Raw genomic sequence first — 144,179 nt, 5'->3', positions numbered from 1 at the left:
GATGCAGTCCTTTCCAGGAGCAAAGCTAGGGAAGATTACTTTGTCCACCCACACAGGTGAGGAGAAGCCAGTCCTCTCTCTCAGCAGCTCCAGCACTTCGATTTCTTGGCAATCTGGGTTTTGGGCAGAAATTTGACATCGAATCATGAGGGCTGCCACAGGATTGATGATGTACAAAGAGCTCTTGGGCATTTCAGTTTTAATCCTCCGAAGACTAGGCAGATTTATCTGTAACGGAAACCCACAGACCACCTTGGAAGTGGACAGGAGGCGATGGAAGGAAGCAAATGTCCCTGGTATCCAGCAGCCAGAGGCAGGAGGCTAGGCTCCAGTTGCAGGAATGGGGACAATGGGCGGAAAAAAGGCAGATAAGCAGCCAGGAAACAGGCAGGGGAGAGCGGGACAAAAAGCCTCAAGAAAGCAGAAAGGGAGAGCTGCAAAGGGAAAAGCAAGACCAGCATTCAGCAGCAAACAGGAGGGAAGTCCGTATCAGAGAGGAAGGCCTCAGGAAGTATCAGATGGGATGTCGGAGCAAGGCCACCGGGGTAAAGGCTCTGCAAGGCTTGGGGGAGCAGGAAAACAACATTGGCAAAGGGGAGAGGAGGGACTGGGAGCCTCCCTGTGAAGTCCCCGGGGGCAATGGAGGTTGGAGTGTGAGACAGAGGAGCCTGGTTATCCTGTACCATGGGGAGGAATGGTCACTGTGACAAATAGCCTTCCAGAAGGAAAAGCTGGAACAAGCTGGGATTATGGATGTAACACCTGGTGACCTATGTCCCGTTGCAGATAATCAATCCGGGACAAAAAAAATGATGGTGGAAATTTCCCTATCTCAGCAGTGCAGAGAGAAGCCCGTAAGAAGACACATCACCTGGGACGTAAACAGGTCTATATGGCAGACAAAGAGCTTCGGTCTTCCCAATGGACCATATAGGATCATACAATCAAAACCTCTGCAGGTCACCCATTTCAAACCCTAGATAGCTGCACACAAATCTTTATTACAGGAAGGTCAGGTTGGCTACCTCAGGCATTCAACATTTAGGAAGTCCTAAAATTAACACTATTGATGACACTTGTGTTCAGTCCCACTATTGACCTGTGAAGGTATGATGCTGGCTTTAGTTACACAGTGAAAAGTTATTTCACCTGTGGGATCCAGAATTTTTTTAACTATTCAGCAACTCCTGAGGCTGCTGAAGAGCCGCCTGTGGCACAGCATTTCAGTGGCATTCTCACTGCCACAAGTACTCACAGAAATGAGCACATTTATCTTCCATGAGAAATTATCATCCTTATTTTACAGCCAGAAACCTAAACCCAACCTGCCAGAAATGCACACCAGCTGCAGGGTCCCACCTTGAGATGGGATGTGGAGGGTTGCTCATTTCTGCTTGCGAGCACGTGGCTTCTGCTGTCCAAGCATCCACCTGGCCCCAGGAAGGGAGAATGTGGTGCGTCACTTGCTTCTCCCAGTGCATCGCATGAGAAGCGTGCACAAGAGCAGAGGCACAAGTACTTTCTACTGCCTTTATCCTGTGACACCCCTTTTCCATCCCTCCCCCCATTGCCCTTCATCATCAGTCATTAAAGCTTCCAAGCCCTGCAGTGTGTGAGACAGCAGTTGACTGGCCCCAAGCACTGTATCTGTAAGCATGCAATTACTTCTAAGCTAATAATCTCTTTCGTGTGACAAGGCTTATTTAGGCTTCGTATAGGCATTTAGTGCTGCTTTGTGACTGAAGCAGTTACCTGGCTTTCCGTGTTCCAGCAAGGATTGCAACAGCAGGCTCCGTCAGTGCTGATGTAGGGTCTCTCCCCTGGGTTTCAATGCATAATGTGGGCTTGTTCATCAGGAATTACTGAGGGAGTAACTCAGCCTCAGGATTTCCTTCACTCTTATCTGCTTTATTTCATAACCAGAGAGAAGCTGCCCATCAAAACAGTTACTGCTCCTAACATGGCTTACCTAATTCGGCATCTATACACGTTTCTCCAGCACAAGCTGAAAACTGAGGTTTATTGCACCTCTGGGAAGCCTCGTGCAAGGCAGCTTTGCAGCATGGGCTGATGTTCCCCAGCAGCTGGGAAGTGTGGTAAGAACCAGGCACTAATTAACAAAGTGCTCAGGGGAGGGGGGTTGCAATCCCCAGTGTGACATGTCAGAGGAGTGGGCAAATACAGCTCTTCCAAGAAGCCTAAAAGGAACAAAGCTTTCCCCACCCCACCCTAACATCCTCCCCCACCCCCCTTAAAAAAAAAAAAAAAAAAAGACAGAGAACATTTTGACAAAGACGGTCAAGCCCAAGTGGTTCTGCTGCTGATCTCAGTGCTAGAGGTGCCTGCTGAGTGATACTGCAGGTGATGCAGTTACAAACAGCTTTCTGGACACATTCCTTTTTGATGTTGTCCTCATTAATACTGTGGTGCAGTGACCTGTCAGGAATGCATCTTCTGCATAGGGGTCTGTTGCTTCTCCTTAGGAAAGGACAACTGAGTGGCAGGGTGTTGAGGGTTAAGATTGCGGGGTGACAATCAAACCCTGGCAGATGTATTGTTAACCTCCTCTCCCCCCCACTTCCCCTTTTTGCCCCTCCCTCTCCCCCCTTCCACTCAGGACAGGCGATCGGGAAGGAAAGAAGGACAGAGAGAAGAGAGTTGGAAAAGTTAAAGATGTTTTACTAATGCTACTAATAAGAATAGAGAAAATAATACAAAATATACAAAACCAATCTTGAAAGTCTCAGCAACTGCAGGCGTCACTAGCTGCTCTGGGCTTTGGGTTATTTCATGTGAGGGAAGGGAAACAATAGTAGCCAGTAAATCTCTCCTGCACAGCTGGATTTAAGCATCCCCAGCTGTATTACTTCCCCAGCACATAACATTCATTTCTTTACTCATTCTTGCTATCTCATTGACTTACCTGCCTAATTTATAATATACAAACCCTTTAAGGTATGGATTTTTGCATCTTACAGAATAGCAGCAACATGCAGAGGAACCAGATATTGGCACTGGCAGCACCCCAAAGTGCCTACCTCACTGCCCACCTCTGCCCAGCAGGAAACTGGATTTGCCCAGGATGTAATTCAGCATGGACATATTTCATCTCATCATTGATATTACATTCAACTAATACTTTTCTCAGGCTTGATACACTAGAATCTTATGAAAAAAAGCCCAAACTATTCCAGTTGATTCTGATTATATAGTCTGTTTGATAACTTATCCTCCCTTTAAAAAAGCTGACATTTTCCACTTGCTCCCCCTCTACCACTGCATGTCCCCCACCCCCGCAGATTGTGATTTGGCATTTTTCTTCGAACAAAAGCTTTCTGAAAGCAGGAGGCCCCCGGCTGCCTACTGCTATCGCTGCTGGCTGTCCTTGCAACCCTGCTCAACTCAGCTGTACTCTTCTCATTAGCATTAATGTGAAAGTTGTTCTCACCATATAGACACTGCTTATTATTGGCTTTAATGGAAGGAATTATACACCGAAATAATAATACCCAGGCTGAAATTAAGCTGTTATTTTCATGCCATTGCTAACATGTCCAGAGCAGATGTACTAAAACCATGAGTCAACCCCTGCCAGAAACTAGAGACATTGCTTGTGAATAAGCAACTTTGGTGTCTGTTCCTCCTGCCCTCTCGTCTGTTGAGTTGCACAAGGAAAGGCTGCCTTCTGATAAGCAACATGTCAGGCTAATTATCCACAGAGATTTTAAGATGCATATTTTCTGTCTGAACTAATATAACCCAGATGTGGGAAAGGCATGGTTTTAATCAATCCCTCCATGCATCCTGTGACACTTGGTCACATGTGCACCCATAGGTATGTGCATCACCCAGCAAAATAGCCAAGTTGTACACAATTAATAAGCTGGCTGTCACATGCTGGGGTTTTTTGCCCTCTTTTTATAGGATTTTAATGCTGTCTTCAAACAAACTAGTTCTGAAAAAAACAAAGTCTTTGCATTTGCAAGTAAAATAAGTAATTACTCTTTTTGACTACAGAACACTCTTTCCATAGCTCCAAATGTTTTTGTAACAGATTAAGCATGACCCTCAAGTACTTTTACTGCGGATAGAAAGGGAAGATTAGAAGCTATATACTGCCTCTGTACTGCTATATAAGAGCTTGAGGAACAGAGGGAAACTAGCATTCCCTCCAGCATGTGGACAGTCATTTAAAAGGGACACCCCACTAAAGCTCACACTAGCAGCTTTGGTGCAACCGGTGCTCTACAGCCATCCAAGGTCTTTTTTGTCCCGAAGCAAATGATAGAGCCAGGCCATAGAGTAAGAACGGACCCCATTATACTAACACCACACTGAACAGCAGAGGATACAAAATGAACAGCTGCTTCTCATCTCTGGTGGCACCCGAGGCCAGATGCCTCTATCGCTGCAGTGAGCAGGCAGCGGGTTTGCCTCCAGACTGTACTCCTCTGGTATGGATATTCTCAATATCAAACTCAGATCCAGTGAGATAAACAGCTCAACACACCATCGGTTCACATGGATTCCAGCCACACTAGCGCTTGCTAAATGGGAAACCCCTCCACTTAACAGCCCCAGCCAAAGATGCTCCTGACCCAAGCTCAGCCATCTGAGGGTGCTCTTGGGTGGCTGTTGCACATGGACACAACTCAACAAGCTTCCCCTTATTTTTTGAACTGCTCCTTTAGCTAAGAAAAGAGATGGGTAACCAATGCTCCTGGCTGGCGTGGTGCAGAACAGAGCAAACCCACCCACCACTAGCACCTCTGCTTGCCTTCTGAGGAAGCCATTACATCCTCCTCTCCTCACCAGGAAAATGCAAAACAGCAGTGGTTGACGACACTAAAACAAGCCCGCTCACCTTCTGGTCATCAGCTTGTTGATCTCATGAAGAATGGGCAAGAGTTTCAGCCTCACAAATAAAACATCAAGGGACTGAAGACGATCAGAAACCAGTTCTCATCAATTAATGAAGCAGATCTATTTATTTCCTTTTCTTTGACAGTATTTTTCCTTTGACCTCAGCTAGGGGAACTGAAAGATGGAAGAGTATCTGGATTGGAAAGAAGACTGTTACAAACAATTTAAGAGTGAAAAACTACGTGTTAGCAGACACTGACCTGCTCTGAGTGCAGGACTGGGATGATAGCGAGGGGGAAGCACAAGGTAAAACTCAACACAACTTGGGCAAGTCATGCCGCAGACTCTAATTCTAAATTACATGAGAGGCTAGGTGGGTCTTGAACTGTGACCTAATCAAGCAAGGTGTAAAACAACAAACTCTGCTGTCCTCAGAAAGCTCTGAGAATGGCGGCAGAAGGACAGTAGTAAACAAGATTACTCAAAAGTTTAGTTTTCTTGGCTTTTTGTGCAGATTTTCCTTTTCGCATTAATGGCCTGCTATTCAGTGATTTCTCAAAAAAAAAAAAAAAAGTCCAAAGCCCAATAATTAAATATGATTGACAACAGGCTTCCCAGGACTTGCTGCTTCAGTGAGGATGTTCACCTTGCCATACCTACTGCGACCATCACAGGCAGAGACCTGCTCACTGGTAGCGTGGCTGGAAAACACAGGAACTGAGCAACAGAGTAGATGAGAACAGAAGCACCAAAACGCAATGTCCAAAATACACCAGGGCAGTGTTTTCAAATTGAAAGAGCTTTGTTGCTGTTTTTTAAATTATTCTTATTCTTCTATTTCAGCTTCCTCCTTGAAAGTTCTTTCACAGCTTCTAAATCTGCCCATACAGTACCCTGAGCAAACACTGAACTACCTGGAGCCTTAATATTCCACTGCTACCCTTCAGAGCCAACCATCCCTCTAAATTACCCCCTTACTTTTCATTTAAAAATAAAAAAAAAGGAGGATTCTGAGTGTTGCAGGAAACAGTTCTATGTTTCAACTTGCTGGTTGTCCAACTCAGTGGAAAAACTGCCCTGAGACCTCTGGTTATTAACTGAAAACTTAAAACATCATTATTACAATTATGCTCAAATATTTCTGTGTTTACTTATTATATTTCTACAACATCTGACAACTGCACCACTGTTTTCTTAATGCAAGGCAGCCCTAATGCACTTCAGACAACACTGACAGCCGAGAACACAACAGCCATTTGCATCCTGTGTAGGTTCCCCTCTGCAGGCTACAGCAAAGACGAATATTTTTCTATTTACCTCATTTTAATTTATTTTGAGCATGAGAGAATAAGAAAACAGAAGATAATTTTGAATACGTTGGCACTATCTGCAAAGAATTCTATAAAAGCACAAAAAATAAACTTTTTCCTTTTTGCATTTGCAAAACTAATACAAAAAATGATGTTTGTTCAAAAGTCAGATAAGGTCTGTATTGACAACTACAATTCTTTTATTGGACATATTTTACTGAGCATTGAACACTTGCTTATGTAGGCACAGATTGAAGAATAACACCACAAAATCAGAAGGATAAAGTGCAGACCTGTACTGAGAAGCAGGCCTGGTAAGTCAGTCTACTCCTACAACTCAGCAGATGAAAGAAAAGAAAGAAGGAAAAGAAAGGAAAAGAAAGAAGGAAAAGAAAGGAAAAGAAAGAAGGAAAAGAAAGAAAGGAAAGGAAAGGAAGAAAGGAAGAAAGGAAGAAAGGAAGAAAGGAAGAAAGGAAGAAAGGAAGAAAGGAAGAAAGAAAGAAAGAAAGAAAGAAAGAAAGAAAGAAAGAAAGAAAGAAAGAAAGAAAGAAAGAAAGAAAGAAAGAGAAAGAAGGAAAGAAAAAGAAATGAGAAGAAAGAAAAGAAAGAAAAGAAAGAAAAGAAAGAAAAGAGAAAAGAAAGGAAGGAAAAGAAAGAAAGAAAAGGGGAAAAAACCTGCCATTATAAGAGAAGTGTATTATAAATTATATCCTGCAGTAACAGAACTATACAACCTTTCCTGTAAGTCTAGAGTGCTGGAAAACCCAGGTCCCCTGTGTACAAACACACCGTGTTTGTCATGGGAAATACTTTTAGTTAGACTTTGGCTTACACAAGTGGTTTATTTATGAGGCAGAAAACAAAGGTGTACTTATTAAAACAGTTCTCTTAACATCATTTCTTTATGTATTGCAGAATTATATTTCAGAATAAAAAAAGTTAAGCACTTAGAAACAGATCAACAACCTCCCCCCGACACAAGTTTCAGCAGACAGTGACCAAGAAAGAGCGAAAGGGGGGAGCCAGTGTGAGTCAGGCCTTCAAGCGATGGTCTTTGCCAGATCTCATTCCTGCCTGCATCAGAACTTTCTCCCTAGGAAGATTCAGGAGATAAAATGGTAAATTCTGCATGTCCTTATCTTTCCTCATCTCATAAGGGCAGTTTTCTACAGTTCTTAGAAACAGAAAAATAATATATATATATATATTTCCATTTCCAGAGCTTGCACACATCCAAAAAAAAAAAAAAGGCAGAAAACAAGAGGAAGAATAAAAACTAATATAAGCTAAAACATTATTTTGTAGTAAACAATAGAATATAACGTGCAATAGTGCAATTTCTCCTTTGCAGCTCCAACAATGAAGTCTTGGCGGATAGTCCCCTGTGTGTCACCGCATGGCGTCCCACACCTAACTACGTGCTTGCCGGGCACTGCTGGCTTTGCCGGGCTTCGGAGCCGAGTCGCCGTGGCCAGGCTCTCCCTTTGCCTTCCCGAGGTGGCGGAGCTTCTGATCCCAGCGCTGCGGATCGAAAGGCAAAGAAATTGCAAAAGGGATCAGAGAAGAAAGATGTAAGTCATGTGTGAAACGACTCTGTGTGTTTACAAACGGCGGCAGAAAAATAGAAGCCGTCGCTGCTCCCACCGTGTTACCCTGAGTTGGGGTCAAATGGTGGAATGTGAGGTTATCAGTAAAAGACACTTTAAGCAGAAAAACCATTTCCTGCCTTTCTTGCAGCCTCTGTGAACGAAGGGGCTGATACAAGGCAAAATGGCTTCAGTGGAAAAGCATCTCACCTTCTAAATAATAAAATGTAAATGCTAGGTAATGAAATGTAAATGAAGCTACCTGTGCAGTCTCTAGGGGAAGCAGGATAAGTGATTTTTCTTAATTTTCTAAAAAAACACGTTAAAAAATTTATTTTTACTTTTCCATGTAATAGCAACCACAGTACAAAAAGATGTAATAAATACAGTTGATACAAGTGATGATGCTTTTGGAAAAGGAGATTGGAATGAGAAGCGGGTGGCAACGCAGCTTGGTCCTCAGCAGTGAGAAAATGAACCAGTTCCCAAAAAATCCCCCAACAAATTACACTGCCACCCAAGAACTGGAACTAAGACAAGTCAACCCACAGCGGTAACATGATATTTGCTCTGCGGCACTGGATTTCGTAAGGTTCTGCCAAACCAAACAACTTGGAATAAGATCTCTATATCTTTTCACTCATGTAATCCCTATGGATGTGACAAAGGCACACAGAATAACTTGCATTTGTAATCAGAACAGTACTCTCCTGCCAATCACCATTAAGGTTGTTGAAGAAAGTGCTCAGTGGAAGAGGAGACTGGTTCATACAGGCACAATCATTATGTCAAATCAACAGCAGAAAAATTGTGTTAAAATAAGAATATTCTGTGTAAAATGACACTCCTGTCGAAATCACTGATACTTTGCAGTGCAACAAAACATAAAAAAGGGAATCCTTGCAGAACTCGGAAGGCATTAGAATACATTTAAATTACAAAACATGACAATGTATTTTCATATATTGCTTGCATTTGAGTTCATTGCTTCCAATTCACTACGACATGACTTCCTCATCATGCACCTCCCTCATCTAAGGCAGGAAGATAAATTCAAAATAGTCGTTAATCCACATAATTTGGTAAGAGAACGGTATTTAAAGAATATTAAATCCAAAAAGTATAATTTTGACTTAATCTGGAAAACATTTGTAAAGCCCTTTTTTTAAAATTGTATCACAATCCCAAGTAAGCAGGTGTGTGTTGCAGAATGCAGTTTGCCTATGGAGTTAAAACACTCCTACTGTTTGCTTTTTTGAGACAGAGGTTTTGATTGCTGTTACACTTGGTGCACTTCCAGGTAATTTAATATATCCCTTTAGTTTATTCAGCATGCATTTCTAAGTAATACAGAAAATAAAACACCAAGTTAATTTTTGATACCTGATAGTAATTAACTGGGGTCAGTATGCAAATTTTCTTCCCTTATTTTGAAAATATTAGGCAGATGTTTCATGGTACCTGCAACATTGGACTTTTAGTGAGATATTTTCTTACCTTTACTTTTTTACCAAGACGATCCTTCCATTTCTCAGCTATGGAGCCTTCCACCAAGAGTAACCTACCCAATGGAGACAACCAGTTACTCCATCAACAGCCATGCACAAGCTGTACAACCCAACACATCCCAGACTAAGATCTCCGTGCCTTGTCCCCGCTGAATACAACTAAGAATCCATACAGAGAGTCACACCAAGTTTTCCTTGGCTGGTGGAAGACCAGGGGAACAAACAACAACAAATATACTCCAAGGACAATGCAGAAAGAGTTACCTGGAACGCTCCTCATCTTCATAGCCCATAATGATGTACTCTTCGTTGGCGCTGAGTGGCGGGCACAGGCAGCCAGAGCTCGTGTGAAGGTTTACAGTGTCCTTTGGGATGTTCACCAGGGAAGATTTTAGGATCTCCTTCACTTCCACTACCACAGTGACATCGTGACACTTAGTCTTCACTTCCTTCACTTTAGCCCGAATGACTGGGAAAAAAGTCACAAAGAGTGTAGTTAGCAGCAGCTGATGATGCAGGTCACCCCCAAACCACTCTTGGTGACCTCTGTGATTAATCTTTTGCATGGTCCATTATCAAAATCTTAGCTGAACTCCAGCAATGTCCCTCCCTCCATCTCTTCACTTCATTACTTCTCTACCCAGAGGGCCCAGGTAGCTCAGTTTATCTCATAACAGTATGGTCACGAGCAGGAGCTATGTACCAGTCAGATTTGCATCCTGTTTAAGCTGGGCTTATTTTTTTTGCAGCCCCTCTTCTTCATCCTTTCCACTTTAAATATATTTAATTCATTAGTTGTATGCTCCCTTGAGCTGGAACTGCTCCCTCTTTGACTACTTGCAGTACAGATGCCCAAACGTAATTTGTCACTGAACCTTCCACAAAATGTGCATGTGCATTAAAACTTCTCATATCACTATTTCTGCTGGATGACAGGCCCTTACCTTTTTAGTCTGTCTCCAGTGACCCAGCAACAATCTGCTCTGCTCTTTATGCTCCAAATGCTCCTGATCTTGACCTGATGACCTGTCTAATTGTTTCTTCCCTCTTCCTTTCTTTTTGCCTTAAGTTGCATAGGAGGGAAAGCTGCCTTTCAAAGGCAACGCTTTCCATTTCTCTCACGGTGACCATTGAACTGATCCCACATGCAAATGCAAAGCCAATCCAGAGGTCATGCTCTGGAGAACGTCACATCTTTCACAGCCTGAAAGTAAGAGTCTCTTTCCATTACAGACAGCAGATTCCCAACTTCTTCTAACCAATGTGCAAAAGGTAATACAGAAGAAACAAAACTACAGGCTTATCTCCTCTCTACACACGCATTGCCCGTAAAGACCGAGACAATCCAGCCAGCATGTTTTGCAGCCACATTGAATACAGCTGCCAACAATTAATAGCTGTTACACATTTAACATGCACAATTTATCCCAAGTGATCCACTTCCTTAAAACCTCTTTAAGATTTAAAAAAAATATCTTGCTTTGGTTTGGAGTTCTTTCAAACGCATTCTGGAACCTCTTCGCTTTCAAAAGCTGGAAAAGATGGGCAGCTGCACACTCAGTGACTCTCTACCATGTGCAGTCACGGTACCACTAGAGAATACTCACTCTGTAATTATTTTCCAAACAAACCCACCAAAACAATATAAAGCCAACTAGTCACCTATAAAATAAGGATATTTGACAGAATACAATTTTTTAGCTGTTAATAGGATCTATTTTTAAAAGAAGCTTATCTGACAATAGTTGTATAAATGCATAATCTTAATAAATATTATGCAATCACTGCTATTTAAATGAAGTCTTGAAGTTCCGTGAGCCTAAGGCTATTCACATGAGTAATGGGAAAAGGCCCAATTGTTCAGCTCCTGTCATATGTAGTCACTGGTTTCATCAGCCTCATTTGCTTAAAATGAACAATATGAAGTAAAGTAGCAGCCTGGACCTGTGATATGCCTGAAGACCATGACAATCTGGACAAGAGAGGACATAATATGGGCACCATGCACTTTTATGAGTATTACTGACAGCGTAACACAGTCGGCAAGATGCTCAATGCTGGCTTCAATATGCAAGAAGGAAAGAACCTAGTATGCCTGTTAGATCCCGCAGTGGGTTTGTAGGCATGAAAGTTCATAAAAACATCCTTTCCTGTGAAAGTAGAGCATACTGGAGCTGGAAATCAAGGAGAGACCACAAGGTCATTTTTGTCACATCACTTTTCACACTGAAGTGCATGAACTCCCAATGCCTGTGCTGACACTGAAACAAAACTCCGCATCAACACAGACACCCTTGTGCTAACATATTAAATTAATCCCTTCCATCTTTCTACAAGTACTCTCGGTTTTCAATTTGGAAAAGTTTCAGGCCATTTCTTCCTTCTGTAATAAGTATGAGTGGATTAATCACCAGTAATCAGATCCACAGGCTTTTTTTAATGAACATTTTCCCTTTACTGTAGCCTTAAGAACGCTGGGAGCTGGCCAGGCAGCTGTCCTTACCGTAGTTGTAATTGTTGCGTAGATAGGTCTTCTGGGTGGCTTTTACAGGCTTGCATTTGCAGCGCTCTGTAAAAACAGAAAGGTTTGTTTAGAAAGAAAAGAGCGTATGTTCAGTGACAATCTCCCCAAAACCCAAGCTCACACCTAACAAAAACATCACTGAATTTACTTTTTTGTCACAGACAAATTAAATATTAAAAACTACAGGGCATTCCCACTCTGCTCTGCTGGAAGATGTTGTGGAACTGTCCATGCAATCTTCAAGGTTTCTAGGAGAAAACGTAACCAGCTGAAATTTAAAAAACAAACCAAAACAAAAATACTAAAACTAGCTAACTCCACAACAACAAAGATACACGGACTTGGAGTCTGAAGTGACAAGATCTTCCATTTTAAGGCAAATCAAGGTTCAATCTAGGTTTCTTCTGTGCTGACAGGTGCTGTGATTCCTTACAATGCCATTCTCTTCTGTACTGCACCCACTGAATTCCTCCTTTCTGCACCTTTAATCATACAGACCGCAACGCAGACATAGAATGAAAATACTACGACAGGGCATGACTTAACATTTGACTGGAGACTACACAGCTCAGTTTAACACACTGGGATATTCAGGCCAGCAGGAATTCATCATAAGGGATTATATTTTTGTGGCTAAATCTCAATGTACAGTGCATCTCTGAAACTGCACCATAAGATTTCTTACAGTGGCACATCCCCTTTACACCTGAAGATGTCTTAGAGCTACAGTCAACAGATTAAGCATGTCAGAGGGTGGTGGGGACCAAGTGGCCCATGGCTACTTGCTCCAAACACTTCTGGGTTGGTTTCAACAAAATCAACCATGTTTGTTCAGTGATGTCTGGCGGGAGATTTAGAGAGATTCAGTTTAAGACAGTGAAAGGCTTCACTTGACTCCGACAGGTGTTTAGTGCTATACCTTTAATCCTGCTCTGGATTCTTCCTTTTTTTTTTTTTTTGGTAAATTTAACAAAATTTTATTATGACCCAGAACCTGGAGTTGAATTAAAAATAAGGAAATTATTAGCCCTTATGGCTGTAAGGATGACCTTAAAAAGACAACAAAAACGAGCACTGTCAGGAGTAGCATTTCCAGTGGTGCAGCTTCCAGAGAGCTGGGAACAATAACAGAGGTACAAACATCTTGATTAGTGCCTGGGGACTGCTAATGCTGAAGGCCTGCATTCATTAACACCACCAATATTTCATGGCTGGTTGTTCTAATGCAAATATTTACTTATTTCAAGCTAGTGTCTAAGTGAATTTTGGTGGAGTAGTTTAAATGTTATGTACACAGGCTCATATATTTTGACATTTGACTCTGCATTTAAGTGGAAGAAAACTTAATGCAGCCTATTTCTATACACCATCATTCTAAAATAACAATAGATATAGCTAGTGATTTAGTTAAATCCAGCCTGAAGAGTCTGAAAAAGATCTTTTATTTGCTCCCTAAGATTTTGACATATTAAAACAAGAAGAGATGGCATCGTATGGTTATGGACTTCTCAAATCATTATTTGTTTCCTACTGAAAGAATTTTTGGAGTTGAAAATACAAAAGAACTCCTAAGAAAACAGAGAACATTTCAAAAGAAGAGGATATAGTTTCCTTGAATTTCAAACACATCCTCAGGCATCTATATATAGAGTCCTACAGACTTTAGCTTTTGTATGAGACTGTGTTAAAATAATAAAGGCAGAGAAGGGAAGTGATTTTTGGCTCTCCTTCTGCCTGTGGGAGTTCAGGCATACTTGAGGCCAAATTATGGCCCATTTTATAAGCTGCTTTGGAACAGGTCATAAAAGATGTGCTCCTATGACCCACACTCACGCAGGCATCTCAGCATTCACGTCCAACAAGTTTTGCCCTTTAACATTTTCCTGCTCTACAGTACTTTGCTTCGTGACATAAGTAGAAAAAAATAGTCTAAATTACAGGACAAAATACACAGCCTCACAGTCCCCTCAGTTTTAAGACAGTATTGAATTATTCTATTTTATTTATTTGAGGAATGTATTTTACTAGTCTTGTTCTAGAAATTCATTACAGACCAGCCCATGTTCTTAATGCAGGATACCCTCCAGTCACCCTAGTGCTTTTCAAATTTACATTTCAAAGGATTTTACAAAACGCTGCTTTATTTCTAACTACTCTTTAGAGACACAGAAGCTAATAGAGAGTCACTTGCCAAGGTCAGGTATAAAGTCAGTCTTGGAGCTAGAATCAGCTCCTCTCTCCCAACTCCTCTGATGGTGCCTTTTTCAAAGCACAACAGAAGTATTAGAGAACCCAAGTTTGATTGATGGATGTTTCTGGCAAAGCTGAGCTTTTCCCCAGGGAGTGGGAACACGCACACAAGGTGGCTATAAAAACGTATTGCATCTCTTGATGCTGAGAGCAAGCCCCATCTTATAAGGTAAGTCTCCTCTGAAACTGCCAGAATTACCAGAAGAGCTCTGAGACCATGACAACATCATATCCCAAGTACTGAGACAGGCAGCAGAGGCTCACACCAGTTTTGACTGAGATCTCAGCTAACTTTGCCATTATATATTCTTTTTTAATACAAGTCAATGTAGGACTTAAAACTCTTAACATCTAGACCTTTGACAATGTCTCCCTGTAAATGCCAAAACAAATGAACTATATGTGAAAAGGGTTTTCTGCACAGATCGCTATGTAGAAATGTGTCATCCTAAATACATGCGCATGCACAATCTAAAACCTGGAGGTAAAAGCAACCAGTACCAGTGCTTAAATTGGCAAAATGCTTCCCTGGTAAATTAAGGATTAAAACAAACAAACAGAACAACTAACAACTCTAGAAAAAATTCTAAGTTACTTGAAAGGCATCTGATGAAGCACACATCAGCATAGTTCACTGGCAAGAGAAGCAAAAAAGGTCCCCCCAAAAACAACCTTTGCAGACTCAGAGTGAAGGTTTTGTGAACAGATGCTGTCAGGGATAAAAGTGCCTCGAAGAGGAGTAATACATGAGCACTGTAACTGTACACAGCACCAAATACAATAGAATCAAGTCCAGGATTTTTAAAAATACATCAGGTTGCTACTTGTTAGAAAAAAAAAAAATATTGACAATGGCAAACTTACAAATTTATTTTACTGAACATATAAATAAAGTAATTATGAAATACAGCCTTTTAGGCGGTTAAACTGTATTTGTCAGCTGAAACAGGTGTAGCGCATTGAACCAGAAACTGTGTTTGTACAGCAAAAGGTAGCGATAAAAATACCCCTCTTCCCTTTCACCAGCAATTTTTCTGTGCATCTTCACCCTGTTTTTTTAATGGGTGTTTTTTACATCTCGTTTTGCATTTACTAGTCAAAAAGCCTCATGATGGTTTAAAAAGCATCAGCAACAGTATAACTGAATCTTACTCTTTTCTACTGCAGGGTCACTTACTGGTATAACATGCTACCTACCTCCCTAAAGACAGGCAGTGCTAAAGGTATGTTTAATATTTTTGATAGAAGGTGATGCTGGAGGTTCATAATCCAAGTAGCCTGTATATTCTTTGTACAGTCACTGTAGAGCACGAAATCCACACTTTCTCAATGCCACACAATTGAAAATGGCTTAAAACTAAGAAGATACTAACATTAGCCATAAAAATCTCTAGAAAGTCTTTCAGCCACGGTTCTGTGCCCAAGGGAATGTAAAGCGAAGCTTGTTAAGGGGTTTACTTTTATCAGGTTTTTCTCATTATAGCTGGTTTTCCAAAGCACATACGCTGCGATTTAAATAACATTTTGCACCTATGTAACTACTTTCACATTGGGACCTACTGATCACATTTTAAAACTGAGCATTATTAATATCTTTTTACAATCTAGTCATAAAGGCTAATGGTGAAGTTACCCAATTGGCTGTAGGTATCTAATTTTATGTTCCGCAACCATAATGGGGCTTTTATTATATAACACTGAGCATCAGTGCACGGTGTAGCTGGTGAACATCTCTGAAGAAAGAAAGACATGATGGGCAACATTAGGTTTTCCAGTGTCACCTTTTTGACTAAGGCCTAAGAAGAAAACTTCTGAAGGAAAGGTAATAAAATTGAAGAAAACCTACAGTCATTGGCGTGCTTGAGCAAAGAAGTCATATTTCTATAAACTATCTGCTACCAGTCTGGGCTTTGCTTCTTTGCATTGCCTATGACCAGTGAGTGGTAACACTCAAGGGGTTTTACTCAGTTCCAGCAAAAACAAAACAAAAATAAAAGCGACAGGGGACCTGTTGGAATAAAACCAGTCTCAGAAGGTCACAGTTTTTATCTCCTCAGGTTAACAGAAGTTTTGCCATTATCTACAAAGAGGTCGGAATTCAATTTGCAAACTTTAAAGTCAGAATGAACCATTATCCTCACTGGTTTTACCCAGAGAAAATCCATTTAATGAACATTCTCACTGTTCAAAACAAAACTTTTAATGGAAACAGCACAGCCCTCTTGATTTGTTGGCAATTTCGCCCTGACAAAAGCAGAAGAGATGAGCACTAAAAGACATGCCAAACAGCTAATTGAGTTGTCTGCTGAGAGGTCCAAAGGCTTACCAGCCCCAAATCCCACCTGCCCATGACAGAAATCTCTTTTTGCAGATACAAAAGCACAATCTACAGGATTCCAAGACGAGACAGAGTATTTATTTATCCTACCCCTCTTACTTAATTAAGTAGTAAAAGGATTTGAAAGACTATAGCTTATGATATAGTTTTATGGAAGTGTACTCACCGATGCCGGCACCTCTACAGTTGCCGTTATTAGAATCCATAGGGAAATCTGGCACAGATTTGTAAAATATGTAAAGAAATGTTAGTATTTTTAATATTGGATTATTTCAATACACCCACATTACAATGTTTTCTCTTTTTCTAATATTTAGTATATTAAAACTTAATAACCTAATTAATAAACAGATCGCAATGTTCTACAGGCCAGCCTGTTAAAAGTTGACAATATTACTTATCTGAACTTCACCTGAATCCAGCACATCAAGTTAAATGCTGAAGCAAATTAAATATCCCATGTCTGTTGGTACACAGGCTGGCAGGCTTAGGACAAGGATAGACATTTATGGCATGAACTTACAAGCATCTACAAAAAGTACACGTACTGTTTGCATTTAATTAGATGATGAAAGAGAAATTACTTTTGGTTTGTTTTTTTGGTTACTGAGGAAATCAAACCAACCAACCATAATCGCATAGTTGAAGTAAATGCCAAAACAAATGTTTCAGACCTTCCCCTCAGTTTAAAAACATACTGATTAGTTTGACAGACAGATAAGGAACAGGAGGAAAAAAGGCACTATGCCCAAAGGACTGCTTTTAGACACATTCATAAGTGGAATGTGCCCCACATAAGTAAAACACATCATTTCAAAACTATTGTTTATTAAATCACACAATTTAATGGATTTCTACATATACTTTATAATGAAAAACAAGTATGTTAATGCACATAATGTACAAATTAAAGAAAAAACAAATGCAAGAGAGACAAGACTTGAGAGAGAGGCAGTATATTTTATTAAAATGATACATAAAATGGAAAAACAAATGAGCTTTCAACTTAAAAAGCCCTTCTCTAAGTTTGCATGCCCAGAAGTCTATGCAGCTTTTTCAACTCTGGATGCTAGCATCACACAAACATCATCTTTCTTTTACCCTTACATTATCATGGAGATAAAACCACTGCTTTCACAATATAGGAAAAATGAAAACATGACCACATCACGAAAGCTCTTCACTTGCAGCTCAAGCTGTAAGGATCTGTGGTAACGAGGCCCAGGACACTGATGATACCTGGTACAGGTAAAGGGCTTAGATGTGTGGACTAAATTTTAAGGGCTGGGCCATTATTTAATCATAAGTTCTGTACATACGTATTTTAAATACTTACTTACAAGAGATCTAATACTACTTATTTAACCCTCTAATTTGTCCATCCTTATTTAAAAATAAAAATCTCCATCTTAATGCATATTCACACTACTCATAGAAAGATGAAACTTCCTTCACATAAATGGGAATATGGCTAAATGACAGTCAGGGCAAGAGTAAATCTGAAAAACAACTAATTCCCTCACTAACATGATCATTAATGTCACAAAATTGAGACTTCAGGAGCAGTTATTCCTGCTAGCATAAAGAGCAAAGGGTATAGAAAATAGCATAGAATTATTTTACATCCAGTATCCTGTTGCTAATAAAAAATCACACCCATCTTCTTTCAAAGAAAGTTTCAAACTATTGCAGGATCATGGTTTATAGAACAAAGCAGTAATTTTCATGGTACAAATCTGGTCCTTCCACAGCAGCTGTAAGGCTTCTCAATGCTGCCTTGTAACAAGTCATATTACACATGCTAATTCTTACTTAAGTGTTTTATTTTGATTATTCACCTCTGCTATTCTCAGATTTTTAAAAAGCTGCTGTTATCAGGCAGCAATCAGACATCATGACACCTACCAATCATATATGGCAAACAAAAGTGATCTTCGACAAATTTAAATTAATTTTACATTGTATCAAGTGCTTTCATGTATTCCAGGACAGGATGAAGGACAAATTAAAATGTCTTCCTCATGCAAATGCTGAGTAAAAGGATGGCCACATTTCTTCTTCACTTAGCTAGGGCTTTGCTTTAAACCTGCAGCTCCTTCTGGCATGGGAACACCACAGAGGATGCTCGGGTCTACAGCCTGACAATCCTCCCATCTGCCCCCAGTGTAGACAGAAGCGTGAAATGTCCCAGCAATCAACCATGGAGAGGTGGCTCTGCCTCTTGCTGTGCCCAAAGCTTGCCAGAGGTGTTCCACCACCCTCTTGGCATTTGAGACCCCTGCAGAGAAAGCTCTCCAGATGCACTTGCCCCTCTTGTTTGGTTGCCTTGGCCAACTTCTCAGGTTGCCTTCACGGCTGCCTGACTTTGCACATGGCCAAGGCAACTCTTCCTGGTGCATCATGTGGCCCAGCAAGCTACAAGTTGCACATGAGCCAACAGTGTCCCTGGCAGCCAAGAGGGCAACTGTGTCCTGGGTGCATCCAGCACAGCATTGCCAGCTGGGCAGGGAGGTGACTGTCCCGCTCTGCTCTGCACTGGTGCGGCCTCACCTGGAGCACTGTGTGCAGGCCTGGGTGCCACAGGATAAAAAAAGATACTAAGCTACTGGAGAGTGTCCAGAGGAGGGCTGGGAAGTTGCTGAAGGGTTTGGAGGGGAAGCCGTAAGAGGAGCGGCTGAAGTCACTTGGTATGTTCCGCTCGGAGAAGAGGAGACTGAGGGGAGACATCATCACAGTCTACAGCTTCCTCACAAGCACCAAACTCTTTTCTTTAGTGACCAATGACAGAACCCGAGGGAATGGCAGGAAGATGTGCCAGGGGAGGTTTAGGTTGGACATCAGGAAAAGGTTCCTCCCCCAGAGGGTGCTGGAGCACTGGAACAGGCTCCCCAGGGAGGTGTCACAGCCCCAAGCCTGACAGTGTTCAAGAAGAGACTGGACAACGTTGTCAGACACATGGTGTGAACTGTGGGGTTGTCATACACAAAGGCAGGAGTTGGACTCGATGATCCTTGCGAGTCCCTTCCAACTCAGGACATTTTACGGTTCTATGATACAGTTCCTACCAAAATAGATACTTCAGTTATGAATGAAGGGACAGTTCGTTCACACCTCCAAAGCACATTCCCTATGCCAACAAAATTGTTAGTGGGGACAGAAAAGATTTTAATCAGCAGAAGAGGTAAGGGAAGTACCAGGTTAAATGTTTACTATCTTCACATCCCGAGAGGGAAGAGGGAAGGAAGACGAAGGAAGCCCTGAAGTATACTCTCCCTTCTAAAACCAAGGGCTGATCCAAGAAGTCATGACTTCATGGTGTTTGAGCAAACCAAGCCCAGTTCACTGTGGAATTACAACTAAACATAAACTAGAGCCCAATAAGAGGTTTGCAGCCTTCCCTGACCCCACTCGGGCGTAAGATGCTCATGTGCATTGGCCGAGGAACTGTCCTTCAAACTCACACTGACACAAGGAGGGCTGGTAAACACCCAAGGTGCCCGATATAAACCTGGTCCTGAAAAACAAACACAGAACTAAACTGCTTTCCACCAGATGTTCTCTTTCACCCCTAGGTACACAACTTATTTTATTTTTACCAAATTACAAGACACCACAACCTCAACCTATTTCCTAATTCTGCACTTATTCATTTTCCAGGTCACTCCTCCTACCCCAAACCAGTGGTTGTGAGTACCCGACAGGGCAGCTGCCTGCAGAACACGAGTAACTCAGATGTTGTGTGCAGAGCAGTTACTCATGGAAATGGCTCCCATTTCTGTGCCTGATGCTGTGTGCAACATGTTGTGCTCTGCAATTGTGGTCAGAGCACTGTCTGTCAGTGAGCAAACGAGAAGTAAAAAGGTACCAGTTCATCACTTCTGTGGGTCATCTCCCTCCTTGCGAGGGCTTGGGCCAGGCAAGCATTGACTGTGCCTTGATGCTTATCTTGCCCAATGCACTCGTGCTGATTTAGGGATGAGCAGTTTCTGCTGATGGAGAGGAGCATGGGCTTGCAAAAGGGACCGGAGACCTTGATCACACATCTCAAGTAAGGCTTCACATCTCCCTGATCCTTCTCCCAGTCAAGCTCATGAACCGCCCGGTCCTTTCTCATCTCCCAGGGAAGTCATGAGAAAAAAGGCCTGGGCCAGCGCGGCCACCAGCCGCTCACGAGATCTCAGACGGGTGTGAGCAGCCACAAAATCCCATCCCCTGATTCCTGCAGCCTAATGGCAGATACCTCTCCTCATCAGGAGATACATGCTGCTTACACCTTCACTTGCAATGCAGACAGGAAAAAAAAAAAAAAGCCATTTAAAAAAATTAACAGCTAACTTCCTATTGTTCCACTTTTCTTAAGAAGAAACCTCTCTGCCAAGTTTTGTCTATGCAAAACAATCTTTCTGAAAGAAATATCTGTCAGTGATGATTAGCAGGATTGCCAAAGAGAAAATATTATCCAGAGCTCCAAGCAAAAGGCTTGCTATTAAATTTTGTTTCAGAGCAGGGAAAAAATCCAAATGGATTTTTCCAATAAGCCCTTCTAATTAATTGTTTTTCACAGGGATGCTGTTTAAAGGGGGGAGGAGGGGAATTAAAAAATAAACAAAAACCAACCAAACAACAAAACACTAAGGTGGAAAGCTGAATAAAAGCCGCTTGCATAGTAAGTATGCAAAATAACAATGCCTAGGACACAGATTCGGATGAGAGGTTTGGGAAAAGAAAACAACTTGGTAAAACTTAGTTTTGAGCAAACATCTTACTTGTATCACACTTGAAATTAAAAAAAAAAAAAAAAGGCAAAGGGCCAAAAGTAACACAATCCCGATTGTAGCTGCAGTCAAAGAACATGGCCCAGCTATGACTGCAGCCATTCCAGGCACGCTGCTCCACAGGACAAAACCACAGCGAGCAGTCACTGCTTGGGCACTTTCTTCAGATGGAGACATCTGTGAGCCCCCTTGATTAACACAGCCTTCCAAAATGCGTGAATTCAGCTTGTAATCTACTCCAGCTCTTAATACAGAGAGGATCTTTGCTAACCTGATTGCAAAACCACGCACACTGAAGCTAAGTAATGTGAAAATTGATCCTAGTTACAATTTAATACAGACCACTCCAACTCCGGGAGGCCTGCAAGACAGCAACACGGCTGTTTCATGTGACAAATTATTCCACATAATGAATTATTTCACATAACGAGTCCTGCCAGGTTTTGATGGCATTTGATGGCCTAGGTCTTGACTTGATGCTTAGACTGTAAAAGCCATTCTACGGGACTCAGCCTACAAGGACAAACTGTAGCGACACTACAACACCATCAATGGTACCATCATTAATAATATTTTAAATTATCTTATTTACTTTTCCTTTCTTCTTTAAGGCTTGAAGCTTGTAATTATTCCGTTCTTTAACTAAGAAATGAAGCTGCTTCTGAGTTTTGAGCAGACATTTAAAACAAATCTGATCTTCAAAATGACAAGCTGGATGCAACTGCTTGTCCTTGGTACAGTCTGAAACGCTCCTAACACCACTGTGCATTTTGGTTATTGAAAGTAGAGCTATGTTCAATCTGCAGTTTAGAAACTACTGCTTTGGAAATGAAGTTAATAACATATGAAAAAGAAGCACAGGAAATGGCTCTTTCACTTTTCTTTGAAGCATACAGTGCCAAATTCACACACTGGATTACTTTTAATTCATCTAGGCAGACAGGCCGGTACAGAGGACTTGGCCTACATGAAGAAATCAGTGGTTCATATAAGATTTAAGAAAATACATCTGGATGACTTGAATAATCTTTAATTTTCTTTGATGTTTAAGAGGTGGTATTTTTTTAGAGCTGGTATTTTTTTTAAGGGATTCAGAGCACTCCTCAGCCATCTTATGACAATCACTCAAACCAGTTCAAACATTAATTACATGTGGGTAATACCTTGTGATGATGCTTCCCTTTTCTCCAGCATCTCATTAACAATGCAACATGACTTCCAGCTATTTTTTCTATCTAAATACGATACGATGAGACAGAAATCCAACTGATGGATCTGTCCTCTGCTATGCATGGTACCCATCATACTGCTCTCCTTTAATGGCCAGTTCCCTCTTCGAAACAGGAATAAATTTGTCACTTGAGATGTAAAAACTCTACTAGACAGTAGCAGCCAAGCACATGTGCTCAAGTGCTTTCTGAGTCAGCATCCCAACACCAGCAGCGACTGTGGTCAGGCTGGTCATTTATTCCATGTAAAAATAAAGATATGTCCCGCTATTGAAATTTTAAATTCAAACCAGTTTTTGTCTATCTGCACTTCTTGCTGCTTCACAGAATAAAGTTTTGTCAGGTTCCTGAGTGAAGGAAGCAGATAACCTGACAGACATGAGGACAGCATATGCACTCAGCACACGGAGACCACGATATATGGAGCACGTGAATGGGACCTCCCACATACGCAAGGTAACTTGTACTGATGTCTGCAAGTAGAACTACTTTCATCCCCAAAAAGCACAGGACAAGGATGTGGGATAAAGACATCACACATTAGCATGCACTAATCTCACCTCTGGGATATTGTCAAAAGGCTTTTTCCTCTTCCATCCTCGACTGTGATTTGTTTGATCTTCCACAAAAAACCAAAATGTTCAGTGTTGCACTTGCCTCCAGAACACCCACACCATGACTAGAGCATCTCTCTGCTGCCTGGGTGTAAAGGCACCCAGGTATTTGCCAAAGATAATGAAAACTCAAGGAAGATACGTTTCCCACAGGACACTTGTTTCAAGGTGGTCTCTAATGTGAGGGATCTGAGACCCCCAAAGCTGCAGTGTGGCACAGCAGCTCACACTCATGTTTTGGAGACCAGCAAAAGACCAGAGGGTCTGCAGAACACTTCCTCTGACTAAGCCCTAAACAAGGCACTTCTACTGCTCTTACCAGCCTTCTCCGTCACAGACACAGCAGCAGCTATTTCATCCCTTCAGCCTGTCAGCAGCCCTGAAGAACATCAGGAGAAAGACACAAACTCTCCTCATTGCTGCAAAGGAGAAGCCTCTAGATCTTACCATTTGGGCTGCACCAGGGAAGAGGCCTGGAAGATATTTCTGGAGGACCTGTAACATATGCCCCAATAACCAAAAGTGAACTTCTTACTGGGATTTGCCACAGATTTTACCAAGTAGAGTTTCTCCAGATTTTGCAACAGTAACTGGGCATGAAGAATACAAGATTGGAAAGGAATTTCTCATCTTTTACGGCAACATTAGCCAAAAGTAAAAGTCAACTGAACTTCAAGTGATCTTCAACTTGACATCACTGAAATGAGCATCAAGACCAATTACTTTAACGGTGACAGGGAATTTTCACAAGTGTCTGTACAAGCTCTTCCTGGCCACAGAACAGCAGATGGTAACTGACCTGGCATGATATTAACCTGCTGCAGCCACTTGCAGGTGATACAACCCAGATGAAGTGTGTCCTGAGGGTCTGAAGAGCCCTTGTACCCAGCTGAATTGTGCACTCAGAAAGATGGAAAAGGAACAGAAATCGGCCTTTCTACACCCTGTCTCTGCTCTGAGAAGGACAAACATCTGACCATGTCATCCTTCAGGCTGCTGCCTTATGGATGGTACTAGACAACGGCATTAATCCTCACCACTAAAAATGAAGAGACCTCAAGAGGAAAGGAAACCGTAGAATCCTGTTACTTTGCAGGCAGCAAAAAAATGAAAGAAAAATCAAAATCTCACTTCTGAAGACCATAAAACATTCTCTTTCACAAGAGAAGCCTGTGAAAAAATGGATTTATATGTCTGCCTGCCCTACCAGGAGTAGTTTACAGACAGCATGAGGGGCAGGAGTGCTTCGGAGAGAAAATAAGAGCAGGTATTCTGTATGGTGTCCATTAGGCAGTTGGTTATTCCTGTCTTCTACTTGGCTGCGAACCTTTATTTGAAGAATTGAATTTGGAAGTGTTCGCCTTACCTCTTCCTAGAACAGGAATCCTTCACTCTGCTTTCTAAAGGAGCAGTTTTATTCCCTCAAGAAGGATTCTTTCAGTCTGGTGCATAATGCATCAGTTCAAAATTTTCAGCCCAGAAATGAGAATGTCATCAGGTTCTCATTCACTGAAAGAGAGTTTTCATGGATCCAGCCCTGGAATCCCTCAAAGAGGTTATTGTACTGCTGAGATCCTCAGAAATAGGTAACTCGGGGGCAATTTTAGCCAAACTTCCTCCCTCCAGATTTGAATGCGATTGCTTTCAAATCGCAGCAGACCTGCCAAGCCTTGCTCAGCTTGGAGCCATTTTTAAGGTGGTTTTGCAAGCACCTTAAGACTGTAGAGAAAGGCGCTTGGTGTTCTAAACTGTACCTGCCCGAACCATGCCAGCAGGTCTGCAGACCCCCAAGAGCAGCAGCGGGGGAGATGCTGGCAAAAAGAGATGGTTGTGGACAACTGCGAGGGCAGGAAGGAAAGGGAAGAGGGGAAGAATTAGAAGAGTTAGAGAGAAATAGTAGTAATGACTGGAGATATCAGGGCGTGGTCACTGAGTTGAGATTTCAAGAGGTGGAGAGGGTAAAGTGATGGAGTCAGAGGAGGAGTGAGGTCAGTCTGACCTACAAATAAATGGGGACAAGTGGAGAGAACAGCTTACCTGGGAAGACCGAGCTGGGGAGCATGGTCAGGAAACTGAAGCATGAGATTTCATTAGAAGGGAAAAACAGGAATTACAGTGTTCGGCATTGCTGTCAGTGGGATCCATAAAGCATTTGGTAACAGGACAGGAACACGGTCAAGTACTGTGCTAAGCATGGCATGAAAAAAAAAAAAGAAATTCACAGGCCCCTGCTAGGGGAGAATGGAGAGGTGGGATCTGCTGCCCACCAGTGAGCTGCCACAACCTGGCATTGGAGCTGTGGGCACTGAAGGAGCTGTACAGCAGCAAAACGAGCCCCGAGGGCACATTGGTGCTGCTCTGCCTCAGCCTCTGACCCTCACAGCTGCTCCGCTGCCCCAGCTCTGCTCTCCCCCTGCTTGGAGGAAGAAGTCTGGCAGACCCATCAATACTGCAGCTTTGCAGCAAGGAAACGTGGCTTGGTTCCACCACCAGCAAACACTTTCCTCAACAGGAACTGTGGTCATTTTGTAAAGGTCAATGCTCACTCATGATAATCACCCCCTGGCTTGCTTTGCTATTCAATAGCTCCTTCAATTTAGTGTTTTTGCGGTGCTCATCTCACCATGCTGGAGCTGTGCCCCACTAACCCTTCCAGTCCAAAGGCAGCTGTGATAGGAGCGCATCCCTAACAGAGCAGGGTCCCAGAGCAGCAGCAGGTTTGCAGCATTGTGGTGGCCAAAGCAGTCAGCAGTCTTCACCCAACTACCCAGAGATGCTCCTGCCCCCCTGGTAGCCCAAGAGAGCAGATGGAACACCCAGTGCCAGCTGTCCTGTAGGGTGACAACAAGCACAGTTGGTGAAATGGGATGTGGTGAGAAAGCCGAGGGGCTCCAACAGACTGTGGGGGATCAGGTACCACTAGAGCTGCACTGGAGATGCCCCAGTGCTGGTGACAGCCTTTGGCTCACTCAAGGACACCGGAAATGAAACACAGAGGAAGGTTGCACCTTCACTGCACTCCTCTCCTGACTGTAACTCATGAGCGCAGGGTTGACAGGGCATTTGTGCCACGAACGCACCTTCAACACCAGCCACAGAGAGGAGGTTGTTCTCTGCCTGGCTGTGCATCTGCCAGTGCTGGCACACGAGGAGGCTGGGCAGACCATGGTCCCTCAGACCCTGCCTGGGGCTCCTCTGAGCATGGCTCTTGCCCCAAAATCCACTGGCTGTGCCCAAGGGTGCAACAGCCTCGCGTGGGAGGTGAGCAGCTTGCTTTGGGGAGAGCGAGCAGCTGGGGATGAGCAAAGAGAGGTGCTGCGGCAATCAGCAGCCCAGGGATGAGCACCTCTCTCTTGGGTGGCTCTGCCTTCTTAACGTGCAACCGCTGCCGATGAAATACCAAAAAGGGGTATCGAAACATCTCCCATTCACATGAAATGAGGGTCGTTGCTCCCACACTTTGAACCGTTCCCCTGCGTGACGGCAGGACTGTCATTTGTCGCACGCCCTCCTTCCCGACAGCAAAACTTATCCAGCAGCGACAAAGGCAGAGTGAAAAGGAGGAAAAAAAGTAGAAAGAAAGAAAAGTGGCTTAGAGAGAAGTCTGCAGCAGCGGCACAGAGGAAAGGCAAGGCTCCCCGGGGCGGGCTCCCCTCCCCGCTCGCCGGCGCCCATTGTCCCGCCGGGCGGGCGGCGCGGAGCGGCCCCGGGCACTCACCGGCGCCCTCGGCGGTGACGATGGCCTCGGGGGAGATGCAGACGCCGCGGTCATAAAGCGGCAGCTCGTCGCAGGCCAGGCTCTCGGGCCAGGCGTGGCGGTACCGGATGAGGACGGGCTCGCAGCCGGCCCGGGCGCGCTCGCACACGGACTTGCAGGGCTTGATGGGCTCATGCTGGAAGTCGATGGTGCAGATGGGCGCGTACATGGCGCAGAGGAAGAAGAGGAGATCGGGGCTGCAGTTGGTGCCCAGCAGCCCCTCGAACTGCTCCATGGCCAGTACGGCGTTGGCCTGCGTGCTGTGGTGCAGGTGGTTCGGCATCTTGGTCATGTTCCATGGCAGCGGCTTGCACAGCGGGATGCGCACCGGCTCGCAGGCCGCCGACCGTCCCGCCGGCGCCCGCCCCAGCACCAGCAGCCCCGCCAGGGCCAGCACCGGCAGCCCCCGCCACATGCCGCGCGCCCGCCCGCCCCGACGACGTCGCCCCCGCCGCGCCGAGCCAGGGCCCGAGCGGCCAGACCCCGACGCGGGGGGCGGCTCCTCCGGCGGCGGCGGCCGCGCTGCCCCCGCCCGCCGCCCGGCCCCTCCGCGCCTCCCGCCGCCGGGCGGGACGGGCCGCTCCGCGGGGCCCGCCTCTCCCCTCCGGCGGGGCCGGGGAGCCCCGCTCCGCCCCGGAGTTTGGCCCCGAACAAAAGAGAGCCCCGGCGGGGGAGGAAGAGGAGCGGGCTCTTTTCTATGTTAAGAAAAGAGAAAAAGAAAAGAGAAGAAGAAAAAAAGAGAAAAGAAAATCCTTCCGTCCTCACGGCAAGGCGAACGTTTGCTCCGGGAAGAAATCAGAAACATTGCTGTGAAGACAGACACAAAGGCATTGATTTCAGATATTTCTCCCAGACAGACGTACATTCACGTGCTGTTTGGAAAATGCCTGGGGCTTTTTCAGTGTTCAATTGTTCATAGCATAACAGCTCCAGGAGAAGGTGCGCAGGGAAAAAGTGTGTTAGGAGCCACTTTAAAACAGTGATGGGTGACCATTTTTAGAGAAGAGCCTGTGAAAACGTTGAGAGGCTTAAAGAAAGAGACAGATTAACATCCAGGAAGTTCAGCTGGTCTGCTAGAGGTGCTTTCTTTTCAGGTGGGTAAAAAAGCCATACATTGATGTTTAAGTAGCTCGCAGAGCAACGGCACGACAAAGGGTATCCCAACTGATCTGCAAAAAGAGCTTTGATATAAATGAACTAACATTTATTAACCAGATAAATTCTTCCTAGTTATGAAGGTATCAAGCAACTGCTTGAGCGTGTGTTTGGTTTAGTTTTGCTATGGTATCAGCAGGTTTATTATTTCAGTTTCTGCAGCTAAACCAAACCTGTGAGTAGAAACACACCTACCAGCAGCCAGTGCTCAGAAACCAGATCAAAAATGTGGATAGGTTGTGAAAGAAACTATGGACACAGACTCAGAAACACAGGGTCTTAAGCCTAGAAAGGCTTTTTAAAATTTTTTATCACTGCAGATGAAGTCTTGATCTCTTTAACTTGGCTGCAAAAGCCCCATTGGCACAAGGCAAGCAAACAGGGAATTGTAATAAAGCCAGTGGGGTGGAGGTACAATGTGCACGTTTCAGCATCTCTGCACAAGACTGTGTGTGACAGCCTCAAGAGCTGTCAGCCATGCCCATGCCCCTCAGCCTGTGTCCAGGCTGGCAAAACAGCCCTAGGGGGAGCTTGTTCTTCTGCAGGGGGAATGAAAAGGAGATCTGGTTTGACTCACCCTCTCAGCTCATCAAATTAAGTAATAGCAAAGTCTGAGGCTCGAATTTCCTCTTGTAAGGTAAAATACACATTTTAAAAGTGTGTGGTGTAATAAAAAGCTTACCCAGCAGGTTGGGAACTGAATACGCTGGATTTCGCGGCAGGACCTTACCTGGCAGCGACGATGGATGTGGGAGTGGAGCATCCCAGGGTGTCCGAGTCGAGGGAGATGGGCCAGGGCGATGCAAAGGAACCAGTGACATGAATGAACCCAAGTTCATATTCTTCCCCTACAACATGAATTTTTCCAATCTCTATTTTATTTGGGGGAATAATTTTTCAGATCATCTCCAATCTGTTTTAGAATTCATAATTACACAGAACAGCTTTAAAAAGGAAAAACAAGAAAAGGCATAAATACGTTGGATATTCCTATGTGTGCTATAAGGCTCACAATTAATTAAGTTTAATTTTTTAACCCCAAGTCATGATCTACACAAGATGACCTTGCACTTCTTTTTTAAAAACAGCCAAAATACTGCAAATAGTTTCTCAATCCATCTAATACTGATGTTCCCACAAACTCACAAGCCCCAACATATGCTCCCATGAGACCTGGCCATAAATCTTCCAATATGGGTGTGAAGGTACCTCCTATGCATTTGGCTGGCAGAGCATCGCCCACCGTCTGCTCTGCTGGAAAACTCATAGTGCTGTAGCACTGGGGGAGGCAGCCGGTGCCAGCACCAGGTAAGGATGGGCATTGTTATTTTTACAAAATATCCATACCCCAATATCTTATTTTCTGTTATACAGAAACACTATAGCCAGTCTCAAAACCTTTTTAAACAAGTGAGGAGGCCAGTAATGGAGGAAAAGAGACAGCAAAGAGGGGGGCTGTGGTTTTGTGCCATAAAAGTGTGGTTGTGGCACTTCGCACATGGAGAGGTGAGGCTAGAAGGAAAATAAAACGGCTGGAGGAAAAGAGCGAAGTAACAACCTGCTCTCTGTCTTCACACATAGTTGCTGCAAAACACTGAAACTGCTAATTGAAACTGAAATATGCATACACACTTAAAATGAGGAATCACAGAATCACAGAATGTTAGGGATTGGAAGGGACCTCAGAAGATCGTCCAGTCCAATCGCCCCGCCAGAGCAGGAACACCCAGATGAGGTTACATTCCATGAAATATGGAGTTCATGTGTTGAGCAAAGTGTGTGCTGTGCTGTCTAGAATTTGCCACTAGCCTCAAAATACTGCATAAGACAGGTCAAAACTACCACCTGCATTTTGCAGAGGGAGAACTGTGCTGGGAGAGGGGAAGAGATTTGCTCAGCCCTCCCCGGGCTGTTTGCGCTTGGTGCATCTTTTCTGGATAACTGCACAAATGATGCACAGATTTTCAACCAAACCTCACATACAATCAAAAAGCATCAGCGGAGAAGTAGTTTGTACTTTGGGTGCCATCACACTGCCATTGGGAATTTAATTCCTTTTCTCCTGCCACCTCCTTAAGATTCAGTAAGAAAAAATCTCCTTGAGCAGCTTGCATCAACAAGGGGGATGTTAAACCTTTGGGTGGTGATAATAATTGGATTCCTAACCTTGTACAAAAAACCTAAGTTCTCCATGGGGCTGAGGCCTAAGGTGAGGATTTGCCCCTGGAGGAGCTCATACATGAATTATAGAAAAAGCGTATTGTTATTACAGCCCCGCAAGAAACACAATAACCCACAACAGTGCAAAACACAGCCTGGGGCCAAACTGCTCTCAGTTGCTCATCCATAACCCCATCCAGGAAAAAAAAGCAAACCTCTGAGGCATGGCAGTGCCATGAGGGGGGATTTCAGCGGGAGGTGGCTGGAGAAGGCTCACAGCCCTGGGGACAGCGAGTGGCTTTATTTGGGCACAGAAATGCAGCACCACAAGGAGGGGACTGCGGAGAACGTGAAAAGGGCTTGAAGGCACCCTTCCCCAAAAGGAACCCGAGTAAGGAACTGCCTCCAGACAGCTGGCATTAATTTATTCCTTTGGAGGTTTTTGCCTTACACTGTGCCTATTTTTCAACCCTCTCTGTTTGTTTTTCTCTTGTGGAAGTCAGATAAACAGCAACGGGCTTAAGAAGCAAGAGCTGGCTTTCTCAGACACTGTGATGTCCAGCTCAGCTCTTAGAACTGTACCTTAGCAAAACTTCATGGCTTAAAATATAGAAATGTATGTATTTTGAGCTGGAAGAATGACATTAGTGATGAGAAATGTCTTATTAAAAAGAAAATTGAAATTCAAAGCCTTCTTTGCAACAGTAAGAAATGCATATGGGTTTTGACTAAGATGGATGGGTTGTAGCCAAGGCACTCCTGAGTGCACTTGTTAGCATCAGTTCTATACTCAAGTGCTTTAGTCTCCATTTAGTTATATATAACCCCGTATATCCATCCCAACAGTTTACCTCAATGAGACAGGGGCTGTTTATAGGGCAGAGGGGAGGACAACTGCCCAGCTCAAACCACGTAGCATCCACTCTCACTTGGGGCAGGGTTCAGCAGACCAGAAAATCTGCACTTACATTTCTAAGAGGAATGATATTAAGTAGATGCCGTGGATGTGTGTAACTCCATAGTCTGTTATGACCTATTGAGAAATGAGTATGTGTCTAAAACAAGATAGAGGTGAAATTCAGAAAGGGAAAATTAGACCTAAGATCTGGAAAACTGCAGAATAAGCATGTTATTTTTCCTGGTCTAACAGCTGCCCTGGCAATGAAGGGCCCATGTTGCACGGCACATTCATATTTTAGATACCATGAACCCCTCTGGCATTGTGGGGAACAGCCTGTTAAGCTGTAAGCTCTAGGTAACAACATTATAAGTCACCTTTTCCCTTTCAGTTTGCAGGTTCTGCCAGATCCTTCAGACTAGTAACCTGCAATGGTGTTCAGTGAACACAACCTCATCCTCTGCCTGGTGGCTTCCCGTCATCTCAATGGTGCAGGCTGCCCATGTGCCCAATGGGTTGCTGGTTATAAACCGGGTACTGCGCTTCATGGTCTGCTCCTGCCCATTCCAACTGGGGAGAAAAAAATAGTGCAAGTATAACCCACATCTATTCAGGCTGTTCCTAAGAAGAAAACTAGCTGAGATAAAAATAGTTCTTCAGCACAGGTTTTCGCTTTCCTGAGCCTTTCTATAGCAATCTCAGGATTACATACAATTTCATTTGTTTATATACACTGTCTTAAGAAAACAAACACAAAACCACAAACTGAAAACAACCAAGAAAATCACCAAAAACAAAACCCTAAAATACTTCTTACATAGCTGTTACTAAAACCATAAAATCATTGACTTAGAGAGTCATAAAAATCGGATTTATGGTACATTTCCTGTTCCAGACGGGGTCTCGTTTTAGTTGCCTCAGGTAGACAAAACACAGGGGACTATTAACTTATTTTAATAGTCTTTCAAGCCTCTACATGGATGACTTGGACATAGTCAGGAAGAAGAAAAGATTCTTTTAATGCAGTCTCTTTCAGACTTGTAATTTTGGGGACTCTTTTTTTAGACAGCTCATTATTAACTATCCTGTGCCCTTGGGGTCTGCATGCCTCCTAGAATCAAATTTTTATATTAACATTTCCTCACATTGCTTGTCTTCTTGAAATCCCAGAAAAAAAAACCCTATTCACTCAGTGCTTTGAATCCTACATCACTGGTAAAATGAATAGCATGGCTAGGAAAATACGACGCTTTATCTTTAAACACCAAGAAGCTCAACTAACCTGCGTTTCAAAGATGAAACTATGTGGTAGCAATTCCCTTTAATATTGCCCCGTGTAGGCTTTCGGTCAATCGACACAGACACACACTCGTACACACCTCCCATAGCAGCCTCGTTTTGCAGGGTGAATTTGCTCACTGCTTGGGATAGTCCCAGATTTTTGTGGCCAGGTCAGGGCTTAAAGCTTCTCGATACTGAAGTTTGTGACATTGGAACTTGTATTAGTGTTCCTGCGGAAAAGCACAGCCAGATTTAGTGCAGGCAGTATGAGCTTCTCTCCATGCACTCTGCGATGCGAAGGGACTTAGAGCAGAAGACAAAAAGCTGAACTTCCTGACATGCCTTTGCAATCCTCCTCTGACAATCCTCCCAGCTCATTTTAAGCACAATATATGGAGCAAATCTGAGCACAGGAGGTCCCAGTGGAAAAAGAAGTGCTCCTGTTTCTTGTTTAGTTTGAATTGTGATACTTTTCCTTTGGAAGAGCACATCCTAAATTCAGAGGCATAGATGTTTTTTACTTATAATCTACAACTGCTCAAATTCTTGACCACTGCACAAAATTCAAAGCTAATGCCAGAGATATTTTTTTGTTCCAACTCTTCAAAAGTGAAATAATCTAAATATCATATCCACTGTAATTCTCTCTTCTTTGTAAGTAAATTTCCTAAAGGCTGCCACCACATTCTGAACAATGTTTTCACGTTTCAAAATGCAGACAAGCAGAAGTACATCTGATGTAGCACAACATGTGCAGCTCTGTTTCCACTAAAGAATTAATACAAACATACCTGGTTGTTTCTGCAGTCATGCAAGTTTATCACCAAAAGCACAGAAAAAATAAGGCAAAAGCATCAGACAGGTACTCATGACTAAGAAATATGAGAAGACCTTATTTTTGACAGGCATTAAGAACAGAAACTTTGTCCCCAGTTCCACAAACATCACCCTTCAAATAACAGTATTGTAAGTGTTGTAAGATTACCATGTTTGTCTAAATACCTTCAGAATCATCTTACATTGTGGAAAATATTAAGGAAACAGCAAAAGGGATCTCAGCTGGTTGCGTACCCAAGGCACAGTCGGTGGAGCTGAACTAGGGCTCATGAACTTAAAACTGGGAAAGCATGTGTGTGTTTCGGAGCAAAGTAGCTCTGTTTTCATCTAATTCCACTGTTCCTCACCGATCTGTGTTAATACAGCAATTCCCCAGTCCAAAGGTGAGGAACAACAATCTACAGTCACTTAACTGTGCTGATTGAAATGTAATTAGTGTCCTCAGGGCAGTTCTGGCTCAGGTGGGGGAGACCTGTTGCTGCACTGGAGGGGACATGGGGGTGGATGCTCCTTTGCTTTGCTTCCCGGAACGCCCTTTTTTAAAAAAATTTTAAATACTGCTCAAGTATTTATGAATGCAAGGTAGCCTTCACAGTAGTATTATGTACAGATGTTCGATTTAAATGTGCATTCAGTTTATTATTCTAATGTGATAAATTGTTATATGCTATTATGATGACCACCCAGATAATGCAAAATACACCTTTCCCTTCCACTGTGGGCCATACTAGAGACACAACCAAATCCACTGAACCCTCTCCGAGTTATAATTGCCTCCAGATGGAGCATTTAAGGCAAAAAAACTGCAAAGCTCTATAATACCATACACATTATGCAGCTTTTCTAGTCTGGCCCCTGCAGAAATAATTCGAGATGCCTCGCTTAAAGGCCATAACCACTCAGAATTTAATTTTGTTCAACCACAAATTCACTATTTCAGATTTACAGCCTCTCTGGTTGCATGGCCCAAGTCCACCTGTGCTCCTGCTTACCCAGATTTATTACCCGTGCCCAGCAGTATTAAGTACCAAATCACACCCATGCCTAAAAATAAGCCCTGCACAAACAGTTGAGTTTTACAGTAACAGCCCAATATCGCCAGGTGCTGAAACTCAAGACTCACCACTGATTTCCATGGGAGCTGACTGAGTTTGACATGCCCCAGGATCAAGTATTACCTATAACTAGAAGCCAACAGTTTGTGTGTATTTTACTTGTGTTTTTCAGCAGTTACAGGTGGGATCACATAGGCCTCTACATAGAACCTCAGCAAGATCGGGAAAAGCAACATCGCCTTTCCTGAGAGCTTTTACTAACACACCTGCAAACCACACAAACAGCAGATGCTCCAGAAAGCTGAGAACTATGAAATCTAACCCTGTAAAAACAATTTCATTTTAAGAATTCAACCCATTCAAATAAAATTATTTAACTCTACAGCTGCCTTCCATGTGTGCCTTGGCTGCCCTGTCCCATTTCGGATTTACTGAAAAGCTTTACAACTGGGCAGAGTTGCCGAGGCTGCAGCTGGTGCTGTGACTTCACAAGGGTGTTTGTGTTTTGCCACTTTATTTTTACTTCTGTGAGAGACAGGGAAATAGAGTAGAAAATAGCTATAGAAAGATTCACAAAACTAAGGAAGAGCTGGTGGTCTATAAGCAGAAACACCACAATGTTACTTAGGTGTGAAGCTATGACACAACATAATCCACAGCTTAGCCTAAAGTAAGAGTGTGGTCTCTTCAAAAATTGTATTTTTCTGCACAACCCTTTCCTTGCTCACCAGAGATTTTAGCCCTTTGCAGCAGACCACAGCGCTCAGCGTGTCCAGACATTTACAGTCACTTCAAAGCATGCACTGGGCCATGCTAAAGCTCTTCCCTCCTATAAATTGTGATTTGGGGAAATCTGGGGAACTTTGGGACTTTCAGATCTTAGTTCTTAATCTCCCACACAGTTTAGTTGTAGTAGAATAAAAATTATGCCCATGAAATTATGAAGATCTTTATCATCCTCCAGTTCCCTGACCACACTAAGAATGTATTTTTAACTTATAAAAAGTTAAATAATGGTGTGACAGTGCTGATCACTAAATGTTTTAAAGTTGCTTTACTTCTCTATTCAACAAACTTCCATAGCTCAACTAATAACAAGGGAAAAAGCTAGTGGTACTTTTTCCAGAAAATATTTATAGGTTTTAAATGTGGCCATTTCGCTGTCCCTCCCCTAGTATTTCTTTCGCAAGACCCATAAAACTAACCTTCAAAGAAGATTTTCTCAAGCTAGGTTTGTCTTGCTTTGTTTTTCTGCATTTGTAGACAGTTCATACAACAGTGCTACTTTTTTTCTCTCCCCAAAGCCACAGGCTTGGTTACTAGAATTGGAAACACAAATCCTTTTTTAGCAGTATAGCTCACAACATACACACAAATATCCACCAGTTTAACTGCATGGGAATAAACTTCATCAAGACTTTGTGACTTAGAAAAGCTTGCATGTTTTACCTGCTCACTAAGGACTAATTAAACACTCGACAAGCCCGTTCTCTGTTCGCAGAGCTGTCAGTCACAACGCTGAGATCATTAGAATACAAGCTTAGAAAAAGACATTTTCCAGCAGCAGAGGATTTTTGCTTGGCAGCTCTGCTCAGGGAGAGGGTAGCTGGGGCTTCACCCGCTTGGCACCTCCGCTCCAAGGCTTTTTGCAAACCACCCGCACTCTCACAGCCCCATCCCATTGGATTCAAGCAGCGTATCCCACAGCCCCATCCCATTGGATTCAAGCAGCATATGTGGGGGTTTTAAAATGGTCCTCAGTGGTTATCACTGGCTTTAATCTCACTCTCCCCCTTCACAGCAGGTTCACTGAGTGCTTAATAGCACAGAGACCTAGAAGGTGAGGTCCAGACACCTCAGTGTTATGCCAGGGGCTGTGTCCTTACTCACTGTTCTCCACCCCCATCACCTACCTGCAGAATTACAATGTTGGTATGCGACTTCTCTGGTTTTGCTGCTTGGATCATCTGTCAGTAACTGGGATTTTGAGAAGCTCCAAGGTGATGTTGGTTTGAAATGCTCCAAGATCCTTCTGAAAAGGCATCTGATACCTGTTGCAAGTATGCTAAGTGTCAGCTTGGCCAACAAAATCCACGTACGGTGTCCACTTCCACCAGCTGAAGAAACATACTTAAAACCAAGTGAACTCTCATTCCACACACCCCTTAGCAAATGATTGTGACCACCTTCAGCTGGTGCCTGTGCCACCATAGATTAGCCAGCAAACAATTAGCACTATACGATAAAGTTCAGATGCATTATTACTGCCTTGTCGCTATGGTTTCACTCTGAGCTTTTATTAGACAAAAGTTCACATATTTTCTTGGCATTCAAACAAAAATCATTATGAAAACACCAGTGCAATTATTTCCCTAATAAAGTTACCTCTAAAGCAAGTGTCACAGGCTCAGCACATTTTCTCAGCTGCTTTTCCGCCCTTTGTTTTTATCCAAATTAATAAACTGCCAAGATGAACGCTGTCACTTTACTGATCTCATTGTAATGTTAAACATAATTCCTGACATATTCCACTTCGAAGAACAAATGGAACGAAATCCAAACAGCATGGACCATCTTTAGTGTTTCCCTGTAAGAGGCACGAGAGATGTTCCTATCTGGTTTTTCAGACTCAGTCTTCACAAACACATGCCCGTACTAATGATGCCTTTAAGTTTAACACTTTCAAGCATCCTTGATTTACAAAGGATCTGAAATCTGGATAAGTTTGCTTCATATGCAGAACGGAAAACAGCTGATACCTCAGTTGAAATTTTTAAATGCATTTCTGAAGTCTATGAGGTACAATCTCGATTTAATCCATGAAGTGCCAAGTCAGACCTCAGAGCTACAAAACGGACTCGGAGTCACTGAGCAATGTCTTTTCCCAACTTCTCTGAGCACACTGTGATCACCATTTTCTACTTCCCTCTTACCTCCTTTTCACTCCTTTTTTTGTATCATCATAGTTATCCTAATATTAATTTACAGTGTATTCTTAGTTTTACTTCTCTTTCCTTTGTGTGCCTATGCAAGGAATGGTTTAATCGTTGCTAATGCATCCTTGCTATTATTAAACAGATTGCCACTTAATTTGTATTCAAAAATAATACTGTTCTTTCCAACTCAACTCTTCTGTTCTCTGCAGTGGCTGCACAAACTCGAAGGCTAATGACAAGGGTAGGGAGGGCAAGAGTAGAAGAGGATGCAAGTAATCTGTGATAATGCCTTCTCCATCTTCCAGTTACAACCTGGAGTACTGACAAGACAGGAAATTATGTTGTTAGCGGATAACTAACTGGATTTACTGGCATCAGGGTTTGAAACATTTGGCTGTGACAGTTTTGCAGCTCGTATCTGTACTCATGCTGGTGGCAGTATAATTTTTTTATTATTTACCCTAATTATTTGTGAGAAATAGATTACTATTAGATTAGATTACTATTGTCATGAACAAGGCAACAGCCTGAAAGTCTACACAAGAAACTACTTCAATCGCGTTGCTTTACACTAAACCCAACATAGGCTTTTGATTCTGACTTTAATACCAACATCTTCTGTTACTGAATTGCCTAAGACACTGACACTATATCCAGTGAGCAGGTCATTTTGACCTAGTAGTACTAGAAACAGCATGACTAATAGCAAATTAGATATGGTTTTGGACACTGGTCAGGGGGTCGTTTTGATTTTGTTACGTGTTAGTACAAATATTTACAGAACAAATAGCAAAAGCACACATGCAGTGGTGAATTCAAGTAAAAAACTTCTGTCATCTTAGAGGAAGATTTACTTTTACCATAAAAATTACCCAAACAATTGTACCTAAAGAAAAAAAAAATAGGCAGAACTTTAGTATTTTTGAAAACTGGTTATTTGACAACCCTGTAAACAGTGGTCCTCATCCATGAAACCACATCAAACGTCTGTAGCTGTCATTTAAATTTCCTTGCTTTGCACAGCCAGCCGTGCCAGTATTCCAGCACTAACCACAAGGGCTGAAATGAAAGCAGTCTCCCTGTATTCATTCAGTCCTTAATTTATCAGCCAAGTTTAGTAACGAATGCAACTATGATAAATTACTTCTGTACTATCCAAAAATGTATTATGGAGTTAAGAGATGCTTGAATTTGAATATGCAAACAATCTAAGCCTAGCTCTAAAAAACTCATACTGATTCAACAGGATAAGTGGCTACAGCTATAAACCTGGCTTTGAGTTTGGTTCAAGCTTGACAGAGTAATTTACCTAAAAATATTACAGCATGAATTCAGACATACCTGTACTTACAGAATTTATAAGAGTTACTGGTGAGTAACTGAGAGTTCACTCTTTTGTATGAATCACAAAGCTGAGTCCTAGGACCAGGGAAACTCGGCAAAAAGACATTTCAGGCAAGGCATATTTACTTCTGGTTGAGGACTCTTGAATCTGGAAGGAATAAGCTGAGAAGTCATACAAGCCCATGATGACCTGCTGAAGAAGGCTCATATCTTTCCTCAAATCACCGGCCTCATTTCAACATTTTCTGGGGAGAACACCATTCTCCAGGGCATCAAAACTTGTATACTCCAAGTGTCAGTTTGGTTACCAAATAAATTGCTAGAGCAAAAAAAAAAAAGGTTTAACAGTAGCCATTATTTTAAATGGTAATCTTTTGTCCCGATGGACACAATTTTTAAATTAAAAAAAATAGTTTACTGCGCAGCAACAGGACATTGTTCTTCCATGCTCTCTCTCTCTCTCTCTCAGAAGGCAGAGCCCTCCCCTGTGAATTAGACATTTGATCCAAACTGGCTCCGCATGGGATAAGCTCAGCCATCTGTGCTTCATGCTCCAGGAATTACACACACTTCTGGAAATGCACAAAAAGCCACCTGAGATGACTCAATAGACAGTATCAAGAGCTGAACTTACTAAGTTGTGGACATGGTGTTGCCGGCTCCAGAGGAAGAATTCTTTCTCTACCTGTCTCCCCAAACAAACTTGGCTCAACAGGCTTATTTTGGTCTGTGTAGTAAGTGGACACAGGCTGCCTCGAGGACAATAATTTGACATGCTCTGCCTTCCACAAGCAGGCTAAACCCTAAATAGCTTTGTGGTAGCTCAGCTGAAACCAGAAATAATGGAAGTACAGCTAGAACAAAGCAAGGACACTCTCCCCTTCTCATCCAAAACCCCTCCAAAATCCAACCAATACATGGATGAGTCCGCACAATTCCTCCCCATTTTCCCCATTTCTCAGCTTGGTTCTGAGCTCACTCTGAGCTCTTGCAGGAAGGGCAGTTTTAAGGCACGATGTCTCAGGTGTCTGTGTGCCAGGCAGCACCGCACAATCATGTCAGGTCTCTGAAAGGTTCATGAGTGAATCTAATCTGACTGCGTCAGAAGTAGCTTCTTGCAGAGATATCTGTTTGTCAGAGACAACCTGTTTTCTAGGCCTAGTTCCGTAACCCCTCAGACAGCAGAAAGCTGGCAGGGATCTGAGGTAAACAACCAAAGACAACTGCTTTGTACTTAAAAAGATTAAAGACACAAAATAGGTTATTTCTTAAGTTTGAGTTTTCCAAGAGTCAGTCTTGAAAGCAGGCATTGTTTTTCCACAAAAGGCTACATTACAATCAAAATCTTCATTAAAATCAAGACATTTTAACGCATTAGATTATAAATATTACAGCATAGAACTCTTAAGTCTTGCATTCGACCTAACTTCTTTATGAACAAACTTAATCCTTATGGTACTAAATTATCAATTTAAAAACAGTTCCATGGTTATAACATAAAATGCATAATTAGGAAAAATACAGATGTACTGTCTTACTTCCTTAGGACAATTTTATTCCAGTCCTTTTTTCCTCTGGACAGAGGAAGCTATTGTAACTGAGCACACAACAGCTCTTTCAGAATAGAAAAAGTTACCAGCATGCACAGAAATCGCATCAGGAACAGGGGGTCTATACAACATCCAGAGCCTGTTGAGAAACACATTGCTTTTATAAGCTGCGGATTAAAGAGCACAACCATCTGGTCAGCTTTCAGGCTAAATGAGCCAATGCACGCCAATTTGCACGATTGATTTAAAAAAGGCCTATTATACATCTGTCTCGGTAATGTCTGATGTTACGGGTTTAGCAACACGCTCCTGTTTTATGATTATTTCAAGTTTTATACTTTAACAATACACTTATTTCTATGAGTACAACTGGTATCGCTACGTAGTATATAAATGCTGTTCTCGCTTTATTATGTAAAATTAAGATTTAAAGGATAATGGCACTAAATTGACACTTTTTACATTGTTTTTAATTCCTTCTTCCAACTTTTTACAAGATACACTATTGCAGAAGCCAAAAGGTGAAGGATTAAAAGAAGTTTTCACATAAAAGCTCTAAGGATTGATATTTAATGAACTGTGAGATGTAAATCAATGCACAACAGCACAGTTAAGCTTAAAATACTAGGGTAACATTTATATTAAAAATAATTCACCTACAGATAATACAGTCTAGTGTTTATTGTATGTTATGGAAGGTACACTTGAATTTCAAAAATTTAAAACATATAAAAAGTGGTTAAGGGCTAACATTTTATCAACATGTGATAAATGTGTAAGAATGTTTATTATACAGCAGGGTACAATGGTAGTGTTAATGCCAACAGGGCACCACAGAAGTTAGTTTAAAAAAAATTTCCACTATGCTTTATACAAACAACACCACTTGCTGTTGTTTAAGAATATCGGGAGAGGATCGCTGTCAGGAGGATAAGCAGTCCTATAACATTTTTAATGTTAGATAGTGTCATAGTACGTAGATCGGTGAATATTTCAAAATAAAACTAGAAATGCTGTAATTACTTCACAGAAATGCACATCCAATATTTGTTTTCAATAAGAACAATAGGTACAAGATTATAACTCTCCCTATATGAAATAATTTACACACAGATGAAAGCTACACTATCTAAAATAATCACTAAATACATTTTTCTTCTGGGAAATAAGCAATTTGATTTGCATGATCAATATCAAAAAACATATAGCAGAAGTAGTATTTTTTTAAACATAACTGATGCTCTAAAGTAAAAAAAAAAAAAAGGAAAAAAAAAAGGAAGTAATGAGAAAAAAGATTTTCCATGAATGTGCAACCTAAAATCAACCAAGCTTATATTGTAGTACAACCATATTAAGAAACCACTGATCAGAAATACAACTTTATGGGAAAAGTTTATAATTCACAAAACTGTTCATCAGGCCATAAAGTAAAATAGCTCCACAGTTTACAGATAAAACTGAGGCCACATAGATGCGTGCTATGTCTTATCTCCAGTAAGTAGATACTCAGGCAGAGGATGTGACGCTTTGTTTGTAGACAGCATGGTATGCGTTTCTCAGCAAGACATATGGGAAACAAGACTCCAAGAGATCCATTGTCAGGAACGGAGACTCCTGCACAATCTGAAAAATACCAGAACCACCAGATTTCGCAAAATACACACCAGAAACAGCACCTACTGCCTGCTGCTGCTAATCTATTTCATGGAGATACTTCTGGGTCTGCACCACAACAGCACTCACATATTACACGGCAAAAGGAAATAATACGAAGTTTAAATGTTGGGGAGAAACACGTTGCTATAAACTCATCACTTTTCAGAGCTAGACATTTAGCTTTCCTATATACATAGCCATACAGCACTCCTGCCATTTCCAAAAGATACAGAATACTGAAAGGAAAACCTCAGAGCAGAGAGGATTTTTCTCCCACACACTCTGAACATTGTTTCTTTAATGGGAAGTTTCCTTTTGTTTGTATGTACTAAGTGAACAATGAAACTAATGTGAACAATGTGATACAATGTTCTAGGCAACAAAGTACGATGGTAAAAATGTGTGAATGTGTTGGGGGAATGCAAGACATTAATTCCTTACATTAGAATGCCAGGAAGAACAACACAAAAAATGATTTCCACTAGATCAGGAGCCACAACATCCAGTGTCACACCTGAAACTCCCCTGTGTTGCACGATGCAATGTGGAAGCCTACTCCTTAAGTTAACAACACAAATAAAACAGACAAACACTTACCATGTCTAGTAGTAGGTACACAGATTCTCTGTTCCTTGTAGTAGTTTTGTCTGTCTCCTGGCCAATCTTCAGTAGACTAGATGATGCAAGCTACATAAAATGTGTATATAAAAGCAATAAATAAAACAATGCATTGATCAGCTTCTGCTATTTTGTTACACAGGCACAAAACCTTTCTAAAGGAACCAATATCCCAGACGAGGGACACTGTGCTGTACTAATAAACTCCCAAAGAAAGTAAGTAATCCTGAGCACAGGGACCAGTACAGGGCTTTAGTCTCAGTGAGCCATTTTTGTTCATTTCTATTAGTGTTTAACAAGGAAGATGTGCTATTTTATACAAAACGTGAATTAATTAATTGCAAAGAATCAATAATCATTGTAACAACTGGTTGACCACTATAAAGTCTACTGAAATTAATGACAAAACCCTCATGGGATCAAGATCTCACTCCCTCTGTCCTTCCCAAAAAATACACGTATGAACTTACTGCACTTTTGTAAGATTTAAAGAGACTGAAGTTTTAATTGTTTGAAGTTAGCGAAAAAAAGTTTTACTTCCTAAGTTACATTTTGAACTGAAGAAATGTCATCCTAAATGTAAATGAATAATATTTTACCAGACCATGAGCAAGTTTAAGAAGATATCCTAGAAACTTCTAACATGTATTTAGGTATTTACAAGCTCAGGATGACAGAATACAGTAGAAAACCTGCTTTGCAGATGCATTGATAATCCATGTTTTCATGCCATACAGAAATTTGAAAAAACCCCCTTTCAAATTTGAGATGTACAATCAGCATTTATGCCCTCACACCAAGCAATGGCAATGTGCCTAAACCACATTTTTACCAGAAATGGATTTTAACTTAAAATATTACCTTTAAAAATCTAAATCAATAGTCCTCTTAACAAATAGTCATTAATCAATTTGTCATATAAAATGAATACACATACTTCAAAAGAATCTGAGTACACACTCAGCAGTATTCAATAACCTAGTTAAGACTTTTCTGTATTTAACTTTGACAGAAAAGCAGATCATCCCCAGAAGTACATTTTCTTCTTAAGAGAAATGTTTTTCTTTCAGACTAACAGTAAGTGATATATAAAAGGTGTTAGAAAAGAAAGATCATCAAAATATCTGACCCATCAAGCCATGGTCTGTGCAATAAAAGCCATGGCCTGAAACCAGTTCGTAAACACTGAAAAAATGCAAACCTCATACCAAAAGTGCTTTTATCACATGAAACTATACTGGTTTCCTTCACTTCTCAAATGTATGCAACTTGACACAACCATTTCTCTTTCATCTGTTACAGCCAGCAGTTGCATTAGACAAGGTCAATGGCCAAAGGTTTTTCTGTTTTACAAAATGCAATGAACTTCCAGAAATGGAAAAGTTTCTGTGGACTTCTAGTTACACAAAGTTACCATTACCCCACATCCATAAATATGTAAGGCACCTGAAATAAGGGGGGAAGAGACATTTTTTCATATTTTAAGGCCAAACAGCAAAACTCAAGGATGACTCAAAATCAGTAGTAATTTTAAAAAATTGAAGTGAAGCTGCAGTTTGAGCCTTTAGTTTCCCTTCAAGCATCAGCTAATTAAGAGCCACTTTAAAAATTCTATTTCTACTCAGGCGGCACACCAAAATGTATTTAAAATGCATCACCACCACCTAAGGGCTTTTGCTTTTTTCCTAAGCATCACTGAGGATTTCAGAAGCTTTGATCTCCAACCAGCTCTGAAGGATAAAAATTCCTCTCCCCACCTCTCCCTTCAACAAGCCACTATCAGACAGTTACTGTTCAAGAAGGGCAGGCATGGCAAATATACAATGCAAAAGCCACTCTGGAGTTACCTTCTTTGAAAAAGTAAAATAAACTACATAGTCCAACATGTCTGCTAGACAGAGTCTTGATTTTATATGCATTGCACATCTTTTTCTAGTCATGGGTCACACAATGTAAGAGATGGTACGTGCTCAGATTATACCGAAAAAAAGTTATGACACTTGTACTGATTTGCTACTGTTACTTTCCAACATCACACACAGCTGACTATTGCTAAAGGATTACTACTAAATTTAATCTAGACTTGTACTAACAATATGCTTTTCTCTCTTGTGTACCAAGAGCAGATTTATAGGAAATCAATTGCATTGCATCCCAAATTAATATTACATTTTCCACGTGAATTTGAAAATACTTCCTGAAGTCAATATATGAATATTTGCCTATTGCTAGAATTCAAAAATATTCACCTGATTTTCTCCTAATCCATATCAACAAGTTATACAATAACATGAGTTTCTCTGCAATCTGTAGCTACAGGAAAATACATTACAAGCATTATGAAGCAATATTGCTATTGGAATAAATGTTTGTTAATCAATACTCAGTGATCTAAATCTTTATAGTATGTCCTTGTGATTAAGATTACTCATGGCTGGTTGCTGCTGTAAAGGTAACACTTGCAATGACAAACACATTGATAACTTAATGACAGTGCTGCACAAGCTGGACAATGTATCTAATGGATTGAGGGGGCAGCTCTATAAATGAAGTTAATACATACCGCCAAAAATTCTTTGAGACGGTCTTCAATGCTTCCCTTGTGGATGGTAAATAAAGCTGCAGCAATCTGGTTGATAGCTTTTGCCAAGCAATGAATGTTGTTGCAATGCCCTAAACAAAAACGTATACAAATTACCTCAGCATCATGTTTGAAAATTACAGTATTCTTTGGAAAAAATCACCAAAGAGTAAACTTGTTACAACGAGATATCAACTTTTAGCTGCTTACACAACGGGAGCAAAGTTATTTTTTCACACTGAACTCGGTATGAGGAAAGCGAGCAGAAGTGCAGATCTCCCTTCTGAACGCTGTAGAGGTCACAATGACCTGACAAAGATCCCTGTGGCTTCTAGAAACAAGGAAAAATAATATACTGGAAGCTTATTTGCTTTCTCCAACACTTGTGAGTATTCCCACTTGATTAGGCTGAAAAGACACATGCAAGCAGGATTTTTTCAAGCTAATTGGCTGTTTTTTCTCCCCTCTATGCAAACAAACAAGTCGTCATGCCCAGACAACAGCACCCAAGAGATCTGCAGGAGCTCAAGAACAAAACCCTGGAATTGCTAATTGCCATACCTAACATCTTGCCTAAAAATGCACCCAGGCTTCAGATTAAGGGTGATTAAATGACACAGGCTTTCAAAGAGAGCAGGACTGCTCCTAGGTAAGACTGATACATCTTCTAAGCAAATTAAGTCAAATCTACCACTTTACAACAAAACTAACAGACACCTGGGCTAATATCCTGGGGAAGTGCTAGCATATGAAAAGGAGGAGGTCTTTGAAGGAGCTGACAAGTATTCAAGCATCCAAGAGGTGCTGATTCTTCCAGTTTTTCTGGACCATTGCTGAGCACCGAGCTAATTTTTGCATTCTGTCATTGATCATAACTCCAAGATGATGGTTGAATAGTGAGGTCAGCTAGACCCCATCATTTCATGTGAGAATTTTTTTCCCCTACGCATATCAGTATTGTTACTTAAAATGACTTATCTGTAATTTTATCACCCAATTCTCCATCAGCAGCACCCCCCCAGAGCTGATACTCCTACTCCATCATCTATTTTTAATTAAATATTGCTGTATGAATATGCAAGTCCAAAAAAAAGATATCACCCCTTTCCTTGAACATCAGTCAAGAACATCTGTTCTGCTTAATTCTGCTGATTAAAATTTATATTTATTTTTGAAGAGGCTTGATTTTTTGAAGTGATTTCATTTTTATGACTCAGAGACTGTAGAAAAAGCATCAGCAAGGGAATTCAACTGAGAACTGTTGTCTTCCAAGCTGCAACAGGTTTCAAGTATTTAGAAAAAGCTACATCTCTCACAGACATGTGTTCTATTCCAGCCTCCAGATGACAAATTAGTCCTCTAGCCTGATATTTGACTAGCAGTTCAAATTTCTTACTGGGAACAAAAGTAAAGGTCTGTTAGAGTCCGATACTTTATCCGGAGCTAGTGGAAGAAACCGGCTTGATCCTGAAGTAGGCAGAGAGAACACAGACTTTGCTAAAGCTGGCCAAGAACTCTCTGTGTTTGGGAGGTACATCTTGCCAGATTAGAAAGCTGAAACTCCTTCAAATCTCTGACTCGTTGATGGATAAAGTCGGGATTTGTCTAGGGAATTTACTTCATAAAAAGCAGCATTTATTAAGTTCTCATTCTAGAAATAGCATCTATATTTAGTGTCTAAAGCCAGATGGTCTCCAACAAGGGCAGAACACAAGAAAAAGTAATATTATGCAAGGAAGGTAGGACTGACAAGGCCTATTCTGTTTGTTCAGTTATTTTTGTAGAGTAAACATATTCCTTTTGCAAGGCTCTTTTCCTCTCAATAAAAAAGAGCCCACTTAGTAAAGAATTACATAAGGCAGAAGCCGCATCTCATAAAATCAGTAGCTACTCCCAATATGGGCTTATTTGAGTTCAAGATGTAACTGCTCTCCAGTCACAGTTTTATGAGATCTTATTAACTGTGCTTACTGTAAGAAGCCACTTTGAAACACAGCTTCATGTTAAGAGTTACTGAATGTAAATGAAATTACAGAAACTGAACATTTAAGCTACATGATACAAACCAGGCAGAAGATAAAAACTTATCTCAGCCTGCTCAGAATGTGAGGGCTTAGAGGGTCTTTGGAAGAGAGGGGAGCTCAAGGAAGGCAAACCTGCGGGAGCTCCAACCTGCTGGAGAACCTGACTCGTATCTTTAGAAATAAATTTGCAGAGGGGGTGAATGTGAAAATATGATCACCTTTAAAAACTTTTAGTACTGTCCCCCTGGCAAGTAGCATAACTGTTGAGACTCTACAGTAGGTAAGATGCTTCTGAAGGAGAAAGTGGGAGCACAAAGTGCTTCCACAGTATGTATTTTATGGAAATGCGAGCAAGTAGTATTTAAGAGATGTGGTCTTAAACACACATAAGCAAGTTCATTTGGAGCAAGTTATGAGAACCAACCTGATTCTCCTTTAACAAGCAATTTCTTGTCTGTGCCCCTCACCAATCACATTTGATATTCCCCACTCTTGCCTATATTCTGAGATTTTCAGTCATCCACCATGCTTTGAAAAAGTTCACAAAAAGCCACAGAAATACTAGGAGTGCAGACAACACGAAACAACTCTGCGTGTTACAGGGTTTTCTCCCTATCAATCAGAAAAAGTTGTTAACTTCAGAATTCGTAACTTTGCAAATACATGTTCAACTTCCACTCATTGCATCAGAGATTTATCCAACTTTTCCACAATCGGCAAAAGGCTACACTATCTGTTTAAAATGAAACTACAGTTAACAAATCCCTAATTTCTCAAAACTGAACAAAAAAAAAGGTTAATTAACCCAACTTAAACAATCATGGGTGTCTGAAAAAAATGTGATCTGCATACTACACTAAGTGATAAAGGCTTTAAGAATTTTTGGTCTTTTCTTAGTACTTCAAATTTTCCTAAATCAATGTTGGTATTCTTTGTGAGTTTAATTTTGACAAGATCAAAAATAATGCTGCTTTTAAAACAAAGACCAGAAAAAACATGCTGTACCCAGTAAATGGATGCAGAATAAACATGGTCTTTTATGTGAGCCATGCTACACATCACAAAGGAAATAGCCTGAACAGCTGAAAGGTGACTGTTGTGTGTGTTGGAACAGTTTTGTCAGTCTTTTTTTCTTCAACTTAATTTTGTCTGAAAGAGAACTCCTTTTTTTTTTTTTTTTTTTTTTTTTTTGTGGATTACATGCAAAGAATTTCCTTGAGGCAAAGCTTTTTAAGTAAAAAAGCTGAACTACTGCATAGGATATAATGCTGTTCGCAGCTTACACCTTCCAGATTATTTTTTCAAAATTTTATGCTTAGTAATATAAACAGCATATTAAATATAGAAAAGACACCTTGTATGACTGGCCCGAAGCCAATGTAAAGATTACTAAAATATCTATACTATTACAGAGTAAGTCTCACACTAATTAACGTAGAATGTATGCTCTGGCAATTCTACATATTAGGACGAGACTGCCCCCTACAGTATCGGAACTGTTCTTAAAATCTCAAGCGGAAGACTTATTTTTCATAGAAAGTTAACTCAAACAAAAGTTAAGTAAACGCTTTTTACACTAACTTTCAGAAGAACTCTCCTGGATTAGAGCAAACTGATTTTTAGATTTTGTTTACTACAAAATATAAGTAAGTATGTAAACCAAAAGTATTCAAGAAACTACCAGGACTATTATGAAGAAAGCTCTCACAACAAATATTGAGCTGATGTTACCTTCAATGGCGGGGCTGTACTGAGACATCATGTTACTAGCCAAAGTCGGCAAGGAGACTGCCACGAACACCATGAGAAGGCAAGCGATTTTATATTCTTCTTCTGGACTAATGTTTTCTAAAAACAAAACCAATACATTTCTTTAATTAAAGAATTAATCTTAAAGTATTTCCTTTCAACTGCAGGTAGTTTAGAATGTAAAACGTCTCGTCTCTTTTGCTCTCCCTTCAGTAAGTGAGCAGAAGGTGATGTGCACCCACCTCAATCCACACTAAAACCTTGTGTTTTCAAAAACAGCAGCATCACCACACATAAGCATAAGATTAGTTTAAAAAGGTCAACAGCTGGTGAAATACAGTACTTCTGTCTGTACAAACTGAATCACTAAAAGCAAAATACTTCAAACTGCAAAGATAAGAATCAAAATACAAGATCCTAACCAACCATGAAAGTATACAGAAACTCTGTCTTGTGTACTCAGCTTAAACATTTCACAGCTGTTCCACAAATAAAATACTCAATTTTAAAACATCATTTAAGATACTAGCTATCTTCCACAGATATACTTATGTATATTATACAGATAATTTATATAAAACAAATACACTTTTTTTTAAGGTACACAAAGAAATTGTGCTTGACACTTAAGCTTAAATATTAAAATGCCCCCTTGAAATTACCTGTATTTTCCCCTCCCAAAATAGCTACTATTAAAGCAAGAAAAAACAACTTAGGCAGCATTTAAAATACTCATGATCTGATGAGAACTATCCGTTACATAACGGGGGGAAAAAAAGGCAATAAAGTGCTCAGGAATACAGGAAGAAAAGCTGAAGACTCTCAAAAAAGTACTTAATTCATGCCTTTGAACCTGCCAGAGTAAACCAAACTGAAAAGCTTAGACCACGGTGCTTAAAGCAATTAAGAGAAAGTACCATGTGTGTTAGAACATTAACATGTTTATTTTACCATGTTTCCCCTTGTTGGCTCCATGTTTACACTTGTATAACACACAGGTAACACAATGTTGTAAAATTCATGAAGTGCATTTCAGTTCCATGACACAGATTCGTTACAGATCTGTACAACACAACTCACCATGTCCGCAGTTGTTCACAACAGAGTCCTACGTTCACTGTCCTTAAATTACAGCAGTTTTCACCATTAGTTATTAAAGTCCTTCAACATCTACTCGTTATTCTTTTCTAGGCCAACAAGTTAATTCACATGTGGTTGAAAAGATTCTCAAGGTAACACACTGGTAGACAGCAGGCACAAATAATTCATCATCTTATGCCATTTATGGAGTTCATCAAAGGAATACAAAGGACCAAAAATATAAATCTTCCTCCCAGCACTTTAAACAGTTCCCTGCCTGGGTGCATTTATTTTTTGGCTCCCTCCTCCTCAACTCCCTTCCCTCTTTTTTTTTTTTAACACTTATAGCTTTTAATTTGTAAGTTCTTACCTGATTTTTGGGAAGACAGTGCTACAACCAAGGCAGGATCAATCTCACAAGGCAATCCAGCAGCCGATGACAGTTCATATACATTCATTGCCACCTGAGGACCAGAAGGAAGATAATTACAAAAAAAGAACACCGAATGCTTTTTGTGTACATGATGAAGCACAGTTTTGCTGCCATGTTTAAAGTGTTATTAAGAGTTTGAGGCACTAAGGAATTTCAAACTTGGCTAAAACAATATGAAGAGACTCTGGATTTTTGTTTGTTTCTAGCCCACACTTAACAGCTGGGTCAGTACTTTATGTGCTAGATTGTAATTTCTTTTTGTCAAGCCAAACAAAGTTTGTACACTTTTCTACATTACCTCCAAAGCAAACATCCCAACATCCAATTAGCCATTTCCCACATCTTTCTTCACTGTTCAAAAGAAACTAACAGGTCTTCTCTACCAGATCTAAAGTATGAGCTAACATCTGCAAATGTAGGTTTTTTTATACAAAAGCCAAAATTCACAACCTTGTGAAATATCAGAGTAAGGCAGAAATCTTAAAATATTCAAATTTGGTACAGATTCAGCATCCAGTGATTCCAAGTGCCAAGAATTAGGCTCTAAGTGGCCCAAATACACAGAGGAACTAAGAACACCTTGAAATGTATTCCATTTTCCAGGCAGTATCTTTTGTTGCCATTAAAAAATGTTCACCACAGTTCTTCGCTCTTTCCCCAATTTACATTTTGGACAATGTATCTGAAGCTCAAGTTCAGACGAATCTCTGCAACAGCAGGTTTATACCAAACAAAAAGGACGACCGGAAATGCTAGCAATGTGTCTTACTGCCATCAATATTCAAGAAGTTTTACACTTTGCCCACAAATCCTCATGTACAGTGGGTCAGCTGCATGTAGGAGATACTCTGCAGACTATCCTTATTCTTGTGCTCCAGCCTGGCTAACCGAGGGCAAGTGGTGATATGAAACATACAGAAAGTAGTTTGCAGAGTGCTATACTGTCAGCAGGACATACAATATTGCATCAACTACAGTCCTGCATTAAAAGAATTACAGTGCATCTGATGGGAGCTGGTTCACAACAAACTGGTTAAGGAGTAACCAGTGGAATAAATGCAAGCCTGTTTCTAAAAGCCTGTATAGACATCCCAACAATTTAATATTAAAAATCACCAAATAAAACGAGAACAAATCCCCACTTTCTCAGTAACCCCAAATCATAAGTTTCAGAGATACTAAAATAAAAATAACATTTCATAACAAGTATTTATTTCATCAACAGCTTTAAAGCTATTTATGCTTTGCTTGGTATATTCAGTACAGAGGAAATTACTGTATTATAATATCCTAAAATATGCCCAATGGGGCAGCAGTCCCAACTCATTGTACAAAGCCTTGTAAATATCTGTCTGTCAACATGGCTTCATTTAAGAAAAAAAAAGTCTGCCTTATTGTCCCCAAAGAAGCCTTTTTAGCCTCCAATTGCACTGCTGTATGTGACAAGGCCAGGAGAGAGCTCAGACAACGAGCTGCTGGTTGTCTCAAGGGCTTAATTGTTAGTGAGCTCACAGCACAGCTCTGGCCCTTCCAACAAGCTGCTTTCAAGACAAAGCTCTGGCCGAGCTGTGGGGCAGCACATGTCAGAGTTCCCAGTATTCCCAGAAGGCACTATGGACAAGATTACACAGGTTTGACTCCTTGTCCATGCACAGTTCTCCAACATTATCCAGGCAAGCTGTGTACTCTTAAACAAGCCTACATGGCATCATGCCACACCACATGTTGTGACATCTCTGGTTGGTGTCACGCAAACACCAGCATGTTTGGCTGTACCACAGCGCTTACAATTTGTTGCAGACACTTAGAACTAGTTAAAAAAACCCCACACAACAGGTATATTCAGGAATCACAGCAGAACTACAGCAGACCCAGAGAAGACCAACTGCAAAATATTATGTGAAGCAGAGGCAACTAGGTGGTGCTACATGGCATAAGCCCAAGAGCAGTCCTCAGCATGGTTTTATTTAACAGTAAATAGCTTTTTATTTGCTATACAATTGTGCTGGTATAACTGAAAATGAGTTAATTTTATTTATGCAGTTAGAAACCTTTCTTTTTCATAGCTAGCACGGTCATTATTTGAGAACAAGAGAGAACACCCCAGCACAGAGTCAATGTTTTTAATTGTTCTGGTCAAGCCAAGGACATTTTGAGTGCTCTGTCCACGGGTGTGAGGCAGCAAAGAAGGGGGGGCAGAGATGAGGCAGAGCTTGACTGACAGCCAGACTGAACAATGAGAGTATTTAATCCCATTAGCGTCACACTTCATATTTAAGAAGAGTCAGGATCTTCCAGTCTCTCTCTCAGGCATTTTTCGCGCTTGTGCGATTTTTCTTTGCTCTTTTTGTTGTAGCCAGGGGAGTTTTGTTCAGTATGTTTAGTTGGGCCTTCTGCCATTTTGCAGAGGCCTCTGGGCTTTTCTGCCTTTTTTCTCTCTTTGGGATCAGCTGTTTGGGACCAGGGTGCTGCTTCCTGGGACTGGCTGCTTAGTGTGGACAGAGTTAATGAGGAACTGATGTACTATCATGAGTTCATGATAGTACACTCTTGCATTGATTATATTTTATTTCTATTTTATGTATATATTTACTAGTAGTGTATTAATATTTTGTTGTTTTATTAAACTCTGCTTATCTCAATCCAAGTTTCTCCCTTCCCTTTCGATTTTCTCCTGTCGGGGAAGGCGGAGAGTGAGTGCCTATCATGGTTGTATTGCTAGCTTGGGTTAAACCACGACACCAGTTATTCCAGTGACTGCAAATTACTCCAGTAACTTCCAGAACAGATCCAGTAACCTCCAGAATTACTCCAGTGACTTCCAACAGAAAAGCAGCAAACACTCTGCTTCCTCCTATCTGCTGCCACACATCAGTTCAGTGATGTCTTTAGAGATCCACTGAGATATTAAAAATGATTTGTTATCATCAGCTTAAAAACATAGATGGTAAAACACTGTCTTCAATGATTACTGTTTCAGCCTCTATCCTGCCCTGTTTTTCAGTACCCCATTTGATACCAGAGGCTGTAAGATGCTTTCTGAAAAGATCAGACAAGCAGGCAGTGCGCTTCCCTTCTCATCTCTTCTGCATGCTGATTCCACAAGTTCAATAATGGAACATGATGTGATCAATGATTGCCTCTAACTATAGGTAAGAATTTTAGAAATTTTCTTGAGAAGTGCAAAGACAACTTGCATCATTTTGATACAACCTTTATTGAGTATCCTTCAAGTTTATTTTCCGTAGCATTTCCACAGAATTCCTCTACTGTGATATGAATTTCAATGCTTTCTGGGACATCGAACATCCCTGGCTGGTTTATCAGCACTGCAAGTTTCAGAAGGCATGTGATTGTATCTTGGAGTGAAACAGCATACGTGTGAAATTCCAGTAACTTATCATATTCTTCACACAACCTCTGACTCATTTTCAGACAGACTGCTAAACTGCAATGTACTTTTACAAAGAAGAAAGATTTTTTATTTTTTTTTTAAATTTAGTGAATCTTCATACACAACAGATCTTAAGTTTCTTTCATCAAGAGTAAATGGTACAATGTAAACTTCAAGTTCAGGAATAACAACATATTCTGGCCCTCAAAAATGATACTTTGCTCAGGAGAATATTTCTAAATATTGTTTCCCTAAAAGTGAATCAAGAGTTGCACAATGTATAGCCCACTACACATTTTCTGCAAATGCAATGCCACACCACCATTAAGAAGCTTGCAAACCTTCATAGCCTCCAAGCTGCAAAAACTGATTATGAAAACCAGCTCAGCTATAGCTACTGTGCATATGTGTCCAGAAGCCACAAGATGTACTGACAACGGGTTTTATATACAAATTAATACCATTCAGAAGCAAGGCACCTTATTTAGGCTTCTGAATGGTGTGTTCACAACTATTTTCAATTTAAGGTCAAAATCAGCCTTGTAGCTATTACATGTTACATAGAGCTCCAACCATGTACACAGAGTTCTGGAAACATTTAATTTTACCAGTTATGTGCTCACACCGCAAAGCATCTTAGTATTCTTCCCTTTATCGTTTAGTCATGTTTTAACACTTGATAAATTTTGTTCTTAATTTTTTCCCTTAAAGTACTCAAATGCGATCACAGGTGCTTATCCTACTAGAAGTGGTACGGTTTTTTTTGTTTGTTTGTTTTTTGTTGTTGTTTTTTTTCCTTCTACCCCCCTTCCCGAACATCAGGAGGCTGCAGATGCACAACTACTTTGCTCTTTGGAGAAAAAAAGAGGTGTTCTTTGTTTCTGGATTATTCCCACTAAGCACGAAAGTCTTGTCCCTTACATATTTTCAGTAAGCTACATCAGCCTTTGGGCCAAACATTACCTTCATGTCAGTCTCTCTTGGAATGTGATCTTTGAAGTCCTCGATGGAACTTACAAGGAAAGGAATGTGGTAGGATAAGACCTACGAGACACAAACACATACAAAATGAAAAAAAACACAACTTCCCATGTTAATGATCAATTAGACACTGCCATTATTTTACTGGACTTATTATTTAAATGATTTTTTATTTTACACATATGAATTTGTTTGTAGATTTAAGACATTAAAGCCTAATAAACGCAAAATCAAATTACTAGCAAACAAAGTGAAATGAAAGCTTTTAAAATGTACTAAACACAGAAAACATTGAGAGGCACGCTCAAACTAAAACCTGTATGTTTTAACGTAACATTTCTCTGAACAGTACTTAAAAAGTAGATTTTCCCCACCCCCAGTTTGCAATTAGAAGTTCAGTTACGACTGAATGTTGCCATTTTACCCACAACCTTTTAAGAGGTAGCATTTCTAAATAGCGAAGCTTCAAATACCTTTTCATTCCATTAAATTAAATACAATGAAAACAATTCAGAAGATATTAAGTTATTTCTTACATCTCTAAGTGCTTCCTGTGCCAATGACCGAAAAGACAAGATAACACCAATAATCGTCATTCTCTTCAAAACACTGTCAACAGCTGAAGAGAAAGTAGAACAACAGTGAACAAGAACCTGTTGATGTTTACAAGCTCAGCTCTTCACAAAAGACAAGTAAAACATTGAACAAAATACTGAAAAACAAGGTACTGAAACAATGGCATTCCTTAAAAGAGCCAAAATAAGCAGTGCTTAAGTCAGCTTTTATATCTAAGCTGACAATGGGATTTTCAGTAGAAGACGTATCCTGTTTACCACTTCATGGAACCAACCCTGTTACACGCAGCTCACAATACTGCATGCTACCCATAGTCCTGTGTTTTCTTGAGGCCAAAAGTATCTCTAATATTTATTTTTGTTAAAAATAAATCCTTATGTTAATTATATGTAAAATTTCTTCAAAATAACACAATAATTTACATTGTGATGGAATCAAATCAGAAATGTGTGTCAAAAAAGCCTACATTTTCTCTTCTATGGCTACATACCCAGTTTGCAGTTTACTGTTGTTACAGCTATGTGCTGTCATCCCTGAAGAGAAAATGATGCTCAAAGCTCATCACTACTAAAGTGCACTAAGTAACACCAAAATCTCATTCTATCTGTACATGAGAAGTCTGGAAAATTTTGAAAAGATGCATCAGTTTACACAAGCTCATGCACATTTTGCTCCTTCTGTATACTTAATATGGAGAAATTAATTTTTCCTATTTTAAATATAAAGATTAAAACCCAATTCTATATGTTTAGTAGGACCTTGCTAGTTACCCACATGATAATCTTTTAAAGAGTGCTGCCATCTGGTCTGGCTTGTCAAAGCTGGTCCTCATTTGTGTCAGAACTTCAACGTTCTCCACCACAAGTTTCTAAAAAGAAGCAAGGATTCACGTCAGCTATAGGTTTCAGTATGTTAAAGGATAAATGCATGCTTTGGGATATTTCACTCTGGCAGAGGAAATGAAACTCATGGAATACAGATGTACCCACTGTGTTCTTAACGGCACTACAATATCAGTATTATTATCAGACACTACTCTACAAAAAAATTAGCTCTGAATCAAAAAGCAGAGGATTAGATACCCCTTGGAACATGATTTTTATATTCAGCCATATGTGCAGCTTCTTAAAACAAGGGACGGAAACTCAGCAAACCACAGAATCACAGAATGTTAGGGACTGCAAGGGACCTCGAAAGCTCATCCAGTCCAATCCCCCTGCCGGAGCAGGAACACCCAGATGAGGTTACACAGGAAGGTGTCCAGGCGGGTTTTGAATGTCTCCAGAGCAGGAGACTCCACAACCTCCCTGGGCAGCCTGTTCCAGTGTTCTGTCACTGGACTCTCAACTCGCTCGTCATCTGTGCTTGGACAATACTCAATACATTGTAGTTGCTCTCCCACATAAAGAGCAACTCCACCACCATACCTGGCTGGCCTGTCTTTCTTGAAAGGGACATAGCCATCCATGACCACATTCCAGTCATGCGTGCTGTCCCACCATGTCTCCCTAATTGCCACTAGGTCATAATCTCCTGCCCTAACACAGGTTTCTAACTCCTCCTGCTCATTCCCTATGCTGCACTCATTGGTGTACAGGCATTTCAGAGAGCGAGCTGAGTACACTGATTTCACCCCAGTGGTATAGGAGGCCTCCCAGCCCTCATGAACTCTAGAGTGATGCCCTACTGATGCAAGCCCAGCTACATCCCCATCCCTCTTCGAGTCTAGTTTAAAACTCTCCAAATGAGCCCTGCTAATTCCTGTCCCAGCTTCAAACCCAAACAATAGCTCCTCATGCTATTCAGCTTTTTGTAAGAAAAGGATACATGTATCAATAAAAATGCAGATTCACTAAGTAATCCATTATTTTGTGTTGCTCCTCTCACCAGGTACACCATAAAGCTTAGATATTTTATGTTGGTAAAATTTAGAAAAGGAATGAAGAGTGTAAGTGTCAGATTGTTAAACCTCAGTGCAGTTTACTTGAAATTTTCTTCATTACAATATAGAATTAATAACAAAGATATCCATTAAAGTTCCAACACCTTAGCCTGAAGCAGTTAAACTCAAGTTCAATATCTTTCAGTCAGTTTGACCAAAGGAAAAGAAAATGTATGTCTGTTTCTAATCTGTAACAGCTCTCATGTAATAGCTTCCCTGCAATCATTCCCGAAATACGTAACAGATTTAAATCATAGAGACTGCATAATCACAACTACAAAATGTCAGATCCTAAACGGGTTTCTTGCTAGCTGAGGAACTCACATTGTGCCAAGTGGTATTTTTAAATGCTTTTCAAGCAAGAAATAGGTACTTCATTTTTACAAAAAATATTTTTGCAGTTTGTATCCCAAGTGCTCTGATGCAGAAAAGGAAAATTTTATTCTCTCTCTTTATGTACAAGACAACCAGCAGCTAACAAAATTTAGATATCTTGTGTGCTTCTGAACATCAAATGAAGAAAGTGCCTTCTTCTAAGGACTTCATGCTTTGATATTAAACATTATTAAGATCGAGAAGAACTGAAAGATGGATAAATAAAACAAGATATTCTGGACTGGGGGTGGTCTTCCAAAGCAATTATTAATAGTTTTATTTTTCAAGTGTATTCATTCCAATCCACCTTAATTTCAAGGCAGCACACAGAAAAGAAGCAATGAGGAGGGAGCAGTAAGAATCACTGTTCAAACATGCAGGCCACTATAAGCCTGGAACATAAATTAAGATATGTCAAATGGAATGTAAGAAGAGAGATACCTGCAAGAACCTACTGCTAAGGATCCAAGAACATTCGACTTTTGACAGTTCTACTAACTGCTTTAATAGTTTTATTTCACTTCAACCCACACTGAAAATAGGGCAAAACATATCAATTGGCAAGCAGGGAAATTAAATTTTGGAGTAAATATTCCTATGACCACAGTAGCAGAAAAAACCAACACAATTTAAATTATGATGCTGTTATGAAATAAATGGTGGTCTGTGTTTACTCCCACCTCCTAGTCATGTAGCCTGCGCAAAGCAGATCTGCCCAACAGCTCAGACCTCTCAGGTTCAATTACACTGTGCCATGGTTGTGCTGTTTCCATAAACTCCAGTCTTATCCATAATCCACCCAGTCCTCCCACTTATATTCTTCTTATCTTCAGTGAGAAGCAAGGAATGAAATAAGCCATACAAGAAGTAACAAACTAACCACTTCCAAGAATGTGTGCACAGGGACATACAAGACACATTTCTATGCTGAAAGCCAAAGCAAGACTGGTTTGCACTGAAATTGAGATGGGCAATTTAAAACCAACTGATGTATCAGAACTTGGCAGATGTGTGACATTTAAATTTCAATCCCTCAAAGCTCTCCAGAATACAAGATTGAAGGCAATAGCCCACGCACATTGTTATTGAGTCAAGCTTTCAACTTTACAAAAAAATAACCAGCATGTTGGTTTAAGATTTAAAAGGAACTGGCTGGAATACAGTTCAAATAGTTACAGAAATGAGGCAAACTTCCCCTCCTTGTCCCAGTCTAAAACTTCAGATATAAACCCAACACCTGGTCCCACTGCGAGAAGCAAAGCAAGCATGTTGAACCCTACTCTTAATAAATTCCCCATTCTATCCTCCTGTTGCTTCCTTCCCCCAAACACAGATGTTCCTCAGTGCTCTCTTGCTAAGCCAACTGCACGTCAGCCAGAGAAATGAACATTTTATTACTTGATTTTTTTTCTTCCAAATATGTGGTCATGTGCATGTGGATCTACATTATGTTCTGCTTATCCTCTGCAGTACCACAAAACAACAAATCTCAGAGACAATTTAAAGTTGCTGTTTTAAAAGGGCAACTCCGTGCTAAGTGGACAAATACAGCAGCAACAAATAAACATCTGCCCCACAGCTTTGTGTTTGACTTGCAATATGACAGATGTCACTTTGTGCCTAGCCAGGAGTTAAAGAATTTATCCTTAAAATCCTTGTGTTCTCACCTGGAATGTCTCTGCCTAAAACTCAGAAATTCGAATGGACATAAGGAATCCATGATTCTGTCTGGCTTGTCACTGAGGCCAGGGCTGCTGTGGCAGCTGGAAAAGCACCAGCAGCCCCTCTCCTTGAGCTGTCACATTGAATAAAAGGTTTCTGATCTTTTTGGGTATGATATAATATATCCTAGCAACTCTGCAGCACTGAAATCCACAGTGTTTACAGAGAGAACATGATCTTTGAAAGTGTAACATGGGCTATATTAAAAAGACACACTTTTAAAGGCCTCATATGCTAATAAATTGTCGTTGAAATAAAAAAAAAAAACGGAAGTTCCGTAGATTGCTGAAGTATTCATGTGCATTTCTAAAAACACAGCATGCCTGAAGAGTTACCAAAAAGTCCTTATTGTAATTAGCGGTTAAACAAACTGAAGATGATAAGATGTAACAACAACTTAGAACTAAATTTGGAAATGACATTAAAAGAATAAGTCATATGAAAAGCAAATATATGCCCATTAGTGGTATTTTAATAGTATGACTATCCTGGTAAAGTAGTACACATTATTAAAGTTATTAAAACCTCTTTTTCCAGAAAGTTAATTACATAGGCACCAAGTGCTTTCCCTGTCATTGTTCCTTGTTTTGAATATACACACAACTAGTTTCCTTGACATACCCATATTTCCAATTCTTTTTCATGGCACCAACTTGATAGTCTGTGTTGCTGTAGGTCTCCATTTTTTTTATCAGAATACAGACATTTGTAATAAATGGATACTGTTATGCCAGAGGGAAAGGTATGTCTAAAACTAACAAAAAAGGCCCAAAGTCTCCCATCCATGTAAACTGAACAACAGATGTTAACACACATGGTAAAGAAAGTAGGTCCTTGTAAATGACTGAGATACATTTGAGATTTCATGATAAGTTTTGAGAGTCAACAGACTTAGATAAGCACTTCACAAGCACCTGGAGATTTCGAAAAACATTTCTCTTCCCATCGATGATAAAAAGACTTGACTCTTAACTGAGGGTATCTAATATAGAAACCAACAGAGCCTGAGTAAAGTCCTGCCCATTCAGCTGCTGAAGAATGTGGGATACACACGTACCACATATGCAAATGTACTACAAAATAAGAGTGAAATTCACAGCTTTATCAGTGTGTTTGATGCAGTCATTTCAAAAAGACGGCATGCAGAAGCACAGCTATCAGACAGAAAACCACCCGCCTTCCCACCCACCAGTTTCCCAAGGTTACCTTGAGCTCAGCAACCTGTGAAGAAATGTGCCACATCAGACTTTCACTTAGGAACTTCATGCCATAGGGTCCCAGAAGTTCAGACAGGGCTCTCATTTCTGCAAAAGAAAACAAACTGCTCTACCTCAAACATTCCTTCTTCAGTTATTTGATGCCCACCATGTATCTAGCAACAGTGTTTTATCACAACAGAACTGCAGTAGTTCTGTTGGTCACCCTATCGTGATCAAAAACAGGAAAAGCGAGCTCCCAAGACACAGAGGCAGCATGAATAAAAAGTACTTAAAATACCACTGAAAGGTTAACAAATGCTGTCTATAATAAAATGCTCTAAAAATTGCTGTTACTCCAGTCCCTCATAGATATTCAGTAGAAATATCAAGGTTTACCTGATATGTCAGAGTATTCCTCAGCATTAAATGTCAATTCATTTTCTGTAGGCAAATTCACAAATGCCTTCATGGCTGGAAAATAGGCTATGTGACCATTGCTGACTTGTCGTAGCAAAGTTTCCAAATACCTTACCAGAAAGGGAAAAGGTTTTACATTAAAATACACATGTTCACAGATACTCCATACAGATGCAAGTATACTTGTATGACAAGGAACAGCAAAGCCTATAGGCTAAAGTTCTAATTTCATAGTTCAGCTGATATCTGTATTTTAACTCTACATCTCCCCTATAAAGAGAATTTCACAAAGTGCTTTTAACATGTATCGGGAGAAGTGAACTTCTGAAACTCAAAGAAAATTTCAAACAACTCCACTTCTCCAATTCTAGATTTTTAATGAAATAAAAATAATATTAAAAACTCGTAATTGTTCATATAATTACTTACCAATTTGTGTACAGACTGGTAATGGTTGGCTCACCATGACTATCTAAATGCTGGGTTTGCTGAAGCAGAACGTTGTTAAATACTCGTGTAATATCGATCTGTACATAATTTTCTATTGACTGGAGGACTGTCATATAGGCTCTTACACTGGTTAACAGCTCTGAAGGCTTTGCAATTTCTTGTGTTGCTTGATTATACATAGTCATTCCAACAATCGACCTTCAGGAAAAAAAAAATGGAAACAAATAAATTTCATTTGTTAGTAAAATTAAACACAGATGCATCTATAAAAATGATTTTAGATTCAAAGCTTTTATTCAAATACTTCTCCAATCTGCAAATATAATATAAAACTCTAATCAATGCACAGACTACACCAGCACTTTTAAAAATAGTTCTAGATGTCAAAGACAATTGTATTCATTTAAATACACTTAAATATCTGAAAAATAATTCTAAATTGAACATTTATTCTCTTTGGTTAACTAGTCTTGTTTCTTTCACAAGGCAAGAAAAAGGAAAGCAGACTCTGAAGGCCACCTGCCTGTGGCTTCAGTTCCAACCCCCACTCCCCCAAATTAAGAAAAAGCAAATATGACTTGCACTGGTCTAGGTTCATAAACCTGAAGATTACAGCTGACTTCTTATAAAGCCACAAAGTTATCTTTACTTCTATGCCACCTGATCTTATTTTAAAGATGGGAGACTCCAGAGACCTATAATGTCTTGATGAGTAGCAGCTTTATTAAGTCTTTATACCTTGTATGGAATATATAATTAGCAATCTTTGGCATAAAATACAACCAGGATAGTTGGCTCTTTAAATATTAAGTCCTCCCCAAAAGTTGCCTATTTCTGTAAACAACAATGGGAAGATCAAGGTAGGAAGAGACAGGAATATCAAGCATCAATACTTTTTATTCTAAGAAAAAAATTAAAATATCTTCTCAGTTGGCTTTGTCAGGTCTTGAGTTCCAACTTTTAGATTTTCCTTTCAGCAACCCAGTAAACTCAAACACTTGAAACAATCCAGCACTGTGCAAAAGAACGGCAGGAAGACAGTCTTTATACATGTGTAAAAACAGGCATCACCAACTCCTACAAAATACACAGGACTAGGAATGCAGAATCAGGCTATTGTACAGGTGATATTAATTTCCAATATATTTTGTTTTAAAGAGAAACTAACAGTTGTGTGTGTCTGCACATATAACTTAACTGTCATTTCAGTTTCGCAATCCGTCCTTCTAAAAACTATTTTTCTGTATTAGGTATACAATACTTCCAATGTCAAATAACAAACACTTATGTGGTATATGAATGCATTTATCTCTACAACATTTCTTACTTGGTAAAGCGGATTTCCAGGTGAGACGTTAAATATTCTCTTGGGGTAAATGTGTGTTCCCAAACCACCATGTTCGGTACATAATTGATTGAGAAGCAGAGCTCAGAAAGTGCAGTGTGCAGTTTGTCCAAGCTTTAAGAACAGGCAACAAGAAATCAAGAAAATTATTTAATGTAGCATAAGTACGTATTATCACGGAAAGCATATGCTGAAAGGAAGACATCTCAAGAGCAAGTACAGCTCTAACTCTTCCTTTCATTATCTTTTTTCTGCTTTGAGACACTGTTCTAGCTTATTTAAAAAGAAGTATTTTGGGTAAGAACACTTCCTACAACTGTACACTGATCTGCATCACACACAGTGATGCGAGAGATATGCATATTTTTACATATATATATTTTTTTTCCCTTCAAAAAGAAGATTCTGTTAAGGTGGTCCTTCCCTAACTGAACTAAGCAACACAAGTAACTGATACTAAAAAGCAACACTACTAACAGATACTAAAAACCTAAAATATTGGGGGGAGGGAATCTTGAGCTACAAGTTCTTTTCCCTCAACTTCCCTATCTTTTCAGTTCTCTGATGTTTGTTGTTGCAACTGTAGCAAAACCACTTCCCTTTCAGCAATGCGTGTTTATGCACTCCCAGACACAACACTAAACATTTATTATTTCCTTTTCTTAGCTTCCTTCCTCTTCATACTTTTATGACTCTACCATCTTGTCCTTCAATCTCTCCTAAAAATTATCTTCTTCCTTTTCCTTCCCTATCATCTTTTACACTTAAACTGTATTTATTAACCTTTCTCTCTTAGCTCTTTCAGGTCTGGTGTGTTGTTAGGTTTTTTGTGGTGGTGTTGTTTTTAATTGATTTGCTGACCCTTTCATTTTTTCTATAGTAACTAACAAGGAAACCTTCCCCAGCCAGTACTGGAGCCTCAACTGCATCCCAGGGGCTGAAGGCAGCAAGCAGCCTTTTGGCAGCAAGAACTCCCAGCCCAGCCTGTACTTCAGCCAGTTAACATGAAAGCAAGGCAGAATTCACCCACTCCTTGGAATCGTACTTCTGTAACAATTTAATATGACTATACAGCAAACCTACCTACAGCACAGCGATCCTTTCTGCTCAGGAAAGGGAAGAGCCAAAGGGATAAATTCAAGAGATACACATTCCTATAACTGTTCATAACAGAATTCAGTCTCCATACAAACTACAGAAGCATCATATGCTCACAAACTACAAAGCTGTATTTACAGTCAAACTTACTCAAGTAAATTAAGCAAGAAGCATTCAATATGTCAAATACACATGTTTTGACTTAGGATTCAAGGTGAAAGGAACAGAAGAGGCGGCTTACTTTGTCACAACCAATCTGTTTTTCCTCATGCTTTCTACTCCTGGTTTCTCCCTTTCAGGTTCTCCTTTCTTTCCAGTCTGTTTTTTTGATTTTTTGTTCACTGCTTGACTGATGGTTTTGGCACAATGCTTTGGCAGCAACTAGAAATGAAAAGAAATAGCCCATCCAAATTAAAATCCAACTTGTTAGCAGTCATGACATACAAACTAAGCTTATGGTCCCCATGGAGACTTCACACAAGTAACACGGTGACTACTAACTACAAAATTCAAATATTAAAAAGTCTTCCTCAAATCACCTTCCATTTTACAAACAAAAAAATCTTCCCCAAAACAGAGGGGGGAAAAAGAAAAAAGTCAAACAGGAAACAGAACCATAAAATTCAGAAAGTTTAACAGAGAAAAATCTCGAAGGAGAATTAAAATAGACACAACCACACTCACCTGATCACTCAGTGTACACTGTTCTGTGCAAATGTCTGTGATAAGGTTTCGAGCTTGCTTAGCCATTTCATCCAAGAACATGTTACACAAGGAAAGACTACGATCTCCAATATGATGTCGCTGTTAAAGAAGAAAACAAAGGGAGTGTGATTTTCAGTTTCCTGCTAGTCCTATGATACTCACACAAGACACACCATACTGCAGATAACAGTTCACTAAAACATATAACTAGGGTATGAGAAATACTACATTAATTAGTCCTCAATAATCTCAGCTCCAGGTTTCTTTATTTTTGAAAGCAACTTGAACCATGAAATCTTCAAAGTCACTGACATGAATTTTATCTACTTTATCATGTCCAGTACTCAAGGTTTCTGTGAATCTTCTCTTCATTTATTTGTACCAGTACTAAATCTAGAGCAAAAGGGCATGCAACTCAAGCTACAGAGAAAGCAGAATGTTCTTCACAGCACTGGAAAAGTCAATAATGAAGGCCTGCTGCATTAATTTCTGGACTCAGTCCCTTTGTCACTGGATCCACACAAGCACAGACTGTCTCACTCGAATCTTTCATTCACCACTGAAGTTTACTTACCAACAGCCACACTACCACACATTGTACACAGTACAGTGAAGATTATTTTTCCAGAATGATAATAGTTACCAAGTTATACAATTCAGATATTGAATTCAACGCACTCTGGCTGTGGCAGAATGTGCTTGCTGCAGCTGAATTCACAGTAACTAGTGTACAGTGGACTCTCGCTACCAATTCCTTACTGTTTCTATAATTGTTCTGAAAGACATCTCTTGTCCTGAAAGGGAGCTTTCCTAGAAACGTTTTAGTGGTTGTCTAGTATAAATACAGCTTGCAGTTTTTTAAAGCACAGTATACTGGGAAAATAATGATCTAGAGATATATTGAGATGTTAGCAGATGAGGATTTTAAAGTGTAAGTACAAAAAACCTACATCACACATATTACAAGAGGTCTTATTCATCTAATTGTTTCAGATGAGTGCTGCTAAGAATGAAAACACACTTTTATGAGCACTACACAAAATTGGCCAAGTTAACCCCCGGAGTAATTCCAAAGTCAATGGACAAACAGGAAATGTAGTGAAGGATCTATTTTACTGCAACAGAAATAGAAAGAATTTCCTCAGAATCAAACTACTTCCCTTATCAAAGGCTCTGTTTCTTTAAGCAACACTCTGCATTTTTTATTTCTAATTGTAATCAAAGAGAGCTTGCATTACCCCGTGCTTACTAAAACAAATGCTTACATTATACTGTATATCACTTAGGATTTTTCTTTTAATCTTACTGAAGAAACACTATTAATAACAAGCCATACAGAACTCCCAATTTCCTTTTTCTAACTATGACTTTATAAACCATTTGAAAGAAAAACTGTTGCTTGCAAGTTTTTATAGGCATATGAGATTTATTAGCCTCTAAGCCTGAATGACCCCCAGAAAAGTCATCTAACATTTGTACCTTAGTTTAAGCTCTCTTTAAAGCAAAGATAATACTGCTTACTCACTTCAGAAAAGGATTTTGAGCTCTATGGGTGAAGAATCACACAAGAAGCTATCTCCTTGTTTTACTTCAATTTTTACCACTCTCCTTCCTCAAATTTTACATTGCCATCACGAACACCATCTTGCAGTGCTCAGCTCTAGTCCTCTCTACTTTAAATGAGAAATGAAAATAACTAAGACAATATATTTAAAAATTACCTCTTCTGGGCACAGTTCATGGGTACAGCTCATAAAATGAGTACAAAGCAGTGGGAATGCAATTGAGTATCTTGACTGAGAGGGAAGCTCCAAACACTGCTGAAACATCTTCTCAAAAGCACGACTATAAAAACTGATCAGAAAGAGACATTTAAATGGAATACATACATAATTTTGCTGCAAATAAAGTCTACTTCACACAAATCAAACATGCTATTATTGTAAGATTTATAGATATAACTTATCAAAAACTGCATCATACCTTCAAATAAGTTTGTTTTCTGCATTTACTTCTTATGCATTTTATTTGCATCTCTCTATTATTATCATTATCATAATAATCTTACTATTCTGATGTTTGCCACTTCAGCACTGCAAAAACTTGCATGTTTTGCAAAAATCTATTGAGGAAGAATCTGCAAATGACCCCAGATAAACTATGTGACTGCTTGAAGAATCTCTGACATCTTCAGAAATACCTTTATCAAACTCTGATAGAAACCAGAAATTCTAATTGATTCTCCTGCTGGCTTATCTTTCTACAAAATTTGCTATTTAAAAATGACACTTGCAAGGACAAACCAAACAATAAATAATAAAAGGATTCTACAGTCAGGTTAGTAACATACCAAAATATAGAAAGATCAGAGGTTTCAACCAACATCTCCACCAAAGAATCTACCATTTTTGTGTGGAAAATGATTGTGTTCATCATTTTTCCTAATTCTCTGTGGTCTGCAAGACCAAGTGAAGCCTTAGAAACACTGGTGTAGGCCTGGAAAGACAAGAAAAACTTTGTTACACCTACAGCTGTTTTTTTTTTCCAAATTCCATTGCTATTGCCCAATACAAAAGTTAAATACTGATTATGCTATGTATAGGATACTCATGTAGTTAAAGACCATGAATAGACGGCTTTATCTTTCCACTATAGCTTAAGAGAAGCAAACTGCCTTTCAGTGAAGTCTCCAAATGTCATTTGAACGTGACACCAATTCACAGATAAAGTGTAGAACAAATGTACTGACAAAACACAAGCACGCACTTGCGAGACCCCACTTTAACAATCACGTTTTGCAAGGCAAGAAAACTCAGGTGTATTTTGAAAATATAAAAATGTCTATCTAATCTTGAGGCAATTGATCTGCAGTCTAAACAGTACTCCCCCCTTTATTAAGTCAATGGAAAACACTTATTTCAATGCACAGGAGTGATTTTCTCACTGAATGTTATTTTTCCACTGAACAGTCTCTGTCTCCCCTGGGCTGGGCAGGCTGAATCACTCCGTACGCTGCACAGCCACCAAACTGTTCATCCTCAACACATTCTATTTCCGAATTGTTATAAACACCCCAAAGAATGATTTGCATAAAGTATGCAATGCAAAGTTACACCAAAATGTAGCAAATTATCTGCTTAAGTATTTTTCTATTTTAAAAGAGCAAGTTATTCTTAGATAGCCTGTCATCCACTTGCAGTGTGAGAGTAATCTACAAGAGAAGTAATTTATGAACTATTTGTTTTTAAGTTAGTAAAGTGCCACACATATTTACAAAGTCTTACCTGCAATCTAAACCAATCTAATCTCATTCCTCTGAAGTCAAATACCTCTCCATCTTCAACTGCATAAGGGAACAATACAGAACATAAAACCTTCAGGAAAACAACTACAAATCCAGATATACTATATCAGATATCCTAAAAAAACCCCAAAGTACTCAAGAATTACTTGGGTACTGAACCTGACGCCTTTATCCAAGAATTTCAATCCAGCACAGACAAGCTAATAGGAATTTAAATATCTAGATGAAAGCCTGTGTAATATGCTTTCTAAATTAAAAAGTAGGATTACTTCCCAATAGCATTCTTCAAAAGCTGTATCTGTATAGAGCTACCCTGGAAAAAGGATACACAACAAGAAGCTGATAACCATAACAAAAGAGAAACAAGGGAATAAGTTCAGTTTATACAAGCTATTTGCTTCAACTGATTGCGTGAAGCACAAACTGATGAAGCTTTCCAGAGGAATCTGCCATTCTGTTATTATTTTCCCAAGTTCATTTAAACTTACCTTGTTTCACGCTTAGTGAAGTCATTGTGTTTACGAAAGAGGACATGATGATTGATTCATCCTCGGGGCACACTGAAAGATTCTAAAATAAATGTTGGTGCTATTATTATTTCAAACTTGCTTTATGAAATAATGTCAATACCCATGCCCAATTTATCAGCTATGCTCTGAAATGTACAAAAATTTACACAAGATAACTTAATTGATGGAATATTTCAAATAGCACTATTTAAAAGCTTTCACTTTTTAATTCATTGGTTGATGACAGGTACCTAGAAAAGCTTGCTTCCAAACCAACACCTTCTCGAAACACAAAAATCTGGCAGTAAATCTGCCCACACATTTTCAGAATGTAGGCATTTACAAAATAGACACCAAATATTATCCCGTTATATATCGGATAGCAAAGATTTTCCTGACCTCTACAAGCACCTGTCTGCAAAGAAAATTTGGCCATGGTAGGATGTAAAAGGGACAACATCAGCATCACTTTGCTTCCTACAAAACCCATTCTCAAGAATTTTTCACTAATATTGACTTCTATGATTGGTACCACCTGAAAGATGGGCTATAACATTTTTAAATTTTACTAAATGTGACAGTGCATGAAAAAGCAGTTTCAGCAAATGATAAAATCATATTTCTATTAAACAATACAATACAGAAGTTTCTCAGAATTCCAGCTGTGACTGACATTTTAAGCTGAAAAAAACCCAAATTATCGCTCAATCATTTGTCTAGTCTTGTGCTTGATACCTGTTATGAATTCATTACAACTAAAACTCAAGCCAATTTTTTTTTTTCCTCATTTCAGTTTGATCCTAAGGTTTCTCCTATTTAAACAGAGTGCACTTGTGCCACTTTTACAGCATTTAGAAGTAATTCACTAAATCTAGGAAATAATTTCCCAGGAATCAATGACAAGTGTAAAAAAAACCCTTAATTCTGTCACTCTAAAAAAAAAAAATCTGTTAACATGCAAATACATAGAGCTATAAGCAAAAAAGCCCTAAGTACAGTTACTTTGGTATTGCATGCAAACTCAAGGATTCAGTTACATCTAATAAACAGTGATACAAACTGGTATTTAAACTATTTAAGAATTCATTTAAATAAAGAGTATGTAAGCTCCACCTCCTGATAACTGGTGTAGTGCTTGAAGTGTGAAATTAATTTTTGAAAGCTTGCTGTACAGACTCATCAGGTTCACAGACCTGACCTACTCACAAAATTTGGGCACCATCTAGTGGTCACCGGGGAATAAAACCAAAACAGTTCAGAAAGCCCTTTATCTCTTGGTCAGGCTAAGTAAAGAAAAGTTTCTCCAACAGTCCTTCAGTGGCAGTACTCCTTTCATTGACCCTAAACATAACACTGCTTAATAATGTTTAAGTATTCATATAAAACCCTAAAGTACAACTCTAAATCCTAGAATTAAATAGCAAGTTAAGTAAATTCACCTTATTCCATAACGTTTTTCAAAATCCACAAACCAGGACACATTTCATAGACATTTTCGATAAAAAGCCCTTTTTAAAGTTTGCATGTGAGAAGCCAAAACCACAGGCTTGACATACCTGAACAAGCTCATTTAAGACGACTGCATCAAAGCCGGAGAGATACTGCACATAGTATCTCTGCATCACAGGCCCGTATTTTCGCACATGTGCTCTGAGCTCCTCCATGTAGAATATTAGCTCGGCTATGTGTCTAGGCAAGACAACAAGGAAAAGCTTAGAAAATAGAAAACATCTAAAAATATTAAAAGTATCTTCTACTGGTGGAATGCTTCTCAAGGGGATTTGCTCCTACACCTTGCTTTTAAAAGTATTACTAACAGGTAATTTCTGTATGAAAATACTTGTTCACATTTTAAGAGGAGTTTACACAGGTAATTTTCTCTTTAAAGAAAAATCCACTCAACAAGTGATAAATTACCAGGATGCCTTCATGATAATCCTCAAAGATTTGTACAACTATCCACTTATTTTTAGAAGAAGCCCTTCTACAATGCTCCATTTGAAGAAAAAAAAAAAAAGAAAATAAAGAAACAAAACCAACCAAACCACACCCACACAACCCCGAAAAAGTGGCTAAATCTGAAAAATATGATTGTAATGACTGCTTTTCTGTTGGGCTGGTTTTGGTTTGGTTGGTTGTTTTTTTTTAAAAACCACAAGGATGGCTAAATACTTGCACAGGTTGTTTCACAGAGGATGTGGGACCTTGTGATTGTCAATTCTTGTTTAAACTCCTGCAGTAAATACACAGACTTTCAGTTCAATCTTAAGAACTCAAAGACAACTAGTGCTCTTCTGCCTATCCATATTCACAAATCTCTTAAACCCATTTCTCATTTTTAACTACCCTTTATTATGACAAGATTTATTTATATCCCAGAGCATTATTATCTGATTTAAAAGACAGTGTTGCTACAACACAGGAAACATTCTACAAATGAAGCTTTTTGACAGTTTCCTTCTCCCCACCAGCTTTGTTTAATGCAAATCAGCAACACTGAAGATAAAGGATAAAGTGGGGTTTTTTTTGTTTTGCTTTCTCAAAGGAAAAAAAAATGCATAAAGCTTTTATAAAATATTTTTATTTTATAAACATGCTTTCTAGAGAAAATAAACTTCCACCTATATGCTTCAGTTTTTGGGATTCCCAGGTAAAGATTTTCTGAGTAGTTCCAATTCTTCCATAGAGCCATGCTTTTCCAAGACTCCCTTGCCTTCAAATGCATTTCACCTGTGAAATTCTCATAAATATTTAAGGTATCACATTAAAAATTGTTAACATACTTATCTATGAAATCATCTGCGCTCTTCTTCGGCATATTATCTGCATGACGAAGAAGCCAAATAATTTCATCACGAGCAAAGGATAATGCCATAAATACAAAAAGTGCCTGAAAAATAAAAGTTGTTCACACCTTTATAGATACATACAACAGTTGGACACCTTGTGCACACTAAAAGGCAACTAGTTTCTAAAACCAAAGAATCTTAAAACCTAAATAGGTTTTCTCTTGGAGTCAAGCGTGGTTTTAGTAAATCACATACTATCACTGAGAAACAAAATTAAGATAGCATAACCGCAAAACATAAGAACCATAATTACCTTGGGACCTAACAGGCCGGGCTGATCAGATAGGACAGTAGCCAGTTCTTTGAGTGCGGAACGTAAAAACTTGCGTCTCTCTCTGTGCATTGAACCGCTGCATCGAAAGAACAAAGCAAATCATCATCCACTGTGCCAACTACAGAACACTTGAAGTTTCCAAACATTTGAGCCCAAGCATAGGTAGCTCATATCATACAACTTCAAAAGTTCCGTATTTCAAAGGATGTGGTTCAATTAAAATTGGCATCCCATCACCAATGCTGTATATTCCTGAAGTATGATTAAATTTAAAAAACAAGTTCTCTGCCCCTGGTCTGCGATGAGCATTTGACTCCACTACAACATTTCTATTTAGTTTGCATTCACATTAAGTAATTAGACAAAAACTGGAGACTATATAAACTAAATGCTTCTGTCCTGAAAATTTGCAAAATAATCTAAAACTTAGAAGCTAAATCGATAATTACAAACCATTAAGCAAATCCAGATTTAAAAGAACAATCAGTACCTGATCTCGTTTGAAAATGCACAATTAATTCTGCATTCAACAAATCCTGTTTAAACATTTTTTATAACTTCACTAAGAAAAACGACACTAAAATCTGTCAGGAAAACTTCGTAAGACACTTACGCATGGGAAACAGCAGCTTCTTTGCATTCTCTGATGTCATTAATACGCTTGTTGTACCTGCAAATAAAAACCAATCCGATATAGTAGCAAGTACCAGCAGCAGAATTTAGAAAAAGCTGTAACTTATGAGGAGCTGCAATGCTACCGCAAGGACACAGCAAAAAGCTCACATAAGATTTATTTCCCTGCTCAGAGCTAAATGTTAAAACTGGATACCCAAATAGAAAAGAGGTCCTCGTATCAGCTGGTAAAGACCTCAACTTGGTCACTGCCCGAGCTTTCATCTGATATACTGCAGAAACAGTAGCACATACTTGTAACTTTTTCAAGCAAACTCTGCATTCCTGACATCATTTCTCTTCCCTAGACTAAGATTTGTGGGCGGGATCATTAATTTTAACTTTTGCCATTTTAGAGACTGATTCACCAGACTTTTTCAGAACCGAGATTAAAAAAAGGCACGATGGTTATGAAATCAGGCTCTTGGAAGTTACGTATTAAAGAAACAGTCAGGATATTAAGCAAAAACGTTTGTATTCTGACTATCTTCAAGCAGAATTTATATGAAGTAACATTTTCAAAACAGTTTTTCAAAAAATTGTAATTTTTAAACAGAGGTTCTGAAAGGAGAAAGAGAGAACAAAAACTGACCCTCGTATGTTTACAAACAGGTCTTCTGCAGCTTTGTGAATATGGAATACTTCATCTCGAAACAGAGCCAAGCAAGAGCTGCTTTGAAGTGCAAGTTTCCAAAGGTTCAAAGCTGTAGCATCACTATTTAGGATTCCATGGCACAAAATAAATCCAACTTCAAAAGTCCACATTGATTGATGTCGTAAACCCGATGCACAAAGACAATAAGAGAACAGTGAGATTACTACACATTTTCATTTAAACAGTTCATTGATAAAGTGTTTAATGGATAACATTGTTTTAAATATTAATAGAGAAATACCCCACGCTGTTCTAGAAGAGGTCTTTTTGTAAGAGTTTTGTACCATTAATAACTTAATGCTGATACTACTCAGTTATTTTCATCAGAATGACTAAAGCCCTCACTTTTAGTCAAAGTTTGGAATAACCTGATGACAAATTTTATTTCAGCAGCATATGCTGAATTCTCCCTTCACTGCATATAAAAGTACGATACAAACAAATGAGATCTAATCAAGTTCTCTACAATCTAATTTGAATGCAACAGCTTTTGTACATTACATAGAAAAGAGTCCTTGCTTTTCTGTAAACTAACTTTTTTTAATACAACCATGAGCTGTTTCAGAATATTTTACTCACAAATGATCCATTTTTCCATTGCATCCAGAGAGAGGTATTCACATGGCATCTGTTGAAAAAACATTAATTTGTAGCCACATAATGAAATAAAAGACAATACATTTTATGGGAAGTGCTTTTTAGAAAAAATAAAGCCTTAAATGCTGATGAATCAGGAAAGGTTGATGCTGATTACTAACAGGGTATTGTTTTATCTCTTTAGAAATGGAGAGTCTGAATATTAAAGGCTCTTCTATATCCTCCAATACCTTGAACAAAATGGTGAACAAATTTTGGCAAAAGTTCCAACACACATTGTATTTAAGAACATTTAAGAACAAAGGGCTTTTGATGTATACTAATCACAACCTGACAGCTGTTCACACTTGAATATTTTCATAAAGATGACCTTTCATTTCAAAACTGAGGCAGCAAACACAAACAGTAAAAATGTTCAAGGTCAATCAGTTCTGATTTTCAGTCTGTTGGCCCACAAACATCCAAGGCAGTATCCAGGATTCCTTCCTTCTGCACTGCAGAACTTAGCATCGCTTCCCTTCATCTTTCCATTATCAAATACTGGAGTTGAAAGCATGAGCTAACACAACAGAAGCTTTAATTAATGCGAGAAAAATTTCCCCCCGTACTAAATTCCACTCTGTCAGCCAGCCTATTTATTTCTCTCATTAAAAGCCACACAAACGTAATCAAACAGAAAATTAAACACCCCCATGTTATTTTCTGTAAAGCCCTGCTTAACTTTATCATATAATGCAAATTAAAAGGTCGTACTGTGTCCGACTGTGCAGGGTTCAGCATTGTGCTGGGGGCACTGATGAGGCTCAGTAGTTGTGCGTTTCTCCACTGGTCAGCTGAGAGATTTCGTCGAGGATAGACCATCTGGAGTGAAATCAGAGCATCTGAAAGGGACTGGGGAAAAAACAAAAAAAAAAAACCAAAAAAAACCAAACAAACAAAAAAAAAGACCAATGATTAGTTTAAAGATGCCCTCAAGGTTCCGTCTTGGATAAATGTTCAAGTTATTCACCTCATTTTGTGAACTGTGTGTTCCCTTCTCAGTGTTTTTACTAACAATAATAAAAACATTTTACTGAACTAGTTCTGAAATTAAATTTGAAGTTAAAATCCATTGCATCTAGTTTATTTCACATATAAAAGACTATTTCAGGCTAAGGGAAGGATGCAGATAAGCAGGAGGGTTTGATCTATTTTTTTTTTTTAATTAGAGCTATAAAATTCCAAGTTCAGAATTGGAGGACATGAAAAAAAATCAACAGGGGACAAGAAATCTCTCACGTACAACTGACAGTTTTTCATTACTTATTCAAGCATCTCAATTATTGCGTTATTCCCTTCTCTGTGACTTCATTTAGTATGTCCTTCCCTCTTCGCTAGCAAATTATAATTATTTTGAGCAGATATTGTCTGTAGGAGCATCCTCATAGCAGATTAAGCTTATTTAACTGTGGACCCATGCCTTTTCCCTGTCTTTTGCATCAGTACTGGTGGCTTGCCCAGGGAGCCATGTCTAAGCATTACACCAGCAGAGAAGGTCACTCAGGAAACAAAAAGAAAAGAAAAAAGTCATTGCTGAAGCTAATTTAAAGAACTAAACAACTGTCAGTCTACCACAAAGCAGTGAGATGATGGAAGGACAACTTCAATGTGCAGTTCTGGAGAGTGCAACCTAGGCATGTGTTTCTATAGCATAGTGCCTGAAGGGATCCCTGACCCCAATTTATACCTCTAGCACAGGATAAAGAGGAAAAAAAAACCTCAAACTGAAAAATGGCTTTACAAAACCCTTCAGGCGAAAGGATTGGACCACTATGAAATATAAGAGCACAAACAAAGATAACACTGATAAGTGAAGCACCTCTCCTAAAATGTGGACAAGAAAAGTTTAATTGCAAATGAGATCCTTAGTTAAATAAGCCTTAACAAGACAGGAACTGTGCAGAGAAAAGTATAAAAAAATAAGATCACAGATTATTTAGACAAATGAGAAGTATTCAAAACTATTTCGCTTCAGAGCACTTAGAGAAGTAGTTGAAAAACTCTCTTAACTTCTAGTGACTATCTTAAAAAGTTTATGAAATTTAAGAAAAATCTCAAGAGGACTAGAGAAGGAAAACACAATCAGTACCTAGATCGTGAAATAGGAAAAAAACCCTAAACCTTTAAAACTCCAGGCAGTAACTTGGTATTTAACTCCTCCAAAAGATTCCAAAATGTTGTTAGGCAATCATTTTGCAAGCACCTATAAAATAACACCTTTATAAATAAGTCAGTCAAGCACTGATCAAATCAACCTAGTTTTCTCCAACAGAGTTGCAAAGCTACTGGACAAACAGGGAAGCAATTAACAGGATATACATTGACTTCAGTGAGGCTTCTGTCACTTTTCCAAGGTATCAACATACGGAAACACAGACTAGATAAATCATCACAGAACTTACAGAGCTGGTTGTGCTACAGAATGCAGGCTTGAAAACATTTGTACAGAAAACACTTAAGGAATTGGGTTCATTTAACTTTGCCAAGTCAACCGAGCAGGGTATACAACGTCAGCTTTTGAGTACAGGATATATTATTAAAGAGGCAGTGGTGACCTCCAAGATCCCCAGTTTAAAGACAACGCAAGGCAAAAACCCTCAGGTTACAAAATAAAAAAACCACATTCATCTAGGATGGTAAACCAGCAAAAAACTGGTTTCAGAGAAACATGAGCTGTCTCCTACATTTCAAACTACAAACCAAATCACAGATGTAGCTATTCTCAGAAGAACAATAACTGATTCTTAATCCATTTCTAATCCTTAGTGAATGAAATGGAACCTTACCAATGAGTCTTAGCATTTCTGTATTTCTATAGGTTTTGTTATTTAATAGGATACCAATCCCCAGCCCCAGGTATCCCTTATAAGTAAAATCACCTATAAAATTTATACCTAATGGTCTTCGACAAAACAAACTCTTGCATATTCACTTTTTTATCTCTGCTTTTGTCAAGTAAGGTTACTGAGTGCCTGTGAAAAGTAGTTACATACTTTACTGTGAGGTACAAATTCCTCCATCATTTTCTTTAAAGGATTTTCATAATCCACAATCATCTGGCCAAGGCGTGGATATTCTCTGTCACTAAAAACAACAACAAACAATTCACTCAGGTGGAGCTGTTACTATTATTACTGTACGCATCATTAACACAACAGATTTTTACCTTGCTCCATGTGTCATTTCATGGGCATAGTTATACAATCCAATGATAGCCTTCCTTTCTTCAATTCGAGACAGCAATATCATTAGAGTTGTGTAGGTTATAATCAAATCTAGGTAGTTCTTTGTTAAATCGAAGTTTACAGTCTAGAGACAAAATACAGTCCATTATCATTCTAAAACTTTCAAAAACAAGCATAAAACATTTTCTTCACCTTTCCATCAATTTTCAGCATTTTTAAAATACAACGGACTACCCCGATCAGTTTTTTTTCTGGTTGCATACAGACATGTATAATGTTAATTTATGCACTCAAATCCCCAGACCTGTTCACATTTCTGAAAGCAAGCATGCAAATAAATCTTTCCAGGCTCTGGAGTTACAGATGAGCTGACAGATAAGAAAGCTTTTCTTGGATGCTACTAAGCAATCAGCAAGTGCCTTGCCTGTGAACTATAATTTAGTAAGACTCTGTCATATAAAAAGCTGACACATATCCCACTGGCCTGGTAAGATCATTCCATAGGATATATACCTGCTCCTCTTTCATAGTATGAAATTAAATCAGCCAAAATTTAGACTACTGACCAAAACTAGCAAGGTGACATTATGAACATTAGAAAAGAAAGCTTAGAAGAAAATGAAAAGCTGTTTGATGATTTGTCTTAAGGTTCGGTTGTTTTCTTTTGGTTTTTTTTTTTTTTTTTTTGGGTGGTGCTTGGTGGTTTTGGGGTTGGTGCCAACACCAGAAGTGACCTTATCACAGATCTCTTTGGTGGACAACAGTTATATTCCTGTTTTGTGAGTCTACATGGCTTAAGCATGTAGATGACAGTAAACCTCTAAGATACAAATACAATAAAGTAAAAATTACAGAACAATTTGTATGTTTGATAACAGACAACACTGTTACTGCTGTCCTTAAGTAGCCTGTTTAAACTGGCCTCTTCTGATTTCCAGCTATTTCTACAAGTTAGGGATCTAAAGATCACATCATTTTTATTTCTCTTGCATTTATAACTAGAGATGTCATGTTTCTTTAGCTAACATAAACAAGTCCTTCTAATTCTCCACACATGACTCCTATTAGAAACATTTTTACATGGCATTTGAAAGTTTAACCCCCAAAACTTACAATATCAAAGAAGACTTGGCAAACATCAATAGTGTTCAGCAGCTCACAAACATGGTCCTTGAAAAACAAAGGAATAATTTCAGTTTCAAAAGATGGAAGTAAATTGCTTTACTATCACAGAATGTTAGGGATTGGATGGGACCTCGAAAGATCACCCAGTCCAATCCCCCTGCTGGAGCAGGAATACCCAGATGAGGGTACACAGGAGGGCGTCCAGGCGGGTTTTGAATGTCTCCAGAGTAGGAGACTCCACAACCCCCCTGGGCAGCCTGTTCCTGTGCCTGTCACCCTCACTGAGAAGAAGTTTCTTCTCAAATTTAAGTGGAACCTCTTGTGTTCCAGTTTGTACCCACCACCCCTTGTTCATCATTGGCTGTCACCGAGAAGAGCCTGGTTCCATCCTTGTGACACTCACCCTTTATATATCTGTAAACATTCATGAGGTCACTCCTCAGTCTCCTCTACTCCAAGCTAAAGAGCCCCAGCTCCCTCAGCCTTTCCTCATAAGGGAGATGCTCCACTCCCTTCATCATCTTTGTTGCCCTGCGCTGGACTCTCTCCAGCAGTTCCCTGTCCTTCTGGAACTGAGGGGCCCAGAACTGGACACAATATTCCAGATGTGGTCTCACCAGGGCAGAGTAGAGGCGAAGGAGAACCTCTCTCGACCTACTAACCACCCCCCTTCTAATACACCCCAGGATGCCACTGGCCTTCCTGGCCACAAGGGCACAGTGCTGGCTCATGGTCATCCTGCTGTCCACCAGGACCCCCACATCCCTTTCCCCTACGCTGCTCTCTAATAGGTCATTCCCCAATTTATACTGGAACCTGGGGTTGTTCCTACCCAGATGCAAGACTCTACACTTTCCCTTGTTATATTTCATTAAATTTTTCCCTGCCCAACTATCCAGCCTGTCCAGGTCTTGCTGGATGGCAGCACAGCCTTCTGGCGTGTCAGCCACTCCCCCCTGCTTTGTGTCATCAGCAGACTTGCTGACAGTACACCCTATTCCCTCATCCAAATCACTGATGAATATATTGAACAATATAGGCCCCAGTACTGACCCCTGAGGCACTCCACTAGATACAGGCCTCCAACTGGACTCCGCCCCATTGACCACGACTCTCTGGCTTCTTCCTTTCCGTCAGTCTGCAGTCCATCTCACTACCCAGTCATTCAGACTGCACTCCCTCAGTTGAGCTGTAAGGATGCTGTGGGAGACTGTGTCAAATGCCTTACTCAAGTCAACATAGATCATGTTCACCGCTCTGCCATCATCCATCCATCTTGTTATGTCCTCATAAAAGTCAATGAAGTTGGTCAAGCATGAATTCCCCTTGGTGAAGCCATGTTGACTGCCCCTAATGACCCTCTTATCCTTGAGATGGCACCAAGGATAAGTCATTCCATCAGTTTCCCAGGGATGGAGGTGAGGCTGACCAGTCTATAGTTACCCACGCCCCCCTTCTTGCCATTTTTGAAGACTGGAGTGCCATTTGCTTTCTTCCAGTCCTCAGGCACCTCTCCCGTCTCCCAAGACTTGACAAAGATGATGGAGAGCGGTCCAGCAATGACCTCAGGAGCTCTCTCAGCACCCGTGGGTGCATCCTATGCAGACCCATGGATTTATGGATGTCCAAATTGCCTAACTGCTCCCTAACCCAGTCCTCGTCAACCGATGCAAACTCCTGCATTGTCCTGCCTTCCTCTGGGGCCTCAGCGGTACGGGGCTCCTCAGGACAGCCTCCGGCAGAGTAGACAGAGACAATGAAGGCATTCAGTAACTCTGCCTTCTCTGTATCTTCTGTCACCAGGGCACCCACCTCGTTCATCAGTGGGCCTACGTTGCCTCTGGTGTTAGTTTTATCTGCCACGTACTGGAAAAAGCTCTTCCTGTTGTCCTTGACCCCTCTCGCCAGGTTTAATTCTAGGGAGGCCTTAGCTTTCCTAGTTGCCTCCCTACACCCTCTGACAACAGCATTATATTCTTGCCAAGTGGACAGCCCCTCCTTCCATGATCTATAAACTCTCCTCTTCCACTTGAGCATACGCAGCAGTTCCCTGTTTAACCATGTAGGTCTCCTGGCTCCCTTCCCTGATTTCCTACGTGTCGGGATGCTCTGATCTTGAGTTTGGTAGAAGAAATCCCTGAATATTAACCAACTATCTTGGGCCCCCTTACCTTCAAGCAGTCTTGCCCATGGGATTTCCCCTAGCAATTGCCTGAAAAGGCCAAAGTTTGCCCTGCTGAAGTCCAGGGTTACAAATCTGCTTGCTATCCTGCTCCTGCCACATGAGATCCTGAACTCCACCATCTCATAGTCACTGCAACCAAGGCAGCCCTCAACCTTTACACCTTCAACCAGACCCCCCCTTGTTAGTGAGGATGAGGTCCAGCAGTGCACCTCTTCTAGCCAGCTCCTCCACCCTTTGCATCAGAAAGTTATCATCAAGGCACTGGAGTAACCTCCTAGACTGTGGCTGGTCAGCCTAGTAGTCCTTCCAGCAAACATCAAAGTTAAAATCCCCCACCACAACCAGGGCCTGTGATTGTGAGGCTGCTCTCAGCTGTCTGTAGAAGGTCTCATCAACTTCCTCACCCTGATCTGGTGGCCTGTAATAGACACCCACAACAGTATCACCCCTGCCAGCCTGCCCCTTAACTTTCACCCATAGACTTTCAACTTGCTCCTCATCCGTGCCTGGACAATATTCAATACATTGTAGTTGCTCTCCCACATAAAGAGCAACTCCACCACCTCACCTGGCTGGCCTGTCTTTCTTGAAAAGGACATAGCCATCCATGACCACATTACAGTCATGCGTGCTGTCCCACCATGTCTCCCTAATTGCCACTAGGTCATAATCTCCTGCCCTAACACAGGTTTCTAACTCCTCCTGCTCATTCCCCATGCTGCACTCATCGGTGTACAGGCATTTCAGAGAGCAAGCTGAGCACACCGATTTCACCCCACGGGTATAGGAGGCCTCCCAGCCCTCATGAACTCTAGAGTGATGCCCTACTGATGCAAGCCCAGCTACATCCCCATCCCTCTTCGAGTCTAGTTTAAAGCTCTCCAAATGAGCCCTGCTTAGTGATGGGAATTATGCTGATTTTGTTTTTAAAATAACAGAGCTACAAGTTCAGCTATATAGTACTATTTAATAAATAAAAAGACAGAAATGTGATGTAACAGAACAACTGACATATTTGCAATACCTTACCTTAAATTCCATGACATCAACAAACGTGAAGTAGTATAACGCCAGGTTCTTCAGAATCTCTGACTTTTCTTTCTGGAGCTGAGCAAGCTGTTGCTAAAAGAGAGCATAAACATTCACACTGTTCTTAGAAGCTCTTGAGAAGACGGATGAAAAACAAAACCTGTGAAGCGCAGAGTAACCACCAGGCTATGCAAAGAAGCCTTAACATGATTTTCTAAGACTGAGGTTCTGTGTGTCTCAAACACACACAGAGTTCTCAAAACAGACCATTTTAACAGCTGCCAACTATACTTGGAAGATAAAAGTCAAATTAGTACACATTAGTACCAAAGTCATATTGTTTACTCAGCTAGAAATGAAAATGGGTAGTTAGGAAAACAGTGTTATGTATAATTAGCAAAAGCAGAACAGTACATGACCACAAATCAGTATGACAAAAAAAAAAATGACGTTACTTGAGGTGGGAGAAAAGAAGGTGGCAGGTTACAAACTTTACTACAGAAAAACATTATGCTTTTAAATTCTGAACTTACCAAAAAGAATATCCAGGCAAAGCCACGTTAAGCATGCAAAATAAAATGTAGATACAAACATAAAATACAGTAACGGTTCTTTGACCAGTTCCATATAAAGACAATAATACATTCAAACAAAAGCAACAAAATAAGGAAACAAAAAAGAAGCAAAACACTGGCATTAGACACTGGTGGATAAAATGGAAGAGGCAAATGTGAATACAAAGCCATAAAATACTTCATATGGATTTATTTTTTTTTTTTAAAACAGACAATGAAATACCACTTAATTTCCGTATTTTTCAAAATTTTTTTGAGAAATCAGACAGATCATTTAAACAATTACAATTCAGAACACACAAAAAAGTGGCTGTTACTGAACAACCATTCTGTTTATCTATGTATTACAGTCTCACAGCATGGCAAAAAACCAATTATTTAACTTGCAATATCCAGCAACTAATTAAGTCTCTTTCCTGATATAGGAACTGAAATGAGTTAAAGTAATCATAACACTCAGTATGAAAAAGTGCCCTCCAAAAAGCTGCAAGATTTTAAATTAAAGACTCATGAAGCTAAATAGGGTTTTCTTCTCACCAAGAGCAATCAATTATAAGAAAGATTTAATAAAATTGTTTCAAATTGGTTAGCTCATTTTCATGTGAGAGGTTAGACCTGAACACACTTCATCTCCCTCTCTTTATAAACCTGTGCTCTGTCCTCTCAGTTTTATGGAAACCACTAGAAGTCCACTAAATGCAAAAAACCCAGACTGCCTGGACCACTTTATCATATATAAGACAATATTTGCTTCTTTCCTCTGAATTTTTAGAGGCGACTATGATTTTTAGAAGCGATTATGATTTTTAGAAGCCTTATGCCATAAGACTTCCATTATAGCCAAAGAAGATAGGCATATACAGAGATATGAACAAATTGGAATGGCTACATTATAAAATACTCCTGCCTACTCTTAAACTCTTTAACTTTGAAGGTACAACTTTGAATGCCTGCCCTATTTAAGTTTCTTTCACACAGTCATCAGCTGGAACTTAAGTGAAAAATGGGTGTATGTACATGTGTTTATTCTGTAACATCCAATAACCTCACACACTAAAAAATAGGTTATTTCCATTTAAACTGCTGCTGTACAAAATCTGTTTTCAAATGCAAGTCCTACGAATTCTATTTTGATCCTCAGTATGAACTTGCTATTACCTTTCCCAGTGTGCACCTTGAACCAGAGCTGCCTTGTGCTGATTGAACAAAGCCCCCACCACGGTCCAGCAGAGGCTGGAGCTCCAGCAAACAAACCTTCGGGTCAACTATCAGCATCTTCCTACCATGGTACTAATTCGCCCTAAGCAAGGTGCAATGCTATGGGAGACCAAGATTATAGCTTGTTCTATGCATCATCTACATTTAGTATTAAAAAATGGCACTAGTGTCCACTTCTGAGGGACATCACAATTTCAAAACCACAATACATGAAGTGTGGAGATCTGACAAAAAGGGAGACAGTGCTGGAAACTATACTTGCAAGAGAAATATTTATTTATTAAGAAATTCTATGAAGCTGTACATCAAATAAGAGAATATAAGGATGTATTCATTACATTCAACCAAGAATTAAGGAATCACTGCTGTTCATTGTTAACTAGCTACTTGTGTTCCCAGAAACATTTATACTTAAATGATGTTAAAACTTCTGCACAGAGTTAAGGTGATCATTCATCTGATTCTGAGTGTCAAGGGTGTTAGTAAACTTTTATTTAAAATATTAGTATAAAAGTAAAACTATGTATCAAGTGCAATCCCAGTTAAATCAGTTTGGTGCAAACAGTTCACTTCATCTAGCACTGACAGAATGGTGATGTAAAGTGCAGCTTACAGCATGGAGGGTCGTGGATATTTGTTTGCATGTTTATCACTCAGGAATGTGGGTGTAACGCTTTCCACACCCACTGCAACAAAACTTTCCGTTACTAATTTCCTAACAGCTGTTTAGAAATAGCTGGTGCTGTATCATTTTGGATTTGGTTTGAGGCTATCTTCATCGGTCTGTAATTCTCATTTAATTGCAAACATTTTTGTTTCCAATAGTTGATAGAAGTTTTATAATAGGATAAGATGAAGAAATAACTCTTAAAATATTACTATAGCTAACCATGCCTTGTTAATTGGTTAGACGTGTTTTATTTATTCTTAAAGAACTTGAAGCACAGATTATACCAGAGAACAACAGTATTTTGGCTGAACAAAGTGAGTTGAATTGAAGACATATGAAAAGCTGCACAAATTTTAGCATAATATAGAAATATTTTAAAAAATCCAAAGTAATTTATGTTGTCTGTTAAAAAATACTACATCTCCAAACATATTTGAATATTATTTATAAATTAGGATTCTAAATTCCAGAGAGTGGAGCTGACACTTTGTCAAGTATGTGATCTACAAGAGAAGGAACTGACCTTTACCAAGTTGTCTTGTGCCTTTCCTTCCTCATATTAAACCCTCAAAAATCTTTACACAACTGATGATGTACACAGAGAAAGTACATTAAAGGAAGTGAGACACAAACCAGAAAGTGCAAGAGAGCCTCACTTAAAGCTTACATGAACACAATGGCTCAGAGACAAGAGAATAATGACATAGACACCGGCAATTTAACAGTATGAATAAATACAAATTTAACGTGAAGGCACAGAAAAAATACGAGACAATCAGAAGAGGCGTTCAGGGAGATTTATGCGCGGAAAACCAGAGGATAACTGTAGTTCTCTATTTCACCGTATTTGTTTCACTGGTAGCAATAGCATGCAAATAAATGTCTTATTTCATGATCCAGGAACAGACAGTAGGCAGGGGAATTTTCTTCTGTCAGTGTGATATTTTTCCTGCAAGCACGATCATTTAACACTTGTATTTGTTTTCCACAAACCAACACAACAGATATTACAATATCCTCAGAGAAAACACCATCAATTTAATCTTACTAGATGCAATATAAGCCCCCAAAAGCGTATTACAAATTCTGACTGTTAAAATTCTGACGACAGGGGTAAATAACCGCTGTCAGTATTCTTACTGTCATTTATTATACTCACTACACTTGGCACCTGTAGAGTCTTTAGATAAAGATGTTAAAAACTCAATTTACGTGAACAAAGTTCTGTGTCTACAAAATCCATAGCAGAATGGTGGGGAGAGAGAAAGAACTAATCAAATGAAGAAAACCAGTTTTGAACTCTGTAAACTAACTGTAGAATGATGGATGTGTCCTTGGTTTTATTATTTCTATTTCAAACAGCCTCTGAAATGACATGCTGCATATAAAAAGATGCAATGGACATGTTTACTAACTAATGTATTTCTACTGCGAGATCTACTTTTTGTTTGTTTCTAAGTTTCTAGCACTAAGTTAACCCTTTCGAAAAGGAGATGGCCATCCATGCCCCTCCACAGCTGTTACCATCCCCAGGGCTGACCAGATTATTAACACTGGCAGACAATCCACTTTTGGAGCAGTGAGGCTTCTCTTTAAAAACTGACCCTCCTGTCAGTTGTAAGAACAGTTTCCCCATTCTCTCACTTTCTTTCACATAAATTCCTACAGTAATTCCTACATTAAGCTCATTATATATTACCACATCACCCAAGCCTTCAACACAGGTCTTGACATCTCTGGGGCAACAATTTACAGACTAAAAGTTTGTGCTATTCTATAGATAAAAATGTTTTGGACATATGTCTCTAGCTGCTTGCATAGTTACATTAGTGTCATGAGATCATGAAAGAACTATTCATTTAACCTGCATGAAAACTAATTTTGACATGCCACTTCGGTAACACTGTGTAACTAAAATACAGTTTAGGTATTAACGAGTGGAGGTTCTTCCTTCTCTTTTTGTTTTGGGGTTGTTTTTTTTCTTTGTTTGTTTTAAATTGCCAAGCCCTGAAGTTGTCAATCATCATATTGAAAGAGGATTTTGGTTTTAATGGGCAAAGCAAACAGGTTAAGTATGACACACACTCACCCCTCTGCAGGTATTGCATATGCTATTAAGCAGTAAGAGTGAGCATATGACTAGTTTGGTTTACCTTAGAAAGTGACTCATGGGCTGATTTGATTTACAGCAGTATAATACAACGATTTACTACAAATAATAACAAAAACGAAATTCTATTCAGATGCTACTCGATCTCAAATTCATGCACAACCAAGGGTTAAGCCATGAGTATAAACACTGCAGCTGATGGCACTATGATTTTGAGAAAAGATAAATTACATTATGACAGTTCTGTTTGGTGAAACATTTTAAAGACAATCCAAGATTTCATGTTCCTTTTGGAATTGCTATAGAAATATTAAAAATGCTTGCTTTCAAATGACTGTTAGGCTGTAAAAATTTATGTGCTATTGTCTGATTACATTATAGCATAAGTTATCTTAAGTTGTAAAGTCAGTCTTAGGCAGGTAACAAACGAAAACACCAGACATGCTACTGTGCACAAAATCAGAACAGTAGATACAGTTGTATCAGAGCAAGACATCAGCAGAGCAATTTCTGTTCTGAATGATTTTTAGTAACAATTTAGATAAAATTGTTACTTGTTGCAGAGATTTTGCAGTTTCTTCTGAAATAAACTATCATTAGTATATCCCATTCTCAAGCATAAAAAAACCCCTTAAGTGCTGGTACAAAGCTGATCAGAGACTAGTTACTTGTCATGTGGCTTTACTCATGCAGGGTAACTAAATTACTAAATACTAAATAAACTAAATTACTGTCTCAGTGAGTTCTGGAAAACCAATCTCACTGGTGGTCCCTTCAGCACTCTAAGTTCCCTGAGCAACAGCAAGCGGAGCTGAACAGGCAGCTGTGAAGCAAAGCACAGCATCCTCTTACCTCGAAAAGATTTTAGTCTTCATGGCCAGGAACCCAGTTAGTTTTCTGCTGAAATACAGGGAGCTGGGTTTTTATTGCTTAACTAAGCAATAAGGTGTATGGAAAATGAGTCTCCCAGACAAGAGGTCTAGAATTTCAGAAAGCTGGGGAAAAAAGTTTACTGAATTTCAGGAGTTAAATTACTTAAGTTAATCTTAAGAAATCAGCTGCCATAGGTGTTTATTACCTTATTGTTTCCTCAAAAGTTTTTTAGAGAAAAAGAATTACCAATACATAAGGTAGCATGGTTGAGACCTGGATTTTTCCTCAGAAGAGAATTTCTAAATTATCTTCACTAGCACTGTGCAAAACACAATAGTAAAAGCTTGATTGGAAACAAGACATTTTGCTTTTGGCACAGTAGTACCCCTTCAGAAAGCAAATTATTATTTGTATTTCATGAAGTATTTTGAAAAAGGCTAATTATTGCAAGTACCTATCACAACTCAAAATTCAAGATTGGTTATAAAGTGCATATATCAATAAATATAGAAGAAAGCGCTTAACAAGAGCATGCATTAATGTCTTCTAATAAGCTTTGGCCAAGGAGGTCCAGCCACGCTGTGCCCACACCACCGCTCCCACCATTCACCTAATTTGCTATGCAACCAGCTCACTATGAAGTGAAACTGTGAAAGCCACAGTAAGCCGAGCAAACATACACACTGGCATCTAAAAGGAAAAAGCCAATGCAGCCATGAAGTAAAATTAAACACAATGTGCAGCGAACTAATTCATATCTACAGATCCTTATCCAAGCAGTGCTGGAAATGCTCACATTGCTTGCACCCTACTCTCATATGATCTTGTTTCCAGTCTTTGCTGATATAATAATGCAAAAAATTATTACAATTTAATCAGGGAAATAACCTCCCAAAACATTATCTCCTAAGAAATTAAATGTGTAGTCAATACAAAACACAATGGAATTGATATAAACAACACTTGGAAGACAGCTACTAAAAAATAAAGACCAGCAATATGCGGAAAACATGGATGTTTCTCCCACTAACCATACACTTATCAACGTCTGAGTAATGTTTCACTGTTCTGCTTACTGCTAAGCAATGACTAAGCCTCAGCTTCCCTGGTAGTCATTTAAAAATACAGGAAGTTTTTCTACAGAGAAATTGCTCAGGAGCAATCTGAGTAAAAGAAAAACATATGCTCAAGAAGGAAGGCAGATATTCTCACTACCTCCCATATGTGGTGTTTTGGAAAGCAGAGAGGAGCAAACTCCATCACATGAGGACACGGAGCTTTACCTGCGCAGGCAGCAGACTTTTCACATCCTATCCACAATCTACAGAAACATCTACATCTTTTCTCCTGGCACCTCCAGTTCCCCATAATGAAATATTTTATTCTGGTTTTACAATGGCATTAAATATTAGCACTGACTAAGAAAAGAGTAATATCTAGGTCCTACTATTTTTTTGGAGTTTGCTATATTCTCATTCGATTTCTCTGTGGTGAGAACATTGCCTGTGCACCTTGTAAGAGGACGGGGTCCAAAAAAAGCTTCAGAAAAATCAGGCTGCTTGTGCATCCCTTAATTCAGAATGTTTCGTCTGAAACTAGGTAAGAAATTTAGTGAAAATATATGTTACCCTGAGTCAACACAAGCACAATCAGATCACTGTTCTGACTGAGAACGATGGTGCTAAAAGGCTTTTTGGAAGCCCTCTCCAATTTAGAAGGGTTTTTCAAAGCAAAGCTTTAGTCAATTTAAAATAAATATAAATACTAAGGTTTCCAAAACACAGAAGATATACACTTTTTACTATTATATAGTTTCCTTTTCAAATAGGAGTCTAAAATGTTTGTTTCTCACTTGGTCAATCCATCACATTTTTTGTTTACATATATTCCCTTCTTTACAGGTGCTGTGTACACTATTAAGCAACACTACATTGCTGGCCAACATAATTAATGGTTGATCTAAGAGCTCAGTCTTTAAACTGCACATTTTCAAGGTTATATGGCTCACAATGGTGACTGGAGAAGAAAAGGCAAGTGTAAGAGATCACAGTGACTGCCCTCGGTTGACAGGAGAGAGTGAGTTATGAACTGAGAAGGTCCAGAATTATCTATAATCGATACTTGGAAGATGAACTACTCATTTTATTTTTCAGCCTGGCCAGCACGGATTCATCAGGCATTTCATTTTTGTTTGAACTGTTCATAAACTTTCACTCTTTCTACAATACTGAAAATCGGTGATTGTCAGACATCGCTCTAGTCTGACTCAGCATGCCAATCACTGAAGGAGAAACAAAACCAGGAGCTGGATTTTTTGTGAATAAAGATGTAAAAGCTATCAATAGTAAACCTAACAGAATCACTTGTTTCAAAAGTTCTAAATGTGCAGGCTTTTCAAGATCAGACACCTTTCTGATTACAGCAGAGACTGCTCATACTCTTCCATAAAACATGTTGTTCACCTCTGAGATACAGAGCACTGTAAATGATGGCACCTGAGAAAAACAAACTAGCAGCTAACAATAGGTTAAAAAAACAGAAAAACTCAAAAGCAGGCACTGCTGCTTCTCTCAACAAATGCAAGCTTCTTCAGCAACATCACCTACTGACATGTCAAGAGGTGCTACTATAATAACTGCACAGAGCTAAGCTACAGCAGCTGCTGCAGTTGAATACACAAAATCCACAGCGCCCCCCTGAAAGGCTGTCCTGGATTTTCACTGCAGGGAGGAAGCACAGGTTATGACTTCTCAACTATTTCCCCTGCAATAATCCTTTGTAATATTTCCTTAACTGATGTGTCCTTGTTCCAAGAAGCTTCTTGCTCTTCCAAATCTCTGATCACCCACTTCCCTACTGGAAGAACTCACTGGTGGACCCTCCCAGTACATGGTGAGCTGGTTGTTGGCCAGCGGGGAGGGAAGCAAAGGAAGAGCAAGGAGAGGAACATCTTGTTGACCAGGAGCTACATGGTTATGCCTTTTTGAAGCTAAAGTTTACAAAAAAAAAAAAAAAAAACACAACAAAAAAACCAAACCCTTACATCAAATCAGAATGTTCTCCACACATCACGTGGTTTTTGTCTCATTAGGTATCTGCTATGGGTAAAGGTTTGTTTTGGGAGATACAACACTTTAGAAGAAAGCTTCTGTAAATAACAAAGACAAGCAAACTGCCGTCAGCTCTAACCGCAGGGAGGGAAACCCCAGCTGCCTACTGCTACAACTCCAAATCCAGACTTTAAACTGTGCTCATACATAGAGGTGGTAGGGCTTTTGATAACTGTGCTTAATAAACACAGTCCGGCCTGGCTTGTGGTAAATAAACACAAGGCAATGACAAAACATCGAGCATGTCCCACTTTAGAAACTGTGATTGTCAAAGTTAGCTTTGATCTCTTTCCATAAATCTCACAGTATCCTTAAAGATCTATCATTAGTTAAGCTTCAAATTCATAGTCAACAACCGGAAGACATATCGAGCGTACATGCAACTGCATTAAATAAATTCTATATACAGAATCTATCACTTTTAACAGTAGATCTGCCACTGAAATTTAGAGAAAATGAAGCATTGACCAAACATAGTTTAACAGGTTTACTGTTGTTACATAACTTTGATAAATAATTTGGCAGATTTGTTACTACCACAATCAAATTCAATACAAAGATGAGCAATACTAAACATTACAAAACACGACCAAATTTTAACATGAGGAAGCATCGTTACTGAAATAGTTTCCTCCATAGGGGAAAGTTTTTTCTAATTTTCTTTCATTGGTTTTACTGGAGACATCACATAAGGATTCTAGAAGGCACTGTAAAAGAAACTAGTTATTCCCACTAATGTTACCACTACCATTCTGCAGAAACCTGAATGCTTAAAGCAAGCCTAAACCTCTCAAGCACACATGCAAGTAGTTGCATGCAGGGAACATGCAAACCCAACACCTACCTCTATTTTCTACCTTTGGAAAGAAATATAAGCAGGTAAAACAAAAATCTTTCCCTTGACTTTCAAATTGAAAAGGAGAAACAAGTTTCCATCACCTACCAAAAAGTCTACCTGTAATCTAACAGTCTTAATTATCTCTAAAAGGCTACAAAGTCAAATTCAGCAATACTGGATCACTCAAAAGGGCGAAAAATAATTTACTACTGCAACTGAAGTCACTGTATCTGAAGAGGAAACAATTATATTTATGTATTTTTGTATTTCACAACGTTTCTCCTTATGTACTAGAATATTTTTTATTTCCACAGGGATTGACCCCATTGGTAAGGCCACCTGGAAGGTACAGGCAGCTCTAAAGTACAAACACACTTGCCCACTTTACAGTCAGGTACCTTTTAACCAGCTGCTGGTCAGGTCTCATTAGAAATAGTTACGCAACTTCCATCTTCTGCAATCAGCCTGGTCACAAGAATTTCTGTTATCAAAGTAAAGCACGATTTTTTCAACAATTGTTTCCCATTGACAAGTCTTTGAAATTGAACAAAAGAGAGAAAAAGAAAACCAGAAAGTGTCCTATCCTAACAAAACCAATCCAGAATTACAGTACAATATTCTCTCTTTGGAGTTAATTCTTTCTAAAGTATCCCGTCAGACATTTCAATTAACAACTATATTCCAATCGTAACTGTCAGCATCAGATGCTTTACAAGAACATACAGAACCTTACGGATTTGAGCAACAAGTGCTGAAAGGTATTAAGAAAAACACTTATTTAGCCATTTATTTACTTACATTGTTGTTGCGTGTTTCTACTGCTGGAAACTTCCTGACTATGAATTTGACAGCAGATTCCAGGTTTTTGTCAATAAGATAGGATGGTTTGGCTTTGGGGTCACCGCATGCCTATAAAAAAATACAATAAAAAATGAAGTAAAAACACAATCATCCATCTAAAGTTAAGCGATACTTGCAAATCTGACGACACAATTTTATAGAAAGATTCTCTTTTTGTTTGTTTGTTTTTAGTGAGCAGGTGATAAAATGAAAGGCAAAGTGCAGGGACTGTCACAGCTGAAATATGCAATGGGAAACAGTACAGAGATGCTCTTCTACTGAAAAAGATGCATGGAAGTATCAAAGCAGTTAGTGCAGAACAGCAGTGAGGGAAAAAACTCAATCCTAAAAGAAGGAGGAAAAAGAATGGTTTCTTTTTAATGCTATTCCTGGTTTGAGGTAGTGTTGTATCATCTGAAGTTAATAAACTGTTACAAAATTCAATCATGTCATCATCTGTGGAGGACAGTGCTGGGCACATTAGATGATTAATCTATCCTTTATTAAACAAAACTAAAAGCCCCACCACCAACCTGCATTTAATTTTTCTTCAAACTGTTAACTGCAAGACAATTTTCCATGCCACAATAAAACCACCAGTACTTGCGTGAAGTATCCTACTTCCCTAGATTGAGAACTCAAGTTTCGTCCCTTTTCTTTACTCCTATAATAGCATAGGCTGTGCTTTAAAAGCAGCAATCAAGAAATTTCATTAAATTTTAATTTGCAGAGAGGTCGCAACTAAGTGTTAGGTCTCTATTTAAGTATCTTATGTAGACATCTCAGAACAGCTTCTGTGGATAAAGGACTGACGAAGCACCTACTTTTGCCAGCTCCAGAGCATGCTGTCAGACACACGACTCCTCCTCCGCTACTCTGACTAGTGAGCCATGCTACATCATTTAGTTTAGAGCAACACACTGAAAGCAGGGTTACTTACATGACAAAATTTGTGCTCAAATTGTATTTTCTCTCAAATATTCATTTAGTTTTACAGTCCTCATAGGGATTTGCAAAGGAGTTTCATGTCTCATGCAAAACTAAATCACATGCTAGGCGTTTCTACGCAACATAGTGAACTCAAATGACAGCTCATTTCAAAACTTCTCCACATTGATTTCTATGACCGAGTTGTGGACTGCAGAGACAGAAGTCATGGAGTATGAGACCGATTCTGAAAGCGGGCAAGCGGGCAAAGGGAAGGTGAAAAGCTTTGCAAACCTTCCAAACTTGTCCTTGCTGGGAAAGCAGTGTAATAAAAAGAGAGAAAAATTACATATAAACAAATTACTCTTAAATTCTAAAACACGTTACATTTAAGTGAACTAACACACTATTACCTACATCCAAGAGAACATTATGACCATCTGTTACTACAGGCAGCATACTTTCTACTGGATGGCAATTATTCTAGTAGTCAAACACAACTTTACACATACTCATTAGGATTTCACCGTTGTGCAAAGTGCTGCATATATAGAGAGACATGTAACTTCTAATAGTATTTCCAAACTAAGTTTAGGTAGGAAGAGGAAAAAAAGGAGTTAACAAACATCACATGCAACTACAGGGGAAAAAAAGGAGAGAAACTCAGTGAAGTTTTACATACCTGAAAAAGAAACGGTAGCCAAGAAAAAAAAAAAAAAAGAGTCATTATTTTAAGTTTCTAAAACTCCTACCAGCAGTACATGACCATCATGATGTATGCTAATGTACTACCCTAACACCAACACTCTCACATTTGCTAATTTTTCCACAAAAATACTTAATTTTATTAAAATATCATATCTATAATACTACAAGAGGAATTTACAGTGAAAATAAATGCAGCAACGTCCACAGTATCACTTAGATATTAAATAGTTGCTTCAATATTCTTACAGTAGCAAATATGTGCCACAGAAGATCTATTCTGAACACACTTTAAAGTCTTTACACAATTTCAAAAGTAAAACTTATACCGTAAATAGATGTCAAAAAATTAAACGATGCAACCTTCAAATTTATGAGGTCTTAAACCAGATGTCACGGATTTGTCAGATTATTGCAATTTGCTGCCCTCGTCACAAGTTATACATTTTTCTCTACTAAAAGAAGGATCGCAAACTCGGAAAACAGCTTCATAGACAGCACATATTTGTGGCCTGTTAAATTCCAATACGGTTGCTCTTACACAGGAGACAAGAAATCTGCCACTGTTGACTTCCTAAATTTTTCGGTTTGAATTCAAACACTACTTCCACATTACACTCCTTATTTTTCCTAGCAACAGATGTTTTTCCTTGTGTAAATCAACTCTCCAAAATGGTTACAGAAAATTATGTTCTACCCAAGCTCCCACACACAGATCACTTACATGGAAAAACATGTCTGAAAACACTACCATGCACATCCTCATGTAGCTCCAGGAACTCTAATCCCAAAGATGATTAATATTATCCTCAGTCTAACTGGCTATCCCCTCAATCGATCTGAGTATGCATGAAAGCCTTGTTCCTTCCAATTGTTTGTTTACTAACAGTGCACTTAAAGCAACTGTAATTCTTCCTACTAATAAACTACACAAGATGGATCCATCGATAAGAAAGAAAACTGCTGCAAGATATAAAAGGTTAAATGTCTCCTTCATACATTTCAAAATTCCAACTTCTAACAAGCTGGACCAGTCTATGTATGTGGACTGATGAGGCCAGACACCACGGAACAAGGGGGTCAATGCCTTTTCCTTCCCTCTAACACATCCCACAGCTCCTTTCTAAGAACTGATATTATTTGGTTACTATTTGTTGTTGCATCAATACAGTTTTCATCCATGCTGTTACCTGCATTCAGGTAAAACAGTCTACATACACTAAACCTCCCCTAAAATGGCAAATAGACCTATGAAGCTCAAGCTCACTACAATTTAGTCTAGAAAGCACAAAAGAACTAAGATACGAACCCCAATCCCAGCACTTTCACACAAGTGATAAGGCACATAACCACAATTTTGCACTGTAGAAAGAACAATGGCATTGAGTGCAATGGCCTTAGAATATAGATAAGAAAAGCAGATTTTGCTTTTAATCATTGTATTAGTCAATATAAACCCCCTTGTCAGCACTGTAATAGGCAGGAACACGGTGGTACAACACACAAATATCACTTTGCCATAGACAGCTCTCTAGCATTCAAACAGAATTTTGAGAAGTAGCTCTTTCTCAATCAGCCTCAGATGTCACTTTCTCCCCTAAGTGGGCTACAATAACCTTTCTTCATTTATTTTTTTTTAAGAAAAAACAGAATGGCTACGTTTTTTGAGCATTAAAAAGAAACCTGAATTAAAAATGTTCTTACTAGAGCGGCATTCATGGAATACAGCTCTGAGAAGCTTTAGGATTCCAGCTGCTTTGGCCCCGAAATATTATACTGGAAGAATCTCCCAGCAGTCATCTCTAAATCCCTTTGTACGTTACTCAACAGTTGTCAAGCAGTTATGCTGAAAAAGATGATGCAAAGCTACCACCAGAGACTAATCCAAGTAATGTAACAAAAAAAAAAAAAAAAAAAAAAGCTCAGGCACTGGATTTCTATCAAGTTACATAGCATTTTCCACAGCAGTTTAGAATGGTCCATGTTGTGGTAAGCTCCCAGCTCTCAGTTAACTAAGTGAACATATTTTCCTGATCTCATTCCATGCATCCAAGTCTTACCAAGAATATGATTTTGATAGCTAAGAGATTCATTATTCAGAATTCTCATTTGCTATCATACGTATAGGCCAAACTTCAGAGACTGGACTACATATATTCTTTAGAAAGGTTTCATGACGCCATTTGTTTTGAATTAATGTAGCGTTTTCCTACCTACCCTAATAATCTAGATAACTAGGTCATTATTATTATGAAACAAAATACAGACTCTGTTCTTCACTCGATGCTATGAGGCTCTTCTATGCTATTTTCATTTCAAAACTGAAGAATACTACATAGTTTCACTTTTTAGATCATAGTCATTCAGAAGTGGCCAACAAGAAAATATCCAACAATGAAAACCTCCTTAGGGTCTACATTTAAAATAAGGGGCCTCTAGAGAACACAGAATCTGGTACAACTGTCCTTGGTGTAGCATACACCAACGTTAAGAGATACGGCCAAGAGCCCTTTTGCCCCAGTGCAGTTACAGCTATCACCGCAAAAATCAAAGCCCAACATCCTACTTCCTACTTGAGGGCAGAAGATGTTGGAGAACAAAACAAAACCCAAACCACCAAACAAACAACAACAACAAAATCAACAAATTCGCTACATATATCCAACTGATGGGACATGGAAAAAGGGAAGTTTATGTTGAGGTACAATCCTTGCCGAAAGTCAGTGCCATGGCACAGTAAACAGGGTGCAAACTCGCATTTAGAACTCCTAAACTTCACTCCTGCCTTTTACATAAACCTGTCAGGCGTCCTCGAGTAACAATATTGGGAAGTATTACCTGAGTTACATGGTGTAGGATGATCTTTAAAAGTCCAAATATGCTACTGTATTATGGAAACACCTTTTGTTGTTGTTGTTACTGCTAAGCCCAACCTCTTTCAAATCATTAGCAGGGCTGTTTCCCAATAAAGGAGAAACAGGGCCATTTAAATCAAGAATTTCCTATGTTCAGTCCCCAAACCTACATCAGCAGATGATCATAAAGTAAGTCATATTTTGCAGCAATCTAACGTGTTTTTACTAATTCAAGAGATCTTGACTTACTGTTACTGCAGACTTGAGATAAAACACCACTGAGCACAGTTCCACTGGACTGTGGCAACAATTACTGAAATAATCCGTCATTCACAAATCAACATGCACTAAAAAACTCTATCAATATAACCAGCAAACTGAAGGAATTTCAATAACAGCAAAAAATATGTCATCCCCTGAGTTAGTAACTTTCATTAGTAAATGGAAGTACACTAAGATTTCTCACATTAAAAAAAATTGGAACAGCTCTTGTATGTACCATCTAAGGTTTATTACAGCATACTCTCTTGACATGCAAGAAAGGCATGCACACTAGAACTGTTCTTCTTCCCCTGGAATAGCTGCTGGCATTAAAGACTTCACCCTAAAATATATCTGTAAGTTTCAATGCCTGGTTTGCAGCTATGCATCCTATAAATTATACTAAATAATACATGACAAAGAAACATTCAAAGAGAGAGGTTTATAATTAACTCTAGATTTCTGTAGGATAAACCACATTATTTATTCTTTCTGTCATGCATTTAAAATAATGAGATTACCATCTGATAAGCTCTAATTTCAAAAACGCGAAACTACCAAGGAGAAGAGAGGTAAATAGTCAATAAACAGCTTCTTTGAATGGTGAATACATGAGGAAACAGTTCACACTACATCTGCCTTAATATCTCTGATGAAGCCTACCACAACTGCTTCGCTGTATTTAGGTTTTATGGAAGCCCGAGATTATTATTAAACAGGCTGACCCCAGACAAGCTTTGTGAACGAAGCTTTGTCCCTCTTAACAGCAAAGCAAGCAGATGCAAGAATTAGCTGGTCACACATAGACAAATTATTATAGTTTAAATACTTTTGATGGCTAAAATGTAACTGTCCTACAACACTATCACTCGGGTAATCTTGTACCAGCTAAATTACATTACTGATGTTTGCAGTTACATGAATTATACTTATACAAAGGGTAAAAATGTATTTTGATACATAAACTAGGCTAGTAGATTCAACCAGAACTGTATTGTTCCCATAATTTAACCAGGATCCGTAATGAGAAGAAAGTCTCCAGTGTACTAATTCTTGGACAGTTTCTACAGGCCTTGTACATATCCAAAATATGGGTCAAAATTATTACAAATTTAACAGCTATTGCACTTTTCATGCACAGAAGTTCAAATTTTTGAAGGATCATGCACTTTAATATTAATTAAAATTACAATTAAAGTTATTAAAAGACAGTCCAATGTTTGCTGCAGCTAAGCAAGGCATCTACTCCACTATTATTCATTTTTTGGTGTGTCTTGAATCCTGAAGTATGTACTTAATTTTAAATCCCAGTGTATCTCTACTCATAGATCCAACCCATTACAATGTAAATTCATGTGAAATCAGAAGAAAAGGCTAGAAATTACTTTCCTGTTCCAAAGCAAGATGAACTATATCTATGTTGCTCCTGGGAGACATCTGCTAAATCTTTACTTACAGGTCTCCAACAGGCTACATTCAAAAGCATTCTCACAGTCTTTTCCAATATTTAACAATCTTTTTAATTAGGAAGTTTTAAGATCTAAACTCAACTTTTCTCCCTACAATTTAATGCATCACTACTTCATCTCTGTGGCCATACTGAACTGCACAAACTACTCCCCTTCTCTCTACAGCAGTTCTAAATACTTAAAAATCTGTATCTCTTATTAATTTACTTTAAAAAATTCTTCCCATTTTCTTAATGGGTGAAATTTCCTGCATCAGTGGTCTTTCTTCTTATTCTGCTCTGGACTTTCTCCATTTTGTCCACATCTTTCTTGAAAAGTGTGTCAAATCAGATTCATTTCAGATGAGTCTAAAAGCATGCCATGCAGAGCAAAAGGATTATTTCCTTTCTATCTTGCTTACACATTTATAGAACCTCATATCATCCCTGACTTTTGTGCAGCAAAACTTAGTTGGCTCACATTTGTGCTGGCAGGTGCCTAATATTTCCTGGCTATTTTCTGCAGACTTGCTATCTCATTACTTTTCATTAGCATTTTAAATTTCACTAAGCACAATCATACTTTTTCAGCCACCTCCAAGTTCATTAGGCCATACCTACTAATTTGTTAACCTCAAACTGAATTCCAGTTAGGCTCTTCATTATTTCCACTGCTTCTCCCAGTTTCCTAGCTACAAATTTATTAAGCACACCATAGTCATCATTTAGGTTATTAATATAAAGAGCGATTGGAACCAGAGGTTAAGACACAGCCCAACAAGACCCTGCTGAACCACAGTCTGACAATGAGACCTTCATAACTGTTCCCTAATACGGTTATTCATCTGCTTCCATCGTTACGATTTCATCCAGACTGTACTTCCTTAGATTGTTTGTGAGAACAATCAGATGAGGTCACGTCAGCAGCCTTGCTAAGGTCTAAGTGTAAAATATTCACCAAGTTGTTCATACTAGAGTGACCTGTCAGCTCGTCCATGAAAGAAATACGCTTGGTAACACTTGTTTGAGTAAGTACTTGGTTCTAGTAACCAAATACATGGCAGGTGAAACCCAAAGAAAACAAACAAACAAAACAAAACACAAAAAACCAAACCAAAACCAAACCAAACAAATCCAAAAAACCACCCACAACAAACAAAGAGAATTTGCACTGTCACAAAACTTTCTCGAACTGTGATTTATAAAGTCACATTTTAATACAGGAAAGCAAGGCAACAGAAATGTCCGGTCTATTCTGAACCTAGAACAGGAACTGTTAAGACTTTTTAGCTGCATCTTTGTATGCAGAGGCACACAATCTTAAAAATCTCTTCCAACTAAAACTAGATTTGGTTTTGCGTCAACATGCGGCAGGACAAATGAACAGTAAGTGGAGGGTCATGTAATTCATTTTGTAAACAAAGGAACAATGCAAGGTAATTCTGGGCATCTACACTTGATGCAAAAGGATAAATCCACCTGGCTTTCTGTATATTTTAAAAGATATCCTAGGATATTTTTATATGGCATTAGAAAGTCTTATTGTTTATTTACAAAATAAGTTGCTTTTCTGAGTTAAATAAAATAATGTGACATGGTATCATCAGTTTGTGCTTGCTTCCTGAGCAAATGAATTTATTTATTTTATTTGTTTTTTATTTCCAGCACTGCCTGTGAGTTTGTTCTGGGCTTCTTCCTCCTCCTCTTATCAGCAGGACAGTATTCTGAGTCATTCCTCCAAGACCACAGACACAAATAGACAAACATTAACCTTTACAGAACTGCCGATATCTATCAAGTCCTGGAAGCAATACCACCCCACCCTAAGCCACTTCCTGATGGTCTCAAGACATTATCTGTTCTTTCCAGTATCAACCTTACAACTCAAAACTAGATTTTATTTGTGAGCTTTTCCTTTCAGTTCAAAGCTCTGCACCCCAGCAGTGAGCTCAGTGTCGAAAGGGTGATCTAATCCTACACTCTTCCAAAATTCAGCAGTCTGCAGATTGGAAACTTCTCCATGTTCTGCCAGTCACCTAAAATCTCTCCTACTTTTTCCTGAGGCACTGCCCTAGTGCCTGAGCAAAACAGGACACTTTATCAACCAGTTCTATTAGTCAAACAATATACAACTGTCCCCTGCAATATTTAGACATTGTCAAGTCCCCTCCAGTTCAGTTTTGGAACTTTTGGGATCTTTTTCTTCAGCCCAATCTCACAAACAGCATAAAAGGCTGGCGAAGGAAGATTTGAGCTCTATTCAGCCTTGGCTGATCTGGTCAACTTGGCATCGTTTTACCACAGGAGACTTGTCGCAGTCGGACTCTCCCTCACAGAATACGCCTCCTCTTGTACTTCGGAAAATAATAAGTACTTTACCTGCTGCAGAAGAGAAGATAATAGGCAAAACAAAAAGTACTCAGTCTTTAAAAAGGCTAACAAGTAACATCCTCAACACAGATAAAAATCCAAGATTTCCTGCTTTTGTATCCTTAAAGAACTACCTTGTATTTAATCACTTGCTAAATTATTTTAAATCTGGCTTCATACTAAGCTGTGTGGTGCTCACAATAGGACTGGAACCACATTTTTACTTTGGAATGGTAAAGATAAAGTCAGCTAAAGCCCCTGCAAATATTTATTCTGCTCCTTATCTACGACTTCAGTTTGGTTATGCAGTTCATATCTAAGAATTGGTTTAACATTCTCATTTTTTCAGATGCTATGTCATCATCAGTTGTGAAAGTCAAAAGAACTTGTTTTGTTAATGACATTTTAAGAAAAAAATTTGCACACAAACATAAAACCTGTAGTGTGAAGAAAAGAACATTGCTAGAAAACCAATTAATGCTAAACAACAGACTCATCATGTTTGAATAACATATACTCTAAATAATTCAAAATCTTAACTTTTACCCTTAGCATTTCTGTTGACAGTAGCCCTGCTTCGCCATTCTTCAAAAATTACACTCTGTTGATTTGCTCTGGCTAAATCTACACTTCAGGTATTTTAAGATGAAATCTCTTATTATGAATACTTCCCAGTATCCAAGGGCTTCATAAACAAACAAAAGATCGGCCCACAGATAACAAGATTTCTCTGCCACCACTCTTGAACAACACACTTGTCAGTACCAGTGGCATTACACAAAACTTGCCAACACGGACTCTGTCTGCTCTGAAAGGCAACCACAAAATCCAAGCTTCACCTGAGCCAGGATGGCATGAAAAGTGCTGCTGCCTCTGATTTATGGAGGTTTAGTTGTGGGCACATAACAAGAAAAGAGGTACATAGAAAGCAACAATACAATTGCTAACCGGGATAACTGAGGATAACTTCTTAAAAAGTAGAAGGAACAAACTAGGAAAGAAACCGCAACAGTAAGCTTCCAAAGTTCAGAATTAATCCTGGTCTCAGTACAAAAGCCAGCTGAAAGCAGCAAGCGAAGGGTCATCCTCCAAAATAACAGTAGCAACAAAAAATCCACCTCCACATGGATAAGATGAGAATTTTGTCTCATGATACGCTATGGCCTTAGTAACTCCACTTTTCATATTTTCCATGTCACTCTGAGGCAAAAAAACCACACAGATACTCTACCTTAAAAACAACAAATTTCAAACTATTTCAGAAGAGAACACCACAGAAAGTCACTAAACAGGACATTATGAATAATTGACAGCTATAAGCACAATGACATCAAAACTGACATTTACGTAGGAAGATGAAGTGTGTTTATCAATTTTCTAACTGTTTTTAACAACTGTATTTCTTGGGAAGTAAAATTTTCCTGCTTTCTTTCTAACAGTCAAGAGAATTCTTGATCCTTTAAAATCTCTGCTCCCTAGACAGCGTCTACAGCAATCTGTAAGGCAGCTACAAACACTTCACCTCTCACTTCCTCTTATTAAAAAAAGTCTTAACCATTTCCTTTAACCGCAATACCACATATTGTGTGCTTATCTCTAGTAACTTGAGTTTCGATATCATCTTCAAAGGAGGAAGCTATGAGAATCTTAGACAGCAGTTTTGGAATTTACTGTTTTCAGAGAGCGAAAAAGAAAGAAAAATCAGAAATAAAGAAAAATGAAGCATTCCAGGCAGCCAGCTATGCTGCAGCTGGGCTGAAAAAAGGTTCACAATAAAACACAGTAATCAGTCCTGAGACTTCTGGGGTTCACCATCAGAGCTAGCCAGTTACCACTGACAAACGGTACTCACTGAAGCTTAAAAAACCAACTATTTGAATCACAAATCACTATACGAGTACACAGAATTGCATCTGGGATGGACGCAGATTTGCAAAACTATACATCACACAATAATCAAGCTGCTTGGTCATGTCTGCTCTCTCTCTGTATGTAGGACCTATGCAATTTTGGACTCAGTTCACGGCATCTGCAGGAAAAACTGGTGTCACCTCTAGTGCTCCCCTACCGAGAACCTATCCACTCACATCACTAATAGGAGTAACAGCAGAAGCTACCACCCTACGGGCACATATGCTCCGGACTCTGCCACCTGAACACGCCAGCAGAAACGTGTCTGTAGGCGCTGGGTTGCTTAACATGAGTAAGTGGCCCCAAATCAGAGCACTGATAATGGAAACAGGGCCCATGCTTACACTGGTTAAGGCACAGCTCTACGTCAGGACAAGGTTTAACTTCTCCTGTCTTGTTTCCTGCCGTTTCGCGCCAAAACAGGGCTATGCTCAGGAGAAATTCCTTTGCCTGTTTTTCACCTGGTGTATTTCTCTCACTGCATAACAAGCACACACACAAATTACTTCCCCACTTCAATGTTCTTCCCCATAAACAGGCAACTCCCGTTTTATCTTAAAAGTATGATTATAGTGTTACGATTATTAAGTTGATGCAGCTTTCCAACATAGGAAACTGCAGACTAAAACAAACCTCCCTTCTATTTTGGAAATATACAAATTTGTAACAATTTTAAATGCTTTATTCGTGTCAGCAAAGATAGGCAAACATTCAAGTGCACATCAACTACCGACACTGCTTTGGATCAACACTGACTTCTGAATACTTCAATCTTTTTTTTAATTATTATATTCCTGGAAACATCATCTTAATTAAAATCAACTTTTCACTTGGTATAGTCAGGCAGCCCTTACTATTCCTGGAGCACAAGCCTCTTATACGAGCAAAACAATTTGACAAAACTCATCCTTTAGCTCAGATCTGTTTGACAGGAGCACTCCTGACAGAAACCTGAGTTTGGAAGTCAAAGCCATCAAGTAAGCACCTAAAAATCTCACACCCCCTCTGCTACTACCGCAGCACAGGCCTACTGAACCCAGCATGTGAATGGCACAGATATTTTAACACGCAAGGCCTGCAAAAGGATGCCCATTGCTTTAACGGAATAACAGTTTATTTGAAACAAGGAAAACCTTTCTCAGATGTAATTGTGTTCGAGGGAAAGCAACAAAACCTGAACTAATGTTCATTACTAGAAGTGGATTGAGCAGCCGCACACATTCAGATGATGCACTGCTGGTCAGGAAAATTAAACTGGTAAAAATACACGAAGTACCCGGCGCAGGGGATGGCCATGAACCACGCTCTAATACATCGGAAAGCACCAGGATTTCCTCCAGAGGAGAAAGAAACTAAACACGGAGGTGTAACCCATCCTTTCGGTCATACCCAGACCTGCAGCCGCCCGCACCGCCTCACCCGGGCAAACACCGATGGGTGGATTTCGGGAAGGCGGGACCAGCTCTAGCACCCACGGCAGCTTCGCGCATCTGCTCCAGCTCCCGCTGGGAGCTGCTAAGCAACGGCGCGCCTCGAACTTATCGAAATTAAAACTTACTAATTTTACCCCAAACCATTCCCTTCGGTAGCGACGGGTTTCGCAACTCGGCGTGGGAAAGCCCGTGCCGAGCAGCCCACTCCCGGCTCCCGTGACTCACGCACGGCGGGGCGGGAGCGGCGCCGGGCCTAGGCCCCGCGGCGGGGGGCGCCGGGCCTGCGGGCGCCGCGCAGAACCGGCCTCCCGCCCGCCAGGTAATGAGGCGATGGCCGTCCGGGAAGCCCCATCACCCCCCGCCGCCGCCGGGCCCGCAGGCGCCGCAGCGCCGGGCCGGGCCGGAGCGCCTGACCGCGGCGGCGGCGTAGCTCACGCCGCCTCCCCGCCCTGCCTCTCGGGCCCCGCAGCTAGGCCGCAGCGCGGCCGGCTGAGCCGCAAGCCGTGAGGCGGAGCGCCGGACCGGCCGGGGCCCGGTGGGGCGGCAGCGCGGCGATCGCGCCGGGGCGGTTCCTCCCCCCCGCCTCCCCTCCGGGGCCCCCGCACCTTCTTGATGTTGTAGAGCCGGGTGAGCATGCCGACGCCCCGGTCGTTCAGGATGGTGAGCTTCTCCGCCAGCTTCTGCTGGCTCGGCTGCAGCACCGACCGCGACATCTTGCCCCGCTGCCCTCCGCGGCCCGGGCCCCGCCGTGGTGCGGCCGCCGGCCCGGCGCTGCGCTGTCCCTCCGCCGCCCGCCGCGGCGCTGCTGCCTCCGCGGGGCGTGGCCACGGTGCGCGTCACGTGGCGCCGCTCTCGGCCGCCCCCTGCGGGCGGGCGGTGGCGCGACCGGGCTGCGGGCGGCTCGGCCTGAGCCCACGCTGCCCGCCCGGTGCGTGGGGGGAGAGGCGCTGGGGTGCACAACCCCACCTCTGGAAACCGCGGCGGGGCAGCGTTGGGTTGGGGTCCGGTCTCCATGGGTGGTTTATTTTGCTGCTGTGCTGAACAGCAGATCCGTCACGCTGTACTTCAGGTATAATCCCAAGGTGTGCTCCAAAACCAGGAAGAATATTCATTTTTGTTCAAGGTTTATAAAAAAATCGTTTTGGTTTTTATTGTTTTAAATTTTACGTGGCGGAAATCAGGAACTGAAGCTCAGAAAAGCGTTGCATGGTGTATATTGATACAATTATCATTGTCAGGGTCTCTGATTTTCTGAGGGCTTCTCAGGACCGCACCTGGATGGGACCCGGGAGGCAGAAGGAACCCAGGGACACCCACAGGGCAGGGCCATGAGGGACTCAGGAAGAACCTGACACCTGTGAGGCTCTTGCCATCCCCTGAGCTGCGCATCCATGTACAGCAAATTCAGAGAAATACCATTTAACTGATTACTGGAGTCACATCACTGTTTTTTGTTTTTCCTTCTCGAAAGCACAGGAATTAAAAGCCTGTATTTTTAAGGAATAGTGAGATTTCAACACCATAAACGTCAATGTGGGGCTTCCACCAGAGTTGTCCCTTCCTGCAACCTGTTACTGGGCCGGCTGCACCGCTGATCAGCCAGCACAACCAGCCGGGCTGCAGGGCTCCCGAGTCCAGTTAGCAAGAGACAGGCTTAAGAATTAACCTTCTAATCTCATTTTTTATAATGGCACCACCATCTGTGCTTTTATTTCTATATTAATATTTCCATTTAATTCTCAGTTTGCATTTTTGCATTAGAAATCTGAATCAGACAACCTCACTCTTTTAGCGGTTTTAAACTAATAGATTTTAGAAAGCACGAATGTGAGATTTTAGAAAATGAATGTGAGAAGCCTAAATGTAACTAAATTGTTACTGACCTCCTTCTTCCCTTTAGCAGCTACAAGACAATTTATGATTCAGAATGAAATCAGGAAGCAAGAACTTAGAGTTCCAATCTTAAGTCTGCTATTGACTCATTCTTTGGCCTTTATCAGATGATTTTCTGCCTCAGATTTGTGTCCAAGAGGAGGGAATAACTAGCAACAATGTTGTAATGAGTAATTAGATTCGACCCGACCTTTCACTGTCGGAGTCTATGGAAAACATCAGAAACATTCAAATCAGTATTAAAATTTGTAAAGCATAAAATGCTATGTAATTTCAAAGTATTTAATTGATAATATTTATAGTCATATTTTTACACAAAGCATCTTCATTGTATTTTTTTAAGTAAAATATAATATTTCTAGTTGCAAAATAAGAGCAAGTATTATTGCTGAGAGCAATTTTTTGGTTTCTCATCTATACCTAAAACAACAACTGCCAATTTTTAATTCCATGTTAAATTATTTTTCAGACATATTGAGTCTTCTGGAAGTTTCAAACATTAACAATCACAGAATTTGTAATTTATATATAGCCAAGCAAGTAGAATGATACCAACATCGTGATAGTTCATTGGGCGTTTTTGTGTGTCATATTGTATCATCTATGGTCTAATATCCCAATCTTTCTTCCTCTGGAATTAGTAGAAGAAACTATGGATTACAAAGGAATCAAAGTCACTTGCTTTTTATAGAGTTTGCACCTATAGAGCTCACTGGAGAACTTTCAGGCTCTCTATAACTGTGAATGTAATTTTCACAGTTGCTCTCCACGCTGCACAGGCAACAGGTTGAGGCAGAGAAGGGATAAACGACCGACTCTCCTGTGCGGTGAGGACAGAGTAGCTTCGTTTGAAACTCCCACACTATTTGCGAGCCTGTTCACAAGATCCTTTTACAAGAAGAATCTCTGGTTGCTACATATATATATATTTAATGTTAATAGTACTGAGTTAGCCGCATTTATTGGCAGCATGCCAAATATTGGAATAGGATGAGCCAGCAGTGTGCCCAGGTGGCCAAAAAGGCCAACAGCATCCTGGATGTATCAGGAATAGTATGGTCAGCAGGACTAGAGAAGCGATCATGCCACTATACTCACCACTCGTGAGGGTGCACCTGGAATCCTGTGTTCAGTTTTGGGCCCCTCATCATAAGAAGGACATTGAAATACTGAAGAGAGAGCAGAGCAGGCGACAAAGCTGGTCAGGGGTCTAGAGCAAAAGTCTGATGGGAGCGGCTGAGGGAACTGGGTGGTTCAGCCTGGAGAAAAGGAGGCTGAGACCTTATTGCTGCCTACAACTACCTGAAAGGAGCTTGTAGCATGGAGGGGGTTGGTCTCTTCTCTCAAGTAGCAAGTGACAGGACAAGAAGAAATGTCCTCAAGTTGCACCAGAAGAGGTTTAGATTGGATATTGGGAAAAAATTACGCATGGAAAGGGTTTCAGGCTGCCCAGGGAAATGGTGGAGTCGCCATCTGTGGAGGTGTTTAAAAGTCATTTAGATGAGGTTCTTGGGGACATGGTTTAGTGCTAGAGTCATGTTACAGTTGGATTCAATGTTCTTGAGGATCTCTTCCAATGGAAATGATTCTATAATATCAGTAAACAAGAATTTCTGATAGAAGGAATTTTTACTACCATGCAGCCATACAGACCCAATACTAAACATAATATTATCTGAAATGTCACTGTGACATGGCTGGTCACAGACTTTTAACAATATTCTTCTAGCATGCAAGCAGATATATTGGAACAAAGAATAATCTCCTCTCTAAGTAGAGCCCGACAAAGAAGACCAGAGGTTTTAAAGTACATGGTGTCCCTTACCACCCTCTGCAAAACGAGGGTTTTTCAGCAAAGGTAATAGTGAAGTGCCAAGACATGATTAGGAAAAGAAGGTGTACCATGTCTCAACTCAGAGAAAGGCTTGAAAGGAGAGTTCAAAACTCAGTGACAGGATACGTTAGTGCCCACTCAGACACAAAATGCAGCTGATCACATAATTGGCAGCATCTTGCTAATGGGAGTGTTAGGACTGGTGTCAAGGTTGGATCTACAAAGTACGCATTTTTTCCTCCTGCTTTTAAACACTTACTGCTTATTAGAAGGAGAAAATGCACACATCTAAGGAAGACAGAGTATAGGCAAAAAGTTAGGTTTCATAGAAACGACATTGAAAAAAAACCAATGTGGACATCTTTACTGTACGTGAATGAAGAAATCACAATAACAGAAAGTAGATGTCACCAAGATCAAACCTGGTTAATGTGAATGTGTGTACTTAAGGAGTAAACAGTTTTGTCATCGCTTTTAATGGTGGCAGGGTAAAGCCCATGTTGTCTTAATGCCTTTGCTGGAATTTTATGTAGAAGCTTCAGGAATATGTATAAGTTTTTGACAGGAAGATTTATTACATATTGGGTTATAAAAATGCATTGTACAATCTGGGTTCACCAGTCTAGCAGCAAGCGTAACAATAAAGTGGAAATACAAGCTTTGTCAGTGACAGCATAGCTCTTACAGGCGTGGCAAAACTAAATGAAAGGAAGAGGGCTAACAATTACTTTAAAAACACACAACTACTATTTGTTTGATGATTTATTAATGATTAACATTTAAACAGCTTTCTATATTTATTCCAAAGGTAAGAATTTAGAGCAGGTTTCAAACAGCCCTTTAGATTGGCTTGAGCTCAGCTCTGGTCCTTTTAAAGCCAAACTTTAGTTTGGTTCAGGGTTTAATTGTGGTATTCACTATGGGGCTTTTAGTAATAAAAGTATTGTTTGAGAAACTTCAAAAGAATAATCACTAGGTAGCTCCATATGTGTCAACTTCACCTGGTGTTTGGTGAAGCATATAAACAGTATGTATACTTTTCCAGCATCATTACTTTAAAACAGGTAATGGACAATTTACTACCACAGAGAAGACTGTATTGCCACCAAGATCTTTGCTACACATGGTCCACTGCATGACTTCCATCCATTTGGCCAACAGAACCAAGAAGCAATATTTACAGGCTCATTTCATTCACCATTTCCTTTTCAGGTAAAAACAATTCAAAACAGCCAAACAGTTACCTGAACCAACCAGAATTTTTAAATGGCGATCATCATATTCCCAATTATTTGGGTCATGCCATAGTATTTATTTGTTGATAACACATGAATACTTATTACACCGTTAAACTGGCATGTAAAGGCACACAAGCTGAAAACTTTACCATGCAAAGGCTATACTATTGTTGAGATGACCTGTAAAAATCATAAATAGCATTGAACAAATACAGTTGCCTTTATCAGACAGACTTCTAATCTCATCGGAAGGAGTAACATGTTTAAAAGACCCATCATCCTCACTAAACCAGGCTGATGGATTAATTGTATTTTAATCTACAATTTTCTTGGTGAATCCAAATCTTTATCATTATTTAATCTGTCATGAAGCCAACATGCCTGCAGCTTCCCATGTTATCTTTTTTTTCCCCTCCCTGTCTTTAAGAGTATTTGAGCATTATTTTAATCTATTCTCTCTTTAACATGCAAACGCCTATGTGTGCCAGCGCTCTGTTCAATTTTGTGCATGCGTCCAAGTCCTTCTAGCTGAGGCTGTATATGACATACAGCAGCTGCTCAGATATATGAGGCCTTTGAACTTAGAAAAAAAAAAAAAAGAACATGAACACCGGATAGAGAAGACATGAAAGGGGTGTGCAAAGCCAGTTTGAAGCAAATGAATTCTGTAGCAGCTGTTCTCTCACACGCTGCAGAAACCTGCTGGTTTGGGAATGTGTGAGCACTTCTGCTCATACTGGAAGGACAAGTATGATGAGGCTGCTCCACAGCTTCTAGTCCAACACTATGTGAATGAGCCTTAATCATGAGCAAAGCAGGTTGTTATCAGCATTTAAGAGGTGGCTTTCTCAGCATGTCCCAGGCCCACGACGAACCACTGATGCTCAACCAGCAAACCAAACATCAGCCTGGTGGCTACGGAAGTTTGTGACAGCAGGAAGAAAATGGGTTACATGTGAGTTATCAGTATCTCTAAACAAGATGAGCATAGAAAGTGTTGGTGGGCTAAGATTTGGCTTGTTTGTGCCTGAAGCACCGATTACTTTTGGAACAGAGGTGGAAGCAACATGGTAGGTTAGATCCAACTGTATAATTTCAGAGTCAGGGTTACAGCTATAATAACTCTTGCAGAAACCATTGAGCAAATAAATTAAAGAGTTTTCTTGCTGGCTATCAAACAAAGCTCAGGAGGACTGTCAGAATGAGTCACTCAACTAAATTAAGTCACTCAACTGATATGGGTGTATGCGTTAAGTTAGATTTCTAAGCAGGGATTGCATCACCAGCTTTAAAAATGCCCTGGTAAATACCAAAATCAGCAAGGGCGCTGTATTAGGAGCCCACCTTGATTAGGAAGGACATTTGATTTTCAGTTTCCTTATAGGCAAGAGTCAAGAAGAACCAATAGTGATCTCTGAGATGTCTGTGAGTCCACTGGAGACAGAATGCCTGATGGGCCTGTAAATCTTTATCATAAAGATGAGTTAACCTCTGCTAACTGCCCACTGACCAGAATAAATCACAAGTGATCAGTTTGCAAATAATCACCTCTGTCCTCTTTGAAACCTCTTTAAAAAAAAGAGGAAAGTTTGGAAAGTTGTGTGTGGATGCTGGAATACAGATGCCAGTCAAACGGGATCCAAGAGTTCCTGCACACAGAAAAACTGGGGGGGGCTTCTGCTGGTCCCACATTTTTCAGTGTCTTCATCTATCAACAGAGCCTTCTTTGGCAGCTGCATACAAGTTGATGTGCTCTGACCTATTTCTTCAGCCTCTGTTACATTTCTGTTCTAGATAAACGGGATAGCACCAGGGATTAAGGAGTGGCTACGGTTACCCATGTGCAAAAATAACTTAGTAGAAGTTTATTTGCCTCCTCCCTTCTTCTCCAGTTCTCTTGTGAGAATCCAGGGGAATAGCATGTACCTCTTTAAATACAGTGGCTGTCATGGTCCACCCAGCAAAGACTAAGAAAGAAGCACTCTGCCCTAAACTTACCCTGCATTTAGGAGAGGAAAATTTTAGCCAAGGAACACCCAAAGAATGAAGGGGTTTCCTCCACTGTTTCTAGGAATCACATTTACCGGTCAGTGGGAATCTTGAATACAGATTATAGTAGAAATCAAGCTAAAATATTCCCTTCAAAAGTTTGAGGACAGAACAGTCCAACTGTAGATTTTTATAGACAAAATGTGAGTGGAGAAGAGCAAGCTAGTGGAGAAGGACAACAGAAGTATCACCCAAATTGTCACACTGTGTGCTATGATCAAACTGGGGAAAAAAAATTGAAAAACTACTACAGTTATCTTCCACAGTTCCATCTGTAATGTTTTCTCCCTTTGAAAAAGAAATATGAATCACTCAAGGGTATAAAAAAAAAACCTTAACAGTTGCTTCACACAGCATAGAAATATACACTTAAACCAGAAATGGAAACAATACTGTGATAAATATGACAAAAGTCTATCTCCAGTATGCAGTGTCAATCTGTGTGGAGAAGGGTGGCAGGACAGGATAAGGCTGTGAACACTGAGGAGTGCTCATACTTCAAACAGCTGTAGCTCAGAACTAAAGTTCAGTGGTTTTTAAGATTGCTACAACAACAACAGCAACAACAAGTGTCATCACTTGAGATTTACATCAGTTGAACAAACAGATGGGATTACTCTGCATCTTAACATTTGCCCTTCAAATAGCCTGGTTTGTTGAGTTCTTTGAAATAAGATACAGAAACTTTTGCTTATGGGGAAAACCAGGTATGGTAATTTTACTACAGGGAGCATAAATATTTTGGAAGTACTTATTTCCTGATGGTTTGTTTTCTAGAGAAAAACTGTATGTTTGCCTTCACTGAGGCAGAGAACTAGATACCAAAAAAATGTCCTTTCATAGATTCATTTAACAACTAATATTTTGGGTATTTTTGAATGTTTTTTCAATGTAAGCAATACTTCTTAGAGTTATAAAGCAGAATGTGAAGTAACACAAACAATTTTAAGGATGTCTAAAATGCGATAAAATCATTAATTATAAGATCTATACCAATTTTTCCTAGTGGATTTCCTGACACAGATTAGTTCTACTGCATTTAAGGCTTTTCACACACATTTCTTCTTTGGCGATAAAATTTTCACTTTTTTTTTGTTGTAGTGTTTGGATTTTTTTTAAAGGATGTTCCCCTAAATACCTTTTAACATGTTTGAAAAAAGTTTGGCTTATAACTCATTATGTTTATCTTCCAGGACTGTTGGGTTTTGGTTTTGTTTTACCTGCAAAATTTTGGGACATTGATAAGGAAACTGTTAATCATCTAGCATGTGCTACTCACAAAAAATAATCATTTCTAATCCAGGAAAATCTTTTTCCTTCATAGATAGTGCTCATGTCAGAGACAACCTCTTGTTCAACTTGTGGAATTATGCTCCAGTAAGAAGTGGTGCCATTAGCAGAGAGATTACACGTGTCTGAATTAATGAAGATCATTGTTTAGCATTGGACAGAAAGCAGCTATTCTATCTTAAGAGAAACTGTGAAGGTTTAAAATAAAGGGGAAGCCAAGAACTCTCAGTGCTGCTCACAAAAAGTCATTGACTGGTACTCTAAATACTAAACAGCCTTTTTGGTAGGACATTTGTCCTGACAATCAACCTTGGATGGAAATCTTTCACATTCAAAGGCAGTGTTATTCAGTAAGCTTTTGGTGATTTTGAAAGTGAGGTTAAAACGTGAGGGGAAAAAGAAAGAAAGGGAAATGCAGGTCATGACTTGCTTTGACAAGATACTCCCAAAGGTAAGAAATCCTCCTAATTAAGGTATTATCAAAGTAGTAAATTAATTACATCAAATTCATACATCATGTATTCATTTTGATATCCAAATTTGTGATTTTCTACCATTAGCCTAAGTCTAAATAAATTACATGTTCTCCAATTCTGCAGTATACCAAAAATTATTAGATTTTTTTTTTTTGAGTGTGTGTGTGTTATTCCAGGATGTCACCTCTTTTTCTAGAGATGTGTTTCCTCTAAGTTATCAGTTTTCTTCTTTTTTTTTTTGAAGCAGTGATTTTCAAGTATTTTCAGTTATCCCCTAATTATTGATAAATGCATCAATTTCAGTCCTCACAGCAAAAATAAATCCCAGCAGTATTGCTTTCATTGCTGACACATGCAATATCACACTACAAACTTTGGGATAAAAACTACCATCATAACATCGACACTATTGACTAGTCAAGGCTTTGCTCTGTCACCTGCAATATGTACGCTCTTACTGTTACAGTTATAGCATCTGGGATTTTATGTAATTTATGTAATTAAAATATGATGTGATTTTATGGAATTTTGAATCTTTATAATGCTAAGCTTACTCATTTTTATTATTCACTTGACCAGAAAGAAAATAAAACCATAAGAACTGTATGAGCCAGAGACACTGTCTTGCATTTAATGGCTGTTGATCTACTTTTCTTCTATGCATGTGTCCATTGCCTTCTGGACCCAAGCAAACTTTTCGGTTTCTGTAGCAAAGGCTCACTTAGCTTAACTGTGTCTTGCATATAGGAATTTGGAGAAATAACAGAGGCCAGCTCTTGCCTGAATATATTTGTATTTAGAGAGAGAAAGGAAAAATCAGATCCCTCCTTGTTAGTGGGATGGGAGTTATCAGGAAGCTCTGGGCTGGCTGGATCAGGCAATAGATGTGGAATGAGATAGGGCACAGAGAGCTTCATTTTCCTTCCCTGCCTGCAGGGAACTTCTTCCCACACACAAGCATGCAAGCACAATGCAATATTAGCAATATGCTAAGGCAAGAAAAGGGCATGCAGAGGAACCATATTATCCAATTATTTCTTTTTGCACAAAGCCAGATGCTGTGCTTATGCATGGTCCACTTTACCTTAAACCCTACTTAGAGAAGGCATCTCTCCATGATAAATGTTAAGAATAGGTCCTACTGTCCAACTAGGCTAACCTACAAAATAATTATCCTACTGCCTTTGGTTTATGATCTTGACTAGAAGCTATCATGGTTTCATTCTTGAGCTCTGCAAAGCTAGAAAAACTTGCTATGCATCCTGGTACAAATGGTAACATTAATATTTTATTATGCCTGTGGAAGTAACACATAAGCAAAAGCTACACATAAGATGCTACAAGAACTCTGAAATAAATTTTGATTTTACCTTATTTAATTTTAACTTTCCAGGCTGTAGGCTTGGTCTTTGCTGCAAGAGAGACTCATGGGGATTTTTGTTCTAAAGTAGCTCTCAGATCTTTCCATGGCCACTGAAATAAACTTGTAGAGAAACAGGAAGGCTGGGAGACAGATTAATTGTGGTTATGCAGACGCATGCTGCTAGAAGCTAAATTGCAGAATGGAAATTGCCCCTTTGAGTGTTCTGGTAAGAAATCAAATAATGAGTAGTCATAATGGTCAGCCATTGAAAAAATCATGTTACCTTCTACTTCACCCCTGCCCCCTAAAACGGAGAAAGAAAACCATACTTCAAGCTTCAAAGGACTTGAAAACATTACAGAAGGTCACTTGTATTAACATTATTTCTCTTGAAAAGCTCAGATTTTCTTTTATCTTTTTGAAGGTCCTGATCCTTTTAGGTTCTCTTCAGGCCTTACTGCAAAGTTAACTTCTCTTAAGTCAGCTTTTCTGAAGTGAAGGTATTCTTAGGATGAAATAACACAGAAATGGCAGAGAACAGCTGCTTTGGTGACTGATTGCCTGTGCTAGCTTTATAGTTAACTCTTTCACAGAGCAGCTGGCCTTAATGGAAGGTGTTTTGTATGCATACATTTCTGCAATCTCTTTACTGACTGTCCCTTCCCCTGGTTACTTTCCTGTGTCTCTGCTACTGAGCTGACATACCTGGCTTTACACCAAGGTTTGTGAACATATGAACATTATATCTTGACCTTCACTCATGCATGACTGCATTGATGCGAGTCAAAAAACTCTTGGAGAAAAGAAACCTGAGTGAAGATGAGATTGGAATTCAGACCCTACTTAGGCAGCACAGGTACAAGTTGTGTCAGAGCTTCCTCACACCAACAGGTCCCCAGGGATACTCCCTGTGGCTATTAAACGTTTCAGCTTTGCATTCTACCCTGCTCCTCAGTGCTCATTATTCAGCATAATCTGTGACACACTATAAAAATATACATCTTTAGATCAGTGAATCAGCCTGTTCATTTGCATGGATTACTCACAAAGTGTGGTGAGAGCAGAGAGAAATGTTCTGAGTTGTGGACATGGCTTTGCTTCTGGGGAAACTCCCTTGCAGCAATATGAGGTGATAGGCCAGTGGAAACGCCACTGGCTCAGGCTAGCTTTATAAAAACCAGCAAACAATGTTGATTGAAATGAATAAATAAAAGAGAACCTGCCTACACTTCAGGCCAGGGATAGAAGATAAGTGTTTGGAGGAGGTCCACAGACTTACCAACATCATCATGAGCAACCTCTGGGCCTCTGATTGTTCACAGTCTTTTGCAGCATGGACTGGGCTTTCACATGCCTGCTGTCAGAGTCACATCACCAACTCGATCACCCAGGATACTCACTCAGAGTTGAGGAAATGGCTCTGTTGCCGGGCTCGACCAACATGTGTCCTCTGCTCCCACCTGAAGAAACATTGCCTAGGTAAAGCTGGTCAAGAATGATGTAGCATACACCTGAAACATAGCTTTAATAGATCTTTCAATTTGTATAATATGTTAAAGGCGTATAGGAAGAGAGGTTATGTAAATGTGTGCTTAGGATATATACTATCCTTTACGATGGGGAACCCTCTGGAACAGTAAATGAGCACCACAATTACGTAGAACCAAAGCACAAAAGGCCTCTGGCCTCCCCTTATTCCCATGCACAAGTAACTGCACATTGTTTAGCCAACTGGGTCTGCTGCTGCTAATGAATTATGAACTGGCAGAACCAGAAATCCCGAAACAAACACTTACACTGAAGCTTGGCTCACATCCAGGACTCAGTTCATGTAATGGCAGCAATATGTGCAGGGATGCCCTGTCAACCTTTTGTTTTGATAACTACTCAGCCTTCAGCATGGTCCTGCTTCACATCACTTTTCCTATTTGGATCAAGTACTGTAGCAACACTTTTAAAATGCCATATACTTAACAATCTGTCCCAGCCTTCACCCCTTCCTCCTGCCATCCTAAAAGATGAACAAACTAACAAAACCCCTGCAATAATCAGTAACCTAACAGTTACTTAGGCCTATATGGCTCACCCCAGTGACATAGTGATCTCAGTACACAAAACTGAGAACCTTGTGGACTTTTTACTCCTCACTACATCCAGTTCCAGAGGAGGCCTTGCTAAAAATTCATTCTTCCCCATAAAATTACATTTCAAGATTTTTGTCTACACTTTGGTAGCTTTTTAAGGTCATAGGTTTCACTTCCCAGTCAGGATCCCACTCAAAACAGACTTTTCAGGCATGTTACTGGATACCAGGACACAATGGGTAGTATCTGCATTCTCATTCAAGAAATGTGACCAAGGTACACAACTGGGGTGGAAAATAGGACAAGTCATTCTCCATCAATCTCACTTGCAGTTTGCTGGGACTCTAACTTTCTTCCAGAATATTCTTTCTACACATATCAGATGCAGACAAGTCTAAAGGATAGAAAACAAATGGATGAGAACAAATGTGTGGTTGTCTCTCAGTCAAAATCTGTCCACATAAGGGAAATGTCATGGAACACAGACACACACAGAGTCAAATGCCTCTGAAGGAAAATGTTGTTGTTGTTGTTTTTCCCCCCTGTAGCATGTCATGCTCCAGCCATCCTCCCATGTGCCATCTTGCCCTGTTGCTTGGGGTGTGAATGATCCTGAGCTTGTGTCTCCAAGCTGCTCACGTCTTCAGAAACAAGAAAGACAGCAGGAGTAGGCATCACATCTTGACAACCTTGCAAAGCTGAAACTGAGACTCTGCATCAGGTAAGGGCCTCCACACCATTCCAGGGTGTCTGAGGCAGACAAGGCATTGCTAAAAATGCTTGTATGTGAATTGGCACAAATGTTGGTGGCATAGTTACTATGCCAGAGGGCTACTCCCACTGAAGTCAGTATGGGCAGAAGCTGTCTGTCCTGAGGGGTCCAAGTGCCACTCAGTGCTTTGTTTAGTTTCTAATACATATAGTGCAATTTAAGCTTTAAGCTATTCTTTGCACTTGTTTCAAATATGAGATCCTCTTTCTTGAATACACTTATCCTTAAATAGCACAACAAATGAGAACTTTATACAGTAGCATTATTATTTCCATCTCTCTACTTTTAAATACCTCTTGATGGTCACGCTTGCTTTTCTCATCACCACACTACACTGATGATTCACAGTCATCCTCTGACAAACTGGTGCACATAGTTACTTTCAACTTCTCAGTTATTTTCAGCTAATGAACTTACTAGCCTCTGCTGCAGCCTGTATTATTATTTAGATATTAGCTAAACACATTTTGATTTTTGCTCCATTTTACTCCTCAAAGTTATCTGGTCACTTCAGTTTCAAATATAATATTATTGGCATACAAATTAGGCTTTGATTCTTCAGTTAAGTTACTGGCATAAGCAACTGACAGACAATTTTTGATGCATTTTAGAATCAAATTCAACCCTCTAATCTATGCATTTTTCAGAGCACAAGGCTGGTTTCTCAAAGTTAGCTATCTGGAATGTCTGGTTATCTTTCCTCCAATAGAAGCTGGCTCTTTTGCATGTGTAAGTATGGGCAGTACCTAGATCAACATGAATAGTGGAAGGAAACAAACACAACAGAGGGTGACGTATTTTCATATGAGCTTCCTGAATGTGTACAAGTTGTTTTCTGTAATAATTAGTGCTGATGTCACATATTTCTTGGTTTATACCCACTAGAACAGGTTCTGCTGAATTTCTTGACAGACAAAATAAAAGAACTGTGACATTAAAGTTGACTTAAAACTCTATTGCATTTGCATTGGTAGGTAGCTTATTCAAAACCTGAAGATCCAGCAATACCACGAATGTGTTCAACCAATGAAGTGGAGACAGCATCCAGCTCCTGGCACATCTTTAGAGAAGTTTTCTACCCTCACTAAAGTATGCAAGAGGAAGTGTTCATCTGTGAACTGACATCTAAATGTGAACCTCTAATGTCACAATTATCTTCTGTCTTGTGATGGAAAGCATGAACAACTTGACAGAAGTAAGTAAATGTCTGCATCACAGAAAATAGCATCTGTGAATATTAAGACTACATATATATTTATGATATAGACACGGTAATTAAATAATAATATACTAATTCTGCATGTACACATATGCAGAATATTTGGATTTCAGAGAGATAACAATAGATTTTATGTCTGGTAGTGCCCCCTGGTGTTCAAGGTAGTTATAATAATGATAAGCATTCCCGGCAGAAAATGCATCTATTAGTTTGGAATCATCTGCCTTTCTGTGTCCATACATATTGCAGACTTTTCTTCAGAGTTTAAGGAACAACACATATCTGTATTATTAAATTTAATTGCAAGTGTCTCACAGATCTGTCACAGCTTAATCTTGCAAACACTTGTGAGGATCAGAAGTTGGTTATAAAGCATGTCCTAGAGCCTTGCTACCATAACAGCAGCTTCTGGGTCTGGCCTGCAAGCAAACTTTGCTCAGGCCTGGCCAAGTTCCTGATGCTTGAGGCTTTCTGCATTCTCGTGGGATAGCCCACTGCTCTGGGTCTTGCTCAGGGGCAGCTTTAGCAAGCCAGGCCAGCTTTAAAAACATCCATGAAGTACTATACAATTGCTGGCTTAGCGCACAGACCTAAAGCTTTCCATTGCTTTTTCTGATCAGTTGCATCAAAATTATGGATTAGACCTTAGCAAAAGTAAATCAATCAACTTCTACCTCATTATTGTTTTAAGTTAAATGCTATGAGCTGCTGTCCACTTTCAGAGAGGCTACTGAATACATATCTACCATGCCGAATGTTACAAAACCTCCTACTTGCACTTACAATTTAATTATTTTTGCAGAAAGTGATCACTGATAATTATGTTTTGTCTTGGAGCCTTCTGTTTGGCACCTTTGCTACCTTCATCTCCAATCCAGCCAAGATATCTGTTCTGCTCCTCTCCTGTCCTAAGCATCTTCCTCAATTTCACGACTTGGTTTACACTCCTGCTTTTCAAGACAGTATGAGAAATGGATTTTGTTTTATTTCTAATTCCTGGCAGAAGATTGCCTCTGGCATTCCTAGAAATAATTTAGGCTCTTGATGTTCCCAACACTGTTCTCTGCCTCTTGAATTGACAAGGCACTCATAGGCCTCTTTACATGGAACTAAGTCACTCTCATTCTGTACTGCATTCTAAGGAACTATCAGAAAGATCTTTTCAGAGTCACCATATCCTGTCAGCACAGGTTTGAAAAATATTATAACATCAGAGGGGAAGTACTGTAGTAATACATCCTTATTCTATAAATAGGCATGGAAGATTGTTAAAAAAACTGTAGTGTATTTCTGGCACAATTTAAGCTAACAGTATTACCATTTAAATTCACAAACAAGAATTTCACGCACTTACAAACTAGCTGTGTAACACTATACTCCATAGAAAACACATAAAAGCATCAGCATTGAGTGGTTTGGGAATAAGGGAAAAACCAGTCTCACCTTGCCTTCCTTTACTTTCTATTTTGCCTCTTTGGTAAACAGGAGAAGCCGATTTTGGTTAGCCTTTAGTCACCAAACCAATGACTCTGCGAAAACAAACAAAAACAACAACAAAACCAACCAACAACCAACCAACACGAGCAAACAAACCTCAACAACCCCCCCCAAATCAAGCTATTTAATTCTAATATGTTCCATTTAGCTGCCTAAAATATTTTTCCCATGCTTCCCACAAAATAAATCCCAGTTGCAGTCAGACAAGAAATACTGCACCATTTGGTTTTTCTTGAAAGAGCAAAACGTTACATGGAAATTAAAAATGCCTCAGAAAGAGGCCTTTACATTTGAAAAGCTGCTTTAGTTACACTTGCTGCATTCTTTACTAGCAGGTCAAAACAAACAATTAATAACCCCCCGAAGTTTCAGGTGAACGAGCAGGGCGTGGGAACCTTTATGCCGCGCCCCGCCACCGCGCGCCGAGGCACCGCCCCCGGGAGGCCGGCAGCCAATGGGGGCCGCCCGCGTTCGGCCAATGGCGAGGCGCAGCGGCGGGACGAAGGCGGGGCGGGCGGCCGTGCTTGGGGTGGTGCCCGGTGCCCGGTGCCCGGGGTGGTGCCCGCGGCCGTGCCCGGTGCCCGCAGCGGTGCCCGGGCCATGCACTCCCTCGCTCAGGAGATCCGCAGCTTCTCCAGGGCCAACCTACGGAAGCAGCGCACCCGCGTGACAACGCTGAGCGGCAGGAGGATCATCGAGACGTGGCGCGGCGCCTGCCTGCAGGTGGAGGAGGAGGCGGCGGCGGCACCCGGGGGTGGTTTCGTGCAGGACCTGAGCGCCGACCTCCAGGTCGGCGTCGTGAAGCCCTGGCTGCTGCTGGGTGAGTAGGGCCGGGAGGCGGCGGCAGGGCCCGGTAGTGGCTGCGCGCCTTGTCCCGCTTCGCCGGGGACGGGGGCGCGTCGCTGCTGCCCGAAAGGCCGCGGTTCGTCCCGCCAAGCGAGCGGCTGCCGGGACGGCGGGGCCGGGAGCCTCCCGAAGCGGCGGAGCCGGGACCGCTGGCCGGGGAGGGGTTCAGCGCGGCAACCGGCTCCCTTTCTCCTCAGGGTCGCAGGATGCTGCTCACGACCTGGAAACGCTGAAAAAGTACAAGGTAACGTTACATAGAAATTAAAAAAGAAAAAAAAAAAAATCTCGCATATTCCTTGTTTGTGGGTTTGGTTTGTATGTTAAAAAGTCTAAAATGTTCTCAAGTAACTTTTAAATATATTAATTGGCACTTTTGAAAGGCTGCTACCAGTAGAGCTTCTAGCTGCTCCATCTGCAGATGGATTGGATGCCTGTGAGCTTCACAAGAAAACAAAATACTTGTCTGCAAGACTAATCGTTTAGAGCTGTTTTCTGGAATGGATTCCTGAGTTGCCAGATGCATTTCAGCTTCAGACACTAAGCAGCATCAGATCTCCTTGCCTTATGGGTATTGATGGAACAAGAAAAACACAGCAGCTCTAAGTCTGTCCCCAACTTTGGTCTTTTTACTCTTCCCTGTTACGGTAATGGGGTGTTAAGGCCTTTGGACAGTGGTGCTTCTGCAGGACAGGGCGTGCACCAGTCTGACACATGGTGCCATCTAAATGTCACTTCACTGTAAATTAAAATAACGCACATCCTGGCTGTAGCCTGAGCAGAGCAAAGGTGGCATGAGGCCAGAGGTGGTCTTGTCTCCCAAGTGCAAGTAGAGTTTACTCTGAAATCCTTCTGCTCCAGTAGATGGTACTGGTCACTTAGCAGGAGGAATAGTAAGAGGATGGGTTAGAGCAGGCTTGAAATTTTGGGGATTGTTGGGTGGTCTGCTCTTATTCCTATTGCTTTCTCTATTGTTTTCCATCTGTGCACCCACAGCTCCCGTTTCTGTTGAATATCTTTACTTTAGTATGTGTTTAATTGAGCGTAGATCTTTTCATTTCCTCTCAAAAAACCCTGAATTTTAGTATAATATACTTTAACAGTCAATAGAATTTTGCTTGGATAAAAGCAAACTATCGTAGACGGTATACTTATGGAAAACCGGACAATACAGTTATGTAAGTTACAAGCTGTGTACACTTAATGAGTAATCCACATTTGCTGCTGCTGATTTTGCTTGCTGTCTTCAGAACATGACATTTTTCCTTTTATTTTTTTTTTTTTGTTTGATTTAGGTTACTCATATTCTAAATGTGGCATATGGAGTCCAAAATGCCTTCCTTGATGACTTTATATACAAGACTATTTCTATTCTGGACCTCCCAGAAACTGATATTACCTCCTATTTCCCAGAATGTTTTGAGTTTATTGAGGAAGCCAAGATCCAGGTACAGTACATCAATAATTAATGCTACTAGTTATTCTGTTTAGATTATTTATTAGCCTATTTAAAATGGAAAGTAGCTTAGTTTGTCAAAAGAAAGTATGGTACCAAAATAATGGTTTTGCCATTGCCCATTTTGATTTTAAATAGAGAATTCAAGCTATTTCTAAGCATTCCCAGAGACATGGCATGACTGTTAATCCTCATTCCCTCCAGTACTGGGTTTTTTTTAGAATGGCTGTATCATATGTTTTAGAGCAATGCATCTTCAATGAAGCTTGGAACAGTGTCTGACTTTAGATAATGAAATACCATTGTAAGTCTCAAGTCACTACATATGACAGATGGAAAAGTAGAAACTTTTTTACTTTCTACAATTTATCTATGAGGGATGTTGCTTTGGATGAGAATCAAGCCTAACAGGGCTTTTTTAGACCTGTGTGGCTTCTCAGCAACCATCCACCATCCCTGTGCTTTATCATCCATTGAAAATGCAACCCATTCAGCTGTGAATCCACACACAGTTACATACCAAGACTGTCAGAGAATGTTTTAGTAGTATTTGAGCCAACCAGTGATTTTTAGCTGCTAACAAAATCCTGAAAGAGATATCACATAGGAAACAGGGTAAAGGGACTCTGGCGGTTGCTTGGCAGACCTGTGTGTAGCCAGGACCATCCCTGACTCTGTTAAATTCAGGCTTACTGACAAACATTGCTTTGGGATCAACACTATGACTTGACAACCAAACTTTATGTTATTCCACCGTATCTACCATATTCATTATTTACATAGGCTGGAATAAAATAAGATAATCTTGCCCCAGCTTTCTTTGTGTCACACAATGTTCTTTCCTTCTCTCATTTATCATTTACGAGCTATGTGATATGCAGTCTCACTTAATGACCTTTTCAAGGTTTCTAGTTACGGTTTCCACTTCCTTTCTAAATGAGACTTGCCATTCATAACTGCAGTGTTGCTTTCTGCCGTTGGTGTTTATGTTCCCGTTACTATTTTGTAAGCTAAGGAGTTTTCTTGCAAACTTAGAGCAATATCAAGTGTTTTTAATGGGAGAATTGAGTAAAAGAGCAGGTAATTGATGGAATAGATGTTCTATGGGATCAGCACTTGAAGCATGTGATGATAGTTATGCAGAGACAGATCTCTGGATGGTTTGAATCACTTTATTTGCTTTGTCAAAATAGTGTTAAAAGAGCTTATAATAAATTGTATCATGGAGTGCTTTTCTGTTTAAGTAATTATGAAGAAATACTCCTGATTCATCTCCTAATGTGGGGGAGGGAGAGATGCTCACTGGTGACAGAGCATGATACATGAGAATTTATAACTAGAACATGGTTAACTTAATGAAGGAGAATGAGAGCACTTGAGTTAGAGAATGGAAGTAAAGCCTGCACTGTTCAGTAAGTCACTGCCAGCTGGTGCTTGTAAAAGGACTGACTCTTCTAAAACTGTAACGGCTCAAGTCTGGGGAAACCATAGTACCAACTCTGATACTGATCAGAGCTCACCTTTTCTTCTAGGGTCCACATTGGCAGGCAGATTTTCCGTGGCATGTTAGGTGACCCATGTCAGATCATAGTGCTATCAATGAGGGATTTTTTTTTTTAATTATCTTTCTGTTTAATATCTAATTATAAAACCTCTAAAATCTTGTCTTTCCAGGGAGGAAATCTTAGCTCATTTATGAACATCTCTCCTCATTGTTCCCCCTGTCCCTGATAAAGAAAAAGCCCTGGCACCCCTGTAAAATAAAGTGGATCCCTAAGGAACTGCACTAGACCATGGCTCTTCATCAAAAGTTTTATGCTGCTTTTTCATTTATTTACTCAGTGAGGCTTTTTGCCTATTGTGTATAACCACTGTATAATCACCTTTTATCTTTTATCTTGGTGGAAGGTGATTTTATAGTGTCATAGACTAATTTTGGTTAGAAAAGACCTTTAAGATCATAGAGTCCAACTGTTAACCCAGCACTGCCAAGTCCACTTTTAAACTATGTCCCTAAGAAGCTCATGAACGTGTCTTTTAAACCCCTCCAGGGATGGTGACTCCACCACTGCCCTGGCCAGGCTCTTCCACTGCACAATAACACTTTCTGTTAATAAGTTTTGCTTCCCTCTGTATATGAATTTTAAAACAACAATTTGGTCTTGAATCCTAAGGGGTTCTTGCAAGAGCATGGACTATTTCTGGGTAGGCAAAGGTTATGTTATCAGGATCAGAGCAAGGAGTTATTGGTAAATAGAGGTTAATTTCATATCTGAAATCTGCTTCTCGCTTTTATTCAGTGTTCATACCCAATACAAAATTAGTTAAGAATTACATATCAATTTAATCTTTGTATAAAGAAACAACAGGGTTTAGCAAGGAAAGACAAATATTGTTAAATTTGGCTAAATGTTACTGCTCATGTTCATTCATGTTCAGTAGTTTTCAAGTCTATTCTGTGTCTATCACTATATAATTTTTGGCAATGTACAACAGAAGTCATTAAAAAAAACTTTAAAGAAATGTGAAAGAGGGAAATAAAGCATGAATTCTACAAAGAAAGAAAAAAGGATCAATGCTTATTTTGTACCCTCAGTGCCACTGCTAAATATTGATCTTGATTATGGTACCTTATGTCTGAAATAACTCCATTATATCAGTAAAAAGTACTTCAGATCTACAGTGGCTAGACTTCAGCAATTGCTTCATTAGCAGTGGCATAAAGAATATTTTTAATTTCATAATTTTAGTGTCATCTTTATAAAGGAGGTAGTGGATTTTCAGGTCACCACTGGCACTTCATCAGTGAGCTGAAATACGTGTGCAAATGTGCTTTGCACTCTCTGTGATCAGGAGACATGCCCCTGTGAATGTGAGAAAGGGAATGAAGATAATATTTTGCAGTAGACAATGCGAGGGGATGTGATTTCCACTGCAAAAAAAAAAAAAGGTGGTGCTGTGGTTATTTGTGCTGCGACGCAGGAGCTTAGATTAAATTCCTACCTCTGCCGAAATCTTGTTCCAGCTTGGCATTTCTTTGATGAGGATAATAACAGTCAATTTCATACTTCTTTGTCTTATTTAAACTGGAAGGTTTTTGGAGCAAGAACCGTTTCCTGCTCTGTGTGTTTATTAACATACAAGGTAATTGCAACTCCCAGGTCTGCAATGTATAATAAGTCACCCAGTTCCTGGAAAGGACCCCTGCTGGTTACAATGTTGTTGTCATCTTTTTTTTCATGGTAGGTAAAATGTCCATGGAGTAATTTGTGCCTGTTAAGGTCAGACAGAGGAAGCTGTTTGTATCTAGAAATTTTTTACAATGAGGGTGGTAAAATACTGCAACAGGTTGCCCAGAGAGATGCTGGATGCCCCATCATTCCTGGAAACAGGCCAGGCTGGGGCTCTGAGCAACCTGATCTAATTGAAGATGTCCCTGCTCATGGCAGGGGTTCAACTAGATGGGCTTTAAGGTCCTTTTCAACCCAAACTATTCTATGATATCTATTTAGCCTCAGATACCTGAGCACATTGTGTCATGTTTCACTGTCTTTATTCAGAATATGCTAGGGCCTTTTTTTGTGAAAGTGGCATTTGGTGGATTTCGACCAAACCTTTTCCAGGTCATAGTCTGCAGTACGAACATGACACCATCACAAGGCCTGGGCGTTGCAAACACCACCTGGGCCACACTAGATTGTCTACTTGTCTGTGTTTACTCAGACCCATTTTTTCTTAATGAAATTTGCAGTGTCTCTTTAAAGAGCCATTCAGGTGTCTCAAAGGTTTTATGGGAAATGCTTAAGTAGGATGAAAACACTAATTTTAAATGTAATTCAGGATAAGCCTGACTTTAACTGCCAGGAGACATGTTTGTGAATTTATGGGAGGTTCAGTAGTGTTGGATTTTGCACCTTTGTCCCCCATTTAAGGGACCTTAGTTGCACCAGCTGTACCAACCACTACAGTTGTACCAGTGGTATGATGGGGAGATAGAGATTCATTGCAAATCACACGATACCTTTTCTGATCTCTCTGTTCCTGTGAATGATCCTGCTTACCCACAATCTTCACTGAAGAACTCCAGAGTACACAAGAAGCGTGTGACTGAAACTCCAAGGTGTTCTAAAATCTGCCTCTGTGCCTAGCTGTTTGCCGCCTTGATATGTTTTTAACCTGGTAACAAGATACAGCCAAGTTCCTTTCTATATTGCAAATAAAATCTATTTTTTAATTGGCACCCAATTAGATCAGATCACTTAGTATTCCAGATGTCTGTGATTTTGTTTTTTACATGAGGGGGCTACTTCCAGGTCTTGGAGAAAGGGACAGAGGAATATGTTTTAGTTCTAAGGTATGAATTAGGTTTGAAGTATTTGCTTAAGTGGCTTTGGTTATAAAAATACTTAATTTGGGGCTTATATATCCGTGTTCAGAGTTACTTATATATGGAAATATTTGCTTGGAGTTCAGCAAGGAACTTTTAGTAACTCTTAATAGATTTTTATGTGAAGTTTCTATTACTTGTGGCTATCTACTTAATGAATATCCCAACTAATGTTACATTTGTTTGTTGAAGGATGGTGTGGTACTGGTCCACTGCAACGCAGGAGTCTCCCGTGCCGCGGCAGTAGTCACTGGTTTTCTGATGAATTCAGAAAGACTGAGTTTTGCTAGCGCCTTTTCCTTGGTGAAAAGTGCAAGGCCTGCGGCTTGTCCAAATCCTGGCTTCATGGAGCAGCTTCACAAGTACCAAGAACAGAATATAAAGGCGAACGGAAGCATAAATGATCATGATTGATCAAAAGGGAGAAGTTAAGCTATCTATTTAAACTATACAGTAACAGATGTTGGATGTACTGTCATTTTTGCAGTCCCCGTTCACATGTGCATTTTAAAGTCTTCCTCTGCACATTTTTTTGTGTCCCCCCCTTTGACCTCCTTATTTTCAGCATGTAGTCTAAAGGCCAAATGGTATTCCACTGACTTTAGAGATTATTTTGCCCAAGAAGCAGCTCTTCCTAGAGCATTAATAAAAATTTGAAGTTGCACCAGCTGTACCAACCACTGCAGTTGTACCAGCGGTATGATGGCGAGATAGAGATTCGTTGCAAATCACACGATACCTTTTCTGATCTCTCTGTTCCTATGCATGATCCTGCTTACCCACAATCTTCACTGAAGAACTCCAGAGTACACAAGAAGCGTGCGACTGAAACTTGCAATACTTTCCTTGCAATATTAGAAAAAACCCCAATGATTTCTTTTATTGAACCATCAGAGAATGCAGGCAATAGAGAAAGGAAATCAACCGAGAGTAGTTGCCCTCTTTACTTTAAATAGTAAACCGAATCTTTATGCATTCTAGTTGGTTATAAAATCTAGATAATAAAATGTTCATATAATAAAGTACCTCTATTGGATTTTTAATTTAAACTGCAACTGCAGAGGATTTTATTGAATTTTGTGGGCTAGCCAGCCATTAAATTTTGGAAATTAAAACCAACGTTTTTTTGATGGAAGCAAAGAAGTTTAAAATGCTTTAATGCTTCATTTCTTGCTGCTGTTTCTCATCAGGTAGTGATTTGAAGTGCGTTAACATGATATATTCAAAGTGCTGGAGCCAGGCTATCGGGGGCTTTTTAAAGATCATTTTGGTGGTGATAAGAAACACAACCTATCTCTGACTCGCTGCTGCTGCCTTTGCGTTCAGCTGCTGTCCCCTCACTGTACTCCACATGTCTAAGGAACTGGTATCACATGGCAGGGAACGGACCCTCCTGACCGATCTCGGGCTGGAATTGCTGTCTCCAGGTGTCATGTTTTAAAAAAACTTAAAGACTTTAATAATGTTTTTGTGGCCTTCCTGACAGTTCTAAATGGTTTGATATGTTAATGTACAATAAAATACAAGGAATTCTGTGTTTGGATAAATGATTCAGTGCGGTCGCAGCGGGCGGGCCCTGCCCTGCTTTGCTGTGACGTCACAGCCCGTGCCGCTGGAGCGGCTCACAAGATGGCGGGGGGGCGGGTCGGAAGTGACGGCGGCGGGAAGTTCCGTCCCGTTTGAAAGCGCCCGGTGGAGCTACCGCTGGCCTTTTCCCGCCGCACGGGCCGACATGGCTGCTTTCGCCATGGAGCCGCCGCCCGCAGGTGAGCTGCTCCATCCCCCTGCTCCCCTTCTACGGCGTTGCGCCCCTTCGGCTTTTCCGGGCTACGCCGCGCTCCGTCCTGTGCGGCGGCTGGGCGCGTGCGGAGCCGTTGGGCGGCGCCAGGCGCCTCAGAGGCGGCCGCCGCCCGGCCAGGGCTGCCCGGCGCGTCCCCAGAGCGCTGCCCGCACCCCTCCGGCCTGGCCAAGGGGCTCGGGGCTGGTCTCCTCCTCCAGGCAGGGAGGAGTCCGGGCGCCGCCGGGTTGAAGTGAGCGGTGGAAGTGCGCGCCCGAATGAGCGCGTTCCTCTGCGGGAGAGCGATAAGGGGGCGTGAGGGCAAACCGAGCGGGGGCTGCGCCGGTGCCCCGCGGTGTAAGATCTGTCCAGGAGCACCCCGAGCTCCAAGGAGAGCTGCGGGGTGCGGTGAGCCCTGCTGTGGCGGCGGAAGCCCGCCGTGCTCTGCCGGAGCGTGTTCCCCGCGCTGGGCCGCGGGACCTGGGCCGGGGGACGAGGGTCCAGCCATGACCTCCTGGCTTTTGTGTAAGAAACGCCTCTCAAACAACACCAAACCTAAAGCTGCCAGCGAAGCCTGAAATCCAGCCATAACCAAACCAGTATATTTTAAGAATTATTTTTTTGTGTGGCAGTTCTTGCAGTTGCTAAAAATGCAAGGTTGTGATGAACTTTGCTTACTTGGAAAATAAGTAATTAGAACTTAGTCCCTTGCTGTATATTGCTTTACATTTCCTTAATAGAACCACTAAACAATGGAGAAGGTGAGATCACTTAGCTTCTTCCACATTTTTAAATTTTATTTTCATTAATACAGGAGTTGAGCCGATGGCACTTGGCTCCCCAACATCTCCAAAACCGGGAGCTAGTGCTCAGTTTCTTCCTGGATTCTTGATGGGAGATTTACCTGCTCCAGTGACTCCGCAACCGCGTTCTTTAAGCGGCCCTTCAGTTGGTGTAATGGAGATGAGGTCTATGCTGCTTGCAGGTCAGAATTCGTTAAATTCTGAGCAATTGTCGTGAAAGTAGAATTCTTGCTTTTCTTATTGCTCTACATGACTGTTGTAGGCTCGAATTCTTGTAGTTTTATAACTTGCTATGAATTAACTCACTGAATAAACAATGAACTGAAGTGTATTCAATGGGGTTTGGCTAAATTCTTCAAAGCAGGCAAGTTTAATAAACATTTTAAACATGGCAGTTTTGTTACCAGGAAAGGTTGCTTTTATGGTTAAGGTAATATGACACTTTCCTAATATAAAACCAATTTATACAGCTCTCTACAAGTCAGTGGCACATACAACCATCAATGTTTTCTTTTTGTTAAAACAAAGGTGTCTCCTGGCAAACTAAATGCAGATTGTGCAAGCTGCTGATTTCTTTGCAGTGAATGCTAAAAAACTCACTCAGACTTCTAAAAATTGGATGGAGAAAAACTAAAAAATACTCCGTAATTAGTGTCTAGTGGTTGTATTGACTTGACATCTGTTGTAACTGGGTTGGAGTAGTGACTTTTCCTAGCTTTAGATGCTCTTCTTTCCAACCACCTAGTTGATCTGACTAGAAAAAGTCCTAACCACGTTTCTAGGATGGTAGTGTTGTATATCCCTATTCTGTTAGAAGTATGAGTGAGTAGTTACAGCTTCACTGATTTATTTCATGTCATGGGTGATGTTGGCTAAATAAACTACACATCTGATAGTATGCTAGTAATTTTGAAGGAGAAATTGAGGGCCGAAGTACTGCAAGATAACTTTAGATATTATTTTCTTTCAATTTCAAGTAGGATTGGTGTCTGCTGATCTGCTTCTTGCATTTGTTTTTGATTTTTTCTTTAAATACAAGCCTCTTAGGAAAATATTTACGAAATTGAAAATAATCATGTGGATTTCACCTAATTGTTTTTAAAAGGTGTTATTACAGCCTGAAAGTATCAATTCTAGCAACAAGGAACCAGTAAGATATTAACACAGATGTCCCAAAATGTGTGGTTAAGTACCTCACTTAAACTGAAAACCTTGATGGGAGAGTGCATTATATAATACACTGTAACAGTTCTTGGGTGTGGTAAACAGTTCAGAGCCGAGACTTAAAGCTCAGAATTTAGGATTGAAAAGCACTTTGGAAAAACTTAATTTCCAAATTTTTTGCAAATGAAAACTCTTGGATCAAACTACTTTTGGAGGGGTGGAGGTGGGGGTAAACCTGTACAAAGTGTTTGAAGGTAAGTCAAGATCTTTCAGTCAGTTTAATTGTCTGTTATATTGCAAGTCTCAAAGTCTACAAAATGGGAAAGCAACTGGCTTAACTTCATCCTGTCTAAATGCAAGCCAGTCCCTGCTCTCAAGGGCTTAGATTTTTATTTAATATGGAATCATATGGGAAGGAAAGGGATTTGGACAGTGGGAATGTGCAATATCTGTGTGCGTTTTGGTATGGTTATTTAGCATGTAGTATGTATCAAGTCTTTAAAACCTTGCTTTTGCATCTCTGCTACAGGAAAGTTAGTCTCTGAAACAATTAAAATACACTGCTAACCTGCTTTAAAGTAGGAAGGTATAGCTATACTCAGAACTTCTTGAAAAGAACAAGTGCATGTAAGTAGTGAATATGCTGGCTTAAGCAGAGATGATACCTGTGAAAGGAGGCAGTTTCTGATATATATGTGATATTCTTGTGTAGAATATTCAAACCTGAGTAGTTTGTGAGGCTTGATGGTTTTGAAAACCTTCAGTGAAACAATCAACAGGCTTTCATGGCTGAATTTACTGTTGAAGTTTCAAGAACAAGTAGCAGTGACTGAAATTACAAGTTTCCTCGTGCTCTTCATTTGTTCCTTGTAATTGCAGGAGGATCTCCCCCACAACCAGTAGTCCCTACGCATAAGGATAAAAGTGGTGCTCCACCAGTTAGAAGCATATATGATGAATTATCTAGTCCTGGACTTGGATCATCACCGCTAACCTCAAGACGACCAGTAAGTGGCTTTGGTACTGTCTTTCTCTTAGCAGAAAATGTGAAGTAGGTTACTGCTTCAGTAAATTCATTAACTCATTTGTATAAACTGCTGTGGCAAAGTGACTGATGAGCCTTCAGATCATGCTGTTGCTTACTCTGCTTGGTTGGTGTGCCTGCTCCTGTGTATTCTAAATGAGAGCTGCCATCATGGAGCAATCTTCTATTGTTGCTGGTTTTCAATACTGTAGAGAAGGAAAAATGCAAATCGTGCTGCTGCTATGGTTTGTCCAAGACAAATGCAGGCTTGTTACAGCTTTTCACCTTGCAGATTTATTGTGCCAGAAGGGTCCAAATATGTGTAATAATTTCTTCTAGTGGACAATAGGGGCACTTACTGAAATAGAAGGAATTTTTGCGGAGTAAAGTATCTAATAAAAATTTGGCTAAGCAGGTGGGATTAATTGAAAGAGCAACAGTAACATTTCTGGAAGGTCATTCTTGTAATCTCTACTACTTACCTCAACTGAGCAGTCAAGTGTTAGTAGGTTCTTTTTCAGTGAACATACTTCTTTTGGTATAAGGAGAAGGCCTTTCACTGAATGAGCAGTCTTTTTATTGAGTATTGCTTTCTGAAAAGTTTATTCTGGAAATTCAAATTCCCTTTGAATGAGATAATCCAATACTGCTTTAAAGGGCTGGATTTTTTTTTTTTTTTTTAATAAAACAGTTATCAGGACACATGTTGCTAGGCCTGGTGCTCCAGTTTGGTCTGATATCTAAAAAATGCCATGCTTCCAGCTAAAAATACACTAAAATTGTTTCAGATATAGACATCCTATGTTAAAAAGAAAACTACTAGCAGCCAGATCTTTGAAGCATCCTTTCCTTCAGTGGAGTTGCACTAAGTAGTTGAGAGAGAAAGTAATTCAGTGATGAAGAACACAAATGGGGATTATGTTCCCATAATTTTGAAGTCTTTTAGTGAAAATCAGATGCTGGTAACTTTTGGTAGTGACATCCATTCTGTGCACATGAATTTGTGAAACAGTGAGGTGCCTGATTTGAAGAAGTTAAGTTGTAATATTTGTGAGTATTGATACCTAAAGGTACTTGGTTTTACAAAGTGTATGACTGATGTTAGGTAACAGATTTTTCCATTCTTATTACTTAAAGCTCAACTAAATAAACTTAATTGTAAATCAGTAGCTTGTTCCTGTTATATGGTAAAACATTGTACACAGTACCTGAATCTTGTTGCTTGTGGCGCTTCCCATCTGTAGTTTGCTCTACATTCCCATGCTATCTCTGATATTTGCATTTAAGCCCCAGATCAAGAAAGTTAACTGCACGCTCTTCTAAGGCTTAGTAATCAACTGGAAATTCCAGAATGTAGTGGCTGAGGCCTACAGGATGTCCAGGCTATCAGCTAGGCTATGTGCTAGAATGTAAAAACATTACCAAATAACTTTTTGTTAATAACATTTAATAGTCTTGTATTAAATATATATGTAAATGGCTGTTCTTACTCTTAAAGTTAGGAGTAACTCAAGGCAAGAAGTTAGTATTCTTGCCTGATGTTCAAGTTACTTAAAAATCATAGAATAGTTTGGGTTGGAAGGGACATTTAGAGCTCATCTAGTCCAACCCCCCTGCAATGAGCAGGGACATCTTCAATTAGATCAGGTTGCTCAGAGCCCTGTCCAGCCTGGCCTTGACCTGTGCCCGTGTGTTCACCACTCGTAAAAAATTTCCTCCTCATGTCTCCCCTGAACCTTCCCTCTTTTAGTTGGAAACTGTTAACCCTTGTCCTGTCACAAGCAGCCCTGCAAAAAAAAGTCTGTCCCCATCTCTTCTGATCTGAGAAGAGTACCTGTAAGAATGATTTGTTACTTTCTGTGTTTTAATGCAGGGCAGCTTTTCTCTAACACAGAGCCCATTGGTTGGAACTATGCCATCAACTCCTGGAACAGGTAGATGTGCTGTCAGAATATATTATCTACTTTCTTAGTGCTTTCCTTAATACACAAAAATCTTAACTGGTCAAGCTGTATCAATTACTTGGTAATTTGTGAAGGAGTTGCATCTTCATTTACAAGCTTTTCAAAAGGTATGTGGATGTGAATAGGAAATACTTTTCCACTCTGAGACTGATTGATTGAATTTCAATAAACTTATTCCTTATTCAAAATTTGTTGTTGAACTTGGCACAGAGGTGGTTGCACTTGAGTGAAACAGCTGAAATTGATGGGTCACCTTCTGTCTTCATAAGATTTCTTATCTTGTGTATGAACCTATGGCTTCTTGCTAAGCTTAATTCTGCTGTCTAGTTCCTATTTGCTGTCTGTATTAAGCTGCTGGTGTTTAGAGGCCAAGGAGAAATTTAGATTGCTGGTCATGAAACTTGCTAGTGTGCTTGCAGATGTGAAGTTTTGATTGACTTATTGTTTGTCTGTGTCCTTAAATAAACCTCCATCAAACTCCTCCATATACAGGTGAAGTTACTCTTAAGCTTATCTGTCTTGCAAAAATAATTTCCTAAACAATACCGTTTCACTTTAACAGCTTCAAGTATGTTCAGTCCTGCAAGTATTGGGCAGCCTAAGAAGACTACTCTATCTCCTGCTCAGCTAGATCCTTTTTATACTCAGGGTGATTCCCTAACTTCAGAAGATCAGCTTGACGACACATGGGTAACTGTATTTGGGTAAGTTGACTTCCAAAGTATTAAAAAAATCAGGGGTGAAGTCCTGAGAACATGTGGAAAGAAGTGTTCAGACATTGCTGTTCTCTGGAATTCCTGGCTTCTGCAGACATAAATCTGTGGTTAAAGCCAGCAAACTTTAGTGAAGCACTTTAACTTAAGCTGCATGTTAGTTTTTTCAAATGTGAATAGTAACATTCTACCATTGAGGTGTGTGGTAAAGTAATGATGCCTAGAAGATAATGTTCCTCAAGTCACTGCTTCTAAAATGACATTAACGCACTGGTCTCTTTTGTTTTTCTAAAAACCCTTCAAAGGATTGTATTTTAGCACTGAAATTCTTAAACTACTCATTTTAACTTTGAGTATTTTTTTCTGTCTTTCAGATTTCCTCAGGCATCTGCTTCATATATTCTTATACAGTTTGCTCAGTATGGAAACATATTAAAGCATGTGGTATGTCGTAGTTTGAGACTTATTTCTGAAAACTTTTGGGCACATTCTTTAAAAGGCTGAATTTCACAGTTGTCACTTAATCTCATACAGATGTCCAACACAGGAAACTGGATGCATATTCGATACCAGTCTAAGCTTCAAGCCCGTAAAGCCTTAAGCAAAGATGGAAGAATTTTTGGTGAATCTATTATGATTGGTGTCAAGCCGTGTATAGATAAAGTAAGTTAACAGTTGCTTTTATTTCAATATAAGTTACTCTGCTTTTGGGCTTCCTCTGTGTTTTCCCTGACCTCTTTAATTTTTTCTTTTTGAACTGCAAAGCATAGGAAGTTCTATAGGCGTAGTCTATTATACATTACATGAGTTTTTCTTAAGTACTTGACAAAATTTTCTACTGGGAAAGATCACTGTTGGAAGCCTCAGTGTTGCTTGGAAGTTGTAAGGCACAGGATTATATTGCTGTGCAAGATATGAAGTGAAACCATAGCATCAGAGATGACTGAGGTAAGAGTTTACCAGACTGAAATTTATGGCATTTAGAGGCTGCTGTAGATATGTGATGGCAGATTAAGACTGCTATTTCTCCTAGTTGTCCCTCTCTTTTAGATGACTATTCGTTTGATTCTGGCTTTTCAGTTTATCGTAGTACCTTAGACTGAAAATTTGTTAGCAAGACAATCTGCCTTCACAGAAACAGTGGTTGGGGTAAGGATGGCTGTATTTCAGTCTAGTTTAATCATGAACTATCAGTTTCTAGACATTGACAATGCCCCGACCGTTAGTTCCTGCAACACTTGGGCACTGTACATTCACTTGCACAAATGACAGTCATTCTTTTATAGCTCACAGATATTTTTTTCTCTTTTTAAGGATAAGTGATGCTAAAGAGTAATGTAAGCTTTCAAATGTAAACCATTCTGAGAAAGCAGCCCGAGAAACTGAGCTTGCAATTACTTCAATTTTTATCTGTTCAAAATACTTCTTATACTGATTAAAATTCAGAAACTGATGTCAGTGCCCCATTCCTTTTTGGGCTTCTGGTATGGCTTCCAGTGTCTTCCTGCCTTATTGACTATTTTGATGTCCAGTTTGTATCAAGGACTGAATTGCCTATAAGCAGAAAATCCAAAAGTAATGGTCTAAGAAATTTGTTATGTATCTGATCTTCGTTGCTTTTTAATTCTCTGTCTTTTCTGAATAGTGTCCGCTTTCAAATATCAATAATAAACCCATAAGCATGAATATATATTTTTAGAGGCAAGAGAAGATTCAGGAGACATCCGTTGCAGGGTTTGGCATTAGCATGTAAAACTCTTCCTTGCAACTGGAAATCAGATATGATGGATTTTACATTAGTGTGTAGGCTTCTCATTTAAAAGTAGCAGTCAGTTCCCCTTGTGTTGAGTAGAGTCATCTGCCACCCACACTGGACACTAATCCTACCTGACTTCTGGATAGCCATCTCCTACCAGATGTGCTTCTGAACTTCTGATGTCTTTAGGCTGGTTGAATGCTGTGTTCCACTGAGTCTAAATGCAGCAAATGGAGTCTCCCCAGTCTTGTTTTCTCAGAGTTCTTGAGGAACACATTGTTCCCATCAAGTCACTTGCTGCTTCTTCCATTCTATGTGCATTCCCTTCTAAATGTAAGCTTACAAAAATGGAGTTTTCTGACTCCTTTTCCAGCATTTGCCAAGGGGACTGGGAGAAACTCCTGGGCAAATTTGAATCGGAGCAAAATGCTGCAAGTTGGTAAAAGATTGGAGACTCTCCTGTATAGATCAGGTAGAATATTTTAGAATTATTTAGAAACAGAATGTTATGCTGCTTATCTTCAACTAGGCCTGACAAAGAGTTACTACTTGAAGTTTGCTGCAAGTCTTAAAATTTTTTACTTTCTCTTTACTGTTTCAAACTTGGCTGACATTTAGTACATACAGTGAACAGATTGAAAGCTTTCACTGCTTTGCGATGGCATCATCCACCACACAGATGATCACAGTGAGGAAAATGCTTGGTAGTGCTTTGTACTGACAAGCAATTTGTCTGTGGTCTTTGCTGACTCTGAGATGTGAACTTATTTTATCAAACAATTCTATATAATAAAGGTTGAAATACTGTTTTTTGGTATTTGTTTACATTACATTAACCTTCTTTTTAAGAGTGTGATGGAAAACTTTGAAAGAAGCTCTACCTCTTCAATATCTTCAGTTTTCACTCCACCTACAAAATCCACTGGCACACCAGTACAACCTACAAATAATACTACAAGGATTTCTACGATGAGACCTCTTGTAACAGCATATAAAGCTTCCACTAGTGACTATCAGGTATTTTAAGGGAAAGAGAAGCATGTGTTACTTTGTGATATCTCCCCTTAATTGTATGAGGCTGTACACACATTAACTTTAATGTGACCTTACCCTTTATCTTCTGTCATTTCTTGAAAGGCATGGTTCAAGTACAAACTCAGACTGTTCAGTCTCTAAAATAATAGTAATAAGTAATAATGACTTGTCACTTTTCCAGGGGTTAAGGGCTTGTTTTGAACATCTTTGAAAAAGAGGAAAAGGAAAAGAAAAAAAACTGGCTAGTATAAAAAGAATTAACTCTATGTTGACTGATTCTCTTTATTTTTTCTCTTTCCCTGCCTTCTAGGTGGTTTCTGACAGACAAACTCCTAAGAAAGATGAAAGTATTGTATCTAAAGCAATGGAATATATGTTCGGCTGGTAATATACAAGAGGAAGTAATGCTCTAAATTGGTCAGGGTTTGAAATATGCTACTGACATCCGTGGTTAGTTATATAACTACTGGTGGCAGTATTTTAACTTCCATCTCACCTGTTATGCCTTCAGTTAATTCAGCAGACATGTAGCTTGCACTTTAAACAATGGCAATGTACACACATTTTTGAAAACTGAGTAAGTGTAAATATAAGTGCTTTTTTTCCCCATTTGTGCTCTGATTGCATGATTGTAGAAAAAATAACAGCACTGACTTTTTTTCCCCCTCTGTAATTACTTTCTGTGACTTACTTCCCAATAAGTTTAAATGTTTAAAATGGTGACTTTATTTACTGATGCCTTTAATTTTTTTTTTTTTTTTTTTCTTGGAAAGATGATGGGCTCCTTGCAGGAAGAACACTATGCACAGCTGGCTCTCAGAGTCAGGGACTGTTCTTAGTAAATATAATTGTAATTTTATTAGGATTCATTGCTGTTTTATAATTATCTGTGGCATCATGTTCTAAATGTCATAGCAACATTTTAACTCTTCATTTTATTAATAAAGCTAAATAAAGTTAAGTTTTTCTTAGGCTGTTGTTTAAACAAGTATGAGTTCTGTTAGGAAAAACTGTTTGCAGTATTCTTAACTATTAAGTATGATGCTGCCTGATGTTTATTAAAAGCTTATTAGCAGAGCAGACGCTGCTGATTATTACTGAAATAGTACCAACTAGCGTTAAAACTAGCCAATGTTTAAATGTCATCTCCATGGGTATTTTATAGCAGTGTGCACTTAACAGGTAACAAACTGTAGCATTCTAAGCTATAAAATGTTGAGTTGAAATAGTTGAACAGAAAAATGTAATGTGTCATAACCAGAGCTGCTTTCATTACAAGACTCTTCTAAGAAATTTTCTCTAAGGTATTGTCTGAATGATGACTTAAAAAAATTACTTTCCCTTTGAAGTTTTCGTTTGGAGATGAGCCTCTCAAGTAATGATGTGTCATGTAAGCTCTCAGTCTTCAAGATAAAGGTCTCCTTCATCTGGAAAGAGTGCAATCTTTTCTCGAGTACTTTGGAAACTACATGCAACTATTACTTTTTTGGTTTTGTTGCTGTGTTAGTGTAAGTCAACATCAACATTTTAGTTTGGGTCAATGTTTGGCAGATGAATATCCAGTCATACAGATTTCCATCATTTGCTTCTCTTTGCAGTGTGGTTTCAAGAGTTCTTCAGCTGTACTACTTTGATGAAATAAGATGGAAAGATTAGTCCAGGACCATGCCTAATGTCCCTCAAATGCTAATGGGAATCTAGTTTACAGGATTAAGCTGGGGATAGTCCTGACTAAAATCCCCAAAGCACTTAGTGGGAAGTTGGGTTTCTACCTCAGGGCACTTTGTGGTTTGTTATTTGCTTTAGCAGTAACATACGTGCAGGCAGATTCAGAGATTTTTCGAGATGCATTTGACTGTATTTGCTGGCTGTTGCTTTTGAAATATTGGTTGCTACTCATTCATTTACTTTTGATCAAAATGAGCTGCTCAAACCTAATTAATATCTGAACCTGCTTTCCCAGATACATCTGGCTTTTTCTTTGTGAAAAAAATATTGGTCATGCAGATGAATTCAGACAAAATAGCTAGCTCAGCTAAATTATTGTGTTTAATTGCTTGGCAAAATGTACTTCTGGTGCACTTCAGACTTGTAATGATGTGTATAGGATTTAGTTTAGTGAAGTGGTGAAGAATAAGACTGAACTCAGAATAAGTAAGTCTGAAGCTAAAGTCAGTAGTTTGGCTGACCTGTTTCACCAATAAGTACCAGATTTAAAACTGTGGTAAGTTGGACTGCTGGTAAGACTTAATATGTTGTCTTAGTGTCATGTACTATTTAAATCCTGGTATCAATAATTTTGGTTTACTAAGTGTGAGAACTTTACAGTCCCATGCTGCACAAACCCCTGCACAGCGTTTTGCAATGTGTTCCTGATGATACTGTTACAAATTATATGAGTGTACAAGGGCTATGTGTGAAAGAACACAGGATATTGAGAAGTACACGTGAAGAATCTCTGAAACACTAGGAAAGTCTTCAAGTAAACCTTCTTAAGGCTAGCTACTGTTGTTAGGTAGCATTGCATTTAAAAATACAATTCTTCCCATTCCTTTAACTATGTACCTGCTGCTTTGCAATGAAGGTGGATTCTCTTCTAGCTGTAGCTAGATATGTGATTTGCATTAAAACCAAAGACTTCAGCTACTGTTGTATAACATACTCATGAAATTCAGTTCTGGTTTCAGTTGCATGGGCTTTCTTATAAGACTGTGGACTATGTTTTTCATGGGATTATGGCTTTACTGTCATGAGTACTTATTTTCTGTTGTCTGCCTCAGTCACTAGCACATTACTTAGGGATCTAATTCACTTCTAGAATATAGATCTGCATAGTTTTAAATGCTAGAAGGATTTGTTGTATTGTTTCAGTGGTAATTTCACAGCAATTTTAACCTTTTTTTTTTTTTGTAAAGACGTTTATAACTTGAATATGTGATTTTTGTCCTTTTTTTTTTCTTCTTTTTCTGCTTAGCACTCCTCAATTTAGCTTTCTAGTAACTTTCAAAGTGAGTGTCATCTGAGTAGTACATGTACACTAACATAAAACGAATGTCAAATATAAGAGTACATAATCTCTGCCTCTCATTTCAAGTTGTAGACATCTACCTCCACCATGTGGCAGTTTTTCAGAACATTAATGAGAGGTTTAACTGATATTGAATGGAATATGGTATCATTATACTGTAGTTAGGAGGTGCATAAATAGTGCTGTGAGTAAATAGCAGTGCTGAAATCTTTCTTAGTTGCAGTGTTTTTGTAATAAAAGAAGAAAGAATGAGTAATTAATGAGTAATTCAGACTTCTGAGTAGTGCTTCAATTAAATAGTTCTTAAACTTTGTTTAAAATCTCACAAGTATTCACTCATCTCCATTTTGAGATGGATAAATTGACCAATTGTTGATCACATCAGATTTCATTATATGTACTGCAAAAATCGACTTACAAACATATCTTTCATTGTAGGGATGAATTTTCAATGTGAAAACCAGAACTTTTCAATGATTTTTACCTTTTTCTTCCTTTCTATTGTGTATGTTAACTATCTGATTAGCATCTTGTTTAGCTGCCTTTAGAGCCATATGTGTTCTGTGAGAATTTGTCCCTTGTTGCAGAATTAAGTTCAAAAAAATGCCAATTTCTTTCTCAAGGAACTTTCCAACCCTCTGGTGTTAAGAAGGTAACCTTGAATACATGAAGCAAGGATAACCTGACAAATGGCTGTCTGTGGAGATCTTGAAAATGATCGTTCTGTAGTGTGAATTATCCAGTTATTATTAATAGACTATTTGTTTTGAAATGTTAAGATAGTCCAAAATTGGTTATCAGATGAAGTGCTATGGTTGAATATTTTAGCTGGAGCCCACACTGGGGGGAGTTTTATTGAGTGCTAGCATGCTAACTGGTGGTTGTTCTTTTGCCAAAACTCCTGTTTCCTCCTGGCAACTAAACGTATAGCTGGCTTGAAAGATTCATGGTGACTACTCTGGCTGTCATGACAAAGCACTGTAAAATGAATTTATTAAGCTGTTTAGAACTTTCAGTATATTAATGACATACATTATTGATTCAACTAGTGTCAGTTTCCAGTCTCCTGCTCAAAAATCACTCAGCAATCTGGACTGCAGCAGTCAGACATAGTTTCCATGAGCTTGTAAAACTAATGAAACTTCTTCTTCTTTTTTTTAGAAAAAAAAAGGCCTTTGCAAAGTTTTTCTTCTTCTTGCACAATATGCTTTCTCGACTGACAAGTGCTTTGATGAAGTGGGCTTTCTCACTGGATGCTCTTAGCTCTTTTTTTAAAGCTTGCAAATTTGATTTGTTTACTGTGTAGGATTGCACTGGTGGATAAGATCATGCTGCTGGCTTCAGTGAAACTGAGTGAAGATTTGATGCTTTCCAAGCCTGCAGTATGATAGCATGTAGTATCACATTTCAGTAGATGACATGCTGTTAAAATTGCCCATCATAGGATACTATAATGGGCTATTGATTTTTAGGTGCCACAGTTTCTCTTTCTTTGTAATTGAATTGTGCTTGTGAACATACGAAAATGTTCATTTGCAGATTAAAGGTCATAAAGTAAAAATTACAGAGGTCAACCTTATATATAGAGGCTAGAGAACTGTCTAATATTAATTACATTATTTTTTCCAGATGATTGGCTTAAGAATGAGGCTTACATATCTATTGAATAGTGTAAGTTTTGTTCTTGCTAAAGATGAATTATTTTTAAAAAATACATTAGTTGCTATTCCTACATGCTTATTTAAACTTGCCAGCTTTCCAGTTTCTAGCAAATGTGGTGGCTCTTTAGCATGAGAAGCATCAAACAGCTTTCACTCAAGGTAAATTGTAGGAATGAGATAGGATGAATATACATCTTGACTTAAAGTATCTTTCTAAAAATTAATGTTTACAGACACTTTCATAATTAAGAATTTAAAATGTATTAATTATTTTTGTTAGGGAGACAACTAGCCTAATAGATATACAGTTATTATCTGCAATATTGGTATTTCAGTGGAATAAGTGATGGTAATGACTATCTTTTCAGCTTTGCCCATTTAGTCCTTGCTGAGCATCTTACTAGTTGAGTCTTGAAATGTTTTTTTCATGCTTTATTATAGAGTTGCCACTGGAAAATGTTCTGAAAGATATCATAGAATATCTTGAGCTGGAAGGAACCTATAAGGATCATTGAGTCCAACTGCTGACACTACAACTATGGCACTCGTACATATTGTAGCTTATCACTAGGCACAGTACAGTGGTGCAGCTGGCATTCTGTGCCCCAGGAGATGAAAACAAGTTTATTTGAATGAACTAAAGCTGTACTAGCGTCTCAAAATACGATGCAGGAGCAACTACACAGCTTCCTTATGTGTAGAGGACTTTTGTGGCATCTGGCTCTAGACAGACATATAACAAAACTTGAGAAATGTTATGGGCGTAGATACTCAGGGTATCATCGATGGAATACCTAATGTGACAACCGTAACACAAAGACCAGGTCAAGTATAATTCTTAAAAAACAATAACAATCTCTAAGGCATGAAGCATAGGCTGAAAAAGTGGTTGGGAAACTTCTCTACCGCACAAATATTTATCATTGAACTACTGTAAAATACAAGTATTGGAAACTTATGTTCTGATATCTTCTGCCATTTCAGGTATGTTTGAAAAGTTTAAAACTGACTTAAATTTAACTTTGACACACAACTATTATAATGGTGCTCTTATCTCTGAACCCTAACACCTTGCATGAAAAAAATGGTTACATACATTTGTCATTTGCTTTCAGACCTGTCACAGCATGAAGAGAGAAAAAAAATATGGTTTAATAGCATTTTCTCAATAGTCTTTCACTGTTTTTTTTTTTTTTTTGTGCAATTAAAGTAGCATGATAAAAATTGCCACCCCTGTTTCTGAAAAAACTGTCACCTCTGCACTGTTAGGTAGGAAACCTGTGAAATAGCTGTTTTGTGGCAGGTCTTTATTTGCTGGATGAAGGATTTCTTTTTAGCAGGAAGTGTTTTTGTGGATATCGTTCTCTGACTATCTGGAATTGCTGACATTTGAGTCCCTGTAGGATGGACTGGGAACAACCATGCACATAGTGTGTGAACTCTGGGCTGGAAACAGATTTCGTGTAGGGATTTGTTTATACAATCTCTGTGTTAGGTTCTGTTACATTTTTCTGTCTCCTCTCAAAAATTCTACATTGTGAATTCGGAGAGGTCAGTTCTACAGAAAGATGTGCCAGCCTTGTTATAGAACTGAAAGAAATGAGATCAAGCTAGCTGTTGTTCAGATAGAAACCCCCTATATATCTCCTGAAGAAAGAGAGGTCTACAAGCTTCCTTGGAGCAGCACTGCTTGAACTTGAACTACCAGTGTAAATAACATCTAGCAGTCACTGTGTTAGCTTCAGGTGAAATAGTGTTACTGAACGTGACTGATGCTCACCGTAAGATTATGGGTTTTTCCTCTAATTTTATATATATATATATATAAAGATATATATAAATATATATATAATATACATCTTTATATAAATATGAAGATATATAAATATATATCTTTATATATATATAAATATATAAATCAATACTATGTTGTGGTAAACTTGCACAATAATTTACGGATGTAATTTAATTATTTTGTCATAAAGTATGCAAGGCAGAAAAAAGTGAAGATGTGGTGTGATGGCAGGAAGGAGTTCTTGAAGATACGTTCTTAAAAACCTGAGGAATACTACCGCAGAAGTTAGTCAATAGGAGCAGAGAACTATTACTCTTAAACAAAAACAAAAAAACAACCAAACAACCCCAAACAAACAAAAAACCACCACCAAAACCCCAAATGTGTTTATTGCCAGTAATGATTTTTGAGTTGGACTAATAATTGACCAGATCATTTACTGTTAACTGCATTTGAAATTCCAGTTACAGAGTATATTGTAATTGTTCTCTGAAGCCACTAAGAGACAATTATTCTTTTCTCATGTCTTACAATATTATATTTTATATTTTGTGGACTTAAGAGTATTTTCTCAAACTTTTGTCTCCTGAAGTCAGTGGGAATCTTAAAATTGCAATCTTCAACTATATAATGACAGGACTTAAATAGGTGGCAAGTTTGACAGTGTATTAAATGAATTGTTGATGTATTTCGCTATTTTAATAACCTTATACAAACAAATGCACAAATGACATCAAAGAAAATTCAGTAGAAGCAGGGTAAACTTGTATGCAGCTTACAAGCTATTGGAAGGTGACCTCAAGTTTTTGGTGCTACCTCTTAAGTTGTCTTAACGTTCACATGAGATGGTTTTTGTAGTTTTGTTTTTGCAACAGCAGCCCAGCGCTCTTAGAGATAGTGGTGTAGGCTTCCTTTGTGTTCAGTAATACAAGGAGAATATAAAACTAGCCATTTTAAAAGGAAAATAAATTAATATGACTGACTGCAGCAAATTCAAGCAGTAACCTGATCTGGGATATTAGGTCAGAGTGCTTGCAGGATCTGGAGTTTCACATATATTAGGATTAAATATGAACACCTTTTCCTACAGCTGCTTGCAAAATAGAAGAGGACCTGTTATTAACCTGCATGCTATTATTGTGAATGGTTGATTGTGTTTCCCTCTTGATTACTATTTTCTATCCTGTACGTTATTTTTATTCAACAGTTTTCCTCCCAATTTATTGCATGCTCAAGTTCAAAAGAAATAGCTTTGCTTTCTGTTGAATACAAATACATGTTCTACAGTGGAAAAAAATAGCCCAGCATTGTGCTGCCTTTATCCCTTTCTCAAGGGTACTTCAGTGGGCACATGAAGCCTTTTCCTTTTGTGGTGTTGGTGTTCAGAGGTTTGCTGATCACATCTATTTCTCATTATATCTCACACTGACCCTGGCACAGCAGGAAAAGCCATTCTCAATATAAGAAGACACCAATACCTGGAAATTCATATGATAAACCAGTGAATTCTTTTTACACGTGTTAACTGCCAAGATTCTAGGCAGGGAAAAAGTTGCATGATCTTTTCTATGTGGGGAGAAAAAGTATAAGAATAGCATATCATATAAAACATGAACACGAATTTTATGTTACCATAAAGCACATTTTTCTAGAGTTTCACTATTATGAGGAAAGGATCTGGCTCTTGCAGAAGAATCTTTGTCTGGAACCCAGGGATCTCAGCTCTTAATTGCTGAAGATTGTCTTCAGCAGAAATACCCCAAATCTTCAGGTAACTTAAATGTCTCAAATCCTGCATGGATGTCTTGGACCTTCTGGAATACAGAACTCTCTGTTCTAGTGCCGGTACTCGTACTGGTTTTAGACCCCCATTTTTGTCGTAGTGCCTTTTGTAAAGCACCACATAGAGGCTTTGGAAGAAGTAGGTACTGCCCTGCAATGTGAGATTGATGGAAATTGGGGGTCTTCATTTTATAGACAAGGAAACTGATGAATTGAAAGATTAAATAACAGATTCCAGGGTTACATGTTAGATCTGGAATGGCAGAACACGCATAGACCAGAGTCTGGTTTAGCACTGTAATAGAATTCTTCGCTTCCTGATAATGTCACTATGGAACTAGTACTTGTTTTTTTAAAGCGAACTCAGTGTTGGGTAGCTTCTGCTAGCGAACTGT

At 39.6% G+C, this 144,179-nt stretch overlaps 4 protein-coding genes and 1 long non-coding RNA gene across 9 annotated transcripts; 2 read left to right on the top strand and 3 right to left on the bottom strand.

The window, feature by feature from the left end:
- Positions 1-6,995: 6,995 nt before the first annotated feature.
- On the bottom strand, positions 6,996-27,184 carry FRZB (frizzled related protein). Of its 2 annotated transcripts, XM_065840984.2 has the most exons (6): positions 26,716-27,184; positions 16,546-16,593; positions 11,771-11,836; positions 9,532-9,736; positions 9,257-9,320; positions 6,996-7,694 (listed from the first exon to the last, which is right to left on the bottom strand). In XM_065840984.2, the coding sequence occupies exons 1-6, from the start codon at positions 27,167-27,169 to the stop codon at positions 7,584-7,586; spliced, it is 948 nt and encodes a 315-aa protein (XP_065697056.1). In that variant the 5' UTR covers positions 27,170-27,184; the 3' UTR covers positions 6,996-7,583. The 2 variants fall into 2 exon arrangements, with proteins under 2 accessions (XP_065697056.1, XP_065697055.1); XM_065840983.2 differs by lacking the exon at positions 16,546-16,593.
- Positions 27,185-30,637: 3,453 nt separating this feature from the next.
- Positions 30,638-35,721, bottom strand: LOC139828444 (uncharacterized). The gene is made up of 3 exons (XR_011740037.1): positions 35,346-35,721; positions 32,250-32,478; positions 30,638-31,537 (listed from the first exon to the last, which is right to left on the bottom strand). It is a non-coding gene; the product is annotated as an uncharacterized lncRNA (long non-coding RNA).
- A 4,632-nt stretch (positions 35,722-40,353) lies between these two features.
- NCKAP1 (NCK associated protein 1) lies at positions 40,354-103,682 on the bottom strand. 4 transcript variants are annotated; one of them, XM_065840868.2, is made up of 32 exons: positions 103,487-103,682; positions 92,194-92,211; positions 90,931-91,041; positions 80,739-80,831; positions 77,513-77,569; positions 76,381-76,523; positions 76,208-76,298; positions 73,929-74,066; positions 73,158-73,206; positions 72,516-72,672; positions 71,865-71,921; positions 71,231-71,327; positions 70,912-71,018; positions 69,685-69,817; positions 68,108-68,189; positions 67,600-67,658; positions 66,666-66,811; positions 66,037-66,169; positions 64,295-64,414; positions 63,852-63,991; positions 62,495-62,626; positions 61,147-61,365; positions 60,697-60,827; positions 60,308-60,405; positions 55,837-55,930; positions 55,023-55,105; positions 54,469-54,549; positions 50,049-50,142; positions 48,581-48,697; positions 44,808-44,917; positions 42,224-42,313; positions 40,354-41,593 (listed from the first exon to the last, which is right to left on the bottom strand). In XM_065840868.2, exons 1-32 carry the CDS (start codon positions 103,592-103,594, stop codon positions 41,477-41,479), a joined length of 3,405 nt encoding a protein of 1,134 aa, XP_065696940.1. In that variant the 5' UTR covers positions 103,595-103,682; the 3' UTR covers positions 40,354-41,476. The 4 variants fall into 4 exon arrangements, with proteins under 4 accessions (XP_065696940.1, XP_065696941.1, XP_065696942.1 ...); XM_065840869.2 differs by having other exon boundaries at positions 80,739-80,825; XM_065840870.2 differs by lacking the exon at positions 92,194-92,211.
- A 15,465-nt stretch (positions 103,683-119,147) lies between these two features.
- Positions 119,148-126,331, top strand: DUSP19 (dual specificity phosphatase 19). The gene is made up of 4 exons (XM_065841089.2): positions 119,148-119,416; positions 119,640-119,686; positions 120,735-120,887; positions 125,475-126,331. The coding sequence occupies exons 1-4, from the start codon at positions 119,197-119,199 to the stop codon at positions 125,694-125,696; spliced, it is 642 nt and encodes a 213-aa protein (XP_065697161.1). The 5' UTR covers positions 119,148-119,196; the 3' UTR covers positions 125,697-126,331.
- A 567-nt stretch (positions 126,332-126,898) lies between these two features.
- NUP35 (nucleoporin 35) lies at positions 126,899-136,479 on the top strand. Its single transcript, XM_065841088.2, has 9 exons — positions 126,899-127,048; positions 127,874-128,044; positions 129,906-130,033; positions 131,924-131,984; positions 132,577-132,718; positions 133,102-133,171; positions 133,262-133,390; positions 135,333-135,500; positions 135,829-136,479. Exons 1-9 carry the CDS (start codon positions 127,015-127,017, stop codon positions 135,904-135,906), a joined length of 981 nt encoding a protein of 326 aa, XP_065697160.1. The 5' UTR covers positions 126,899-127,014; the 3' UTR covers positions 135,907-136,479.
- The last annotated feature ends 7,700 nt before the right edge of the window (positions 136,480-144,179 follow it).

This window comes from Patagioenas fasciata, chromosome 7, assembly GCF_037038585.1.
Source record: "Patagioenas fasciata isolate bPatFas1 chromosome 7, bPatFas1.hap1, whole genome shotgun sequence".
Taxonomy (NCBI): Eukaryota; Metazoa; Chordata; class Aves; order Columbiformes; family Columbidae; genus Patagioenas; species Patagioenas fasciata.
This window is presented reverse-complemented; position numbering and strand designations above follow the sequence as displayed.

Excerpts from the sequence above, each read along its gene's own strand:
- FRZB (XM_065840984.2), bottom strand. The coding sequence starts at position 27,169 with ATGTGGCGGGGGCTGCCGGTGCTGGCCCTGGCGGGGCTGCTGGTGCTG. Across the intron at positions 16,594-26,715 it reads CGTCACCGCCGAGGGCGCCG|ATTTCCCTATGGATTCTAAT; the intron begins GTGAGTGCCCGG and ends AATCTGTGCCAG. Across the intron at positions 11,837-16,545 it reads CTGTAGAGGTGCCGGCATCG|AGCGCTGCAAATGCAAGCCT; the intron begins GTGAGTACACTT and ends CTGTTTTTACAG.
- NCKAP1 (XM_065840868.2), bottom strand. The coding sequence starts at position 103,594 with ATGTCGCGGTCGGTGCTGCAGCCGAGCCAGCAGAAGCTGGCGGAGAAG. Across the intron at positions 71,922-72,515 it reads CTGTTTGTAAACATACGAGG|GTACAACAAGCGTATTAATG; the intron begins GTCAGTTTTTGT and ends TTTTATTTGCAG. Across the intron at positions 60,828-61,146 it reads ACCAGTCTGTACACAAATTG|GTATTTGGAAACTTTGCTAC; the intron begins GTAAGTAATTAT and ends CTTTCTGGTAAG.
- DUSP19 (XM_065841089.2), top strand. The coding sequence starts at position 119,197 with ATGCACTCCCTCGCTCAGGAGATCCGCAGCTTCTCCAGGGCCAACCTA. Across the intron at positions 119,687-120,734 it reads AAACGCTGAAAAAGTACAAG|GTTACTCATATTCTAAATGT; the intron begins GTAACGTTACAT and ends TGTTTGATTTAG. Across the intron at positions 120,888-125,474 it reads TTGAGGAAGCCAAGATCCAG|GATGGTGTGGTACTGGTCCA; the intron begins GTACAGTACATC and ends TGTTTGTTGAAG.
- NUP35 (XM_065841088.2), top strand. The coding sequence starts at position 127,015 with ATGGCTGCTTTCGCCATGGAGCCGCCGCCCGCAG. Across the intron at positions 133,172-133,261 it reads GAAACATATTAAAGCATGTG|ATGTCCAACACAGGAAACTG; the intron begins GTATGTCGTAGT and ends AATCTCATACAG. Across the intron at positions 133,391-135,332 it reads TCAAGCCGTGTATAGATAAA|AGTGTGATGGAAAACTTTGA; the intron begins GTAAGTTAACAG and ends CTTCTTTTTAAG.